Source organism: Rhododendron vialii, chromosome 10a (assembly GCF_030253575.1).
Source record: "Rhododendron vialii isolate Sample 1 chromosome 10a, ASM3025357v1".
Lineage (NCBI taxonomy): Eukaryota > Viridiplantae > Streptophyta > Magnoliopsida > Ericales > Ericaceae > Rhododendron > Rhododendron vialii.
In genome coordinates, this window is record NC_080566.1 from 37572578 (window position 1) to 37705642 (window position 133065).

The following is a 133065-nucleotide window of genomic DNA, read 5'->3' on the forward strand; positions in this document are numbered from 1 at the left end:
CATTACGACATTGTGAACGCCGTTGCGATCTTTTATGCTGGCGCAATCATATTGATCAAACTCCAGAGATCTTATGATCACAGGGCCAAGGGCTTCTGTCATTCCATATGCATGAGAAACATTGAATCCCAATTTATGAACATTGTCCAAAATTTCAATTGGCGGCAATGCTCCGGCAATTACTAAATCCACCTTTGTGGGAAGTGGCCGGCGACCGGCGAAAGGAGCTTCTGCAATCATGTTCAAGATGGTGGGTGGACCACATAAGTGTGTTACCTGTTAACACATTATTAAGAAAATTCTACTAAATAAATTAAAGGACCAAAAAATAAGGAAATTAATTTCTACACTCCCCTAATTGATGTACACACTCCTTTTTTTTTTTTTTTTTTTGTCTTTTAGCGGGTAAATTTATGGAACAGTCCCTGAAATATGCTAAAAATGTATGCATGTAGGGACTGTTTTGTAAATTCACCTACTAAAAGACAAAAAAGGAATGTGTACATCGATTAGGGAAGTACTGTAGAAATCAATTTCCAAAAATAATTAAATGGACTGTTGGAGATTAGAGTATGAAATGATTCAACATCACCTTGTGGATAAATATTGAGTCAAAGATGGCTTTAGTTGTGACATTTCTAAGGCAGATATTAGTCCCGCCCAAAGCCGCCACTGCCCAAGTGAAGCACCACCCGCTACATCGGAACATGTCCACCGTCCACAAAAACACCGTCTTTGCGCTCATTTCAAACCGGGAAATTTGAGCAATCGAGTTGAGATAGGCGGCTCTGTGGCTATACACCGCGCCTTTAGGTGTCCCAGTTGAACCAGAAGTATAATTCACTGTAATTGGATCGCATTCGTCTATTGGGTTTACGATCTCAAAATCTAGCTTTCCCATTTCAAGAAGTCTATCGTAATCCAAATTACGTGGTGGAACTTCTTGTGTGGTCGAAAAACCCCCTGGATCGCTGTCTCTGATGACAACAAGAAACGGTGATTTGCCTTTGGCGATGGAGATCGCCTCCAAAGCCTTGAGGACAATTTGGACATATTGATGGTCCACACAAATTATTTTGGCCTCCAATTGTTGTAATAACAATGCTAACGTAGGTGGATCAAGCCTTGTGTTAAGGGCAGAAAGGACTGCCCCTGCCATTGGAACTCCGAAGTACAACTCGCAAAGCGCAGGAATATTTGGGGCCAAAGCTGCAACCTTTTCACGTAACCAAAAAATGGGAATTTCGACTACGTTGTCACATGCTTTTAAAATTACATACATGCAAAATTAAACAACACAATTGGCTAAGACACAATTGGGTCAGCTCGAAGGGTTAGCTTGGTTGGTTGGTTTGACGAGGGTTCGATTTTTGGAGTTAAGTTGCACGAAAGTAATTTATTGTGATACTCCTAGTCCCGACATGAATGACCTGCCTTTGATCTGACTGCCGAGGAGATTAATTGAGGTGCGCGTAAGCTGATCTAGATGACCGTCCACTTGTATTTCATAAAAATATGAAGCGAAAGATTAAGTATAATATCCGCACAATACTGGTATTTGTTTGTTTGCTAAAAATGAATAAAAACTTTATTTAATTGTCATATGGTTTTTAAATGAAAATCATTGTGATATTTTTATTATGATCCAAACTATTTATCTTTTAAATCGTTATTTTTTCATTATTTGTGTGAAAAATCAAGTTGTCAGTTTAGATACTGATAAATGCCTAATCCACAAGTTGTAAATAACACAGTTTTTACAAATTGGGAGTATGACATGGCACTCTCCCTCAATTTAGCTTCGCCTGAAAGCGGTACATAGATTTGACCCTCCCCTTCTTGGTAGATCGGATAATTCTGGCTTGTGATTCATTCAACAAATGATAAAGTAAAATGGAATGATCATCGATCACTTCGATGGTCGCCATTCCATTGGCAGATCAAGGAATGACGATTTTTTTTGTTTTTTTGTAAACCATCTCGGCATACGAAAGACTATTTTAATTTAACGAAAAGGGTATTTTTGTAAACTTACAACATCTCCGCGGTTGAGACCCATCTGAGACAGAGCCGACGCGAGCCTGATACATCTCCCACGAGTCTCCCTCCACGAATACCTTGTGTCTCCATAAACAATGGAAACCTTATCGCCATAAACAAAAGCTGCTCGCTCTAAGAAGCTTATAGGAGAGAGGGGAACATGATTGGCAGAGCATTTCACCAGACCCTCCATTTTTTTGTTGATTTTTCTTACAGTTGAAACGATGACTGTGAATCAAGAATGCAGGATGGTTAATTGGATTTCTTTTATAACATTGTGATCATTGACTCAGAGAACTGTATATTGGGTCCCGTTCTGCTAAAGTTGTTATTTTTTAAGTACTTATTTTTCGCTTTACGAGTTCTCTCATAATACATTACGTTTAATTCAAAAAATAAATACTTAATTATTTGAGGTGATGCATGAACATGGATTAAGATTCTCTTGCGAGGTGATGCAAAAGGAGACCCGCTATGATTTTATTTATTTTACGAGTCGTTCATCTGTAGACCTCGAAATGAAAGTTATTCCCAAAAAAAAAAAAAAAAAAACAGATTGATCAGACAAAAGCAAAGACTTGTTTAGCAACCATGTCTCACCCACTTGTTGTGGTTTGGGTGCTTGACCTCTGGTGCAGGTCCCTTGGCCCCTCTGTCGTGGTTGATTTCATCAAGATTTATGCGTTTGAGTTTGTTCTATGCGTCTTAGTTGGTTAAATTTGTTGTTCAATTTTAATTTGCGTGTGCTGAATATTCGAGCCGTACTTTTAGACACGGACATGCACTAGTATTTGTATAAAAAGCAATGCACAGAACTCTGGTTGTCCATTTGCTCTTAGAAAATACATGGTTCGTCAGAATGAATGTCGATCTGTGAACAAGTTGATTTTTGTTTGTAGGGATACTGACAAAATAAAAGAACCATTTTCTTCGTGAGGATAAGGACGCCACTGGGCTATTGCGGCTAGTTGTCACCAATTTTTCTTCTTATTAGTCAATTTGGTCAATGCCTTTATTCCTTTATTTTTTTTTAAGGGCGTGGAAGGTCGGAGTTTGTATTAGGCCAATACGGACGGCAAATGCGTGGTGTCCAAACAAGCACTAGCTAGCGACGAGCGTTTTGGGTCCGGGCGGGTACCACGCACTCTCAAGACCTTGTCGGAGATTCTAATCGTCTAAATATATTTTAGACAGTCCGGATTTTAGAAAGAGAAAAAGAGGAGAGCGAGTGATGGAATGAGAGAAGAGAAAGCAAATAAATCTAGGCACGTGATGATTGGGATTGTTGATGGGTACCACCATGTGGGTACCCACATGGTGCATGCGATTAGATTGTTGCATTTTTTTGAAGAGTTTCTGTTTGATCAGTCTATCCTACATGGCTACATGCGATTAGATTGTTGGGATTTTGATTAATTTCACCGGGCAAATTGCAATAATGGTAAGGAAGAAAGTATGGAGCTGGGTAGGAGACCTAATCTCGTGACGTTTCATAAATTCGGTGTTTGGTATCGTAATCTCATGACGTTCATAAATATCGTAACCGTGGTCCGGTTTGGTTGAGGTTTCAAGAGAGGTTTTTGAGAATAATGAGTGGAGAGAGATAGAAAAGAAAAAGTTATTGGGGACCATGCCCAAAAATTTTGAGATTCCAAAACGAACAAAGGACATCTCTTGATAGTACGTTCGTATCACGTACGGATTTGGAGTACATTTTCCCATTGGCTTGCACGAGGACAAACATTAATCATGTGGGTGTTTGCGAAAAATTATTTTGACAGATTTTTAGATTCTAGCTTCTAAAAAAATCAGTTTAGAATGTTTGTTGAAAATTGTATGAAACTAATTTTTAGAATCTAAAAAGGGAAAGAAATTCTCAAAATTCTGAAAACAGGGTTTGGGTAGCTTACACAAAATCTCAAAAAAGGAATGAAATTCTCATAATCTCGCAGTTGTAACAAACATATTTCTTTACTTCTACTAAAATCCGAAATCTAAAATCTGCATTAGAATCTGAAGTTAAAATCTAGTATCGCCTATATATGATGTGTTCAGGCTAACTTATTCACACCTCGATTAATTCTCTCCCCGACCCAATCCACTAAAAGGCAGATCATTCACAGTGAAACTGTTTCCCAGTATTTCTATCTCAAGGAATTCTACATCACCATGAGTATATGCTTTCCGCTTATCTCAAGCTAATTAATAAAGGAGCCCAACTTGATGATTTTTCCATGTCACCTTATTGATCACCAGTTGCACCTACTATTAATCATGAACTTGAATATTCATTTTCACTAAAGAACCACAACGTGTACTGTTAGTGTCATCTTTAATGGAAATGGAAGACTGAACTCAATACTTGCTATTTTTTTTTTTAATCAGCCAATACTTGCTGATCAAATTAAAAAAAGGGATCCCTAAATTATTTGAATGAAGTTACCATTTCCCACAATCTGATCGAGTCCTTGCAACCAAAAACACCATCTTCTCGGCAACCACTGCTCTCTCTCTCTAGAAAAATCTTTATTCTTAATTAATCCGAGATTATAAAAAGTAGAGAGATAGGAAAATCGATGGTCATTCAAGTATAAACATCTATCCTCCAAATCCTTTACAAGTCAAGCAGTGAATCACACCATTGCCAACACGTCTGGCAAAACTAAGCTTACACATGTTAGAATAAATGCATATATAAAATAATATCGCGATCAAATCATGATCTTGAGATTGTGATTTGATTGTAATTAGGATGATTTTATTTCATAGTTAATCAGTATGAGGCACAGGGTATACCGTATGTCTAAATTATGACAATTTGTGATTTTCATTATGACGATTTTTGATTTTCTAATGCATATTTTTATGCTAGTTACGACTTCTATTTTAAAATTTATCTGTTGAACATGTCATTAGTAGGTTATCCATAGTTAAAAAATATTATTATTATGTAACCATAATAATTCGTACCAGAAATCATAATACTTGTACCCCAACCAAATATATGTGTACAATATCACAAATTAAATAATCCTACCCACAAATGTTATGACAACACCATAAATTGGCATTATCTTACCACAATGAATCGTACCAAAAATTCTTTGACACGTATGATATTTCGTAACAAAATCAAAATATGTCGTAACAGAATTAACAATAGTTATACCCAAACAAAATACATGTGTAAAATACTACAAATTCAGTAAAATAACCAAATTTATTATGACAATACCTAAAATTGTCATATTCTTTCCACAACGTGTCGTATCAAAAGAAAACATATTTAAATACTATAAATTATATAACAAACCATAATTATTATGATAATACCATAATTTGGTATTTTCATGCCCACAACTGTCATAGCAAAGGAAATTGATTAAAATATTCCGTAACAAGACCAAAACACCACAAATTCAGTAATATAACCAAATTTGTTATGACATGATACCATAAATTGACGTTTTCATACCCACAATGTGTCATATAAAAAAAATCAATCGGAATTAATGTTCAGTTAACGATAGTTATAATTAGCAAAATACCAAACCACAAATTCAGTAATATAACCAAATTTATTATGACAACATCATAAATTGACGTTTTCATACCCACAACGTGTCATATAAAAAATTCAATCGAAATGTTCAATTAACGATAGTTATAATTAGCAAAATACCATACCATAAATTCAATAATATAACCAAATTTGTTATGACAATACCATAAATTGACGTTTTCATACTCATAACGTGTCGTATGAAAAAAATTCAATCGGAATATTCAGTTAACGATAGTTATAATCAACAAAATACCAAACCATAAATTCAGTAATATAACCAAATTTGTTATGACAACACCATAAATTAACGTTTTCATATCCACAACGTGTCGTATAAAAAAATTCAATCAGAATATTCAGTTAACGACAGTTATAATCAGCAAAATACCATACCATAACTAAGCGTCGTTAGAGAGTATATTTTTAGAATGATCGATCATAACTGTTAGAATATCAAGTCATACGATATTCAGCATTGTCACCAAAATTAGATATCGACAACTGCGTAATCAAAAAAAAATTAATGTATCTAGATACAAGAATGAAGTTGATCGCTTATCATTAGACCCTTAATCAGACAAAAAAAATCCTTTTACTATTGAATTTGGGTGCTGATGAAAGCCAATGAAAAGGCTTTCTAAAACCCTATCGAGCCAAAAAATTACGTAGATTATTTAATCAACAAATATAACGAAATCAATGGTTTTGATCGTTATTATTGTGTCGCGGTTGCAAGTCAACCGTACATTTAGTTACAACAGAGAAATTGGTTTTATATAAAGTATATTGAATGCACAATTCTAAATGTTCTTTTGGTACGACATATTGTGGTAAGAAAATGCCAATTTTTTGTGTTGTCATAACAATTATGGTTATGTTATATAATTTGTAGTATTTTACAAATGAGAGAGAGGGAGAGAGAGTCAAGGAAGAGAGAATAACCTATTACCTGCTAAGCCATTTTTTCATTTTTATTAATTGATTTAATAAATGGGTGGTTTGGATTATTCACTTTGAAATCTAAGGGTTCAAAATCATGGTGCGTATGGTACACCCTCTAATAAGGAGTGTGTACCATAGGACTACCCACCATAGCTTTGTCCATCAGTATGATTTTCTTTCCATAGTTAGGCTTTCTCCTCTTGTATAAATAGAGGTCTCATTGTATGGTTTCAATAATCGAATTCGATATTTCTATTCTCATATTTAACATGGCATTAGAGCTCTAAGATCTAGGCACTGTGGATATTCGCTCCTGGCGGACGGCTTAAGCCTCGTTGCCGTCCGCCGGGCACTTAGTTACTTTGTCAATCTCCTCCACGAGCGCTCGGGGCTTTTTGATTCACGGCTTCTTTGTTTCTTTTCTTTCGAACTCAAGTTCATAGAACTACTTCAGTTTGGCTTGGCTTGGCTTGGCGTGGTGGCTCCTGGTTTCTTTTTGCTTGGATGTTCCTAGTTTCTCTTGGCTTTTTCAAACTCAAGTTGGTAGACCTACAAGAGTTTGAGGGGGGATGTTAGGACAAATACATATACAAAATAATATCACGATCAAATCGTGATCTTGAGTTTGTGATTTGATTGTAATTAGAATGATATTATTTCATAGTTAATCAGTATGATTTTCTTTCCATAGTTAGGCTCTCTCCTCTTATATAAATAGAGGTCTCACTGTATGGTTTCAATAATCGAATTCAATATTTCTTCTCTTATATTTAACAACACACACGGAAATAACACGCTAGTCCACCATCGAAAAACACCCGCAAAGTGGAAGAAAACTTCCTGCAAAGGGGAGGAAACACTCTATAAGGGAGATTACAAAGAACAATCGCTAAAGAAAAGAAGAATGAAAAGAAAACCAGGGAAATAAAACCTTCGTCCACCGTCAATGTCCCCAGAATCCGCCGCCTAGGATCGGGCAACTTATTCACCAGAAGATCGAGCCACCCTTGCTTCATCTCGTCCCCGGATCTAGCCCAACCTGAAGCGAACACTGTGGAGGATAGGCCGGAAGGGGGGTTTGAGGAAGAGGAGGATGGAGAATGATAGCTAGAGGAAAGAGAGGAAAACTCGTAGATCTAGGATTGGGAGAGAAAAAATACTCACAAGAGGGCGAAATCCCTCCCTTCCCACCTCCTATTAGGGTGCGTAAACTTAATTCACATTATGCCCAGTAGGGTATCGGTCGACCCGTACACCATCCAATCAACGGATAAGACTAATTTTTTTCAAACAACCAAATGCCCATTTGAATGACAAAGTGTTGGGACTTTGGTGTGTATTTATAAAACATTATGTTTGCCTCTTGTCCCATATTGCCTAGTTACAAAACTCCTTTCCATCTTAAATGACTTTGCACACTAGTGGACTTGTGAATGAGGACCCAAGGAGAGGTCTCGTGAGCTCGGAAAAATGGGCCTTGAAGGAGAGGTCTCACTCGCTCGAGAAAATAGGCCGTGGCCCAAGGCAATTTGGAAAAACTGATTCGGAAATCAGTTAACCGGGTGCGCGTCACGGGTTATTCGCGCGCAAGGGGGGAGGGGGGCTGCAAATCCGGGATTTAAACCTCGCGCACGTACTATAGTTAAGCCCACGTTTTGCTAAAATTTTGAAACGTTTTTTACAAAATTTTTAGTAAATCAAATCTTTTTCAAAATGGAAAGCTCTTGCTGGTTAAGAAAAACGTGTTTGATTTTGGGTTGATTAAAAATGTGTGCATAATTAGCGGGATTTGATTTGTTTTCCAAAAATCATGGCCACAGCCCGCTCCTCCTAGTCCTATAAATTTAGCTTTTCAGAATTGGTTTCAATACAGAAAAAACCTACTCTCTCTTCCACCCTTAAAATATTTTCTGAATTCAAGCAATAGGTCGATTGTGTGTTTTGTATTCAGTTTTCCTCTGTGCAAGGAAGGCCGAGCAGAGGTGGTGAATTCTGGGCTGATTTATCCTGGGGACGGCGGAGCATTGACGAACTACTTGCATAATCTGAGCAGAGCTGCGAAACGTCTTAAAGAGAGCGACCTAGTCCGCGACTCAACCCAGACATCGTTCTACGACTCAACCCAGACATCGTTCTACAATTTGGTATTCTGTATTTCAATAGTAGAACTTCGAGGTAATACGTTCTTGTTTTACAGCAGTTAATCCAACAATTTTAAGACGAGTCAATCTGTCATGGATTCTGAAAACATGATCTCTGTTACCACCACTGATATCAACAAACCTTTTCACTTTGAGGGGCTGCATTTTAAACTTTGGAAGCAAAAGATGTTTCTTTTTTCTAACCACTCAAAAACTTGCTGCATACTGTGATTCGACTAAACCTATTGCTGTAAATCCCCCACTACTGAAAACACTAAAGAGATTTCAAAATGGACCAATGATGATTTTTTGTGTAAGAACTACATTCTGAATGCTTTGACTGATGAGCTTTACAATTAGTATTCCACCTTTGATACTGTTAAAGAACTTTGGGATGCCCTCCGGAAAAAGTATGATACCGAAGAGGCTGGGACTAAGAAATATGCTGTTAGTCATTACTTGAAGTTTTCTATGGTTGATGAAAAATCCGTGGTTTCCCAGGCACACGATTTACAGAAAATTGCACAGGAAATTCTTACTGAGAGCATGTCTATTTGTGAACAATTTCAGGTTGCTGTTCTTATTGATAAACTGCCTCATAGTTGGAAAGACTTTAAAAAGGATCTCCGTCACAAGTCAAAAGATTTTTCTATGGAAAGCTTGATTGTTCGACTTCGTATTGAGGAGGAGGCTTGAAAATAGGATCAGAAGGATGAGGTTCTCTTTGTTGCAAACAAAAAGAACCACAGTTCGGCTGTGCTCAAGCTGAATGGAGGAATCACGAAGCCAAATCAGAACCAGAACCGGAACGAAAAATTGAATCAGAACAAGAAGTTACCCCCTTCTGGAGGCCAGGCTCGAAATACGGACTTTGTCCAATTTATGTGTTACAACTGTAACAAGCCTTGTCATATGGCAAGAAATTGCAAGAACCCCAGGCGTCGTGCTCCACAGGCGAACCTGGTGGATGGAGAACCACTAGTGGCTATGATATCAGAGGTTAATCTGATAAGTGGATCAGAAGGGTGGTGGATAGACAATGGCGCTTCTCGCCATGCCTGTTATGATCGCTCATTGTTCAAAAAGTATTCTGAGGCTGATGATAAGAAAGTGTTGTTGGGAGACTCCCACATCACTAAGGTTCTTGATACTGGTGAGGTTGATCTGAAGTTCACTTCTAGAAGGACTATCACTCTGAAGAAAGCCCTACACACTCCAGAAATGAGGAAGAATTTTGTATCCGGCTACCTCCTCATTAAGGCCGGATTTACCCAGACTATAGGAGCAAATCAGTATACTCTTACTAAAAATGGCATGTTTGTTGGAAAGGGTTATGCATCTGATGGCATGTTTAAACTTACTATTGATATGAATAAAAGTGCATCTTCTTCTTACATTGCTTGTTATGTTAATAATATGTGGCATGCTAGACTTTGTCATGTTAACAAAAAACTGATTAAAAATATGAGCAACTTAGGTTTTATTCCTAATATCTCCTTAAATGATTTTGAAAAATGTGAACCATGTAGCAAGGCTAAGATCACAAAGAAGCCTCATAAATCAACTTTTAAGGAGACCGAATTGTTAAATTTGATCCATTTTGATATGTGTGAATTAGATGGAGTTCTCACTAGAAATGGACATCGATACTTTATCACGTTTATTGAAGATCATTCGAATTACACCTCTGTGTATTTGATGAAGCATAAGAGTGAAGCATTTGATATGTTTAAAATCTTTTTTAATGAGGTCGAAAACCAGTTCCAAAGAAAGATTAATAGACTCCGTAGTGATAGAGGCACTGAGTATGATTCAAATGAGTTCATTGCATTTTAGAACTCTACTGGTATTATTCATGAGAAAACTGCTCCATATTCACCCGAAATGAATGGAAAGGCTGAACGCAAGAATCAAACTTTGTGTGAACTTGTAGTTGCGATTATGCTTTGTTCAGGTGCAGCTTCACATTGGTGGGGTGAAATTTTATTGATTGTATGTTATGGTGCTGAATAGAATTCCTAATTCTAAGTCTTTGATTTCACCTTATGAATTGTGGAAAAACAAGAAGCTCAACGTGTCATATTTTAAAGTTTGGGGTTGTTTAGCATATGTTCGTATTCCTAACTCGAAAAGGTCAAAACTTACGAGTAGAGCTTATGAATGCATTTTTATTGGTTATGCTGTAAATAGTAAAGCATATAAGTTCTTTGATATTGTGGGCACACACCCCGAAAATTCCATTTTCGTATATAAAATCGGGTGCGCCCTTTTTGGAAAAGCACGGCGAAACGCTACAATTCAGAGTCGCCACTCAGATTTTGCGGCATGCACCCAAGGAACAGAACTTGAAATGTTTGCTACGTTGCTTGATTTTGAAAAGGCATAGAGTGGTTCGTCGTCACCTTCGATATCTGAGGTTCGGGAGCCAGGTTACGAGAGGGGAAGGGTTTTATGGCACCCTTCTTGCCCAATCCGGAGATCGGTCTCTACTCAGATATTTTGTAAAACGTTTTTCTCTCATTAATCATTTTTTTTAGCCAATCAAAGTGGGGGAACAGTTAAGGGGATTTAAAACTACAAGAAGTTGCATTATATGACAAAAATGTGATGGATGTTTGATCTAAACAGATGTAATAGATTGAGAACAAGTACCTGTGAGCATTTAAACAAACTGGAGCACGCTGATGTAAAACAAGGCACGCGGGAACAAACCTGTATGCACTGGCTACGCCACTGCATACAGGGATGACCTGCGTTCTCTACCTCACTACTGGCGTGCGCTGGTAGGTCTAAGCCCGCATTTTCTCCTTTTAACCCTCTGGGCTCTAAAAAGGACCAGTGCATATCCAGGACAAACCACACAGTTTATAAAATAAGCATTAAGCGGTTATAGACAGATAAAATGACTTTGAGCCATGAGAATAAGCAGACACCTCATAAACAGTGTGGAGAAATAAACAAAGGCCAAGACTGAGCTACTGTGCAAGGGCCAAGCCACTGGACCTTGTTCTAACTGTTGTACGCCAGTAACATGAAGACGTACGCCAGTTATGACTCCTGTCCAGTACTTTGGCTTTGTATCATCTGGGCTCTGGAACATGACCAAAAGGATTCCAGTGGCCTCCTAAAGAAGAAATAACATGTAACCTACTACATAGTTCTAACATACAGAAAGCAGTAGACTGGTTATTAGCATGCAGTAAGGTATCAATATGAAAAGAAAGTATAAAATGGATGATCAATGATCTCCACAGGCGAACCTGGTGGATGGAGAACCACTAGTGGCTAGGGGTGTACACGGTCCGGATTGGTCCGGTTCTCTAGAAAACCAGTAACTGGACCATTTCAGACGGTTCTAGAAAATTAGAAACCAGAACCTAACCAATATATGCATGGAACCTAACCAGAACCAAACCGCAAGACCGATCCGATTTTGGTTCGATTCCGCTTCTATCCAATAAGCATCCAAATACTTATTCACAAAATATGAACTCATAAAATTAAAGAAATAAGAAGATAATCTATTGGAATAGGAAAGGAAGGAAGAAAATAAAAACTTTCCTAATAAATGAAACTTCATCTCTAAATAAATTAAGTTTAGTAAGGAAAATATTAACCTACCAAATTCAAATACATATTTAATTACACACATATGTATGTCTATATTTATCTTAGTTTTAAACGGTCCGGTTCGGTTCTAACCACGGTTTATTAATTGAGAACCAGTAACCGAACCAAAATTAACGGTTCTTATTTTTTTGGAACCATAACCTGACCGTAGAACTGCAAAACCGGACCAAATAAGACGGTCTGGTCTGGATCAGACCGGTTTTACGGTTCGGGCGGTTTTCTTGAACACTCCTACTAGTTGCTATGATATCAGAGGTTAATCTGATAAGTGGATCAGAAGGGTGGTGGATAGACAATGGCGCTTCTCGCCATGCCTGTTATGATCGCTCCTTGTTCAAAAAGTATTCTGAGGCTGATGATAAGAAAGTGTTGTTGGGAGACTCCCACACCACTAAGATTCTTGGTACTTGTGAGGTTGATTTGAAGTTCACTTCTGGAAGGACTGTCACTTTGAAGAGATGTAATAGATTGAGAACAAGTACCTGTGAGCATTTAAACAAACTGGAGCACGTTGATGTGAAACAAGGCACGCAGGAACAAATCTGTATGCACTGGCTACGCCACTGCATACAGGGATGACCTGCGTACTCTACCTCACTATTGGCGTGCGCTAGTAGGTCTAAGCCCACATCTTTTCCTTTCAACCCTCTGGGCTCTGAAAAGGACCAGTGCACACCCAGGACAAACTACACAGTTTATAAAATAAGCATTAAACGGTTACAGATAGATAAAATGACTTTGAGCCATGAGAATAAGCAGACACCCCATAAACAGTATGGGGAAATAAACAAAGGCCAAGACTGAGCTACTGTGCAAGGGCCAAGCCACTGGACCTTGTTCTAACTGTCGTACGCCAGTAACAGGAAGACGTACGCCAGTTATGACTCCTGTCCAGTACTTTGGCTTTGTATCATCTGGGCTCTGGAACATGACCAAAAGGATTCCAGTGGCCTCCTAAAGAAGAAATAACATGTAACCTACTACATAGTTCTAACATACAGAAAGCAGTAGACTGGTTATTAGCATGCAGCAAGGTATCAATATGAAAAGAAAGCATAAAATGGATGATCAATGATCCCCATGCCAGTTTTGCACGTACTACCATTACTGGTGTACGGCTTAGTGTCACTGGCGTGTGCCATTTATCACCTCTCACAATCCTTGAAACCTTGCTAGCTTTAGGGCCAACACTGGTATTGATTACCAGCCTTGACCCTGCCAGCCCCCTCAGGGGTCAGAACAGAAATACTCACAAAGGTGGTATACCTTCGTTTTAGAGGTTGATGGAGTGTTTTGAACTTGGGCATGAGGTTTAATGGATGGGTGATGAATGGATTGGGTACAGTGGTATGGAGAGAAAGGTTCCTTGCTTGCTCTTTCAAGTGATGAAAGAAGAGGAAGCAAGAAAAAAAATAGAGTGAAAGACTTCAACTCTTAATGGTGGTTAATATTTGTGAACCCCTTGCATATAAATGCAAGGGGGGTATTTATAGCTAAAGAGTGACTGAAGAGAGGGGTGATCAGTTGGGGTTAAGGGCTGGTTGGGTTAAGGAAGGAGCCTCCCATGCATTAAATGCATGGGACTAGGTGATGGAAGATGTAGGAGAGAAAGGGGAACAACCCTGCACGATTACAATCATCAGGAAACTGTTCATCGTACTGGGTGGCCGTAAAAGTCTTGAGCACGTGGTTGAATAGTGATGTTTGACTGGCGTACGCCATCCCTATACCTGTGTGCGCCTGTGGTAATTGAGTCAACGGTCGATGACTGACACGTGGCAGTTTACCAGTGCAAGCCAGCACAGTATTGGCGTAAGCAAGTAGGGTTTTGCTAAGGCCATTTGGTCCTGGCTTGAAGGGCTTTGAAAGGGTTTGAATGAGGTTTCAAAATGCTCAAAGCTCAAATACAATAACAACCTCAGGATATTCTTGACCTTAATCATCATCGGGGAATCAAAGACTGTAAGTAAACTAATCTGAACAACCCAAAATAAGGTGTCTACAAATATTAACAATCAGGTGATCATAGAATCTATAGATGCTGATTTTTATGAAGAAAAATTCCCATTTAAATCTAGAAATAGTGGGCTACTAGTAGCGTTCCTAGATTAGAAGAATCTAGAAACGAGAACTCTAGGGACACTGAGATTGAACCGAGGAGGAGCAAGAGAGCTCGAATCGCTAAAGACTTTGGTCCTAACTTTGCATTCTCTTTGGAAGAGGACCCCACTACTGTTAATGAGGCATTGACTTCCCCAGACGCTGATTTTTGGCAAGAAGCCATAAATGATGAAATGGACTCGTTAGAGTCCAATAGAACTTGGGAATTAGTAGACTTACCACAGGGCTGCAAAGCAATAGGTTACAAATCGGTGCTTAAAAAGAAATTGAAACCTGATGGTTCTGTGGATAAATATAAAGCTACACTCGTAGCTAAGGGATATAGGCAAAGGGGGAACATAGATTTTTTCGATACCTACTCTCCTGTGACAAGGATTACTTCTATCCGAGTCTTGATTGCCATAGCTGCTGTTCATAACTTAGTCGTACATCAAATGGATGTTAAAACTGCTTTTTTAAATGGAGACTTAGAAGAAGAGATTTATATGGATCAACCCGAAGGATTTGTTGTCCATGGTCAAGAACACAAGGTGTGTAGATTAGTTAAATCTCTTTATGGCCTTAAAACAAGCTCTAAAGCAGTGGCATGAAAAGTTTGACAGTCTAGTTGTTTCAAATGGTTTCAAAGTCAATGAGAGTGATAAATGCATATATTACAAGTCTGATGATCATGCATGCACTATTATTTGTTTGTATCTGAATGACCTTTTGATATTTGGTTCAAGCATATCTGTCTTGAATGAAACCAAATTATTGCCTAGCCAAAATTTTGACATGAAGGATTTGGGGGAGGCTAGTGTAATTCTCGGAGTTAAAGTTACTAAATCTGCAAATGAAATTTCTCTTGATTAGTCACATTATATTGAAAAGATCTTGAAGAAATACAATTACTTTGACTGTAAACCTGATTGCACTCCTTTTGATCATAGTATTAAATTGTTTAAGAACACTGGAGACAGTGTTAGACAATCTGAGTATGCAAGCATTATTGGCAGTCTTCGTTATGCTTGTGATTGCACGAGACCAGATATTGCTTATGCAGTGGGGGTATTTTGCAGGTTTACTAGCAGGCCAGGAATGGAGCATTGGTTTGCTATTGAGAAGCTCATGCGGTATCTGAAAAGAACTATGAACCTTGGATTACACTATCAGAAGTTTCCCATTGTTCTAGAGGATATAGTGATGCCGATTGGAACACCCTTTCGGATGACTCCAAAGCAACTAGTGGGTATGTATTCAACATAGTAAGAGGTGCAATCTCTTGGAAGTCGAAGAAACAAACTATTTTGGCGCAATCCATTATGGAGTCTGAGATGATAGCGCTAGCTATGGCTAGTGAGGAGGCAACTTGGTTGAGAAACCTCCTGTCAGAGATTCCTTTATGGGAAAAACTGATACCGGCCATACTAATCCATTGCGATAGTACCACGGCTATTGCAAAAGTTTAGAACCATTTTTTCAACGGTAAGAAACGACAAATACATCGTAAACATAGCACGGTTAGAGATTTGCTTTCTAATGGGGCTGTTAGAGTGGATTATGTACGGTCAGTTGAGAACTTGGCTAATCCTTTGACGAAAGAATTAGCTCGAGGGAAGGTGTGGAACACCTCGAAAGGGATGGGGCTAAAGCCCATTGAGAAATGAGTCACTTGTGATGGATACCCAACCTATAGACTGGAGATCCCAAGAAATAAGTTCAAAGGGAAAAACGAGTCACATGGTGATATGGTAAGAATCATGCTACAAGGAGTTACACTCCAAGTCCATCCATAAGAAGCATGACATCCTGCAGCGAAAGAGGTTGTGTTATTTTTTAACACTTAATGAGTTCTATAGCTCTATGTGGAGTGGAGTACCTAGACTATAGGAGTACTCTTGATAGACTTACCTATATGAATGTTGAAGTGTGGCTGCTTCTCGGGAGAATTTGAGGAAATTCTCTAGGTCATTCATGAAACTTGGATATAAGCACATGGTCATAAAGTGCTGGCTTTAAACATTACACATTAGTAGAGTTGTGTGTGTAGTGCTCTCAAACTTGGAGTTCAAGATCACAAGTCACTCTAGTTACTATCTAAAGCACTATCACTATGTAATGGTTCAAGTCAAAAGACACCTTTACTTATGCACATCTTTATACCTTTGCTCAAATATTTTGTTTTAAAAATACAAGTGGGGGATTGTTGGGACTTTGGTGTATATTTATAAAACATTATGTTTGCCTCTTGTCCCACATTGCCCAGTTACAAAATTCCTTTTCATCTTAAATGACTTTGCACACTAGTGGGTTTGTGAATGAGGACTCAAGAAGAGGTCTCGCGTGCTCGGAAAAATAGGCCGTGGCCCAAGGCAATTTGGAAAAACTGATTCGAGAATCAGTTAACCGGGTGTGCGTCATGGGTTATCCGAGATTTGAGCCTCACGCACGTACTATTGTTAAGCCCACGTTTTGCTAAAATTCTTAAATGTTTTTTACAGAATTTTTAGTCAATCAAATCTTTTTCGAAATGGAAAGCTCTTGCTAGTTAAGAAAAGTTTGTTTGATTTCGAGTTGATTAAAAAAGTGTGCATATTTAGCGGGATTTGATTTGTTTTCCAAAAACCGTGACCATAGCCCGCTCCTCCTCCTCCTATAAATTCAGCTTTTTAGAATTAGTTTCAATACAGAAAAAAACCTACTCTCTCTTCCACTCTTAAAATGTTTTCTGAATTCGAGCAATAGGTCGATTGTGTGTTTTGTTTTCGGTTTTCCTCCGTGCAAGGAAGGCCGAGCAGAGATGGTGAACTCTGGGCTGATTTATCCTGGGCACGGCGGGGCATTGAAGAATTGCTTGCACAATCTGGGCAAAGCTGCTAAACGTCTTAAAGAGAGCGACCTAGTCCGCGACTCAACCCAAACGTCGTTCAACAATTTGGTATTCTGTATTTCAATAGCAGAACTTCGAGGTAGTCCGTTCTTGTTTTACAGCAGTTAATCCAACACAAAGACTACCCAAATCTTTGGCCTTCTCTTTGAGAACAAATTTAAGTATTTTTCCAGTTGAATTTACTGGCAAATCCCCGAAAACGACACTCCCAGGCACCATATAATTTGGTAATCTAACCCCACAAAATTCAATAATATCTTGGCTACTTGTCGTACGGCCCTCCTTCAATTTGACAAAAGCACAGGGACTCTCTCCTAACTGCTCATCTGGCCTTCCGACAACAGCCGTCGCCTCAACCGCCGGATGACTAGCCAACACAGCCTCAATTTCAAGTGTGCTTATAGCATTGCCTTCACAATTGACAATAGCGTTCGCTGCCCGGTCTTTGATTCTTATGTGACCATCGGGGTCCCGAACTCCAAGGTCCCTTGTACCGTACCACCCATTTTTGAATGCATCTTGAGTTCCTTGTAAGTTTTTAAGGTATCCCAACATCATGGTATTGCTCCTCAACATCACCTCACTAATAGTTTTCCCATCAGCCGGCATGCTTCTCATTGTCGTCGGGTCTTTTACATCAACCCCTTCCATTACCACATTGTGAAGCTCGTCGCGACCTTTTATGCTAACGCGATCATATTGATCAAACTCCAAAGATCTTACGGTCACAAGGCCGAGGGCTTCTGTCATTCCATATGCTTGAGAAACATTGAATCCCAATTTATGAACATTGTTCAAAATTTCAAGTGGTGGCAATGCTCCGGCAATCATTAAATCCACCTTTGTGGCAAGTGGCCGGTGACTGGCGAAGGGGGCTTCTGCAATGATGTTCAAGATGGTGGGTGCACCACATAAATGTGTCACCTGTTAATTACACTACATTATTAAGAAAATACTAAAAAGATAAATTAAAGGACTAATAAATGAAGGAAAATTCTAAAATCAGTCCAATGGACTGACAATAATAAGTGTGTGAATGTGTATTAAAGGGTGTAAAAAGTGCACAGAAATACGTATTTTCCTTGTCTTCTAGTATGTTTATTGTAAGTCCAGTGAACTGACAATCTGGGCTGACAATAGCAAGATCGATAAATGAAATGGACTATTGGAGTTTAGAGTATGAAATCATTCAACATCACCTTGTGGATAAATATTGAGTCAAAGATGGCTTTAGCTGTGACATTTCTAAGACAGATATTTGTCCCTCCCAAAGCTGCCACTGCCCAAGTGAAGCACCACCCGCTGCAGCGGAACATGTCTACTGTCCACAAAAACACCGTCTTTGCGCTCATTTCAAAACGGAAAATTTGAGCAATCGAGTTGAGATAGACAGCTCTGTGGCTGTACACTGCACCTTTAGGAGTCCCAGTTGAACCAGAAGTGTAATTCACCGTGATTGGATCACATTCGTCTATTGGGCTTACGATCTCAAAATCATGTTTTCCCATTTCAAGAAGCCTATCGTAATCCAAACTACGTTGTGGAACTTCTTGTGTGGTCGAAAATGCCCCTTGACTGCTGTCTCGGATGACAACAAGAAACAGTGATTTGGCTTTGGCGGGGGAGATCAGCTCTAAAGCTTTGAGGACAATTTGGACATATTGATAGTCCACACAAATTATTTTGGCCTCCAATTCTTGTAATAACAATGCTAACATGGGCGCGTCAAGCCTTGTGTTAAGGGCAGAAAGGACTGCCCCTGCCATTGGAACTCCGAAGTACAACTCGTAAAGCGCTGGGACGTTTGGAGCCAAAGCTGCAACCTTTTCACGTAACCAAAAAAAGGGGTGTCGACTACGTTGTCACATGCTTCTAAAATTACATAGTACATGCAAAATTAAACAACACAATTGGCTAAGATACAAATGGTTTAGTCTCAAGGGCTAGTCTGGTTAGTTGGTAGATTTGCTCCCCGCACAATTCACTAGAATTCAATTCATGCGATTGCCCCCAAGAAAGTAATTTCTTGTGAATTTACTAGTTCTGGCGTGGATGGCCCCTATTTTTGACCGAACCGAAGAGAGGATTAGTTGACATGCGCATAAACTGATCTAGACATTCTTGAGACACAACCATAAATTTTTTTTATGCAATAGTATTATATTTTGATGTTGCTGTGAATAAGTCATTCACGGCTCCATACAATCTCAGTCGTCTGTTTCGGCAATTAATGGTCCGAGTTGAAAAAAAACTATTCAAGAGAATAGTTTTTCCAAAATTCGGACCATCCAAAACACTTTTGGATGCGCGCGATTGAGCGCCGTATAGTAGATTCACGGTTTCGCCGTAAAAAGTTTTTCTCATTTTGATGACTTCGGCAAGAAAGTTACTTTGTTTTTTTATATTATAAGATCCCTAAAAACAAAGGGTCGGAAAGTTACTTCAGCAAGAAAGTTCGTTTAATATTCACGGTTTTCGTAAACTTACAACGTCTCCGCGTTTAAGACCCATCTGAGATAGAACCGACGCGAGCCGGAGACATCTCCCATGAGTCTCCCTCCACGAATACCTTGTGTTTCCATATATAATGGAGGCCTTGTCACCATAAACAAAAGCTGCTCGCTCTAAGAAGCTTATAGGAGAGAGGGGAACATAATTTGCAGAGCATTTCACCAGACCCTCCATTTTTGTCATTTTCCTTGCAAGTTGCAATTGAAATGATGACTCCGGATCTAGAATGCATGCTAGTTGGGTTTAATTTATAATGTGTGATCATTGACTTGGATTCATGGCTGCGTATATTGGTGAATAAAGAAGTGACTTGAACAGGAAATAAGTTATTATTTTTTAATAAGGTAATTTCAAGTTTAAAAATAGTAGGCTTACTGAAATCTAAAAATATACAATATGGATCTTGTTTGAAAGATCTCGATGAGATCTTTTATATGATGCAAAAAAAATAAAAAATTATTTTTCATATATATTATTTTTGAGTTTGAAAATGTGAAATAAGTACTTACTCCCTCCCTTTCATAATGTTTGTCCGGTCCGAAAAACAAGGACGTAAAAATAATACAATTTTTGCAAGAAAAATTACTGTAAAAGTTTTTTTTAACAATTTACTAGATATCGATGAGTTTTTTTAATTTATAAAAAAAATTTGAATTTTTTCTTGAGAGAAATGTATTATTTTTTAGTCTCCGTTTTGCGGACCAGACAAACAATTTAGGACAGAGAGAATACGTTTTAAGAAGATGTTCTGGAACGGGGTCTTGAAATTTTGAAGTGATCGCATGAAACATGTGTTTAGATTCTCTTTGAGGTGATGTAAAATGAGACCTACCATAATTTTATTTATTTCATGAGCCGTTCATTTGTAGACCTTCGAAATGAAAGTCATTCATGAAAAAAGCAGGTTGATCAAACATTAGTAAAGAGTTGTTTGATCATATTTACATAAAAAGCAACTAATGGTTTTATTTTGGTTGTCCATTCGAAATGGTTCATTTAAGAAGAAATTAAATAGATATCCTATTTAGAGAACTTATTTAGTAAGTCATACTTTGAATACTTATGTTCTCATTCTTAAATTAGTTGAATACTCCATTTTGTCATTATTAATTCACACACACACACAAACACACACACACACTCTCTCTCTCTCTCTCTCTCTCTCTCTCTCTCTCTCTCTCTCTCTCTCTCTCTCTCTCTCTCTCTCTCTCTCTCTCTCTCTCTCTCTCTCTCTCTCTCTCTCTCTCTCTCTCTCCCCAATATTTATAACTCTCTCATTTGATAAAGTGCATATATCTCTTTTGTCAAAATAAAAAATAAAAAATTACAACTATCTTTCAATTTATTATCTTTCATATATTTTGAAACATGGTGGATATTCAAATCGACAATGTTTTTATACTCAAATACTCTATGATTAATTTTTGCAAATTCTCCATGAAAATTTAGGCTCAATAACGACAACAAATTCATCATTTCTAAAAATATACCATATATTATCATGAGATATTTTCACACAAACTCATGCATATACTCAAATCGACCACATTTTTTATGAATTATTTCAGCACCATAAGACATTTCGAAACATGGTGGCTATTTAAGTCGATAATGTTATTTTCTAAAAAATCACCATCAAACATATTGTCTCAGAATTGATCTAAGTTAAGAACATGGTTACATAAATAATAAATTCGTAAACATGGTAAATATGCAAAACAAAGGAATCACCGAATATATATATTTTTTTCCATGGACCTGCTACATTCCAAGGAAATACCGAATAATTTCTCTGGAGGAAGCATTGAATCATTCTCTCTTTCTCTCGAGGAAGCACTGATCGAACCCTTCTCTTTTCCATAGATCTCCAAGCATAAGAGTCCGACGAGCATGGCGACGGTAGGAGTGGGCTATGGTGTTCATGGCGGTCAGGTGCAAAGAGATCTTCACCAGCGCAGCAGCGCTTAATCTACAGCCGTTGCTCTTCGCCTCTTCCCTTTCTCTCACCACCAGTGATTCCCATCTATCGCCGCGTGTTCACTGTTCGTTGGTAGGCTTGGGTTAGGAAAACTTAGGGGATTTCCTTCTGCCAATCAACTTTGGAACCGCCAACGGCGGTTTTGATGTTGTCTCCTCTTCGTTTTTTTTTTCTTGTAAAAAAAATGTACGGTCAGATGAGAAAATGAGAAAGTGGAATAATGAACGTATATACTCGGATCAAGATCACGGGTAACGGCGGGTATAATGGGATTATTCGATTAAAGCAGAAATAAAAAAATGGTTGTCAAACATTAAAAAAAGATATTTTGGGGTTCAATTAAAATTCAGGATGGAAACTTAAGTATTTAAACGGTATAACTTAAGTATCTATAGCGGACATAATGAATATTTTAGTTACTCTTCATTTCAGTAGATATTGATGTCCAATATCTGACCTTTTTACGAGAATCACTTGCAGAATAAACGGTTTGGCCGGACCAGTCAATGAAACAATGATTGGACTTCAACGATTTACAAATAATCACTTGAGCAATCATCGGCAAGAATCATTAATTCTTCGTGTAGACGAGGCGTCACTAGTCGGCTTATTGCGGCTAGATTGTCTCAGAATTTGGTCAATGTCTTTATTCTGTTTTTTTTTTAGGTCGTGGAAGTTTGTTGTTTGTGTAAAAGGTAAATATGGACGGCAAATGCCTTCATGTTCGGAGCATGATAGATATTCAAATCAACCATTTTTTCGATGCTCAAATCCTCCAAATTAAATTCTGCAAATTCATGAGTAATTTCTAAAAATATACTCCACCATGTATTCTCAAATCGACCATATTTTTTTATAAATTATTTCAGCACCATAAGACATATTTCGAAACATGGTGGATATTCAAATCGATCATGTTTGCTATGAATTAGTTTCTATAAAATCAGCATAAAACATATTGTCCCAAAATTGATCTAAGTTAAAAACATGGTTACAAAGATAATAAATTTGTTAACATGGTAAATACGCATAACAAAGGAATCACCGAATAATTTCTATCGAGGAAGCATTGAACCATTCTCTTTCTCCCAAGGAAGCACTGAATTGTTCTCTTTTCCATAGACCTCAGAGCATGAGAGTCCGCAAACAGGGCGACGGTAGGAGTGGGCGATGACGTTTGTACGTGGCGGTCGAGTGCAGAGATCTTTGCCGGTGCTTGATCTACAGCCGTCGCTCTTCGCCTCTTCCCTTCCCCTCACCATCAGTGATCCCCATCTATCGTCGCTCACCATCCATCCGTAGGTTTGGGTTAGGAAAACTTGGAGATTTCCTTTGCCGATCAACTTCGCAAGTGTCGTTGGCAGTTCCAATGTTGTCTCCTCTTCGTTTTTTTTTTTTTTTTAAAAGTACAGTCAGATGAGGAAGTGGAATAATGGACGAGATATTCTCGGGATTAGGGTCAACGGATAACGGTGGGTATAATGGGATAAATCGATTAAAGCAGAAATAAAAAATGGTAGGGTGTGGACTTAAAAATGGGATAATTCTAAAAATATACCATGTATTATTATCATGTGATATTTTCACACAAACTCATGTACGTACTCAAATCGACCACATTTTTTATGAATTATTTTTGCACCATAAGACATATTTCGAAACGTGATGGCTATTCAAATTGATCATGATATTTTCTATAAAAAATCACCATGAAACATATTGTCTCAGAATTGATCATGTTATTGTTAAGAACATCGTTACAAAAATAATAAATTTGTTAACATGGTAAGTATGCAAAACAAAAGAATCACCGAATAATTTATTTTTTCCACAGACCTGCTACATTCCAAGGAAGCATCGAATAATTTCTCTTGAGGAAGCATAGAACCATTCTCTTTCTCTCACGGAAGAACTTGAACGGTTCTCTTTTCCATAGAACTAGCTCCGAAGATGAGAGTCCGACGAACAAGGTGACGTGGGCGATGGTAGGACCGTAGGAGTGCGCGATGGCGTTCGTGACGATAGGGTGCAAAGATCTTTGCCGGTGCTTGAACTACAATCATCACTCTTCACCGCTTCCCTTCCCCTCACCATCAGTGATCCCCATCTATCGCGGCTCACCGTCCGTCCGTAGGTTTGGGTTAGGAAAACTTGGAAATTTCCTTTGCCGATCAACTTCGTAATTGCCGTTGGTAGTTCCGATGTTGTCTCCTCTTCGTTTTTTTTTAAAAAAAAAGTACAGTTAGATGAGGAAGTGGAATAATGGATGAGATATTCTCGGGATCAGGATCAACGGATAACGAATAACGGCGGGTATAATGGGATAATTCGATTAAAGCAGAAATAAAAAATGGTAGGGTGAGGACTTAAGCTTCCATAAGGGATATAATGAATATTTAAGTTATTTTTCATTTCACTAGATAACGATGTCCATTCAATCTGATTTTTTTACAAGAATCACTTACAGAATAAATGGTTCGGACGAATCAATGAAACAATGACTGGATTTCAACTATTTATAGTTATCCCATTGGTTTGCATGATGACGAACATTGAAGATGCATGTCACAATTCCAACCAAAATTAAGATCAATATTTTTTTTTGGTCTCTCCAGTATTCTTCGTTCCATAAAGATTCTTATTTTTTTTAAGTATACTCCCTCCGTCCTAATTTACTTATCCCAGTTTTATTCTAACTGAATAAAAAAACTAATTACATCTTTAAATTGATAATGAATTTTATATCCAATATGAATTTTGTTTGATAGATCTCGATTTGTTCTATAATACAGTGTTTTTAAAATCACCTAAAACATTATAAATTATACAAGATATAATTAATTGAAAAATGGCATGAACTCCCAAAAACGACAATTAAATTGGGACGGAGATAGTACTTATTTATCGTTTTACGAGACATGTCATTCTCTCATAATACATTACCTTTAATTTGAAAAAACAAATACTTATTTTAGTTATTCGATTCCGATGGAACATTATGGTAATATGATTTTTCAATTTGTGCTAGGCCAGTCATAAATTTTTTTTCGTTTTACGAGACATGTCACTCTATTACCCAAGTCGTTTTGGGCCCGCTTTATATACATCACATACATATCCCATTTACATGCTTTCCGTTTATCAAGCAACTAAAAAAGGGGCCCTAATTGTAGATATGCTTTCCACGTCACCATATTGACATGTGGCATGCACTACTATCTGACTGTGTTTGGTTCGGGTCCAGAGACTCAATCCTTTTGTTTTGGGCGCAGTCTTCGATAACTTTGTCTTTTAATTTTAATTTTAATTTTTTTTTATCTATTTCTGTCCTTTCATTATCCCGAAAACCTTTCTCAAAATCCAAACCAAATAGAGTCCTTTGTTTTCAATAAAAGAACCACAAAGTGTTCTGTTAGTGTCATTTAAATTTAATAGAGGACTGAACTGATCAATACTTGCTAAATTATTTGGATCAGGCTTCTTCTTTTTCTTTTTCTTTTTCTTTTTTTGCTAAATAAGCCAATAAGTGACTTATCTTTGTATTTATTAAAAGAAAATTGGGTTTTGATATTAATTTTTAGATTTCTTTTGTCATGACGAATCAATAATCCACAAAAATATTGACAAAAAACAAAAAATGCAAAATTTTTTTGTGTTAAAAAATAATCCAAAAAATAATTTATTTTTGCCATTGTTAATTACTCTATCCTAGGTGACTTGGGAAGGGTACTTAAGGGAATCGAACTCTTCCCATGTGCATGGAGTACTATAAAGGAAGTAACAACTGCACTCCACTCCACTTGCTTAGTTATGTGATTACTAATTTGTTTTGTCCTAAATGGTTTTATAGCTCGATAGTTTTAATATCTGATAAAAACCAAGAACTTCACGGATCGATCTTTTTTTTAATCTTTTTTTTATCCTTTAAAAAAATAACTCGATATGTCTGGATTTATTTACCTATTTTCTAAACTAGTACTTTTTGAAAGAACACGTAGATTACTTGGTAAAGACTTCGAGGGAGATTTTTTGGGCTATTGACCGATCCGCCTTTTGCACTCATTTCATGACCACGGCAGTCCTATGAGATTGGAGGTAGATAAATAGAGATGATAGTAATAAGTGGAGAGAAAATATATGGAAAATAAAAATCTCTATCGGTTGATTTAGTAACTTTTCAAAATGATTTTAAAATAGGCAAGAATAAAAAGATTGACGGACAAGCAAATGGGACAGAGGGAGTATGAGATTATGATTTTTGCTTACGCACAAAAGTGTTGATAATAAAGATTAGAGAACGAAGTGCAGTAGGTGTAGGAAAACCATTAGTCAATAAAAATTAGAAATAAAGTCGATTATCATTTATCAGGGATACTATTTGTAAATAAAGTTAACAATAATATCTTTTGTAGATTTAAATGATTCCAGTGTATAGACACTCATCAGTCATTACTAGTAAAGAGATCAGGCAACGGAAGCTTCCGAAATAAAGTAGTATGAACTGTGAAGAATGTCAACAAACGTGACAAACGCCCAACTGTGAAACGTTTTTAAAACGTAATTTAGAGAGACGTAACCCCCCATTACTCTGTTTAGTTGTCGGCAATGTTGCGTGAAAAATAAATTCTCAAAAAAAGCGGAGCGATGTGAAATAAATGAAGGCGAAATTTATTTTACTGTATATGACAAGAAATGTCGCAAGGAAACAAAAATACACGGAAGCTTCTGAAGTAAAAGTAGTGTGAAGAATCAACCAATTAACTGTTGGGATTTGCCCAACCCAAATCACACCAAACACAAGCACAATCACAGACAAGCACGAAAAAGAAAGAGCAACACAACCGATATACGTGGTTCGGCCAAACAACCAGCCTACATCCACGGGGAGGGGGTTTTCACTATATCGAGAAATTACACCGATGAGATTTGGTTCACAATCACTCACTCTCTCCTCTCAATACAATGGAACTCTCCTCTCACTCTCTCGGTCTGTACTGCTCTCTCTTTCTCAGTCACACACACACCTCGAATGAGGATAGTACAAGAGAGAAATACAAAATGAGAGCTAACATGGGCCTAACCAGCCCAATAACAAAACCTTGGCCCACTGGGGTGGACCCAACATTAACGTGACAAACATCCCAACTTTGAAATGTTTCCAAAACACAAGAGTAGTGGAGTGAAGTTGGTGCCTTCTTTATATTCTTATGCACATGGGTAGAGTTCGATTCCTGTAAGCATTCATCCTCTTCCCTAAATTTCCTATAATAGAGTAGATTAGATTTAACAAATGACCCCAAAAAAATTGTTTCCAAAACGTAATTTAGAAACACAACCCCCCTAAGGGCTATTATCTTACATGAAAAATTCGAATCTTAACTGTAAGATAATCTGGAAAAGTATGAAGGCATGACAGGGTTGTGTTTGCGTTGTTCACAAGAGGCGGGACGGGATTCATTCCCGGTCGCCGTGGTCGCGTGACTGAAATTTTAGCCAAAACGGAATTTCTTTTCAGTCTTTGCGCCGGGAGCTTGCCGTGGCAGCGGGAGCTTCTCTCGGAGTTTTTCTCCACTTCTTTGGTTTGAGGACTGATTGCATCTGAGTTGGACGGTGCTTCGTTTTCTCGGCCGGAGCCGACCAGAGTGTTTTTGGGACAGTGGTCCAAGGGAGTGGGTTCGCTGCCTTTTTGCCTGCTTCCTTGTCGAATTCCATCGGCGCTTGTTGATTGATGCCTCTGGTATGGACTTCCGCCATCCGGAGGCGGCCCAATATCAGATTATCTAAACTCACTTACGTCGGCTTTGGGTTGGTCTGTCTCGGTAGTAAAGTGTTGGGAGCTATGTGCTCGTTTAGGGCTTAGATGTTAGTTTGACAAAGTGCTTATTGTTTATTTGTAGTTTTTTGTATTAGCGAGTTTTCATTATCTCTGTATTTGGATGGAATCTGTAGATGCTGTATTGCTTTTATATGAAGTTTAGCTTCGCATAAATAAAAAAAAGGACATGGTTCTGGTGCTTTACGGGAGTTTGGCTCCTCTCCAATCTATGAAGAATTGGAGGATACTTCAATTCTAATCTAACAGCTAATAATATAACATTGAAGACAATCTATGTAAAGGATATGAGGATTAGCACACAAAATTATTTACCCCCCACACACTCTCTCTCTCTCACCCCTCCCTCCCTCCCCCATTCACCGCCATTGACAATTTTTTTTATGCATCAACTATTTCAACTACTGCTTCATCAGTACTCCATCTATTTCAAAATGTTTGTCCGAACCGTAAAACAACTTAAAAATTAGTACATTTTTTTAGAAAAAAAATTCAAAATTTTTAAACAAATCAAATGATTTCATTGTACATAGTAAATTATTGAAAAAAATTGGAATTTTTCTTGAAAAAAGTGTATTATTTTTAAGATCCTCTTTTACGGATCGGACAAACATTTTGGGACAAGATGAGTAGTTCACAATTTTGCCTTCGAAAAACATGGTTGCTAAATAGTTTTTGTTGACCGTGATGATTAAAGATTTGAGAGTTAGGGTTGGGCTATCGCGGGGAAGGGGTAATGGGCATTAGCGAGGGATTTGTCGGGAGGAGAGAAAAGGGGACAAAAGAGGCGGAAAACAATGGTGATGGCTAGTGAAGGGTTGGACAAAAATGGAGGGAAGGGGCGGTGATGTTGTCTGGAATAATGAAAGGGAAGTGAAATTCTTCAATGTTTCGCTGGATGACAAGGATTATGTGGCCATTAATAATCTAGGCCGCTAGATTTTATAGTTGTCGTGTGTCGCCTTATTAATAGGACTTGAGGATCCTCCAATTCCCCTAAGATTGGAGAGGAGCCGAACTCGCTTAACCGAAAGTATCTTGTTGTGCTCCGTGCCAGGAGTCAAACACACACAACATATTAGGAAAAACTCCGTTCGTAGTAATTAAGCAAATACAAATTCAAATAAACCGGTCCTCACTCTCACTTTGGTTCTCTCTGTTTCTCTCACCCAAACGCTATGTTTTTTTTTTTTTTTTTAAATTTTTAGAAGACGATTCATTTCATAACTTAAAAGTTAACGGTTCTAGGGTACCCCTCCAAGGTCCGCACGAAATACATCCGCAATATATACAACTTGAAAAATAAAAATAAACGTAATAATCTCCTAGCGAAACCGGAGCATTACTTGTTGCGCACCAATTATCTTCTCTATATATACTATGATTGATAGACACTGCTTCAAACCCTGACATAATGGATCTGCAATCAAGCGACTTAGTGAAATCTCGAATCAAACCATCTAAGCGGGTGATTAGCCAAACACTCTTCCTCTCCCGTGTGTATATACAATCAAAGGGATCTTCCAAATCTCCATGATCAGCACTGAAATGTTTAAAATGGTGCTTCTTCGATCCTCTACCCATTGTATATAAAAAATTGGTCTTAGGTATATTATGTAAATTTTATAAGTCTACGGGTCCATCTATTAGTTTTGTGAGGTGCACGTCAAGTCCAATTTATGAAGTTCATAATAAGCCCAATTCACTCCCTAGGATAGGGTAGGGTAAGATACCCTTAGGTTTAGGCACTTTCATAGAATTTTAGGGTGCACTTTCTTATTATAGGGTAGGGTATCTTAAGATTTAGGCACTTTCATAGGATTTTTGGGTGCATTTTCCTATCATAGGATTTTAGTGGGTTAGACACTTTAATAGAATTTATGAGGCACTTTTATAAAGTACTCTAGGGTTTACGTTAGGGGACTTGTGGGCTAACAAAACTGTCACGACCCTAGTCCGCCCCTTGAGGTCTTAATCATGACAAATGCCAGTGATTTCTCACTAAGGCCAAATTACAAATCAAATATCATCTAAGCAAGCGATAATCAAAAGGGACTAAACATGACAGCAGAAGCAAAAGACGACTTTTATTGATAAAGAACCAAAGTCTTACTTATGTTTTACAAACCAAAAGATAAACCTCTCAGAGCTGTGCTTACTTATAAACTCAAAAGCTAATAAACCATGTACAAAGCTAAGTGTCTACAAGCATAACTTCCTTTTTGCAAGTATCCAAAAAAAAATACAACACATTCCAAAAGTAAATACCACGCCACCCTACGCGCTGCTTCCTGAAAGGTGGAAAAGAAAATACATAAGCCAAAACTCGTGTGAATGATTAATACTTAACTCACATGCCTTTCATGGACAATGCAAAATAATTTGATAGTATTAATTTCAAAACAAAGAACTCAAATCCATAAGCCAAATATAATGCACATTCTGTTATTCAAAATTCTAAAGCTACCGGGCGTCCCCGGTAGTGGATAAGCCAAACGTCTATGCATTATCCCAAAACACACACCAACCTTAAACACCCTTACTAGCCATTAAGCCGTCCCCTAGCAAGACCAGACGTTGGGAATGCCATTAAATAGATTCGCAAATATTTCACAAATAGGTCCACCTTCCATTGGTGTCCATGGAGTACACCATTTATAAAACATGCTCAAATAAGCTCGATAAGGAAACAAGTTCAAAACCATGTGTTTAGGTATTAAATCACTCACCTCGGCTCTACGAACCACCCGAACTTTCTAAAACAATTAAGCAATAAAAACATGATTAGAAGATGCCAAACAAGCCTATCTTTATGAACATAAGGTCCTAAGGTAAACATATGAAGTTAAACGACCAATCTCAAGAAATAATTTCAGAATCTTCAATTTTATCAACTTCAACTTAAAATCTGAATTTGCACAGAAATAACTAAGATACAAACTCCACATACTTTTTAAGGTCTATGAATCTAGTTTCAAAATCAGAAATCGGATCACAATTTCATCGCCCGAGCTCAAAATTATGGCCGTTTTCCTAACACGTGTCTGTGCAGTCAGCACAGTCTGAAACTGCGCGCTGCAAGGTCACGAATTTTTACAGAATCCAATACTTTGATTCTGATCCTGAAATTTTTACCATAGACAAAGGACTCATAGAGGAACTCTCAATAAAAATCTCATAATTTTTGGAGCTTAGGAACTGCCTCAAAAAAATCCACAAAATCAGTATAGATACAAAATTTCTCAAATCTGCAGATTTCTAGAAAATTACCTCTTGTTCTTCCTACGATTTTCAACTCTTAAACCCCTCCAAACTACTTCTAACTTACATCAAAACCTCACTAATCATGCTCAAACTCATAGATATAGAAGAACATCAAATTCAAGAACATCAAATTCATGCACCAAAACAGGTTTTAAACACTCAATCCAAGGGATCTCAAGTTAAATTCTTGAGTTCCTTAAGAATTCAACCCTAAAACTCAAATTCAACTTAAATCAAACATCTAGAGCATGAATTCATCAAGTAAAGCATGATATTCAAGTCAAGAAATATAAATTCAAGTGTAACGAACATGATTTACCAAGTTAAATCTTCAATTCCAAACCAAGCAAGGTCAAACCCTAGGTTTCCCCTAATTTTTCCCTTTCTTCTTTCCTTCTTTTTGCTACTCGGTTCACTCGAGAGCTCGTTCCAGAATACCTTCTTAAGACATAAGTACTTATTTCACATTTTTAAACTCAAACATAATGTAAATGAAAAATAAATTTTCAATTTTTTTTGCACCATATTAAAGATCTCAATGAGATCTTTCAAACAAGATCCACATTACATATTTTTAGATTTTAATAAGTCCATCATTTTTGAGTTTGAAATTGCCTTCTTAAAAAATAAGTACTTATTTCACGTTCCGGAACGGAGCCCTCTCTCTCTCTCTCTCTCTCTCTCTCTCTCAACAGTGAAAGATAGACAAAGGAAAGAATAGTGCAGACGTTCTCCGATTTTTGTTTTATTAGGCTAACAGAAAAGTTATTAGATGCAAGTGTGACATGTGCTAACTTGTATTCCAAATATATTTAACTAGCAAGTTAGGCCAATAACTCATACAATAAGCCTAAAGCACAATACGTAATTAACTTAAGTCATAATTAAAAACTAGGGATATTACAAAAACTAATAGGTAAACTTATGGATTTATGAAATCTTTATAGTGGACCTATCACAAAATCCCGGTATTGTAATAGGACACGTTAATATAGGTATAGATGATGGGCTTGTTGGGTCTGGGGATGATGCGCTTCTTGGAATTTGTTTGTTATTAAATGAATAAGGGCCAGATTATCATGAGAAAATGATGAAGATAACCCAATTTGTTAAGTGAGGCTGATTCCAAATCTGATTCAGAGAATAGCCTTTATAGTTCAAGTGAGCATAAAGATATATAATGGGGAGATAATCAAACCCAATATCACAGTCTATACTCACAGGCCCCAGCCCAACTTGAGAATGCATTTGCATAGTTGGACTCAACCGGATCACACTACGTAGTGTCAACACTCAAATGTTCAAGAGCATTAGATAAGTGCATTTGGGAGGACAATGCACCAATTTTCTCTGTTTTTTTTTTTTGAGGAAGAGCAAGAAATGCATTAATAATAATAAAAAGAGTACAACTGTGCTGTCGCTGTTACATTAATGAAGACACGCCCGTGACGACTGACGAGCGACGAGCGAAGACCAAAGTTTATTATGTTAGATCGGTGACACTTAATATATAACCTTAGACCTTCCATTGTGTCTAGAAGATTCTCACATTTTTTTGAAACTATCCCAGCAATTAATGGTAAACACTTAATCGTGTTGAAAATCGCTTCTTCTATACTCTCCTTCTTGCATGTACATCTTCTCCTCCCAGTAAACCCTTATCCATTATTATGTCGAAAAAATTAACCTTCATCGTTGAAAGTTGAGTAACTAAAAGTGCTCTAATCACATTCAGATCTAAGCAACGAATATACAGATTAACTTAAAATGATTTTCTGCAGATAAAAAGAAACTTAAACTAATTTTTTTTATAACTCGTATTAATTGATCAGGATACATACATGAATGATGCTATGGTGTCTCCCCCACTATAACCTAACCAGTCGAAGACATAACATTTTTAAAAATGGCATAACATTAATTATTATTATTATTATTAAGGTCATAATTAATCGTGTTGAAAATCGCTTCTTCTATACTCTCCTTCTTGCATGTACATCTTCTCCTCCCAGTAAACCCTTATCCATTATTATGTCGAAAAAATTAACCTTCATCGTTGAAAGTTGAGTAACTAAAAGTGCTCTAATCACATTCAGATCTAAGCAACGAATATACAGATTAACTTAAAATGATTTTCTGCAGATAAAAAGAAACTTAAACTAATTTTTTTTATAACTCGTATTAATTGATCAGGATACATACATGAATGATGCTATGGTGTCTCCCCCACTATAACCTAACCAGTCGAAGACATAACATTTTTAAAAATGGCATAACATTAATTATTATTATTATTATTAAGGTCATAATTAACACTTTTCAAAAACGGCATAACATAACCACTTGAAGACATAATATTTTTTAAATATGACATAATATTTGTATTATTATAGTGTCTCCTTAAAAAAGTGTTGCGCCATTATTATGGTGTCCCCCTAAAATGGTATAACATAACCACTAAAATGCATAACATTAACAATTCGGAAGCACCATAGTTTTTTCCTACATAAATATTTGTTTCAACGAACAAGATCCATATAATGTAAAAAAGAAAACAGAGTACAATAAAAACGGACACTACCGATCCAAAAATACAAAAAACACAACAAACAAAAACAAAATACAACAAACAAAACGAAACAAAACAAAAGCCGTCTAGTACCAAGACGCTGGAGTCGGACCCGCCGATCACACTCCATAAATATACGCATACACTTAATTCACATTATGCCGAGTAGAGTATGGGTCGACCCCGTACATCATCCAATCAACGGATAAGACTAACATTTTTCAACCAAGATTGTCTGGATGCCAATTTGAGTGAAACAGACTACCCAACGCTTTTTTTTTTACCCAACTCTTTGGCTTGCTCTTTGAGAACAAATTTCTGTACTTTTCCATTTGAATTTACTGGCAAATCCCCAAAAACAACACTCCCAGGCATCTTATAGTAGTAATTTGGTAATTTAACCCCAAAAAATTCAATAATATCTTGACTACTTGTCGTACACCCCTCTTTCAACTTGACAAAAGCACAGGGCCTCTCCCCTAGCTAACCTAACCGGTACCAAAAACACAGCCTCAATTTCAAGTGTGCTTATAGCATCGTCTAGGCCTTTACACACACAATTGAAAATCGCGTCAACTGCCCGATCTTTGATTCGAATGTCACCATCAGGGTCCCGGACCCCAAGGTCTCTTGTACGGTACCACCCATTTTTGAATGCAGCTTGAGTTCCTTGTACGTCTTTAAGGTACCCCAACATCATGGCATTGCTCCTCAACATCACCTCGCCTACGGTTTTCCCATCAGCCGGCACGCTTGTCATCGTCGTTGGGTCTTTCACATCAACCCCTTCCATTACCAAATTGTGAACCCCGTCACGATGTATTATGCTGGCGAGATCATATTGATCAAACTCCAAAGATCTTACGGTCATAGGGCCAAGGGCTTCTGTCATTCCATATGCATGAGAAACATTGAATCCCAATTTATGAACATCGTTCAAAATTTCAAGTGGTGGCAATGCTCCGGCAATCACTAAATCCACCTTTGTGGGAAGTGGCCGGTGACCTGCGAAGGGATCTTTCTTCAATGATGTTCAAGATCTTGGGTGCACCACATAAAAGTGTCACCTGTTAACAATATATTAGTATTAAGAAAATACTAAAAAATAAATTAAAGGACTACTAAATGAAATGGACCATTAAAATTTAGAGTATAAAATTATCCAACATCACCTTGTGGATAGATATTGAATCAAAGATGGCTTTAGCTGTGACATTTCTAAGGCAGATATTAGTTCTACCCAAAACTGTCACTACCCAAGTGAAGCACCACCCGCTGCAATGGAACATGTCCACTGTCCAAAAATACACCGGCTTTGCGCTAATTTCCAACCGGAAAATTTGAGCAATCGAGTTGAGATAGGTAGCTCTGTGGTTGTACACCACACCTTTAGGTGTTCCAGTTGAATTTGAACCAAAAGTGTAATTCACTGTGATTGGATCACATTCGTCTATTGGGCTTGTGATCTCCAAATCAGGTTTTCCCATGTCAAGCCTATCGTAATCCAAACTATCTGGTGGAACTTCTTGTGTGGTAAAAAATGCCCATGGATCGTTGTCTCCAATGACCACAAGAAACGGTGATTTGGCTTTGGCGGCAGAGATAGCCTCGAAAGCTTTGAGGACAATTTGGACATGTTGGTAGTCCACACAAATTATTTTGGCCTCCAATTGTTGTAATAACAATGCTAACATGGGTGCATCATGCCTTGTGTTAAGGGCAGAAAGGACTGCCCCTGCCATTGGAACTCCGAAGTACAACTCGTAAAGCGCAGGAATATTTAGGGCCAAAGCTGCAACCTTTTCACGTAACCAAAAAAAGGGAATTTCGACTACGTTGTCACATGCTTTTGAAATTACATACATGCAAAATTAAACAACACAACTGGATCAGCCCGAAGCGTTAGCTTGGTTGGTTGGTTGGTTTGACAAGGGTTCGATTCTTGGAGTTAAGTTGCACGAAAGTAATTTTTTGTGATACTCCTAGTCCCGATGATGTAGGACAAAATGGAGAGTTTTTATTTTTTATTTTTATTGTTTTAGAATAAGATTTTGACTAGGAATATTTTCGTTTAGGTTAGAATTATTAACTTTCCATATTTAGTTTGATTTTGATTTCGACCTTTATTAGGATTCTTGGTCTACAAGAATTAGGATTTTATTTTAATTAATTAGGAAATATTTTTTCTTTAATGTCGCTTGTTTTGGCATGATTTAAGATTTCTTTTTCAGTAGGATTTCTAGGGTTAAGGTCTTATAAAAAGGGCTGTAACCTATTCAACTTTTAATTAATATTATTCTGAGAGTGCTCTCTATTTTCCTTGTGCGCAAGGTGTGCTCGTGAATTCGAGTGTTTATTTGTTTGTATTAGTACACAAACTAATCTCTTCGTGAATTCCCGATCGAAATGAATGACCTGCCTTTAACCTGACTGGTGAGGGGATTAATTGAGGTGCGCATTAGCTGGCCTAGACGACCGTCCACTTATATTTCATAAAAATATAAAGGGAAAGATTAAGTATAATGTCCGCACAATACTGGTATTTGTTTGTTTGCTAAAAATGAATAAAAACTTGATTTAATTGTCATATGGTCTTTAAATGAAAATTATTGTTATATTTTTATTATGATCCGATTCATTTATCTTTTAAATGGCTAATTTTTCATTAGTTGTGTGAAAACTCAAGTTGTCGGTATCCATGGATACTGATAAAAATCAAGTTGTTAGTATCCAAACCATTTATCTTTTAAATCACTAATTTTTCATTAATTGTGTGAAAAATCGAGTTTTCATTAGTTGTACGAAAAATCAAGTTGTCAGTATCCATGGATAAGTGAAAAATAACACAATTTTTAAAATCGGAAGTGGAACGGGCCACTCTCCATTAAATTAGCTCTGCATGAAAGCGGTACATGAATCGAACCCTCCCCTTCCTGGCGAGTTAGGATAATTCTAGCTTGTGATTCATTCAACAAATGATAAAGTACAATGGAATGATCATCACTTCGATGGTCGCCATTCCATTGGTAGGTCAATGAATGACGATTTTTTGTTTTTTTCGTATACCATCTCGGCGTGCGAAAGACTATTTTACTTTAACGAAAAGGGTATTTTTGTAAACTTACAACGTCTCTGCGGTTAAGACCCATCTGAGACAGAGTTGACGCGAGCCTGATACATCTCCCATGGGTCTCCCTCCACGAATACCTTGTATCTCCATAAACAATGGAAACCTTATCGCCATGAACAAAAGCTGCTCGCTTTAAGAAGCTTATAGGAGGGATGGGCACATGATTGGCAGAGCATTTCACGAGACCCTCCATTTTTGGTCGATTTTCCTCGCAGGTGAAACGATGACTCTGAATCAAGAATGCAGGATGGTTGGATTTATTTTATAACATTGTGATCATTGACTCGGATCCATAAACTGTATATTGGGTCCCGTTCCCCTAAGGTACTTATTTTTTCGTTTTATGAGATAAGTCATTATCTCATAATACATTGCATTTATTTCAAAAAATAAGTACTTAATTATTTGATAAATAAATACTTAATTATTTTAGTTAGTGAAACACACCCCTAAAGAATTGATTCTAGGTGTGACATTACAAGAAATTAGAGGATTTGAGAGAAAAATTTAAGGACCAAATTAGTTTGGTGGGAAAATTTGGGCACATTTAGCAACCAAAAGTTGGGGGGCGGGGGGGTTAGGTCTTTAGCTCCCAGTCCTAGACAAGTGCTGGAGGGTCATTTAATTGTTAATTAATTAAATTGTGCCATGAAATAGAGATATATTGGGCTGAAATTAATGGGCCAGAACAATTTTGATTGGGCCCGTTAATTTCGATTTAATTTGGTCACGGGCTCAAAGTTCTTGGGCTCTATCACTAAGAAATAATTTGTGAAGGCCCGTTGTCAGTGTGAATGGTTAGTAGTTTCTAGAATAATCCCACGAAAAAAGGGTTTTGGTTTTGCTGGCACTTAGTTTCAGAAAAGCCATGCGATGAAATGGCCCAATAAGAACAAAATAAGGAAGTGAGGCGATTTGCAACTTCCAGCAACTGTTGATAACCGTCCTTGATCAACCATTACACGAATGAGGAGCTAGTGCGGGGACACTTGTCATCACAAGAGCAAGGCGGGAAAATACACATGCAAAACCGTGAGCATCATCTCTGCCTATAAATACAAGAACTCAAAAACAAAAAAAAAAGGATTCCTACACCACATAAAGCCTAGCGCTTATCCAATCACTCAAACTTTCACCAAAGTTTGTTTTATCTTTACTAGCTTTTCCAGTTGTCTCAATCCTTTTACTTCATCAAGTAAATTGGATTTTTTTATCTTTTCGTTGTACCCGTCAACTTTATTATTCCGATATAATAAAGTTCTTATTTTTCGTTCATGTTCTCTATTTTTTCTCACACGATTGGAAAATTCTAAGTCCACTATCGTTGTGGCAAATCATGAACCTCTTTGTGGCCTCGCCCTTTGGGTCGCACACAATTGCATTATATACGAAGTCAGATCGAGGCGCTCACGCCTTCCATACGTTGGACACCGACAAGTCCTGACACGCCCGCGCTCATACCGTATGCGCCATTGATTTTCCTATTACTCCTACCCAACGGAAAAGTGAGAAACAGATTCTCTTGTGAGGTGATGCAAAAGGAGACCCGCTATGATTTTATTTATTTCATGAGTCGTTCATATCTAGACCTCGAAATTAAAGTTATTCAAGAAAGAAGCAGATTGATCGGACGACATTAGCAAAGACTTGTTTGATCATATTTTGTATATAAATTAAAATGCAATGAACAGAACTCTGGTTGTCCGTTTGCTCTCCGGAAATACACGGTCCGTTAAAATGAATGTTCGATGTCTGAACGACTTAATTTTTGTTTGTAGAGATGACTGACAAAATAAAAGAAACATTTTCTTCGTGAAGATAAGGACGCCACTGGGCTTATTGCGTCTAGTTGTCACCAATTTTTCTTCAGTCCTGCTACACACACAGCAAATTGTGCACAGATTTCGTTGTAGGGCTCACCACGGGTCTCACACAAATCATCCGAGTCGTTCATTAAATGTAAAACATTTTTTCAAGGGTTCTTGTAAAAAATAAGCTCAATCCAATACCTATAGGTGCTTCATCCAACCATCTAACTTTTCATTCAGATTTTCGGATAATGAAAAGTTATATGATTGGATCGAGTACCTATAAGTATCAGATTGAGATTGTTTTTAACAGGGATCCTTGAAAAAATGTTTTACATTTAATGAACGGCTAGGATGATTTATATGGGACCCGTGGTGGGTCCCACAATGAAATCTGTGTACAATCTGTGCACAGATTGTATGTGTGTGTAGATTTTCTGATTTTTCTTCTTAGTCAATTTGGTCTAAGTTTTTGTTCATTTTTTTTATTTAGGTCGTGGAAGAAGGTCGTTGTTTGTATTAAGCAAATATGGACGGCAAATGCGTGATGCCCAAATTACTATGACAGATTTTTAGATTCCAGCTTCTAATCACAGATCCTAAAAACCTGAAAAATGAATGAAATTCTCAAAATTTCGAAATTGGATTTTAAGATTCTGCAACATAAATTCTCAAAAAAGGAATGAAGTTCTTATGATCTCGCAGCTGCATCAAACAAGTTTATCAATTTCTATTAAAATTCAGAATCTAAAATTTGCAGCAAAATCTAAACCTAAAATATAAAATATGTACCTATAGCTATTGCAAACACGCCATGTATGACGTTCGGAGTAGCTTATGCACACATTGATTAATTCTCTCTCCGGTCCTATCGAAGGTAGGTCGATTCACACCGGAACGGTCTTCCAGTATTTCTTATATCTCAAGGAATTCTACATCACATGACATGACAGTCAGTTGGGTTTAGAGGAGTACTGGTATAATACATGACAGTCAATTCATGCTATTTTTTTCTTATCAGCTAATACTTGCTGATAAAAAAAAATGGGTCCCTAAATTATTTGAATGAAGTTACCACTTCTCACAATCTGATCGAGTCCTTGCAACCAAAAACACCATCTTCTCGGCTACCATTGCGCTCTCTCTCTAGAAAAATCTTTATTTTTAATTAATCCGATATTATAAAAAAAAAGGGAAAGACTACAACACACACCCCTTATTTGGGTGTGTATCATATGTACTCCCAAAATATTATGAATTATAGAGAAAATATTACGAATCGTATTGCTAAAAAGTTATGAATCGTATAAAGGTTACGAGATACACCAAAATGTTATGAATCATAATGAAAATGTTACGAATCTTACTGTTGAAAGGTTATGAATTCTATAATAAAAGTTACGAAACACACTAAAATGTTATGGATGAACCATAAAATAGGTACTTATGGTATACCCTTTTAAAGAGTGTGTATTATAGACTTTCCCTTATAAAAAAGAGTGATGCTACAGATACCGACGCGGTCGCTACTGAAATCGTAGGGAAGGCCGCGCCGGGCCGTCTCCGACCACCAGACGGCCGATCCGAGCCGTCCAAAAATTCTAAAAAAAAAAACGAGAGGGCCATTCCGAGAATCAATGGCATCCGAGGTGTGTAAGGTGCTTGATCCGAACATCATTTTTTCGTGTATATATGTATATTTCCAAGTATATACATATATACACGAAAAAATGGTGTTCGGATCAAGCACCTTATACACCTCGGATGCCATTAATTCCCCCGTAGGCCCCTTTGTTTTTTTTTTTTGAATTTTTGGACGGCTCGGATCGGCCGTCCGGTGGCCGGAGACGGCCCGGCGCGGCCGTCCCTACGATATCGGTACCGACCCCATCGGTACCAATATCATTTATGTATAAAAAAGTAGAGAGATAGGAAAATCGATGGCCATCCAAGTATAATAAACATCTATCCACCAAATCCTTTACAAGTCAAGCAGTGAATCACACCATTACCAACACGTCTGACAAAATTAAGCTTACACACACGGAAATAACATGTCAGTCCACCATCGAAAAACACTCGCAAATGGAGGAAATGCTTCACAAGAGAGATTACAAAGAACCATCGCTAAAGAAAAGAAGAATGAAAAGAAAACCAGAGAAATAAAACCTTTGTCCACCGTCAATGTCCCCTAGGATCGAGCAACTTATTCACTAGAAGACCTAGTCACCCTTGCATCATCTCATCCCCAGATCTGGCCCAACCCGAAGCGGACGTTGTGGAGGATAGGCCGGATGGAGGGTTTGAGGAGGAGGAGGAGGACGGGGAATGATAGCTAGAGGAAAGAGAGGAAAGGTCGCAGATCTAGGATTGGGAGAGAAAAAATACCCACAAGAGGGAGAAATCCCTCCCCTCGCGCCTCCTGTCAGGACGCGTAAACTTAATTCACATTATGCCCAGTAGAGTATGTGTCAACCCGTTCACCATCCAATCAATGGATAACACTAACTTTTTTCACACAACCAAATGCCCATTTGAGTGACAAAGACTACCCAAGTCTTTGGCCTTCTCTTTGAGTACAAATTTCAGTATTTTTCCAGTGGAATTTTCTGGCAAATCCCCAAAAATGACACTCTCAGGCACCATATAATTTGGTAATCTAACCCCACAAAATTCAATAATATCTTGGCTACTTGTCGTACGCCCCTCCTTCAATTTGACAAAAGCACAGGGGCTCTCTCCTAACCGCTTATCTGGCCTTCCAACAACAGCTGTCGCCTCAACCGCCGGATGACTAGCCAACACAGCCTCAATTTCAAGTGTGCTTATAGCATTGCCTCCACAATTGAAAATAGCGTTTGCTGCCCGGTCTTTGATTCGTATGTGACCATCGGGGTCACGGACTCCAAGGTCTCTTGTACCGTACCACCCGTTTTTGAATGCAGCTTGAGTTCCTTGTACGTTTTTAAGGTAACCCAACATCATGGTATTGCTCCTCAACATCACCTCACCAATGGTTTTCCCATCAGCCGGCACGCTTCTCATCGTCGCCAGGTCTTTTACATCAACCCCTTCCATTACCACATTGTGAACCCCGTTGCGATCTTTTATGCTGGCACGATCATATTGATCAAAATCCAAAGATCTTACGGTCACAAGGCCGAGGGCTTCTGTCATTCCATATGCATGATAAACATTGAATCCCAATTTATGAACATTGTTCAAAATTTCAAGAGGTGGCAATACTCCGGCAATCACTAAATCCACCTTTGTGGCAAGTGGCCGGTGACCGGCGAACGAGGCTTCTGCAATGATGTTCAAGATGGTGGGTGCACCACATAAATGTGTCACCTGTAAATTACACTACATTATTAAGAAAATACTAAAAGATAAATTAAAGGACTAATAAATGAAATGGACTATTGGAGTTTAGAGTATGAAATCATTCAACATCACCTTGTGGATAAATATTGAGTCAAAGATGACTTTAGCTGTGACATTTCTAAGGCATATATTTGTCCCGCCCAAAGCCGCCATTGCCCAAGTGAAGCACCACCCGCTGCAACGGAACATGTCCACGGTCCACAAAAATACCGTCTTTGCGCTCATTTCAAACCGAAAAATTTGAGCAATCGAATTGAGATAGGTGGCTCTGTGGCTGTACACTGCACCTTTAGGTGTCCCAGTTGAACCAGAAGTGTAATTAACCGTGATTGGATCACATTCGTCTATTGGGCTTACGATCTCAAAGTCATGTTTTCCCATTTCAAGAAGCCTATCGTAATCCAGACTACATGGTGGAACTTCTTGTGTGGTTGAAAATGCCCCTTGATTGCTGTCTCGGATGACAACAAGAAACGGTGATTTGGCTTTTGCGGCGGAGATCAGCTCTAAAGCTTTGAGGAAAATTTGGACATATTGAGAGTCAACACAAATTATTTTGGCCTCCAATTGTTGTAATAACAATGCTAACATGGGTGCATCAAGCCTTGTGTTAAGGGCAGAAAGGACTGCCCCTGCCATTGGAACTCCGAAGAACAACTCGTAAAGCGCAGGGATATTTGGGGCCAAAGCTGCAACCTTTCCACACAACCAAAAACAGGGAATTTCGACTTCGTTGTCACATGCCTTTAAAATTACATACATGCAAAATTAAACAACAGAATTGGCTAAGACACAACTGGGCCAGCCTCAAGGACTAGCCTGGTTGGTTGGTGAGTTTGTTCCTCAAACAATTGACCACAATTCCATTCTTGATGTCATTTGTGAATTTTTTAGTCACGACGTGGATGACCTGTCTTTGATTGAACCGGAGAGGGGATTAGTTGACATGCGCATAAACTGAAACAGACACTCTTGAGACCCAACTATAAAAATTTTGCTATGCAATACTATATTTTGATGGAGAAAAACTTCTTTACGGAGGCTCCGTAATGAAGATTTTCACAGAGGTGAACAATCTCATCCATCCAAAAGTGTTTTGGACGGTCCGAATTTTCAATAAATTATTCGCGCGTGCCACCCTACATATCTCATTTTGATGACTTCAGCAAGAAAGTTACTCCGGTGTTCCCTAAAATTGTTGAATGTGCAGAAAAGTTTTTTAAAAATCCGGTGTTCCGGCAAGATACATGCCATCTAAAAAAATCGAAGGGTCGGAGATTAACCAGTCGAGCCAAGCTTTGTCATGATTTATTAAGTTTGTAACGAATTTGAGCTCAAGTTTGCTCACGAACCTCAATGGGCAAATGAAAAACGTGTGTGTATACACACACACACATATATCCTCGCATAGATCAAATACAACAAAAAAAAAATTTGATTATGAAGGCATATATATTTCATTTTCCTATACTCTACAAGAAAACAACCACAATTTTGGAATAATAATAACACGTACTTAGGCCCCGTTTGTTTCGATGTAAAATATTTTTTCAAAAAACAAACTTCAAATTTTTATTTTCTGGTGTTTGGTTGGCACTTGAAAATATTTTCAGAAATCAATAAAATAGTGTGTGTGTGTGTGTGGGGGGGGGGGGGGGGGGGGGGGGGGGGGGGGGGGGGCTTAAACGGTAGAGAGATTTGAGAATATTGAAATTGAACGTGGGTCAAGATTGATGATCGAGAAAACTGAGCAGTGAGAATTGCAGTAGAAGACAACGGGTTTATTTCGGAAAATAACTTACGGATGATTTAAGGGTAAGTCATTTTCATCCAATTAATGAAAAATATAAAATATTTTCCTCATTTTTTACACAACCAAACACCGAAAAATAGGTAAAATATTTTACGCCAAAACAAACGGAGCCAATATATTTTTGTAAGGATTCTACATCAAGGTATCAAAATGCATGCTAATATTAATTGTGATAATTAATGTAACAAGTCTATTAAGTCTTGGCTTGTGTGAGCCAACTCGAGCCAAGCCTATACTGGTTGTTGCTTGGCTTGATAATTAAACGAGCCCAGAATTTAAACTTGAGCTTGTTTATTTATGTCTCGAGTCGAGGTCAAACGAGCTTTTATCGAACCGAGTCTCAAGCGGCTCTGTTTATTTGCAAACCTACCCTTAAGGAGTGTTATTTAAACGCCCTCTCCGTACGGATGTTGTGCCATGCATGGGGACAACAGGATCCGCATTTCCACATTGACGGTGGATCTATTTGAAAAAATATGACACGATCGAATTTAATAGACTGCCTTGCATTAATGCTGAAATCATTGACTCTTGGGAAGTTTCCTAGTAAATATAATTGGGGAGAGCCAGGTCAAGGAATGATGATTTTGTTTCTTTCGTAAAGCATCTTCACCAACGTATGAAACTCTAATTTAATGTAACGAAAAGGGTGTTCGAAAACTTACAACGTCTCCGCGGTTAAGACCCATTTGAGACAGAGCTGATGCGAGCAGGAGACATCTCCCATGAGTCTCCCTCCACGAATACCTTGTGTTTCCATATATAATGGAGGCCTTGTCACCATAAACAAAAGCTGCTCGCTCTAAGAAGCTTATAGGAGAGAGGGGAACACAATTTGCAGAGCATTTCACCAGACCCTCCATTTTTGTCATTTTCCTTGCAAGTTGCAATTGAAATGATGACTCTGGATCTAGAATACGTGCTAGTTGGGTTTAATTTATAAGAGAATAAATTATACATGGATACTCCGTGTCCAAGGGAGTGTCAGCCCATCCAATAAAAAGAAGACAACTCAACTTGTACAATTGGCAAAAAGGCAGGACAATGTTGAAAAATGATTTTTTGGATCTTATTAAGCAGAAACTTGATTATGAATAGGACTGTCTAAGAAAAATCGAAAATTCTAAAATCGGTCCGGACCGAACCGATCTTTTTTTTTTTGGACACAGATTCAAAAATTATATATGTGTGTGTGTGTGTGTGTAATATTTATAAATAATCAGAACTTTATTAATTGTTATGATTTTTTTAATAATTTTACATTAATGTGACAATGTTTGGCCTTTATTTGGTTGCTGCCTTGGACTATTCTAAACTGGAATAGTGAAACTTACTTGCTGTAATGTTATTTGAATCTTGAAACCAGCAACGCTTCAATCGCTTATTAGTTATTACATTTCATAACACTAATAAGTGTTTGCATTTTACATTGTTAGTTGACAGTAGCATCATTTATTTTTTATGGAAGGAAATCCGTGGATAAAATCGGAACCGAACCGTGACTCAAGATTCGGATTGAACCGAACCATGAGACTTTTGGACTAGGATTGGATTTCATTTTCTAAAAACCGTGACATAAGGATTAGGATTGGATTCATAGGTGAATCCGATCCAATCCGGACTGTGGACAGCCCTAATTATGAGAGTTCTAGAGATAAAATTTAATTATAACCAATTAAAATAATATAATTAGAATAATAAGATTTTCGCACTTGTTCAAACGAATTAATAATTTGAGCACTTAATTTTTTAACCATATTTTTTAATATATAAACAGCTCAAAAAAATTAAACGCTCCAATTTTCAATCCATTTAAACTGGTACGAAAATCTTATTATTCTCATCATATTATTCTAAAGTGTCATGATTAAATTTTATTTATTGGGTTCTCATAATTGAGTATATGTTCTTTATTTGAAACACTGTCGAGCAGAAACTTTATTATGAGAGCTCTAGAGACAAAATCTAAATATGACCTATTAAAATAATATGATCAAAATAATAAGATATTTAAATTGGTTCAAATTTCTGCTTCATATAATCTCAAAAGAGCCCTTCTACAACCACACCCAAACACATACTCAAATACACACCGACACATACAAGTGTGTGGACTCCACACACACTAGAGTGTGTGATATGTGTGGAGCCCACACATTTGTATGTGTGAGTGTGTATTTTGGTGTGTAAAATGAGTGTGGTTATAGAATTATAGATTCCAACAACTCATTTTTCAACATTATGTCCCACTTTTGGCGGATTGACCACGCTAAGTTGTCTTCTTTTTACAGAAATGATACTCATATAAATTTTTTGTGCACAAATCGTACACATATTGTAATGTAGGGTCCACTCCAGGTCCCACATAAACGATCCAATCTGTTCATTATATGTAAAATATTTTTTCCAGTATCCTTTGAAAAAAATCAACTCAATTTGATACCTATAGGTGCTCGATCCAATTATCTAACTTTTCATTATCCTAAAATCTAAATGAAAAGTTAGATGATTGGATTGAGCACCTTTAGGTATTGAATTAAGCTAATTTTTTGCAAAATCCCTTAAAAAAATATTTTACATTTAATGAATGGATTGGATTGTTTGTGTGAAAATCCAAAGGAGGCCCCACATTGCTATATGTGCACAATTGCTCTGTGAGTAGCATCACTCTTCTTTTTTTTCGGTGGGCGGACAAGCCCTTTTACACGTCCGTGTATAATTTATCAGTTGTGCTACAGGTACAACAATCCATGTACAATAGTTAAGCATAGATCCATTTTGCACCTATCTTGGGTTTCATAAAGATGATCGGAGCCGCTCATTTTGTTCTTAATATATTGTTTAGAGTCTCCGTAAAAAATCATCTCAATCCGATGCCGGTAATGGAATTTATGAATCATCCAACTTTGCTTCAGAAATTCAGGCCAAATTCTGAAGTAAAGTTGTATGATTTCTCAACGCCATTACTGGTATTGGATTGAGATGATTTTTTTAGGGATCCTAAACAATGTATTTTGAACAAAATGAGCGGCTCCGATTATCTTTGTTAGTCCCAAAAGGGTAGCAAAATAAATTTGTGCACGACTACTGTACAGAATTTGCTTTACCCCTAGCATTTCTGATACTTTATTCTCAATTCTTAAGGAAAGTCTACAATACACACATTTTAAAATGGTGTACCATATGCACATATTTTATGGTTCGTTCATAACATTTTAATGTGTTTCGTAACTTTTATTCTAGAATTCATAACCTTTCAGCAGTACGATTCATAACATTTTCATTATGATTTATAACATTTTGGTGTATCTTGTAACCTTTATACGATTCGTAACTTTTTAACAATACGATTCGTAACATTTTCTCTACAATTCATAATATTTTTAAGAGTACATATGATATACATCTAAATAAGAAGTGTGTATTATAGTATTTCTCCAATTCTTAATGTGTGATCATTGACTTAGATTTATGACTGCCTATATTGGTGAATAAAGAATTGATTTGGAATTCTGAAGTGATGAACTGATGATGCGTGAAACACGCCTTTAGATTTACGTCATACTTATTCTTTTGTCAGCCGTCTTGTTCCAATTGAATAAAAAATAAATTATAATTTTTAATTGGTAATACTATTTATATGCAATATGAATCTTATTTGGTAGATCTCAATGAGCTTTTTTAAACGAAATTTTCAAAATCACCTTAAAAATTATTGATCGCCAGATATAATCAGTTGAAAAATGACACGGACTCTGACGCAGCGAAAATCTTGCGCACAAGAAAGAAAGAGAGAATCTCTGAATATTATTGATCAAAAAGCTGCATAAACTCTAGGTTACAAACCCTTAAATAGACTGAAACCCTAGAAACCCTAAAAATAAACTTGGAAAATAAAAAGTTCCAGAATTTGGAGCTTTTCCTAAAACTGAAAACGAGAAAGAAAAACAAGACTTTCCCGGCAAAAAAGAATCAACTTAAAAGGAATTACAGTCTAAGAGTTATTAACGAAACAAATCTTTCCTAAAATGGCAAAATAATGCAATTGAAGGCCTATACGCAGGAATTAGGCCGAAAAGCACCATCAATCATGGAATTGGCCCACCAAGTTTGGGCCTATTCCGAGCTCGTCCGAATTTTACCAATTTGGGTAATCTGAAATTAAATACCGTTTGGACTTTCGGGGCTTGGCTCGGTTCAGCTGATCATGAAATTGGGCCTTCACGTGTTCTACATCAGACTCCCAAAAGATATTAAATAATAGGGACGAAGAAAGTATTTATTTTACGAACCGTTCATTTGTAGACCTTGAAAATGGAAGTCATTCATGAAAAAACCAGGTTGATCGTAAAGAGTTGTTTAATTATATTTACATAAAAAGCAACAAAGGATTTTATTCTGGTTGTCCATTTGCTCCTAGGGAATAAATGGTTCATTTAATAAGAAATTAAATAGGCATCATATTTAGAGGACTTATTTATAACTCTCTTAATTAACTCTCTCTCTCTCTCCAATATTTATAACTCTCTCAATTAATAAATTGCAACTATCTCTTTTGTCAAAAAAAATAAAAAAAAATTGCAACTCTCTCTCAATTTATTACCTTTCATTTACTCCGCCCCATTATTACCTTCCAAACAATTTTTTGGGTATGATCATTTCTGAAATAATCGATGTTTTTTGTTGATTATTTTGACTATCGTGGATTGTTTTGACAAAACTACTATGAAACATATTTCGGAACATGATAGATATTCAAATCAACCATGTTTTCAATGTTCAAATCCTCCATGATTAATTCCTGCAAATTCACGAGTAATTTCTAAAATATACTCCACCATATATTATCATAAGATATTTTCACACAAACTCAATCACATACTCAAATCGACCATATTTTTTATGAATTATTTCAGCACCATAAGACATATTTTGAAACATGGTGGATATTCAAATCGATCATATTTGCTATGAATTAGTTTCTATAAAATCACCATGAAACATATTGTCTTAGAATTGATCTAAGTTAAGAACATGGTTACAAAGATAATAAATTTGTTAACATGGTAAATATGCAAAACAAAGGAATTACAAATAATTTCTCTCGATCGAGGAAGCATTGAACCATTCTCTTTCTCTCAAGGAAGCACTGAACCGTTCTCTTTTCCATAGACCTCTGAGCATGAGAAACCGACGAATAGGGTGATGGTAGGGAGTGAGCGACAGCATTTGTGGCGGTCGGGTGCAGAGATCTTCGTTGGTGCTTGATCTATAGCCGTCACTCTTCACCTCTTCCCTTCCCCTCACCATTAGCGATCCCCATCTATCGCTGCTCACTGTCCACCCGTATGTTTGGGTTAGAAAAACTTGGGGATTTCCTTCGCCGAGCAACTTTGGAAGCGGAAACGACGGTTCTGGCATTGTCTCCTCTTTGTTTTTTTTTTTTTTTAAAGGATGGTCAAATGAGAAAGTGGAATAATGGACGAGATATTCATTTTTTTTAAAGGACGGTCAAATGAGAAAGTGGAATAACGGACAAGTTATTTTCGGGATCAGGATCAATGGATAACGGATAACCGCAAGTATAGTGGAATAATTAATTCGATTAAAGAAGAAATAAAAAAATGGTACGGTGAGAACTTAAGTATCTATAGGGGGCAGATGAATATATAGTTACTTTTCGTTTCAATAGATATCAATGTCCAACCAATCTGACTTTTTTATAAGAAAATCACTTACGGAATAAACGGTTTGGACTAGTCAATGAAACAATGATGATTTCAATTATTTACAAAATCACTTGAGCAATGATGGATAACAACAATTTGGACCAATCAATGAAACAATGATGATTTCAACTATTTACAAATCACTTGAGTAATAATCGGCAAGAATCATTTTCTTCGCGTGGACAAGGCGTCACTAGTGGGCTTACTGCGGCTAGATAACACCAATTTGTCTTTATTTAATTTGGTCAATGTCTTTTTTTTTTCTTTCTGTTTTTTTATTTAGGTCGTGGAAGTTTGTTGTTTGTGTAAAGAGAATAAATTCTTTACACCGCTGGTGTAAACATTTGTTTATTTCAAATTAATTGCATCGCGACACGTGTCAAAACAGTGGTTCCAATTAATAAAACATGGCGACGTAACACGATGCAATTGATTTGGAAGAAATAAATATTTTACACCGATGATGTAAATAATTTATTCTCTTGTGTAATTGGCAAATATGGATGGCAAATTTGTGATGTCCAAGCAAAGCATAAACTGATAAACATATTAAAACACAAAATAAATTTCACACAATCTAATGATCCAAAATACCCGGTACAGAGGTACACCAATTTTTCGCTACAAAGAATTTTAGGGGAGCTGAGATAGACAGCCAATGCAATAATTGCAAAATTGTTAAAGACTTTGTGTTTGATTAGTCAATCCTATAGGGTGTTTGGCTACCCATTTTTGACTTTTCATTTTCCTCTTTTAACTTATGCCTGTTTTGTAACCTCCTTCCAAAACACATTTTGGCAAAAAGAGTTCTCAATTTTGAGAGTTAGAGAGCAAAATTGAAAAGTAAGGGGAGAGGAGATTTTTGACTTTTCATTTTCCACTTTTCCCATTCTCGTTAACAAAAAGGTCTACAAAATGTATTCTGAACATATCTTTCAAGTACTAATTATGTTGCAAATTGCATTCTGTGTATATTTTCAACTTTAAAAAAAGAGTAAAAAATTGGGGCTTCCAAACACCCCTACATATGATTAGATTGTTTGGATTTGTTTAATTTCACCGGGAAAGTTGCAACAACGGTAATGAAGTATGGACAAACAAGGTGAAGTGGGCCGAACCGGCAAGGGCTCTTTTGTTTGCCGGACCGGTTGTTCGGATTGACAGGCTGAACTGGTCGTGACAGACCCACTGATCAGGTGAATACCTTGTTATGATCGATCTGAGTGTCCGAACCGAACCATATCAAACCGGGTCAATTGTGCAGCTAACCGACCCATGAGACAATGGGTAGACTCACGTATTTGGTAGGCAAACCATTCAAGCACGTGAGCGTGACAGCTAATGCTCAACGCATCATGCAAGATGTGATGGCAGACGGTTAGAGCATGTGCCTAACACGACGTTAATTGAATGTTAAGTCAAGAGATCCCTACAAAAGATAAAGGACTGTACTACTTGTAAGACGTACGCGGTTCCCATCTACTCAATATTTGGAATTTTCTTAACCATTAATGGAACACCTCTCAGGTCGTCACTGGTCGAACAGTTACTAACGGGTGTTTCTTGCCTTGTAGGTTCAAGTTGTGAGGTGGAGCTCAGTCGAAGATCTGAACCGAGGAACGAGGGAGATCCGATCAAACACCCCATTACACAAGGTCTCGTTTGTTGGGAGGATTTGGGAGAGAGGTAGGAGACATAATCTCATGAAGCTCATAAATTCGGTGTTCGATCCATATTGCAAATTAAAGCTGCTAACTGCACATATAACGGTGTGTGGGCCATTACGGGTCTCACACAAATGATTCGACTTTTCATTAAATATAAAATATTTTTTTCAGGGTTCTCGCAAAAAATTAGCTCAATAAGGTACATATATATAGGTGCTCGATCCCCATGTAATGTTGATTTTTTGCGGGGACCCTCGAAAAAATGTTTTGCACTTAATGAACAACTTAAATCTAGAGGTGACAATCCTAACCCATATTTTTTAACCTGTCCATATTTGCCCACTTATAAACCAACCAAATCCATCCATATTATATAATGAGTTGATATGGGTTCAACCCATATTTACATGGATTAAAAATGAGTTTAATATGAATTTGAATTAAAAAACCCATTCACTATTGTTAAGCTAAAAATCCCGTTTTTTGTATCCGGAAACAACCGTGGAGTTCCACGTGCTCACTTTCCCAGTGAGCACCAAAACAAAATTGATTCAATTGAAGGTTAATTTTTTCAGTAAATTACATTAAGCCCCTTTAAACTATGACTGTTTTACGAGTTATCCCCCTTATGTTTGAACTCAGACACTTAATCTCCTTAATGTATTTGCATTTTAGCATTCTACCCCTTCTGTCAACATTCCGTTAAATTTTTGAATGTCAAATGGCATGTGACCATCACATGACTTGATAAGTTCGTCAAAAATACCCTTCATATTTGGATCTCCAAACACGGCCATGTTTTTTTTCCTTAAAAGCTCTCCCCCCCTCCCCCTCCCTCTCCATCTCCCTCTCTCTCTACTTATGTGTGAGAGAGATTGTTACAAAACCCAATTTTTGACCCATAAACCAACTACAACCAAAACCTTCCCTAATCTGGTCTTCCTCTTTTTCTACCACCCATCAAAGCCTTCCCCTTCAAATCCCTTCCAAAACCCAATTTTGGAGGTTTTAGACAATGAAATCCCAGTTTACAATGAAGATGCACTACAACAAAAAAAGAGGTCTATGACGACGAAAAAAATTCGTCGCCAAAGAAGCCAAATTCATTGCTAAAGCTTTTTGGTAACGAAAACTTTCGTCATCTTTTGTTTCACACGAAAGGAGTGCTACCATTTGGCGACGAAATTTATTTTTATCTCTAAATAGTACCTTTTGGCGACGAAATTTTTTTTCGTTGCCAAAAAAGCCCATACTTGAATTTTTTTTTCCCACTTTGCTTTTGCACGGAGTACTCGAACTCATGACCCATGGGTTCTTGTACAATGACTCCAACCACTCGGCCAACCAACACTTTGTTGATAGTTATGCAAAATCAAATATATATAGATGCTTTTTGAGAATTTTCAAACTAACCAATGTGTGAAATATATGTAATATACACAGAAAATAGAATTATTTATTTCAAATAAAGTTTTTTTTTTTATTTTTTAAAATTTTTTAATAATTGGCTACGAAAAAATAATTTCGTCGGTAAATGGGTCATTTTTGCGAGGAAATTGAATTTCATCGCCAAATAGTACCTTTTGGCGACGAAAAATGAATTTCTTTTTTGGCGACGAAAAATGAATTTCCTCGCCAAATAGTACCTTTTGGCGACGAAAAATGAATTTCCTCGCAAAAATGTCCCATTTGATGATGAATTTTTTTCCTGTCGCCAATAGGTATCATTTGGCGACGAAATTCAATTTCCTCACATAAAAAGTCCCATTTAACGACGAAATCCGATTTCCTCGCCAAAAAAGTACCATTTGGCGATAAATTTTGGATTTCGTCGCCAGTTTTCATCGCGAGAGACCATTTTTGTTGTAGTGATGGATATTCAATTTTTTCTGATGGATTTTCATGTGGAAGAAAGCAATTCGTAAATCACTGTATTTTAGTTTTCAAACCAGTCAAATATTACAGAAATCCTAGCCGTACCGACCCATTTCATACCGAAACCGTACCGACGGCCGCTCCGGGCTGTCTCCGGCCACCGGACGGCCGATCCGAGCCGTTCAAAAATTCTAAAGAAAAAACACCGAGGGGCCTTACGCGAGAATAAATGGCATCCGATGTGTGTAAGGTGGTTAGATCGAGTACCCTATTTTTCGTGTATACTCGTGTATATATGTATACACAAAAAATAGGGTTCTCGATCTAACCACCCTACACAGATCGGATGCCGTTTATTCCCGTGTGGGGCCCCTCGGTTTTTTTTTAAAATTTTTTTGGATGGCTTGGATCGGCCGTCCGGTGGCCGGAGACGGCCCGGAGTGGCCGTCGGTACGGTTTCGGTATGGAATGAGTCGGTACGGCTAGCACTTCTCCTTTAATCCAAACCCAGTTTATAAAACAGAGTACAAAAACCAAGCCAATGGGATATGTACGTACGTGTATACATACGTCAGTTTTTATGGGATATGTACATGTAATGGTCTATATAATATCTTATTACTCGGCGAGATGCTTCGCGGAATGTACAACGTTGAACTCGGCAAGATCGGAGAGTTTTCCGACGACAGGTTGAATCGGCCATGAGGCCTGTTGAGCCGAAAGTGAAATCCGATGATGATAAGTATTTGGATCCAGCATGTCGTGGAGGGATTTCAGAATTGATTGGAGGGCTAAGAAATAGATTGGATCTAAAATAGCGGTGAGAAACAGAGGAAGTGTGTTTTGGGGGATTTAATAGTGGAAGGATTTCTTTTTAGTGGTGCTTTTCCGAGAAAGGGAAGTTGTACCACCGATTTTCATGGGAAATGGACAATATATGGTGTTTGGAGGTTGTTCATGTTGTCGTGGTGTTGAGACATGGAGAATGTTTTTGGTGTTGGAAAAAAATGAGAAGGGATTGAAAATTGATATTTATGCTTTACTTTTGTTGATGACGCTCCATTTTGTTCATGAAGTTACTAGTAATTTTACGTTAAAATTAGAGCGCCATCAGTAAAAAGTAGAGCGCGAAAATCAGTTTTCCTCCCTTCTGATACTTTGGAGGAAGATGATGATGCGTTGGGGAGATTGAAGGGTTGAACGGTAAATGTGTATTCCATGTTAACGGTATCTTCCCTATTTTTGATCCACATACTTAAAGGAGGTAACGTGTCTGAGTTCAAACATGAGGGGAGCAACTCGGAAAACTGCCAGAGTTGAAGGGGGTTTAATGTAATTTGCCCTTTTTTTACCTCGAAAAAACTGAAGGTTAACTTGTCGATCAATAAGAAGTAAAAACTGAAAGTTAACTAAATTTTTTTTTAGATGTAAAAACAAAAAACTCTTTTTTTTACGCGACCAGGACTAATTCCATACCTCACTTGCAGGGAGCTTAAACTAAAGTTGGACAAAACTTCGTAAGGATTGGGCCAAAAAAAAGAGCTGAACATTTTCGTAAGTTTTGAACCTGAAACCTTTAGGTGGGAGCAAACCTCTAAGCCTTAGATAGAGATGACAATATCACAATTAAGTTTGGCCAAATAAATAAGGCAGGATTATTTTTTTTAGCCTTATTCAAAAAAAAAAATTCATACGTGTTAGTTTTGTGTTGATTTTTTGTGCATTATTGTTTTGTCATGACGAGACGAATCTAAAAAGTAAAAAATTATAATCGTAATCCAAAATTATTTGAATGATGGAAAAATTGGCTTATTTTGGTATTTATTCAAAAATTGGGTTGTGATCGTAATATTTTAGTTGTTAGATTCATCCCCATCATGACAAAGCAATAATTCACAAAAAGTTGACGAAAAACTAACAAATACGCAAAAAAATTTAATAATGACAAAAAAAAAAATCATTTGACTTATTAGGCCAAAATAGGCTTTACTACAGTTTGTTGACTTAATAATTAAGTCGAATTATTATTTCTATTTATTTATGTTTTTAGTCAATAGTTTTGCTTTAAATATTTAAGAATTTTCCATCCCAACGAAGCAATAAAAAATCTGAATCAAACTAAAAAAATTATATAAAAAGACTAATCGAAAATGGTCTTTGAATAGAAATCAACACAAAGTTAAAAATGTTTAAAAAAAAAAAGTTAAAAAAATAATACAAAAAAGTGCTGCAAGATTATTAAGACCCAAAAAAAAAGATGAAGAAAATGGGTTGGGTAGGGTTTGGGTATGGCTTGACCCATATTTTACTCAACCCATTTCAATCCGGCTACTATATATTGACCCGTATTCGACCCACCCATATTCAATCTACGACCTGTTTCAACCCGTCCAAATCCGCTCATTTACCATCTCTACATAAATCGTTTGTGTGAGATCCATAGTGAGTACCACACCGTAATCTGTGCACAAAATATGTGCACCATATCTGTGCGGTTAGACTTTCTGATTGCAAATTGAGACGAGATATATCTCCCGTTACTGTCATAGTGTTCACATCTCTTACGGAAGTGGAATAAGTTATCCCATTTATTTATTTTGTGTTGTCTCCCCAGTGTTCTTATTGGATTCCAACGGAACATTTTGTTGATACGACTTTTCAATCTGTGTTCCATTAATGGTTAAGAAAATTCCAAATATTGAGTAGATGGGAACCGCGTACGTCTTACAAGTAGTACAGTCCTTTATCTTTTGTAGGGATCTCTTGACTTAACATTCAATTAACGTCGTGTTAGGCACATGCTGTAACCGTCTGCCATCACATCTTGCATGATGCGTTGAGCATTAGCTGTCACGCTCACGTGCCTGAATGGTTTGCCTACCAAATACGTGAGTCTACCCACTGTCTCATGGGTCGGTTAGCTGCACAATTGACCCGGTTTGATATGGTTCGGTTCGGGCACTCAGATCGATCATGACAAGGTATTCACTTGATCAGTGGGTCTGTCACGGCCAGTTCAGCCCGTCAATCCGAACAACCGGTCCGGCAAACAAAAGAGCCCTTGCCGGTTCGGCCCACTTCACCTTGTTTGTCCATACTTTTTTTTTTTTTTTGATCCGTTGTTTGTCCATACTTCATTACCGTTGTTGCAACTTTCCCGGTGAAATTAAACAAATCCAAACAATCTAAAATTTTTTTGAGAATTTTCAAACTAACCAATGTGTGAAATATATGTAATGTACACAGAAAATAGAATTATTTATTTCAAATAAAGTTTTTTTTTTGATTTTTTAAATTTTTTTAATAATTGGCGACGAAAAAATAATTTCGTCGTCAAATGGGTCATTTTTGCTAGGAAATTGAATTTCGTCGCCAAATAGTACCTTTTGGCGACGAAAAATGAATTTCCTTGCAAAAATGTCCCATTTGATGACGAATTTTTTTCCTGTCGCCAATAGGTATCATTTGGCGACGAAATTCAATTTCCTCACAAAAAAAGTCCCATTTAACGACGAAATCTGATTTCCTCGCCAAAAAAGTACCATCTGGCAATGAATTTTGGATTTCGTCGCCAGTTTTCATTGCGATAGACCATTTTTGTTGTAGTGATGGATATTCAATTTTTTCTGATGGATTTTCATGCGGAAGAAAGCAATTCGTAAATCACTGTATTTTAGTTTTCAAACTAGTCAAATATTGAGGATCAAAAAAAAAAACTAGTCAAATATTAATCCAAACCCAGTTTATAAAACAGAGTACAAAAATCATGCCAATGGGATATGTACGTACGTGTATACATACGTCAGTTTTTATGGGATATGTACATGTAATGGTCTATATAATATCTTATTACTCGGCGAGATGCTTCGCGGAATGTACAACGTTGAACTCGGCAAGATCGGAGAGTTTTCCGACGACGGGTTGAATCGGCCATGAGGCCTGTTGAGCCGAAAGTGAAATCCGATGATGATAAGTATTTGGATCCAGCATGTCGTGGAGGGATTTCAGAATTGATTGGAGGGCTAAGAAATAGATTGGATCTAAAATAGCGGTGAGAAACAGAGGGAGTGTGTTTTGGGGGATTTAATAGTGGAAGGGTTTCTTTTTAGTGGTGCTTTTCCGAGAAAGGAAAGTTGTATATACCACCGATTTTCATGGGAAATGGACAATATATGGTGTTTGGAGGTTGTTCATGTTGTCGTGGTGCTGAGACAAGGAGAATGTTTTTGGTGTTGGAAAAAAAAGAGAAGGGATTGAAAATCGATATTTGTGTTTCACTTTTGTTGATGACGCTCCATTTTGTTCATGAAGTTACTAGTAACTTTACGTTAAAATTAGAGCGTCATCAGTAAAAAGTAGAGCGCGAAAATCAGTTTTCCTCCCTTCTGATACTTTGGAGGAAGTTGATGATGTGTTGGGGAGATTGAAGGGTTGAACGGTAAATGTGTATTCCATGTTAACGGTATCTTCCCTATTTTTGATCCACATACTTAAAGGAGGTAACGTGTCTGAGTTCAAACATGAGGGGAGCAACTCGGAAAACTGCCAGAGTTGAAGGGGGTTTAATGTAATTTGCCCTTTTTTTACCTCGAAAAAACTGAAGGTTAACTTGTCGATCAATAAAAAGTAAAGGGCGCTGCTATTCGCAGCCCTCTATTTACTCCCATAGCCCGTTAAAAATTTTCAATTATACTCGACAGTTAGTTACCGAAATTGAGATATATTTTCAGCGTCCAATTACCGAAATATAATATTTTTTTCAACAGATGTTTACCGAAAATGCATGTTCGGCAGTTGTTTACCGAAAGTTGAACATATTTTCGACATGTAGTTACCGAAATATAATCTTGTTTTCAACAGCAATTTACCGAAATGTTATTTATGATTTTCAACAATCATTTACCGAAATTTAGTGAGCTACGGGAGTAAATAGAGGGCTGCGAATAGCGGCGCCCAAAGTAAAAACTGAAAGTTAACTAAATTTTTTTTTAGATGTAAAAACAAAAAACTCTTTTTTTTTACGCGACCAGGACTAATTCCATACCTCACTTGCGGGGAGCTTAAACTAAAGTTGGGCAAAACTTCGTAAGGATTGGGCCAAAAAAAAGAGCTGAACATTTTCGTAAGTTTTGAACCTGAAACCTTTAGGTGGGAGCAAACCTCTAAGCCTTAGATAGAGATGACAATATCACAATTAAGTTTGGCCAAATAAATAAGGCAGGATTATTTTTTTTAGCCTTATTCAAAAAAAAAAATTCATACGTGTTAGTTTTGTGTTGATTTTTTGTGCATTATTGTTTTGTCATGACGAGACGAATCTAAAAAGTAAAAAATTATGATCGTAATCCAAATTTATTTGAATGATGGAAGAATTGGCTTATTTTGGTATTTATTCAAAAATTGGGTTTTGATCGTAATATTTTAGTTGTTAGATTCATCCCCATCATGACAAAGTAATAATTCACAAAAAATTGACGAAAAACTAACAAATACGCAAAAAAATTTAATAATGGCAAAAAAAAAATCATTTGACTTATTAGGCCAAAATATGCTTTACTACAGTTTGTTGACTTAATAATTAAGTCGAATTATTATTTCTATTTATTTATGTTTTTAGTCAATAGTTTTGCTTTAAATATTTAAGAATTTTCCATCCCAACAAAGCAATAAAAAATCTGAATCAAACTAAAAAAATTATATAAAAAGACTAATCGAAAATGGTCTTTGAATAGAAATCAACACAAAGTTAAAAATGTTTAAAAAAAAAAAGTTAAAAAAATAATACAAAAAAGTGCTGCAAGATTATTAAGACCCAAAAAAAAAGATGAAGAAAATGGGTCGGGTAGGGTTTGGGTATGGCTTGACCCATATTTTACTCGACCCATTTCAATCCGGCTACTATATATTGACCCGTATTCGACCCACCCATATTCAATCTACGACCTGTTTCAACCCGTCCAAATCCGCTCATTTACCATCTCTACATAAATCGTTTGTGTGGGATCCATAGTGAGTACCACACCGTAATCTGTGCATAAAATATGGGCACCATATCTGTGCAGTTAGACTTTCTGATTGCAAATTGAGACGAGATATATCTCCCGTTACTGTCATAGTGTTCACATCTCTTACGGAAGTGGAATAAGTTATCCCATTTATTTATTTTGTGTTGTCTCCCCAGTGTTCTTATTGGATTCCAACGGAAAATTTTGTTGATACGACTTTTCAATCTGTGTTACCCATAAAAATTTATTGTCCTTATCTCTGACTCGCTCGATCTATTGCTGAACTCGTTTTGGGTCCGCTTTATGCTTCATATACGTATCCCATGACTTTTATTTATATGCTTTCCGTTTATCTCAAGCATCGATCTAGAGGGGCCTTGATTGTTGATATGATTTCCACGTCACCTTATTGACTAGCTAGTGGCACCACTAGTGTATTGTTAGTTTCATTTAAATTTAATACAAGACTGAACTGATCAGATCAATACTTGCTAAATTATTTGGATTATAGTTCTGTCATTACTATTTTGTTTTGTTCTAAATGGTTTTCGTATCTGATAAAAACCAAGAACTTCACAGATCTTTTTTTTTATTATTATCTTTTTTCTCCATCCTTTAAAAAAAGTAACGCGACATGTCTTGATTTATTTACCTATTTTCTAAATTAGCACGGCGGGCTCCCTGTATAGATGAAGGGTCTTTCCCAAGAATGAGATATTTTAGCACTGAAAGAACACGTGACGTTGCTTGTTAAAGACTTTGAGGGAGGTTTTTTGGGTTTGGAGATAGATAAATGGAAATGATAGTAACAAGTGGAGAGAAAAAAAATTTATGGGAAAAAAGAATCTCCAACGGTTGATCTAGTAACTTTTCAAAATGATTTTAAAATAAGCAACGATAAAAAGATGGACGGACAACCAAATGGGACGGTGGGAGTATGAGATTATGATTTTTGCTCACGCACAAAAGTGTTGATAATAAAGATTAGAGAACGAAGTGCAGTAAGTGTAGGAAAACCATTAGTCAATAAAAATTAGAAATAAAGTCGATTATCATTGATCAGGGATACTATTTGTAAATAAAGTTAACAATAATATCTTTTGTAGATTTAAATGATTCCAGTGTATAGACGTCTACTCATCAGTCATCACTAGTAAAGAGATGAGGCAACGGAAGCTTCCGAGATGAAAAGTAGTGTGAACTGAAGAATGTCAACAAACGTGACAAACGCCCAGCTGTGAAACGTTTTTAAAACGTAATGTAGGGACACAAAACCCCGCTACTCCGTTTAGTTGTCGGTAATATTGCGCGAAAAATAAATTCTCAAGAAAGGGGAGCGATGTGAAATAAATGAGGGCAAAATTTAGTTTACTGTATATGTTATCTTGACAAGAAATGTCGCAAGGAAACAAAAATTTCTTCATTTTGGCCGAACCTATTTGGCAAGAAAGTGTTTTGTGGAATGGGGGGGTGCTATAGTGCAGCACGCGCAGCACTACCATTGGCACGAACGACTTGGATTTAATTCGAGGTCCTACAAATCTAAATCGTCCATTAAAGGTTCGGGTTAAAATTCGAGCCGTACATTGCCGAACGATGTAGTATGGGGTGCACTACAGCGCACTCCGGAACCATGTTTCCTATTAAAAAAGTTGAAGTTGTGTGTCCCACAACTTTATTAGCAAGTGAACACACTAAAAGTTATGAAAAAGCTGATTTTTTTATATTTTCTCATCTTTTTTGTACAACTGAACATGGCTTATGAAGATAACCAAGCTGGAAAAAGTACAAACCCATGTAATGGTCAGGGTTTTAGTAGGGATGGCAATGGCGCGATTCGGTATGGTTCCTGGCAAAACGAAAGCAGAAACTTAAACAAATACCTAAAATCAAATCCGGCAATTTTCATTTTATCTAAACTATAACCAAAACCAGAGTTTTTGGTTCGATACAATTTTTCACCAAAACCTGCGAGGCTTGTTATGGTACTACAAGTCCAATAATTTATACACGTTCCTATGAAACATACTTGAACAATATTTTTACTTTCGAAAAAGTGCACGTTTTGTCCTAATTCAATTTTTTTCGCGTTTGTTAGTTTTGTGCCAAATTTTTGTAGATTATTGATTCGTCTCAATGAGAAGATTCATAAATTTTTTTTTTTTTACTTTTACCCAAATATTTTGAAAAATAAATACTTTGACGCAAATTAAATTAACAAATGCGAAAAAAATTGAATAAGAACAAAATGTACAATTTTTCTAAAAATAAAAAAAGTGTTAGTAGAACGGGGAAGATGAGTGGGAAAGATGCACCAATCAATCCATATCTACTCTGGTGGGAAACAAAAATACAAAAATATTCAATTATGTGTGGGATCGTTACAATCAGTCACTCCGGCATATCAAGCTGATCAGAAAGCCTCCGGTGAACGATGCTGCGAGGTCTACTGAGTTGGTAGTACGCGAGCCGTCCAACGTGAGTCCAGAGAGAGAAAGAGAGAGGCGGGTTTAGATAGAAACCTAAGGCCCGTTCAATTGCAGTGTTGCACGGAAAAGATGGGAAATGATAGAAAAATCAATTTTCCTGTAACTGTCTGTGTGTTCAGTTATCGAAAAACTTGTAGGACTCATAACTTCAACTTTTTCACTGAAGAACATTTTTTTTTTTTTTTGCAAAATAGGTATTAACAAAAGGAATGAATTCATATTTTCCTGCAAGAAATGAAAACACACATGGAAATAATAAAAAAATTCATTTACTTCACCTCATTTCACTTTTCTTGGTAACCAATTTCTTATACAACATTTCTGACAACTGAACGGGGTCTAACAAAGGCTGTACATAGAGGTACTAGTGCTTGCCCGTACCTAAGACACTACATACCCCGGTTAGAGTTGTCCGTGCCTACAGCACTTGCTAGCTAGTAGGGTTTTGGAATTGGGAGATAGGTGGCATTTGCGCACTTACATTACATTCACAGGTAAGATTTTTCAAATTTCAAGAATGTGGGCACTTACATTACATTTGCAAGTTCATTCTCAACCTTGGATCAAATAAATCTCAGCCTTTCTAACAACTTGTGTTTGTATGAGACCCACAGCCTTGTGTTTTATAATAGAGATGTGAAATTTGAAAATCTTAATTGGGATCTAAATTAACATAAAAGGATTTTTTTGTTATTGCTGTTACGTAAAAGGAAATTAGAAAGATCAACTTACTCATTACTACCGTAAATGTTTTATTAGGTTTCATTCATTTCACAAAATACAAATCATGCCTTAATCAAAAGGATTCCTTCAAAAAAATTTCAGTTTTGATTATCCCATAAATTTCCGGAATATTAGATTACCATGATTGGTTAGAATATTTCAATTCAAATAAGCTCCTTTTTTGGTCTTGAAGTTTTCAATATTTACCAAAATGCCATGTTGTAGAAGGAAGGATGAAGAAAAATTTGGACCGTCGGATTTGTTTATATGGGTAGATAAATTATGGACAGGGATAAATCTGAACCCTTGAGAAAGAATATTCGGTGAGATATCCGTCATGTTTTATAATATATATATATATATATATATATATATATATATATATATATATATATGTATGTATATAAGTGTGGTTTTCGGTTTGGTTATCACAAAAAATTGAAACTGTAACTGAACCGCCTGGTTTAAAAACCACATCAAACAGTTCAGCATGGTTCGAATGAGATTTTCATCCCTAGTTTTTGAGAAATTTTTTCGTGCCGAGTGGGTACCACATGTTGTCCGCTCGGCACATCCGAGCTATCCGATGCGATTTTGGACGGCTCGGATTTGGAGAGAGAAAGAGGAGGGATGATAGGAGAGAAAATGTTTCAATTTGAGTAGTCCAATAATGCATCGGACGGCTCTGGAGTTTCGAACGAACACCACGTGTGATATACCCACTTGGCACTAGAAAATTTATATGAGGGGAAAGATTTTTATCATAGTGAAAAGTTGGAATCTTACTTGTGATATATATATATATATATATAGAGTTCTTTTCAGGTCCGGACGCCTTACGGTCCGGACCGTCCGGACCTCGCATTTCCAGATTGAATTTCGATGATCCAAGCCGCTCAAAGTGATCAGAACGTGATTTTAAGGGTACCTGCGAGAAATCAGCAAAAAAAATGATCGGGAAGGGCTTGATCCGAATAGTTTTTTATTGAACGGTTCAATAAAAAACTGCTCGAATCAAGTCCTTCCCGATCATTTTTTTTGCTAATTTCTCGCGGGTACCCTTAAAATCACGTTCTGAACACATTTAGCGGCTCGGATCATCGCAAATCGATTGGGAAAGGGAAAATCCGGACCATAAGAAAATCCGGGCGAGTGGACCTGAAAATTACTGTATATATATATATATATATATAAAACCTGGAAAAGTATGAAGAGGTATGACATGGGTCTGGTGTTTTCAGGGGAAGATTTTTATGTTACGTGAAAAATTCTATTCTTACCCCTGGAAAAAGTACGAAGGCCGATGGGCTCATGAAATGGGTCTTGTAACTTACCGATCAAAACAAATTATTGTGGGCGAAACCTGCTTGGGCAGGCGGGACGGCTCTACCCAAAAGCCGGGCCAGTTTTGGGCCTAGGATTGGGCCGGCTCACGATCTGAGGTGGTTCGTTGGTCTATAAATACATTCCGAAATTATTTTTTAGGATAAAGAGAAGTTCGGGAACTTCCGAAAACGAGAGAAAATCTGCTGTAACTCTTGATATAGTTTGAGAGGGAACTTGTAAGGTTTTTCCATTCATCAATGTAGTGAATTGGTATGGATCCCGAGGAGTAGGCACTGATGAATTTTGAGTGCGTAGTTTGATATTATCCAACTGATAGAGATTTTTCAACAATTAATATCTGAATCGCGGTTGCAGATAGTGAATTCAATAAATATATGGTTTCAATTTGTTTGAACCACCTAAGGTTTTTTTCAGCCATTGGTTCAGAAGGAGGGAAATCCAAATTGTGTTGCAGTTTCTCTTATCAATGGTACGGCACTGATGAATTTTTATTCTTTTGATTTTGTAATTGAAATCCAATTTTTTGTGACGAAAGAGATGGTGGCAACATAAAGAGCACTTTAAGCCAGCATAAAAGGTAGGAATTCCGAGGGTTAGTCCATGTGGTCGGTAGGTGTGCTCCCTACATAATTGTTAGAGGTGTTCAACTCTTGACGTCTAGCTCTAAAAATGCAATTTCCGGTTCTAGCATAAATGACTTGTCTTTTACTGGACTGTAGAGGAAATTAGGTAAGGTAGTTGTATGTATAAGCTAGTCGGACACCTCTGACTACCATTAAAAAAAATTACGTGGGGACGCATTAAGCATGTTAAGAGTGCTAGCTCGTAAATTAGTCCCAAATTCCAGAGTTCTATCCTTCAAATTCTAGCCGTCCATTGCTATAATAAATGGTCAGGATTCGTTCAAATTTTTTTCTGAAAAAATTAAACTTTTCCTCAGAAGAGTTTTTTTAAAATCTAGACCGTCCAAATACATCTGGACGGTCAGAATTGCGCCCACAACCAACATAATGGTTGTACATGTGCGTGTAGCATTTTTGCTCTTTTATTGTCTCTTTCCTTAGAATGTAGCACTCGGGCGTTGACCAGCTTAGGTAATGTGACTAATGTCACGAACAACTTCTGAAGACTTATCCGGTTAAGCGAGTAACTATTTGGTGGTCTTGGGACACCGCCACACGTGTTCCAAAATTTTTTTCTACCACAAATTCATGTGAGGTCCATGCACATTAAATTTATGGTGAAGAATAATGTTGATGTACCAAATACCACCCAATGATATTTTTTTTTGGTTTATGGGGAGAATGTGGGAAGCTCAAATTCATACCCTCATATCCCTCTAGACCACCTCAAAACTCAATTTTGTGGGTATGTAGATCCATATTTTAAACCAAATCGTTCATTTCGTAGATATCGAAAACATAGGTATCGAAAACAAGAATATGCTTGTAAAAAGTCAATTTGTATATTTTGTTAACAACAAAAATAACTTCAAACCTAAACCATTCATCACATAAGAGCAAATCCAATAGAGAGGGGGCTATAGCCGTTTTACATCCCTAATTATAGAACTCAATGCTCCAATAGGGCCATAGAGTGGAAAACCATGTTCCAAGTATAAGCTAGGTCTCTTAGTTTTCTAAAACATCGAACATAAAATCTTAAAAACTTTGTCCACATAATAAGAGAAAATAGAACTACCAACATTAATTCATATCATCTCAAAACAACGGCCGGTCAATGGTGAATGATATAAATATTAGTAAGTGAAACATAAAGTTGTAACCGCATTCATCGAAATATATAATGTGGGATTCGTAACAGCTAGGTCATCGGCAAATGCAATATTCATGACAAAGAGCTAGCCAACAAATGCATATATAGAGCAGAGGCAAAATGCTCGATCTACTCAAATTTTGAGATCCTTCCTGTGGTCAGGTCCTGACCTCAAGCATTCGGGGGCCAAGGTCACTTGGCAGGCCTTATGCGCACCAAAGGAGGAAAGGGGGTTTAGGTTTTCGTCTGCTCAAGACCTGGAATAAGGCCTCAATGTTTCGACACCTGTGGGCAGTGTGTTCTAAAGCTGATACGTTGTGAATCAAATGGGTGCACACCTATATTATAAAGGATCAAAGTGTTTGGCAGGTTAAGATACCACATGAAGCTTCATGGACCATCAGGAAGATTTTCAAGTTACGAGTTGATGTCCAGCCTTGGATAAAGTATATAATTGGGGATGGCAGGGCTACCTTCTTGTGGTTTGATAATTGGCACTCTCTTGGGCCTTTATACACTTCAACACGAGAGGCTTGTAGCGAGGATTTAGTTTCCTCGCTAAAAAGCTGATTTCCTCGCCCGTTTTCCTCGCAAAAAGCTTGTCGCAAAAAGAATTTGCGAGGAAAAAAATTTCCTCGCTTATTCTCACCCAATTAGCGAGGAAATTTTTCCTCACTAGACTAATACAATGTTTACAGAATAGGCAAGGAAATTTTTCCTCGCTAGACTAATTTTTTCCTCGCCAATTATAGTTTAGGCGAGGAAATTTTTCCTCGCTAAAACTCTTGAAACTAAAAATAGATAGTTCTCCAGCTCATTTGCTTCCGCGCGAATTCGAACCGTGGCCTCCTGTATGGAGGCATTCACTCCATCCATCACGCCAACTTCCTTTCCAGTTCAAACCTTTGCCTTTTTTATATATAAACTTTTTGTACATCCTTTCACCTTTCTAAATTTGTTTCTTTAAACATTTCTCTCTAATTTTAGTCCCTTCGTAGTGTTTCTTTAAACTTGTTTTTTTAAATTATTAACATTATTCGCTTTTATTGAATTTTTTTATAATTGAATGTTTTGTTATATATCTTTAATAAATCTTTATACCTTTCTAAATTTATTTATTTTATACTTCGTTTTAATTCTCTCTAAGTTTAGTAATCTTTTGCAGTGCCTAAATTAGTTTGAGCCCTTTAAATTTCTGCAAATACGATATTTTTTTTGGTGGGTTAATCTGTTCTTACTGTGTATATGTGCCCATAACAATTTTAACTCAACTACAATATTACAATAGTAATAATTTGTTATGTTTCTTTTTAAATGGGGTTAACCTTACATATTTTGAAAATAGATTAGTGATATTTTGAAAATACATTTTGCAATTATTAAGTACTTTATCTTTTGTTTAGCTTTTCATTAATTTTTTTTGTATGAATTAATAATCAGTTATCTCTACGAAAAGCAATCCATATATCCCATGCATTCTTTTTTTGAAAAGCACATCATTCATCCACAAACTTATAATCCCTATGTCCAATCCTTTTTTTGGGTTTATAACAGTCAAAAGAACAATACGATAGAATTGATGAATGCACTCTGTTACCTAGAGTGTTCTATTCCTTGGGTATTTATATACAAATACGGTTACAAGTGATAAGCTTTACAAAAGATATTGCAAATGATAAAATATAACCACTGAAATGGCTAACATTATTTGGACTTCTTTTCTTGATCAATTGATTTGCACTGATTGGTTGACATCCCCCCGCAAGCTGATGGTCGAGGCATGACCTTCAGATTGAAACGCAGTGTCCGATGCGGGAAGATGCAAGTCCTTTTGTGTAAAAATATCGGCAATTTGATCCCTGGCGCTAATATATTGGACTGTTAAGTCACCCCGAGCGACTTAAAAATCTTTGTATTCAAACAATAAATCTTAGTAGAATTTGAACATACTGACATTGTTAACAATTAATTTCAGTTGGGGAAAAGTGAATTCCTATAATTCGTGTGAAACATATTTTTTATTTCATCAATTCAATGCGATTGGCGAGGAAACTATTTTTTTCCATTTATCACTTTTTTATTTTAATAAATTTGCTAATGATATTGAACTATGTAGTTGATTATCCCTTGCCATCGTGATATTAAAGATACATGAACATAATTAATAATGACTTACATATAAAAAATTTAATGAGTCCTAAAAAAGGTGACAAAATATTTTTCGCCAAAAGGTTACATTTAGCAAGGAAAACATATTTCCTCACAAAAGGGGTTACATTTGGCGAGGAAATTAAATTTCCTCGCTAAATGTAACTTTTTAGCGACGAAATTGAATTTCCTCGCAGATTGTGTACTTTTAGCGACGAAATCTCTTTTCCTCGCCATATTTCCTCGCAATAGGCCTTGCGTGTTATAGTGATACCAAAGATTTGGCGAATCTGTTGTTTTTAATTTGGGAAGATCCCTCCAAGCTAAAGTGGATTCTATCATTCAGAATGGTATGTGGAAATGGCCTCGCCCTAGAAATGCGAATGGTGCTACTGGTACAGACTAAAAATCTGTACCAGTGGGTACAAATCCCTTTTTGGGTCTCAAAAAAATGATCGGAGTCGTTCATTTTGTTTAAAATAATTGTTTTGTGGTCCATTCAAAAAATAAGTTTAATCCGGTATCGGTAAAAGTATTTACGAAACATCCAAACTTTGCTCTATTGAATTCTAGAGCAAAGTTTGGATTTTTCGTAAATACTTTTACCGATACCGGATTAAACTTATTTTTTGTAGGGACCACAAACAAAGTATTTTAAACAAAATGAGCGACTCCGATCATTTTTTTAAGACCCAAAATGGGCCCAAAAAGGGATTTGTACCCATTGGTACAGATTTTTGGTCTGTACCAGTAGACTTTCTGTAGAAATGCAATCACCAAGGAGATAATGGCTGGTACTTCCCCTGGTTTGATCCCAAATACTGATTTTTCTGATTCTGTGCGTTGGTCTCTAAATGGTAGTGGAAAATTTACACTTAAATCTACATGGAATGCCCTGCGTACTGTCTATCCCGTGGTCCCGTGGGCTAAATGTGTGTGGTTCACTCACAATGTCCCTCGGTGGGCCTTTATTGAATGGCTAACTTTCCTAGGCAGACTGTCCACGAAGGATAGACTTCTAAGTTGGGGTCTAGGGGTGAATGCAACATGTGTACTCTATTGCCTGGAAGACGAGTCTCATGAGCACTTATTTTTTGATTGCGATTACTCTAAGTATGTGTGGACTCGTATGCTTGGAAAAAATCACATTGTTAGGCCTTGTTATGGGCTGGCTAGGGAAATTGATTTGTTATGCACTCATATGAGGACGGACTCGTATACCAAAAGGACTTATAAAATGTCCTTAGCTGCATCCATCTATTGGATATGGAGGGAGAGGAATGCTAGGGTGTTCCAAGGAATTAGCACCTAGCACCTCTGCTGAAAGTTTGTGGTCTAAGATTGCAGATGAAGTCAGAGCTTGTATGTGTTCTTGGAGGAAGTTAAAGCCCAATGATGAGAATAGACTGCTGGTCAGGAGCTGGAATGTGCATTCCAGTATTTTGGCTTCGAGTTAGTTCTGCATAGGAGTTTGAGTATTGTTACTTCTTGTAGCATTGTTTGCTTTGTTTTGCTTTGGCCTTTTTGGCCTGAAGGCTTATAAAGGCTATGCCTTATGTTTGGTTTTGTTTGCGTGCAATGAAATGGTTAAGTTACCAAAAAAAAAAAGTAATTACGAAGGAATTAAGTAACTAATGAATGATCAAAAGGATACCAGTGTATAGCCGTTGGATTTATTTCTTACTTATTGCTAATTAATACTGTAGTTAATACCCCCTTAAATATTGAAAACGGAAATGGTTTAATACACAATAAGTTTTGTAACGGTAACTAGTAAAATAAGGAATGATAATTGCATAAAGGAATAAATATTTTATTTTAATTAAAATATTCCAACACTTGATCCATTGTAAAATAAGTTAATTAATTCCATGCATTATCAAATGTCGAGTTTTTCTTCTCTCTCTTTTCCAGATGGGTCCTTCCTGTGAGTCTACATTTTTCTCCCATCCAAACTCGTGATTAGCGAGGAATATCAGAGTCCATTTTCTTACCAAATCACACCATCCAAACAGAGAAAAAAACTAGCCAGTAGCATGTTGTAGCAACTTTTCTATGGAAGCTAAGCAGAAAAGAATCAGACCCTGTGGCAGCGGAGGGGGAATCAGGTGCAGCATTCATGGCCTTACAACAATCTTTGTTTTCTATGAGTTAGTATTTTTCACAGCAAGAGAGAAGAAAATGGTACTGTTAGATGTTGAAAAGGGTGGGAAATGCGATTTGTCTGCGGGAAAGTGGGTATACGATGATAGTAATAGCTCTAATTACCCTTCATACAAAACTAAAGAATGCTCATACATGGATGATGGAATGGCTTGTGAAAAGTTTGGGAGAAAGGACCTCAACTATCAGCATTGGAGATGGCAGCCTCATGACTGTGATCTTCCCAGGTCTCTCTCTCTCCCTCTCTCTCTCTTTGATAATGCAATGTGTCTCGAGTGAGTTTGTGCACAAATTGGATTAATCCCTACAATCTCTCCGCAGAGTTTTACATGCTTACGCATTGGGATGAGGTGACCTCAAGAGCTGAGGACAAGAATAATCGAATAACCTAAACCAAGAGGTTGACTTAGTGATCAAGGCTTGAGAATTAGGAGTTTGTTTCCTCCTGAATCTCTCAGATGCTATCAAGTCTTTTGAGGCCAATCTTGAAAAATGTATTTTGGCTTATCCTATGACTATGGATATTGGTAGTTGTTTTTTATTTTTATTTTTTTCCCTTATTTGATGAGCATGGAATATAGAGATGTTTGACGTTTAAAATTTTTCCGTAATAACTTGGCGGCCCGGGAATCTTAATTCTAGCTTTGCCACTGTCACCACATCCTGTTGAAATAAACAGTAAGCTTGATTGGGTTTGTGGATTTAATCTTAATTATTGGCAGCCTTTGTGGACTTTGTGGAATGGATGAGGCTCAGCCGAATTCGTGGAATTGGCAGCCCACGCTTGAAGACTTGGCTCAGCCGAATTCGTGGAATTGGCAGCCCACGCTTGAAGACTTGGAAGCCTCGCATGGCTATGAACAATTGTATGAATTCCTCTATAAAATACAGGTTGTATTGAGAGAGAAAGTGTGAGTGGAGTAAGAGAATAAGAGAGTTACAGAGAGAGAAATTCCTCCTCTTTGTATGTTATTTTCAGATTGAATGAGTTCAATATATGTGAGTGTGTTTGTGCAATTCTCTTGTGAGTTTCATACATTATAAGTGTGTGATCAATACTCCTCCACCCAAAAAGTGGTATCAGAGCCCCAGGCTCATCCGTAAAAAAAAAAATCTCTCACAAAAGAAAATACCTTCGGTATTCTACTGCTTGTGTAGCCCGCCCAGAAAGCAATTCACTCAAAATCATATTTTTGAGTTCAAGATCGTCTCAGCCACACCAGTCGGTCGCCATAAAATCCAGCAACAAAAACGAGCCGCCTCTTGTCCAGTCGAAACAACCACTGGGTTGAAGGCCAAAATTTCGAATTAATCGAAAACTTGTTTTGACACATAAACGAGTTCTTTGGACTCAGAAGTTCACCAGGGATTTTTCCGTCGCCGAAAAAATTCCGGTGTGGCCCTCACGCGCTGCTCGAAGAGCTGTTATCCAAAATTGCAGAAACAAAAATCTTATCCAAGACTCAAATTGATACCTGAGTCTCGTGCATCTCGACGATACGAAGAGATTTGTGCAAGACCCATCTTGAACGGAGGTGTACAGAGGTTGCAATTGCCGTTCGACGGAGTTGCGGCAAACACGCGTCTCTGTTTTTTCCTTGAGAAGAAGACGGAAGAAACAAAAAAGTGATAAAGGGAAAAAGAGGTGGTTGATTGGGATCTCAATTATTACAAACCAAAGAGGTAGTTGGTTGTCTGATCCCATTACTCCTACCGAGCTACTTTCCATAAAAGCTGGTCCACCGAAGGTTCAATTGCAGTCTAACTCCTGTACTTTTGAAGTTATCTAGTCAAAGTTCAAAAGTTGCAAAGATTTCACTTTGACCCCAGTAAACTAGATTCCATCATTTCTAGTTTCGATGGCTAATGGAACATCCCAAGCTGTTATTCCAAAGCTCACCAAGGACAATTATGATAATTGGTCCATCCAAATGAGAGCACTGCTGGGTGCTCAAGATGTTATGGAGATGGTAGAAGAAGGTTACGATGAACCCGCCTCAAAAGAAGCTGAAACAGCTTTAAAGGAGGAACAGAAGACCACACTTCGTGCCGAGCGAAAGAAGGATTGCAAAGCCAAGTCCATCATCTATCAAGGACTTGACGAAGCCACATTCGAGATCATCGCTTCCGCCAAAACTTCCAAAGAAATTTGGGAGAAGCTGCAGAAGACCTACAGAGGTGCTGACAAAGTAAAGAGGATTCGCCTTCAAACACTACGAGGTGAATTCGAGTCTTTACGAATGAAATCCTCAGAATCTATTTCTGAGTATTATGCTCGAATTATGGTGGTTTCAAATCAAATGAGGAGAAATGGCGAAACTCTCACCGACACGAGAGTTATAGAAAAGATCTTGCGATCTTTGGATCGCAGATTCGACTTCATCGTTGTTACGTTAGAAGAACTTAAAGACGTTTCAACCATGTCTATTGAAGAGCTCGTGGGTTCGCTGCAAGCCCACGAACAGAAGTTGCACAGAGACGATGATAGAGCCCCGGAACAAGCTCTACAAATGAAGTTATCCCTCAACGAAGGAAGGTACGAGCAAGGGGGGACATCTCAGAGGGGACGAGGCTATGGTTCCCATGGAAGAGGCTCTAGAAATTCAAATTCCAGAGGCAGAGGTGGCAGAGGATTCTCCAGAGGAGGGAATCAAAATCATGCTCCAAGAGGAGGTGGTCGAGGACAACAAAATTATGCTCCAAGAGGAGGTGGACGAGGACAACAAGGTCATAATCCACGAGGAGGAGGACAAGGCAGAAGAGGCAGTTACAACAATCGTTCGAACGTTGACAAAAGTAACGTTCAGTGTTACAATTGCGAAAAGTATGGCCACTATAGCAACGAGTGCCGGGGAAGATCAGCATCAGATCAAGTTGGCGAAATAGCCAACTATGCAGACAAGGAGCCATCAGGAGGAGATTCAATGAGTCTCATGGCACACAACCCAATCGAGCAGGATCAAGGTACATGGTTTCTTGATTCTGGAGCCAGTAATCATATGACTGGCTCAAGGCAGCTTTTTACTGAACTTGATGAAAAGGTTCAGGGAGATATTTCTTTTGGTGACCTCTCTAAAGTACCAGTTCGAGGGAGAGGTGATATTATAATCAAAAGGAAAAATGGAGATCATGCATTCATCTCTAACGTCTACTATGTTCCAGACATGAAGACTAATATTCTTAGTCTTGGACAATTCCTTGAGAAAGGCTATCAAATTAGCCTGAAGGATATGCAGCTGACGGTTGCGGATGCTCGAGGGAAGCTGATAACTCGAGTAATGATGGCGAAGAACAGGATGTTTCCGCTAACTGTTCTTCATGACACGCCAAAGTGCCTCAATGCCATTATCAATGACAAAGATTGGATATGGCATCTCAGATATGGGCACCTCAACTTTGAAAGCTTGAAGCTGTTGGCGAATAGGAAGATGGTTAAGGGCTTACCTCATATTCAACGTCCAAATGAGGTATGCGAAAGCTGCATTCTTGGCAAACAACACCGCAATAACTTTGGAAAGCAAGTTGATTGGAAAGCATCTATGCCTCTCGAGCTAGTACACACAGATGTTTGTGGTCCATTAAAGCCAATCTCAAACGGTCAGAACAGATACTTCCTCACGTTTATCGACGACTATAGCAGAAAGACGTGGGTATACTTTCTGAAATTGAAGTCAGAAGTATTTGAAAAGTTTAAAGAGTTCAAAGCTCTTGTTGAGAAAGGAAGCGGCTACCACATTAAGACATTGCGGTCAGACCAAGGAGGAGAGTACACTGGAGATCAATTTGAGGGATTCCTTAGGCAACAAGGAATCAGACACCAGTGCACACCTGCCTATACTCCTCAACTAAACGGTGTAGCTGAGAGGAAGAATCGCACCATTCTCAACATGGCTAGAAGCATGTTGAAAGATAAAGACATGCCCAAGAGATTTTGGGCCGAAGCAGTTCAGTGTGCAGTTTATCTACTGAACAGGTGTCCTACGAAGAATGTGCAGTCGAAGACACCACAAGAAGCATGGTCCACTCACAAGCCAGGTGTGGGTCATCTCAGAGTGTTTGGTTGTATTGCCTATGCTAAAGTTCCGGAGGCTAACAGAACCAAACTCGAAGACAAAGGAGTTAAGTGTATCCTTGTTGGATATGGTGACAGAACGATGGGATACAGGTTGTATAATCCCATCACTCAGAAAGTGATTTTCAGCAGAGATGTCATTTTCGAGGAAAATGAATCCTGGAGCTGGGGTCAAATAGAAGCTACCAAGAATATGGAGCTAACACTTGAAGATGAAGAACAGGTACAAACCAGAGATGTACCTGGTAGACCAGAAGATCAACCAGCATCTTCCCGTGGTTTCTCTTCACCACAACAAGGTGAACCATCCTCACCAGTTGAACGAGAAATTTCAGACATGAGGCCCAGAGGAATTCGGAACTTGAATGATCTGTATCAGAATACAGATCAGATGGATGCAGATTTTACCATGTTCTGTCTGCAAATCAGTTGTGATCCAGTTAGTTTCGAGGAAGCTACCCAAGAAGGAAAATGGAGGAAGGCTATGGATGAAGAGATTCAGTCCATAGAGAAGAACAAGACTTGGGAGCTGACTAACCTCCCAAATGGTCACAAGGCAATTGGAGTAAAGTGGATCTACAAAGCTAAGAAGAACGCTCAAGGAGAGGTTCAGAGATACAAGGCAAGGCTTGTAGCAAAAGGATACAAGCAAAGAGAAGGCATCGACTATGGCGAAGTATTCGCCCCTGTTGCCAGGATGGAGACAATCAGGCTAATAATCTCATTAGCTGCTCAGAAAAGATGGAAGATCTACCAGTTGGATGTCAAGACAGCATTCCTGAATGGATTTCTAGAAGAAGAAATCTATATTGAGCAGCCATTTGGATATGTGAAGAAAGGTCATGAAGACAAAGTGTACAAATTGACGAAGGCGCTATACGGGCTGAAGCAAGCGCCTCGTGCATGGAATACCAGAATTGATAAGTACTTCCAGGAGAATGGATTCGAGAAGTGCCCCTATGAACATGCACTCTATATGAAGAAGGAGACTGATGGAAGCCAGCTGTATGTATGCCTCTACGTTGATGACTTGATTTTTACAGGCAACAATCCAGCCATGTTTGAAGCATTCAAGAAGACAATGTTTCAAGAGTTCGAAATGACGGACATCGGACTTATGGCTCACTTCCTAGGCATTGAAGTGACGCAAAGTGACGAAGGAATTTTTATCTCCCAAAGCAGGTATGCCATGGAGATACTGAAGAAGTACGGGATGGAGACATGCAATCCTGTGACGACTCCAGTCAACAGTGGACTGGAACTGAAGAAAAGTGATACTGGGAATGTTGATCCAACCTATTTCAAAAGCTTGGTTGGAAGTCTGCGATATCTAACCTGTACTAGGCCAGACATACTCTATGGTGTTGGGCTAGTCAGTCGATACATGGAGACGCCAGATCAGTTACACTTGTTCGCAGCAAAGCGGATTCTCCGCTACATCAAAGGAACTCATAATGACGGACTATTCTATCAGTCAGGCGGTGACCTGAATCTTTCCGGCTATTCAGATAGCGATTGGGGAAGAGACTTGGATGAAAGGAAGAGCACAACAGGGTTCGTTTTCTTCATTGGAGATACTGCCTTCACTTGGACATCCAAGAAGCAAGCGATTGTGACATTGTCATCTTGTGAAGCTGAGTATGTTGCCGCTAACTCAGCTGTCTGTCATGCTATATGGTTAAGGAATGTGCTGAAGCACTTGGGCTTTCTGCAAAAATTGCCCACAGAGATCTATGTCGACAACCGCTCTGCAGTTGCGCTTGCAAAGAACCCGACTCATCATGAAAGAAGCAAGCACATCGATACCCGCTACCACTTCATCAGAGAGCATGTAAAAGCAAAGGAAGTGGAGTTAGTTTCTTGCAGGACATATGATCAAACAGCAGATATCTTTACGAAGCCCCTCAAACATGAAGCTTTCGTCAAAATGAAGACAATGCTTGGAATGAAGAATCTCTGAGAATCAAGCTTAAGGGGGGATGTTGAAATAAACAGTAAGCTTGATTGGGTTTGTGGATTTAATCTTAATTATTGGCAGCCTTTGTGGACTTTGTGGAATGGATGAGGCTCAGCCGAATTCGTGGAATTGGCAGCCCACGCTTGAAGACTTGGCTCAGCCGAATTCGTGGAATTGGCAGCCCACGCTTGAAGACTTGGAAGCCTCGCATGGCTATGAACAATTGTATGAATTCCTCTATAAAATACAGGTTGTATTGAGAGAGAAAGTGTGAGTGGAGTAAGAGAATAAGAGAGTTACAGAGAGAGAAATTCCTCCTCTTTGTATGTTATTTTCAGATTGAATGAGTTCAATATATGTGAGTGTGTTTGTGCAATTCTCTTGTGAGTTTCATACATTATAAGTGTGTGATCAATACTCCTCCACCCAAAACATCCTTCCCGCCACGTACATCCGAGCCACGTCCTAAATTCAAAAAAAGGACAAAAAGGAAAATGATAATGTCAAAACTTATTTTGTTTTTATCAGACCAAACCTTTATATTTTTGTTAATGCCTAAGTTCTAGTGCATTATAAACTTCTACCTTGCACATAGTACAAGCATTTTGCGTACTTAAACTTTGGTACTAACAAAAACAGTTTTGACATTATCACTATAAAAAAAAAAAAACACGTGGTACACTTATTTGGCATTATAGATAAATATCAGGTCGTATTAGGCGCAGGTACACCCGTACGCGCGTACGCGCACGGTACATATCCGATACGCGTACGAGACTTATGTAGAGTCAGGAAGTATTGGTGTAATTTATCTTGAATGCTTTTTGTGAACCAGGTTCAATGCAGAAGCAATGTTGGAGATGCTAAGAGGCAAAAGGCTTGTGTTTGTTGGGGATTCACTGAACAGGAACCAATGGGTCTCAATGGTCTGCCTCGTCGATGCTTCAATTCCTCTGGCTCAGAAGTCTCTGAACTTTGAACTCAATGGCTCCTTATTTACCTTCAAGGCTACTGTAAGTTTAAATTTTCCTTCTGCACCAATACTATGCAGTTTTTTTTTTTTTTTTTGGGGTAATCAAACACTATTTAGGCTCCGTTTGTTTGGGCGTAAAATGTTTTCTAGTAAAATGTTTTACCTATTTTCCGGTATTTGATTGTGTAAAAAATGAGGAAAATATTTTCCATTACTTAGACGAAACTGATTTACCCTCAAATCTTCCGTAAGTTATTTTTCAAAATAAACCCGCTACCTTCTACTGCAATTCGATCTCACTGCTTAATTTCCTCGATCGTCGGTCTTGAGTCACGTTCAATTCCAATATTCTTAGATTTCTCCACCGTTTACGCTCCCTTTCTCTCTCTACACTATTTTGTCCCTTTTTTGAAAGTATTTTTCAAGTGCCAACCAAACACCGGAAAATAAATGTTTGAAATTTGTTTTCTAAAAAAGTATTTTACACGTAAAATATTTTTACATCAAAACAAACGGAGCCTTAGTTTGTTGGATTAAGGAGATAAAATCCTACAGAATAAAAATTCTAATATTCGGCTCGTTTACATCATTCTGAATGAATAACAAATTTGATTTGAAACAAACGACAACATAAAGAATAGGGAAAGACTACAATACACACCCATTATTTGGGTGTATATCATATGCACCTCCAAAATGTTATGAATTATAGAGAAAATGTTACGAATCGTATTGCTAAAAAGTTACGAATCGTATAAAGGTTACGAGATACACCAAAATGTTATGAATTATAATGAAAATGTTACGAATCATACTGTTGAAAAGTTATGAATTCTAGAACAAAAGTTACGAATCACGCTAAAATGTTATGAATGAACCATAAAATAGGTGAATATGGTACACCTTTTAAGGGGTGTGTATTGTAGACTTTCCCGAAAGGGAATATTCCACATCGTCGGACAATTGTATACTGAGGAAACGTGAACGAAAGTCCAAGGTCCAATTTGACGAAACTGAAACTACAGAAATCAGATTGGAATAGAGCTTCAAATAATATACAGAAATTCTAATCGAAAGAAAGATTTGCGGGGAACCACGCAAGGAAAAATGCGTTTGGGCCCATATGCAAGGAAAAATGCGTTTAGGCCCATTTTGGATCACACAAAAATCTAGAAAAATATTCATAAATTTTTGAATATTATTTTATGGGATCCTGTAAAAAACCAGCTCCAACGGATATCAGTAAGTATCACTTTTGAATTCGTAGGGACGAAACTTTCTAGATTTTTGTGGGACTCAGAATGGTTCCAAATGTGTTTTTCCTTACGTGATAGTATGTAAATTGATCCGTATTTTAACTCATTTCTTGAGAAAGATGTGACATCGACACCTTCTAGACAACGAAAAAATAAGCTGATCATGTTTGGGTTTGAGCAGCATCATTCGCATTCTGTTTGAGAATTCTGCACGAAAATCGTCCTTGTCATGATTTTGTTCGAGTTCTGCTGCAGTAGTGGCTGATTACTGTGTACATATGGATGTGATCAATTAATATAACGCTTCGATTGATTTTTACTGGGCTCCGTTGCTGCTGGAATCGAACTGTGATGGTCCATACGAGTCTACGACCATCGTATAAAAGAGAGAATTGTCCGAGTCCACGCGATTGAGAAGCACGCTAGGCACTGGACTAACGCGGACATAATGGTTTTCAATTCTTACATATGGTGTACGTCGCATAAAATGAAAATTCAGTAAGCAAATGCTTTGTAAAACTAGACTCCGTCTCTCTTTTTTTTATTGGCAAATGTAAGACTTGGTTTTCAATTCTCTTTAGACAATTTGTAGTCACATCATTTCATTCCGGAAAATTTTCGGTTAGGTGGGGATCGTTTGAAAGCCCCGGTGAAGTCGATGGAGATTATTTAGAAGCGCAACGAATCTATGAGATGGCTGTGAAGACTTGGTCGGATTGGTTGGAAACTCGTGTCAATCGCACCAAGACCAGATTGTTTTTCGTTAGCTTCTCACCCACTCATGAACGGTTCGTTTCATCCTCCACGATTAATTTGGTTTATTGGTTTTTAACTCGTTGCCACTGAGAAATGAAATGGAATTGAACTGATTCCATAGCTCAAATTCTTTTTCGAATCCTGAAAATTCTTGTGCATCTACAACCAGAATGCGATTTCCAGGAATTTGGATGAGGAGTTACGGAACCTAAATGAAAGTAGTAGTTTTCAAGTTATTGTGATAAATTCGTTTCAAGAAAAAAGTTATTGTGATAAATTTAGAGTAAAATGATACGCATTCATATTACATACAGGGCCGAAGAATGGGGGAAGCCTGCAGACCAAAATTGTTACAACGAAACCGAGCCAATTTCGAAAGAAGGGTATTGGAGACGCGGATCAGATCCTAAAATGATGGGAATTGATTCTAAAATGACGTGAATCGTGGAGAAATCAGTATTCGAATTACGGAAAAAAGGTGTGGAGATACAAATTCTCTACATAACACAGCTCTCAAAGTACCGAAAAGACGCTCATTCTTCAATTTATAGGAGGTACTGGAGTCCTCTTACCAAAGAACAGTTAGTGAAACCTCAGACCTATGCAGATTGTATGCATTGGTGTCTTCCTAGAGTTCCTGATGTTCGGAATGAACTCCTCTATGCCCACCTTAAAAAATATTTATATAATTCAGAACAAAAATCGGCAGTGTCTTCTTGGAGTTCCTAAGTCCCGTTCCGCTAAGGTTCTTATTTTTTCATTACTTATTTTCTGCTTTATGAGACAGGTCATTCTCTCACAATACATCAACTCTAATTCAAAAAATAAGTTATTTCCCTTAACGGAATGAGGCCTATTGTTTATTCCTTGTTTTGATCTCACTCATGAACTTAGTCAAATAATCCTTCCAAAAAAAATCCTTCACCCGCGCTCTCAATATTCCTCGCTCTTGCAAATTTTAGTAGTTCGAGATGCTTTTGAAAGACTTTTTCATGCTCGCACTCTCGTTCACACACTTGCACACACATTATTGTGACTTAGGTCGTGAAAATGCCCACTTTTTTTTTTTGAGTTTGAGCCAAGACGCGGACACGGGGAAGAACATAATCATTGGATTAGTAATGGCCATTTCAAATTTTGAGTTGAGGACTTTTCCGTTTTCCAAAACCTTTCCTATAGTTTGAAACAAAAATTTTACTAGTTGTTTCCTTTTTATTTACCTTTGATTTCGATCCCTTCTAAACTTCAAAAATAAGGAATCAAAATAAGATATATATATATATATATATATATATATATATATATATGAAACCTCTTTTGTTTTGGTCAAAAATTGACTTCGGATAATTTGTATTTAATTATCATTTTACTTCCATTTGCAGAACTTAATCGTTCAGTTGTTTCTTGATAATATTTAACAGGTATCAAACTTTCTTGAATACAATTTAAATCTGCTCCTGTATCAATGAGAGCAGTGACCTGTAATTTATTATATATATATTGCCAATATTGTACATAACAACGGAGATAGCAGGGTGTTAGTATGTTAATCCACAGAGAGTTCAGAGGCTGTCCATAGCCTACCAACTCCCCCCCTCGCGGGGCTTAAACTCCTGCCTCCGCTGAGGAAGGAGGTGAACTTTCCACCTGTGCTAGCGTGAAAGTTTTTTTTTAGCTCGGCAAAAAGGAACTTCTATAAATCTCGAAGGGGTACATCAAGGAGAGAGCAAAAGTTAAAAAGAGCTAAAAGTAATAGAAATATAGCCAACAAAAGTTGGATAAAATACCTCTTTAATCCAATCTACATCTTCACTTTTTGAATCTCATCCAAGTAACCTTTGAAATCCTCCACTGTGTAGATCCTGATGTAAAACTTTGCCTTCATCCACATAGCTACCCTTGTTTTAACTAAATCCGCCACTTCTGAAGCCTGCCCCACTGAATATATACCCATTCCTCATTAACCAGATGGACCAGAGCGTCACAAAGAAACATACTTCCCAGGTATGCTTCTCCAAATTTCGGAACCTATTCCCAAACCACCAAAGTGCTAACTCTGCTAAAGAGGATGGACAGACCTACTGGATGTTCCAACAAGCCACAATTTCCAACCACACCACCCACGAAAATCGACACTGAAGGAGCAAGTGTTGAGGTGTTTCCACATGCAAATCACATAAGGGGCACACTGCCAGTTGATGAATTTCAAAAATTAAATTCCTATCGAAAAGTACCGAGCTTGTGCTTTTACAGAAAAAACTTCGTCGGCTGTTCAAATCCACTGTAAAGTATCAGGCTTTGAAGGATCTAAAGTCACACCAGCCAATCTATGTTTCAACACCTCATACTGTTGGTGTTCCTGAACCCTCAGTGTGCCTCTAAACTGCAAATTCCACTCACTGTTGCCCCCTTAACCACAGAGACTGCTCAGAACCTCCTCCTGTTGAGTTGATCGCCTATACAACCTGGGAAATTCATCTTTAAGCGCTATAGTACCCAGCCACGTATGCTCCTAGAATAGCGTATCACGATCGGAGTTTACCTGCACCTTAAACCCCTCCCGAATAGAGAATCCGAGTGCCGAACCAATATTGCCAACCGAACAAATGTCCCTCCAAACATTAGATATCGACCCAGACCCAGGCGAATATGGGAGCCAGCTCCTTTGGTCCAAATTGTATTTTCCTTTAATAAATTTTATCCACAGAGAGTACGTTTTTGTTGCTGTTGAACCTCCACCACCACTTAGCGAGCAGAGCCAAATTCTATTGTAACAGTCTCTTGATCCCTAGACCCCCCGTTCTCCTTTTCATAGTGATCCTTTCCCAATTGACCATGTGCATTTTTCTTCTTGTCCGGTGTATCACCCCAAAAAAATTGTCTTTGTAATCTTATTCTAATCAGAATAAGATTACGCACTACCAATTTTAGGTTTTCTTACATCATTCTTTCAAATATTCATTCTTTCCAAATATATTTCTAGTTCTACTACTCGTAAATCTCAGCCATAGAAAAAATGTGTACAAATCCAAGTGCCCAAAATATAGGAAATTCAAAAACTATCTCTCTATGTTATACCAAATTAAACGGTCATTCCATATTATTTTTTTTACACCAAATAAAAGTGTTCAATGAGTACTTTAATTTGGTGTAAAAAAATAAAACAAATAGTAATATATAGAAATATATTATTTTAGGGTTTGAAAATGCATAGATTCTCACGTTTAAAGTGGGACGGAGAGAGTATAATTTTTCAATTTGTGCTATCCATAGAAATTTATTTTCGTTATCTCTAACTCATGGTTCTATCCCATGAGTTTTATATGCATTGCGTTTATCACAAAATGGTCCCTAATTGTTGATATTTTGCGTTTATCTCAAAATGGTCCCTAATTGTTGATATGGTTTGCGTTTATCTCAAAATGGGCCCTAATTGTTGATAAGATTTCCACATCACCTTATTGACAACTCGTATAGATTTCATATTCATATCATATCTTATAAAAAAACAAGAACGTCACAGATTTTGTTTTTATCTTCTTTTCATTCCTTTAAAAAAAACATAACTCGACATGTCTCGATTTATTTATCTATTTTCTAAACTACTACGAGTAGTACTTTTTGAAAGAATAGGAAACGTTGCTTGGTAAAGACTTTGAGGGAGGCTTTTTGGGTTTGGAGATAGATAAATAGAGATGATGGTAATAAGCGGAGAAAAAAAATCTCTAATGGTACGTTGATCTAATACTTTTGCAAAATTATTTTAAATAAGCAACAATAGCTCCATTTTTGTAAACTTAATTAACTTCTTTTGGTAATTTTTACTTTTCGTAAATTTAGCTTTTCGTCATAATTTTTGGAGTTAATCGTTCATGTCGAGACGAATCTAAAAAGTATAGAAATATAGACCATTGTTAAAAAAAATTCAAATAAGACTTCACTTTAGACTAATAAAACAGTTGTTTGATACTTTTTTCATCTTTTTTGAATTTCTTTTTGCTTTCGGTCATAATTTTCATCCAGATGGTTGATTAATCTGAAAAATACCACCCGAATCTAACAAAAATTAAAAAACACGAACAAAACACACAAAACAAAGAAGAAAATTAAGTTTAAAAATGGACGACATGCAAATGGGATGGATGGGAGTATGAGATTATGATTTTGCTTACGGACAAAGTGTTGATGAAGATTAGAAACGAAGTGCAGTCGGTGTAGGAAAACCATTAGTCAATAAAATTAGAAGTTCATTATCATTGATGAGGGATAATATTTGTAAATAAAGGTTTTTTTTTTTCAATATATAGAAGTGATCATTTTTATATCAGATATGAAATACAGAGTACAAACCCAGGATAATACATTAACTGTGAGAGTCCACGAGACAACTGATCCCAGCAACTCAACCAATACGAGATGGCTGTGAAGACATGGCCGGATTGGTTGGAAACTCGTGTCAATTGCACCAAGACCAGATTTATTTTCGTTAGCTTCTCACCCATGCACTCAGGAACGGTTTGTTTCATCCACTTTTTTGTTCCGAAATTTTCTTTCTAACTTGTGAATTCAAATGTCGTACGATGCGGTGTTCGTAACTTGTGAATTCAAATTTTCTTTAAAATCCTCCACCTCAAGCTATGTACGATGCACAGAAATAGAAGGAACAAAAAACGAACACGATTAATTTGGTTTATTGGTTTTTAAATCGTTGCCACTGAGAAATGAAATGGAATTGAACTGATTGCATAGCTCAAATTCTTTTTCGAATCCAGAAAATTCTTGCGCATCTACAACCTGAACGTGATTTTCTGGTATTTGGATGAGGAGTTATGGAACCTAAATGAAAGTAGTAGTTTTCAAGTTATTGTAATAAATACGTTTTGAGAAAAAAGTTATTGTGATAAATTTAGAGTAAAATGATACGAATTCATATTACAGGGCCAAAGAATGGGGGAAGCCTGCGGACAAAAACTGCTACAACGAAACGTAGCCAATTTTGAAAGAAGGGTATTGGGGACGCGGATCAGATCCTGAAATGATGCAAATTGACCCTAAAATATTGCGAATCGTGGATAAATCAGTATTCGAATTACGAAAAAAAGGCATGAAGATACAAATTTTCAACATAACACAGCTTTCAGAGTATTGAAAAGACGCTCATTCGTTGATTTACAAGAAGCACTGGAGTCCTTTTACCAAAGAACAATCTGCGAAACCCCAAACCTATGCAAATTGTATCCATTGGTGTCTTCCTGGAGTTCCTGATGTTTGGAATGAACTCCTATATGCCCACCTTCAAAAATATTGATATTATTTAGAACAAAAATCTGCAGTGTCTTCTTGGAGTTCCTAAGCGCCGTTCCGCTAAGGTTTTATTTTTTCAGTACTTATTTTTTGATGCACGTGACATGTTATTCTCTCATAATACATCACCTCTAATTAAAAAATAAGTTATTTCCATTTAACGGAATGTGGCCTATTGTTTATTCCTTGTTTTGCTCTCACTCATGACTTTAGTCAAATAATCCTTCCAAAAAAAAATCCTTCATTCGCGCTCTCAATATTCTTTGCTCTTGCAAATTTTAGTAGTTCGAGATGCTTTTAAAAGACTCTTTCATGCTTGCGATCTCATTCACGCACGCACACACACATTATTGTGACTTAGGTCGGGAAAATGCCCACCTTTTTTTGAGTTTGAGCCAAGACGTGGACGCGGGGAAGAACATAATTATGCGATTAGTAATGGCCATTTCAAATTTTGAGTTGAGGACTTTTCCGTTTCCGAAACCTCTCCTACAGTTTGAAATAGGGGTGCACACGGTTCAGATTGTTTCGGTTATCTAGAAAATCAGTAACCGGATCATTTCAAATGGTTTCGAAAAATTGGGAACCAGAACCTAACCAATACATGCAGAGACAGATCTACACTTGGTCTTATGGGGGCCAAGGCCTCGGCCCGCATCGTTTTAGTTTTTTTTTTTTAATATTAATGTTAGTTTTTTTTTTAATAAGAACACATAGATATTGTATTTTGTACGTATTAGATGTTTTTTAGGCATTTAAATGCTTTACAAATGTGTTTGTTTTGGATCTCTACACCAAATTCCTCACTCTGCGCATGGTCTATCATAAGTTTTTCTTTCAATTATTTATCTCATTTTTCTTTCTATCTCTCTGCACTCATTACCTAAAAAACCTAAATCAAACAAACTATTAAATTTATGAACCTTGAAATTACAAAATCTTATTGTTCATAGTTCGGCCCCCGCATTCACCAAATTCTGGTTCCGTTCCTGAATATATATATGGAACCTAACTAGAATCAAATCCCAAGACCAATCCGGTTTTGTTTTGGTTCCGGTTCTATCCAATTATCAAACACTTATATTCATAAAATATAAACTCACAAAATTAAAGAAATATATAGGATGTAATTTGCTGGAATAGGAAAGGAAAAAATAAAATAAAAGCTTTCCTAACAAATGAGACTTCTTCATCTCTAACTAGATTAAGTTTAGCAAGAAAAATATTGACCTACCAAATCCGAATATATATTTAATTACACACGCATATATATTTTTATATTTATCTTAGTTTTAAACGGTCTGGTTCGGTTCTAACCACGGTTCTTTAATTGAGAACCAGTAACCGAACCAAAATTAATGGTTCTTATTTTTTTGGAACCATAACCTAACCGAAGAACCGCAAAACTGGACCAAATAGAACGGTTCAAACGGTTTTCTTGAACCTAGTTTGAAATAGTATCTCTACTTGAATTACGAAACAACAATTTTACTAGTTGTTTCCTTTTTATTTACCTTTGATTTCGATCCCTTCTAAAATTCAGAAATAAGGAATCAAAATGAGATATGTATATACATATTGCCAATATTGTATACATCACAACTCTACCCCTCTCGGGGCTCGAACTCCTGCCTCCGCTAAGGGAGGAGGTGAACTTTCCACCTATGCTATCATGAAAGTTCTAATTAGAATTAGATTAGGAAACACCAATTTTAGGTTTTTTTCATCCATCTTCTAAATATTCATTTTTTTCAAATCAAAAGTGCTACACATAACGGTTGTGTAAAACACAACACACAACCAATCTATAGCCGTCCATTGCTGTAATAAATGGCCAGGATTCGCTCAAACTCTTCCCCATAAAAATTAAACTTTTCCTTGGAAGAGTTTTTATAAAATCTAGACCGTCCAAATACATCTGGACGGTCAGAATTACATACAAAACTAACACAACCGTTGTGCAAGTAGCATTGTTGTTTGTGCAATCCATAGAAATTTATTGTCCTTATCTCTAGCTCGTGGTTCTATCCCATGAGTTTTATATGTCCTTATCTCTAACTCGTGGTTCTATCCCTTGAGTTTTATATGCTTTGTGTTTATCTCAAAATGGTCCCTAATTGTTGATATGCTTTGCGTTTATCTCAAATTGGTCCCTAATTGTTGATATGATTTCCATGTCACCGTATAGATTTCATATCTGATAATTAAAAAAAAACAAGAACGTCACACACATATATATATATATATCTTCTTTTCATTCCTTTAAAAAAAAATAACTTGACTTGTCTCGATTTATTTATCTATCTTTTAAACTAGGAGTACGTTTTGAAAGAACATGGAATGTTGCTTGGTAAAGACTTTGAGGGAGGTTTTTTGGATTTGGAGATAGATAGATAGAAATGATGGTAATACAAAACATCAATTTTAGTTGTTTCCTATCTATTTACCTTTGATTTCGATCCCTCCAAAAATTTTGAAATAAGGAATCAGAATAAGATTTTTTTTCCTGGCAATATATTGTATACATCAACGAGAGTTAGCGGAGTATTAGTATGTTAGTCCATAGAGGGTTCAGAGACTGTCCATAATCCTGAAACCCAACTCCACCCTTCGCAGGGCTCGAACTCTTGCCTTCATTGAGGGAGGAGGTGAACTTTCCACCTATGCTACTGTGAAAGTTCTAATCAGAATAAGATCAGGAAACACCAATTTTAGGTTTTCTTTTATCCTTCTTCTAAATATTCATTGTTTCCAAATATATTTCTAACCCTACTATCCGTAGATCTCAGCCGTAGCAAAAATGTATACAAATTCAAGTATCCAAAATATAGAAAATTGAAAACCCGTCGCTCCATATTATATATTTTTTATTGTTTACACAAAATTAAAGTATTCAATGAGTACTTTAATTTGATATAAAAAATAATTAATAGTAATATATTATTTTAGAGTTTCAAAAAGCACAGATTCAGTGGGATGGATGGAGTATAATTTTTCAATTTGTGCTATCCATAGAAATTTATTGTCCTTATCTCTAACTCGTTTTGGGACCGCTTTATAAATCACATACATGTCCCATGAGTTTTGAGAAATTTTTCGGTGTCGGGTGGGTATATTCCACGTCGTACCCATGTAGCACATTCAAACTGTCTAATACATTTTTGAAAGGCTTGAATTGAACCCTCTCACCCCAATACTTTCTCCCTCCTTTTTTTCTCTCCAAATCTGAGCTGTCCAAAAACGTTAACACAAAGGATGACTCAAATACGCCGAGCAGGCACCACGTGGTACCCACCCGGCATTGCAAATTTTTCCATGAGTTTTGGAGTATATGCTTTTCGTTTATCTCAAAATGTCCCTAATTGTTTTTTTTTTCCTCGGCAACTGGTCCCTTTTGTTTTTTTTGCTCGGCAAACAAAGATTTTTACTAAGCTTGAAGGGATACATCGAGAAAAAGCGATAATAGAAGGTGCCTCTCAAAGAAACAAAACGACAAAACAAACAAACACCACCATAACATCCAATCAAAGGTTGGATACAAACACCTCACTAGAAAGTTAAAATTTCAGTTTCCGAGTATATCTTAATGTCGCGTTTGGTCCTCATCCACATGGCTACCCTTGTTTTAACAAGATCCGTCACATCCCAAACCAGCGTAGAAGCATTATTGAAGATATAATCATTCCACACTCGCCACATCCCAAATCATATCAACAATGGTCCCTAATTGTTGATATGATTTCGACGTCACCTTATTGACAGCTCGTATAGATTTCATATCTGATAAATAAACAAGAACGTCACAGATATATATTTTTATCTTCTTTTTGATCCTTTAAAAAAAAAAATTACTCGACATGTCTCAATTTATTTATCTATTTTAGTACTTTTTGAAAGAACACGGAACGTTGCTAGGTAAAAGACTTTGAGGGAGGTTTTTTGGGTTTGGAGATAGATAAACAAAGATGATGGTAATAAGTGGAGAGAAAATATATTGAAAAAAAAAAATCAATATCTTTCTAACAAAATTGGCAGCTCGGTAGCAGGGACGGAACCAGGATTTCTTCATTGCGGGAGCTGAACTATGAACACTAACTTTTGAAATTTAGGTTCGGGAATCTAATAGTTATTTGATTTGGATTTTGAGGAGATTTTTTAGGTAATGAGTGGAGAGATATAAAAAGAAAAATGAGAGAAATAATTGAAGGGAAAACTGATTAGAGACCATGCACAGAGAAAGAGGTTGGATTTTGGGAGCCAAAACAAACATTGTCTAAAGCATTTAAATGTTTAAATAACACCCTACACAAAAAACAATATATAGTGGCTCTTAACAAACAAAAAATAACTAATTTTAATATTTTAAAAACAAGTGGAGTAGAATGCAGGTGGTGCATCCCTTATATTCCCATGCAAATAAGAAGAGTGCGATTTTTGAAAGCACCCATCCCCCTCCTCAAGTTTCATAGGATAGAGTAGATTAGATTTAACGGATAACAAGAAAATTATTTAAAAAAAAATACATACATACATATATATATATACATACATATATATATATGTATATATATATATATATATATATATATATATATATATATATATATATATATATATATTCTTTGGGACCAAAAGGTATAAAAGCCCTCTCTAATTCTGGACATGTGAGGGTGAGAGTGAAATACCAAGAATGCTTTGTCTTCTGACAGAGACTAAACAACATTAGGTAGGGACCATTTAGACACAGATTTTAAACATTGGGGACAAAATTGGTTAAACGTGTACTTTCAGGATGAAATTGATAGGTTAATAATACATTGGAGACCAAAAAGGTAAAAAAAAAAAAAAAAGCCCCTTAAATTTACTACTGAAAATTTTTTTTTTTTTTTTATCCAAAGCTCATTTCATTAAAGCCATAAAGGCAAAATCACAGCAATTCCTTCCAAAAACAAAGAAATGGAAAATAAGAACCAACCCATCTCGGAGGATATTCACTCAAATCGAGGAGACAAAGAGACGATGAAGTCTAGGTCTTAAGCCGAGCCACAGCTCATTACTCACCGCCTCAAAGGGTCGGTCACGAGGAGCTTTCAACCTATTCATCCACCCGCCTTGGGTTGGCTCAAACAACCAAATCAAAGACAAAACAAATGCTAACCGAAGGAAACAGGATTGAAGAACTACAGAAATAGAAATACAGCAAACATGGACAAATCCACAAGCACACCAGCCAAGCTCTGGCCGAGGGGATCCGTTAGTCACCGCCTTCAGAAGAGCTACCGGTTCTCGGCCAGAGCGGAGGAGATGAACATCTCCGGCAAGCCCCCGCTGGCACGAGCAGGCTCCGAGCACGGGAACCGGGTGAAAAACCTCTCTGGGCAAAGTCTCTGCTCCCCTACACCACGGCGCCGTCTGCTACACTCGTCCTCTGCGTTTTCACATCCTCGAGGCTGCCGAACAAGACTCCATGGTCATGCCCCGGCCTTTATCCACCACACCACCAACTCGCCGGAACGAAAATCAGTGGATTATTCGCCCACCACCACACCCGCTGGGTCTGGGGGAAACCTAGACCAGGAAAACAGATCCGAACGGCTGGGGGAAACCCGGCGGAGGACAGCCGGACTAACCGGAAAATAGCAAAACAAAAAACAAAAAAACCCCCAACTCCCAGCCTTATTTCAGATCCCCAAACCGAAGCAATTACTCCCAACCACCAGCCAACTTCGCTGTCGCATCCAAAACCAGATATGGAGACCCCTCGGCAGGAACCGCCGGACTGACTGAGAGACCAAAAAGATCCCCAGCTCACTACCGTTCATCCAAACGCGAGAAAGCCCCACCTGGGGAGAGACAAGCCAAATGGGACAGAGGATAAGGAGAGAGAGCCGCCGGAGAGAGAGAGTCTGGGAGGAGAAGAGGGGGCGGAGAAAAGGAGAGGGGGGGAGGCCTCCCGAAACCCTAGCTGCACGCAGGAAACTTTCTAAAGAGAGAGAGAGAGGTGGGTCTAGGGGGGGGGTGGAGATATATCCCAATTTACTACTGATTTCACTTGTCACAATTGGCATAAAGTACTTGTGGTCGAAGTATGCTTAAAGTTCATAACTCAACGTGATATTCAGATTTCAACAACTAATCACCAAATTGAACTATTTTATACTCTTTTGTCCAAATTTAAATGGTCTCTACGAAAATTCTTGCAATTTTAAATCCAAAAAATATATATTTCTATTTCTATTTCTATTTATTTTTATTTTTATTTTCTTACACCAAACTAAAGTATATTGCCCAGAATAACTATAATTTGGTTCTTCACCTCCGAGGTCACCCCACATCCAGATCAGCTACGAGTACGTTCACTCACTCTCCTGTGGTAACACAGAGCTGCTTTTCTTCTCAGTATGAAATGTGTTGTTTGCAACACGGAAATAGAGAAGAAATCCAACGGTAAATACAGCAGGGAGCAATCCCACCGTAACCTCCAAGCTAAGCCCTGGTTAATTGGTTACTGATCGACTTCGCTTCGTTCACTCAAAAAGAAGGGAATCCGGATCCGTAAGTGACCGTTCTTCCCCCGAAAACGCAATGAAGAGTAGCACCTTTGACTGAACTTAATTCCCTGGTATAGCCCGAGGTTTCTATTAGCTGACTTAGATGCTTCCTTAGGTCAGGTGAGACAAGTCCCTTCTTCGCTATGCATGCGAGACTGGCAACAAGCCTCGAATACTTTAATTTGGTGTAAAAAAATAAAAATAAGGGTTATTTTCAAAAAACCCTTCCATCTACCACCAAAAATCAATGACCCCCCTCCATCTACCAAATGAATCAAGGACCCTCCATTTTTTTTTCAAGTTTCAATGTCCCCCATTTTGATATGCCGTTAACAGTCCTCTTCTTCATCAGACTTCCTGATCACCAGCCTCCAAACTCTCAGCCTCAGCCAGAACCCCACCCTCTCCCCCTGGACGATTCCCGGCCCAATGAGTTAACCCAATCCACCTGCAGCTTGACAACTCTCTCTGCGAGCGCTGCTGGCATCGTGGTGTCCGTTCCAGACTTTTTTTGGAGGGGTAAGTAATCCATTCAAGACTTCTTCTCTTCTTTCCCTAATTTGCAGAACCTAAGGTTGTCTTACAACAACCTCACTGGGCCGTTGCCCCCGTCATTTGCCGGCTCTAGTATAGTGAACTTGTTGGTGAACAATCAGCTCATTGGGTTATCTGGAACAATTGATGTGTTGAGCTCGCGTGATGACCCATTTGCACCAGGTTCGGATCCACGGGTTTGATTCCGGATCTGTCAGAGATGCACTAATTAGTCTAATTTGTTTGATTTGTAGTTGAGGGACAATCAGCTTACCGGAATCGTGCCGGCCTCTTGATGGGTCTTCCTAAATTAGCTAACGTCTTGTTGTAGAACAAGAAAATTTTAGGTTTAATGGGGGGTAATATGGACTTTTTATGCTTTCCGTTAACTGCATCTGTCAAAATGAGGGACATTGAAACTTGAAAAAGATGGAGGAGGGTCCTTGATTAATTTGGTAGACGGAGGGGGGTTGTTGATTTTTGATGGTAGATGGATGGGGCTTTTTGAAAATTATCCTAAAAATAAAAATATGTTTTTTGAGTTCGAAATAGTATGAATTTTTGTAAGGAACATTTAAATTAGGATGGAGGAGAGTACCATATTTTTCCCGTAAATACAACATATTTCCAGCACGTTACACTTAATTCCTGCACTTATCAGTGGTTTCCAGCGGTTACAAAAGCGATTTCGGCATCGAACCTATAGTTTTCAGCAACCAGTGCACAGATTCAGCACACCTCAAATTCATACTTCCAGCACCTAATTTCAGTTTCGGCAACACTAAACCCAGTTTTCAGCAATATATGATTTGATTACAGCAGTTAAGGGTGCGTTTGGTTGGATGGAATGAAATGTGAATAGGAATAGAATTAAGAATGAAATAGAATTGGAGGAATTGAGAGTGGAATAATCATTCCCATTCTCATGTTTGGTTGTGCTTAGGAATCGTCATTCTCATCTCCAATGGAATAGTGTGGCAATAGCAATTTTTGGAGTGACAATAGTAATTTTTGGAGTGGCAATAGCATTTTTTGGAGTGGCAATAGTAAGTTTTGGTGTGGCAATAGGGAATGTTGGAGTGGCACTAGTAATTTTGGTGTAACAAAGAAATGGAATAACAATTCCTTAGTTTTTTGGATGGAATGACAATTCCTTTACTAAGGTGAATAGTGATTCAATTTGGAATCATCATTCCATTATTCAATGGTGAACCAAACATTGGAATAAGTAAGTCATTGGAATGACTATTCCATTCCAACCTTAATTCCATCCAACCAAACATACCCTAAGTTCATTTTCACACACAAAACCAGATGATACCAATTCCGAAAACCCAATTCCCACTGTCTAGCTAACCACTTGAGTTTTAATTCTTGAAAACTTTAAACAAACCAAATCCCCTTCATTTGCTTCATGATTTTGTTCTTAAACATTAATGTTAGAACTGTGACTCATATATGAGAGGTACCGAGAAGTTCTGCAATAAGAGCCAGTTGCGAACGTAGTGGAGTGGAGCGAGTGGAGCAAAGCAGAACGGAATGGAGCGGAGCGATAATACGGATTAGGGCAGGAATAGAAGAGGTATAAAAGTTCTCTATTGTAAAACCCTATGTACTGTGATCATCAATAAGAAAGATTGCTCTCTCGCTCCCGTGGACGTATCCGGTTGTATATTGCTGTGTCGATTTCTTTATTCTTTTATACTCGTGAATCGTGTGTGTTTCGATCTTAACAATTAACATCGAGGGTTGTATATTGGCCTTAAATTGTTAGAACTCTTTTTTTTTTTTTTTGCCAAAACGATAACAGGTAATATTATAGATCCAAGAAACAATACATCAAGAGGAAACTCCATCCCTAAACAAGTGATCAAGAAACTAAACAGGAGGGGTGTAACGACCCGGATCTTCTAGCACCACAATATTAAAAAGACCATAATCTGTCTTTTATTCCAAAAATTATATAATTTACAACTATCGATCTCTATAGTACATTAACAACAATCCACTCTCGCAATAACTCGAACAAGCCCGCACCACTGGCACCTGACCCGCTAACCAACCTGCAAGCTGTAGTCCAAAGGACCCCAGGAGTGTGTGAGACATAATAACGTGTACAATATCAATGCTAAAATATCTGCACAGCACCAACCACCACGTATAACACCAACCACAAATATAACACAATCCACATAAAATGGAACCACATATCCAGTCCTCCTCAGTATATGACAGGTGACGTACCACCTCACTAGCCTCACCACAGCTTATTGGCCAACATGTCTTTTGGCATAGCTTATTAGCCTAGTCACCCCGCCACATACCAAACAGTTCCACGACATACAGTCACCGCACATAACACAACCAACAAGAACCCAACATTAATATTGTACAAGAAACATGTATCTCACACTTACTCTCAAAATCACCGTGAATATCACACCCAAGGTCATCTCCGGAAGCCTCTGCTATAGTTCGATTTCCCTTCTTTGAGTTCCCTTTACTGTTTTCCTTTTGTTCTTGGCTTTATATTTATTCATACAATTGCTAAGTAACCTACACCTATCACAAGCAGCACACACACACACCCAACAAAAGCTCCACGTGCACCTCCTTGCCAAACATATCAACTCTTATATCTATTCACTTTTGTTTCACAAAAGTTATTATAAGACAAGTCAAACCCAACTCTTCATACTCACTAATGACAGAATAGGTTTTGTTATAGGAAATTGCTTCTTCGTTTTTTTTCTTTTTTTTTAAGTACGGGGTATTACAATATTCCCTCCTTTGGAAATTTCGTCCCCGAAATTTGTCTACTAAAAAAAAATAATTTTCACGCTTTCACTGCGCACTCTGATCACCCTCTCAAATAAACACTACCAAATCCTTCTCTTACATGATTGTATCCCCATTTATGATATGCCCACATATTTAGCTTCACTAATGATAATTAACCAGGTCACCATAACTAATGCTATAATTTCACCAATAACAGATCATTAGTTTAACATCAAAATCCTTGAAATAACTCCATCAGATTCGACACAACCACAAAACATAAGAAAAGTCAATCATATTGTAAAAAAAAATTCGCCCAAATATTTAACGAATTACAACTAAGGTGCCACATTTTTATAGACTCAACCACACACAATAAACTTCTTATATGGGCAGCAATTCCTTTCCTCTTCGTATCCAACCAATTCCTTCCTATCTCAAATATTCATCTAAATTCCCTGTACAGAACGACACCACCTCGGTTCCCTTGAAACCCGAAGAAGAAAACTCATTTGTCATGTATGCACGCACATGCTTTACCCCACATCCCAAACCCATAATAACGAACCAACACATAATTAAACTAATCTTCCCAACCTAATATAGGGTATCACAAACACATACATTCTAATCCAAACTTTACTATGATACACCACATTGAATCCTCAACCTGACAAAATTTACTCAAACTGCATCAAATTAAGAACAAATTAAAGCAGTTGAGTCCATCGGAATAACAGTTCTAGTAAGAACACATAATCAGAATTAAAGAACATACCCATAGCTAATGACCAACTTCCCATACCCATCTATGTAGACTAGTTTCTAGGCAACTCCAGTAGCCATCCAAGAAATGGCTCTTCCAAAACATATATTGTACTATAATTAAATGAAATACTAATCAGACAGCCACGATGAGTTATCTTTTCTTTTTTTCTTCTTCTTCTTTTTTTTTTTTGGATTTTCAAATATGGAAAGTCAGGAGCAAACTAAACTACCAAAAACTCACTCAAACAATTTTCTACAGAATTAATAAATAACGAAGACATACTGGTTCGTTAGCACCACTTACCCATAGGTCATCGTCCTAAAATTAAATTCTAGGACAGTCTACAGAATCATGAAACCTATGCTTTGATACCAACTGTAACGACCCGGATCTTCTAGCACCACAATATTAAAAAGACCATAATCTGTCTTTTATTCCAAAAATTATATAATTTACAACTATCGATCTCTATAGTACATTAACAACAATCCACTCTCGCAATAACTCGGACAAGCCCGCACCACTGGCACCTGACCCGTTAACCAACCTGCAAGCTGGAGTCCAAAGGACCCCAGGAGTGTGTGAGACATAATAACGTGTACAATATCAATGCTAAAATATCTGCACAGCACCAACCACCACGTATAACACCAACCACAAATATAACACAATCCACATAAAATGGAACCACATATCCAGTCCTCCTCAGTATATGACAGGTGATGTACCACCTCACTAGCCTCACCACAGCCCATTGGCCAACATGTCTTTTGGCATAGCTTATTAGCCTAGTCACCCCGCCACATACCAAACAGTTCCACGACATACAGTCACCGCACATAACACAACCAACAAGAACCCAACATTAATATTGTACAAGAAACATGTATCTCACACTTACCCTCAAAATCACCTTGAATATCACACCCAAGTTCATCTCCGGAAGCCTCTGCTATAGTTCGATTTCCCTTCTTTGAGTTCCCTTTACTGTTTTCCTTTTGTTCTTGGCTTTATATTTATTCATTCAATTGCTAAGTAACCTACACCTATCACAAGCAGCACACACACACACCCAACAAAAGCTCCACGTGCACCTCCTTGCCAAACATATTAACTCTTATATCTATTCACTTTTGTTTCACAAAAGTTATTATAAGACAAGTCAAACCCAACTCTTCATACTCACTAATGACAGAATAGGTTTTGTTATAGGAAATTGCTTTTTCGGTTTTTTTTCTTTTTTTTTAAGTACGGGGTATTACAAGGGGCCTCAGTTCAAAAACTACACCAAACTTCAACTAAATCCATTGCTCTAAACAGACGGAGCACTGTAGAAAATAACCAAAAAACACCCACACAAGTGTGATAGAAGCCCCACAAATGGGAAAAAATCCCACACAGGGGACACCAAAGAAGAGAACCAAAACGAAAAATCGATAACGAAACTGGACGGAGTCCACCATAACGAAACAGACTTCATCCACCAATCTAGATCTTCCACTCCGGCAGGGGGAGGACGCCTCCTGCAACAATGATCTTTAAGGCACTACCTCCAATAACCGTTAGAGGAGGGGCAACGGATGATGATTTGGGGAGGAGGAGGATGAAGGTGAAGAGGGAAGTAGAGAAAACCTCTGAAATCTAGGATCGGGAGATGAAAAAAACCCCACAAGAGGGAGAAATCCCACCCCTTTGTCACCCATTGGGACGTAAAACCCTGGGAGAGAGGGGGAAAGAGGGAGATGGGGGCGGCGACTTCTTTAGGATTAAAGGGGGGGGGGGGGGGGGGGGGGGGGGGTGGTGGTTCTCACAAATATTGTTTTATCACAAGAATTATTGGCATACATAAACATAGAAACGTCCAAACAAGTAAATATGAGACAATGTGAAAATAGTGAAATTATAAAAGATGTTATCTGTGAGAATGAGAGTAGCTATGATTTTAGATTCTTTATTTCTTCAAACCTTCATTTTTTTATAGGAATCTTCATTTTCCAATTGTACTTTGGGTCCTTGAAAATGAAATATTACTCCTACTTTTGAGTCTCTCTCTCTCTCTCTCTCTCTCTCTCTCTCCTCTCTCTCCCTCTCTCTCTCTCTCTCTCTGATATATATATATATATATATATATATATTATATATATGCAGAATATTCAAAAAAAATGAAAGACATTTCTTCAACTCATTTTGGCCACTTTAAAATGTAATTTACTTTTGTATCTGTACTCAATTGTTATGAAGTTACTACGTACCATTTGAAATATATTCATGATATCATTAGAATGAGATTAATGTTCAATATTTTTAGGTATTGTATCAAACAGTTCCAAAGATAAATATATATAATTTTCTTAACAACAAAACAAATGAGTATTTGAAGAGTACAAATAGAAATTGAAAATTGTGATTGAAGTGTGTGTGTGCATGTGTCATAATGTATACTTTAAAAGCACTTTTCTGAAGAAAAAAAATTTATTTAGTTGAAATCTTTAAAATAAAAAAATTGCGTAGCAGATTCTCCTATCAACGGTATGGCACTGATGAATTTTTATTTCCCCCCCCCCCCCCCCCCCCCCCCCCCTTCTCTCTCTCTCTCTTTTATTTATTTATTTATTTTGTAATTGAAATCCAAATTGTGACAAAAGATGGTGGCAACATGTAAAGAGCACTTAGCCAGCATAACAGGAGTGCAATCCCTGAGGTTAGTCTAGATAGCTGGTAGGTGTGGCAATTGTCCGGGATTCAACTCTTGAGGTCTAATTTCTAATTCTGGCATAAATGACCTGTTTTTTATCGGATCGGAGAGAGAATTAGTCGAGATACGTGTAAGTTAGTCAGACACCTCTGACTGCCACCAAAAAAAAAAATTACGAGGGGATGTATTAAGAGGCCATTCCACTTTTACAAAAAAGGAAGTTTAAGAAAAAAAAGATAATTTCAAGGTCAAAAATCATGTGTTTACGCAAATAATTTTCCTACCAATAAGGATCTTGTTTGATAGATCTCATTGAGATCTTTTAAACGGTGTAAAAGAAATTAAAAAATCATTTTTAATTTTTGTTATATTTGAATTTAAAATTACCTTTTTTTTGAAAAAGAAAATTTTGGAAGAAAGCGGAACGGGGTCTAAGCATGTTAACTGCATTTGAATTCTCCGTGGGGAAGAGTCACAAGCGGCTCTGAGCTGAAACCACAGAGGCGGCTACTTTAAGAGCATCTCCAATCCATCTTCATTTCCTCCAAAATAGAGGATGGATGTAACATATTGAGGGGAGCTTTTGTAATTTATTCCATTTTTTCTTCACTTTTTGTACTTTTTGGGAGAATCTTTGAGGGACCCATCGTCTTTTTTAGAGTTTGGAGGAATTTTGTACTCCAAATTTACTTTTGGTCCTCCATTTTTAAAGGATCAAATTTACTTTTGGAGGACCAAACTCTAAAAAGGACGATGGGTCCCTCAAAAATTCTTCCAAAAAGTATAAAAAGTGAAGAAAAAAAAGAATAAATTATAAAATTTCCCCTCAATGTGTCACATCCATCTTCTATTTTGAAAAAATAAAGGTGGATTAGAGATGCTCTAATCCCCAATTTTTTCTTTCAGTTTTTAAGGGCCACTCCGCTTTTGGTGTCCTTTATCTATACTATATATATTAAACAAAAGTTATGGTTGGTGAGAAGGGCTGTGGTTGTGACACGTGTCACCTATATTTAAAGGTCAAGCAATTGCATTTAGAAATGTTACATAACTGCTAATAATCTTCCATAATTTAATGTTCCCATTTGAAATTTTTTTCTTTCCTATTACATTCCACAATGGAAACCTTAGATCTCTCCTTTAAATTTCAAAAATCTGGCAGAAGAATGTGGGATTGTCTATTACTGTACCTTTTAAACAGTGCTACTAATTTAGGAACTATGAAAAATTATTATAATTCAAGTTCTTAAACACACGTTAAAAATCATGCATCAATTGAATGAATTTTCTCTTCCATGAATTTTATGTCCTTTTAACAGCTTCGCCATCTCAGAACCTAATGGACAACCTTATGGAGGCCCGCAATGAATTGGGGGATGGTGTGCGCAGCATCGTGCTACGCACGTTCGAGCCGTCGGATCGCGCATCTGACGGCTTGGATCTCATCTCGACAATAAACGACTCGCGGTTAGTTTACTGTCAGTTTTGTCAAATGCGATATCCAGTAGTCCGGAAATCCTAACTCTTCATATAACCCAACAGGTCAGTCCGTGTGAAGTCTATTTTTTATATATAGTATTCTCCATACCATTAGCTTCACTGAGACTAGATCAATTGAATGCAATCAAGATGAAAGAGCTTTTCCACAAGAAACAATGAACCTTTAATCTGAGCCGTCAAAAAGTGCATCGAATGCATAGTTTTAAATATCGGTCGGTACGAACCGTATCGGCCGGTTCGTACCGGAATTTGAGGGTTCCGGTTCGGATATAGGCCGGTATAACGGAGAGACCGAAAATCACAGGTGAACCGGCCGATTTCCGATACGTATCGGTCTGTAACGGATATTTTGGACCGGTTCGTCCGGTTCGGGGAAAAAACGTTGCCGGAAGGGAAAAAAATAAACGTTTCCAGGATTTGCACTGACTGGGTTTCAAAATGAACGAATCAAAACACTTACGATGATAAACCCAAACGTACAGATCTGAAACTGACGACTTCAATTTGAAGATCGATGTTGGCGAAATCGGTTTGGTTGTACTCGTAGGCATAGAATCATCATTTCCACAGGCGGTCGCCGGCGACGGATTTTGGGTTTTCGTGGTATCATTTCCACAGGCGGTCGCTGGCAACGGATTTTGGATTTTTGTGGTATCTCTGGGTGAGGTTGTTGAGAGAGAGAGAGAGAGAGTGCTGTTTGGATTCAAAGCTTATTTTGTTTTGTTTTTCCAAAAGCTCTGTTGACGATCAGGAAAGATTTGGGGAAGACAAAAAGTTAGTCCTATTTTTTTGAACAGCAAAAAGTTAGTCCTATACAGCTTGTCTGTTTGTATCCCTTTTCAAAACAAAAGAAAAAGGAAAAAAGACTTTAATTGCTACTCCTGTTTATACTGTATAAATAAAACACGTTGCTGTCTGTTTGTTTGTATCCCTTCCGGAAAAAAGGTTTATGGTGTGTTTATTTTAATGTCTTCATCTTATTTTTTCTGTTTATGTCAATTATATCGAAATTCATAATGTCACATTTTTCTCATATTTGTAAAATTTTATTGACTTGCGGGTTTTGATAAATTATTGGATATTTTACATGAAGATAATGGGCTATTACATGTTTTAAATTAATTAAAATGTGATAATTTAAGCCAATGTTGGAGGCAAAAGCCGCAAAAGTATATTTTTCAAGTTTTATACATGTTGATAATTTTTAAAAATTCACTACCGCTACACCTGATTCCCGCAACGTATCACTGATATTTCCTGATACCGATATACCGCGACCGATACCGCGAGATTTAAAACTATGATCGAATGGCTCGAGAGTGTCGAGTGGACACTATGTGGAATATGCCTGCTTGGTACTGAAAAAATTCTCGCATCTCGCACATGTTTCATCATGAAAGAATCATGAACGGGCTCACATTTGTTGCACAGGACCGGGCCCGGGTCCCATCGATCCTATCAGTAATTTGTAAGGATCTAGTACAGCGTTTTTTTTGAGGAAAAATCAGTTCAACGTACGTTCGGAAAACTATTGCACCGAGGCTGCATCCATTGCCTATAAAAAGCCTTCCCATTTCCCCCCCATCAAACACACAAGCCATAACCAAAAACAGATAGCAAAAACACAACAAAAAAAATGAGGATTTTGGCATTAATTTCACTCTCTCTCCTCTTCATACTCGGAGCCTTGGCTCAAAATGAGCAATGCGGTAGCCAAGCAGGAGGAAAAGTCTGCCCTGGGGGACTCTGTTGCAGCGAACATGGCTTCTGCGGTACCACACAGCCTTACTGCGGCAAAGGGTGCCAGAGCAATTGTCCCGCCCCACCCCCACCAGCGACCCCGCCCCCGCCAGTGTCCCCGCCCCCACCACCGTCCCCTGGCGGCGGCGGTGACATCAGTTCTCTTATTAGCAAAGACTTGTTTGAGAAATTGCTGGCGTACAGGAACGATCCAGCTTGTGAAGGGAACGGATTTTATACTTACGAGGCGTTCATTGCTGTTGCCAAGGAGTTTAGTGGTTTTGGAACCACTGGAGATGATGATACCAAGAAGAGAGAGATTGTTGCGTTTCTGGCTCAAACTTCCCATGAAACTACTGGTACTTTTTTTTTTTTCGTCGAAGCTATTTATTACGACTGTTTGTTTGACGGGACTAATCATGTATCTATTTGGATATGTAGGTGGATGGGCAGGGGCTCCGGGTGGACAATATGCATGGGGATACTGTTTTGTTACAGAACGAGACAAGTCGGATGATTATTGTACAGCTAATCAACAATGGCCTTGTGCTCCTGGGAAGCAGTACTACGGCCGCGGTCCCATCCAAATTTCGCAGTGAGTACCCTGACAAGGATGAAGCTAGAGGGAGGCCATTAGGGACGGTCGCCCTTGCAAGATGAAAAAAAAAATACTCAACTATATAATATTCAAAAACAAAATTTTCCTATGAAAGTATATAGGCTAGCCTAATGGCGGAGCCAGAATTTTGAACCTAAGGGGGCTGGCTTGATAAACATATTTTTTATCGAAATATGCACTTATTATATCATAAGGTTTTTGCTTTCCTATACATTACATTACATTTATACATTAAATTGATTCTAGCCTAATGCAGTTAAATTGTATACCAATCATTTTGTTTTTTTTCGTAAACTACTTTAACTGTCACGTGCTTGTTTTTTATTTACGAAAGAATTTGAGAAATGAGAATGTAAAATAACAGATTTTTTATCCAATCAAATCAAAATTATTAATATTATAAGTAGTTATACACAAATATTTATCAATAATATTCAAATTCAGGTATATACAAAATAAAATTTTTGAAACTCAGACGTTTGGGGAGTCAGGGCTGGGGCCCCTGGGCTCGCCCCTGTAGTATTTTGGAAAAAAAAATCAAATAGTAGTAATTGTTGAAATACAAGGATACCATAAATCTTGGGGGCGAGCCGCCAAAAAAAAAATTAATTTCTAAAGGCTAAGGGTTTAAATATAACAAAACATAAATCTCAGGGGTTAAAATTGTGAATACTCAATTAATAAATTCGCAGTATGTCTCCCAAAAAAATCTCCAATCGTTAACAGCCCCTTTGGATGGAGGGATTTCATGAGAAAAAAAAAAAAGAAAAGGCTCATGGTTTCCTGTGAAATTGCTCGTTTGGATTGAATATTTTGGTGAAAAATGGAGGAAAAAATTAAAAAAAAATTATTTTGATTGACACTGCTCCTTTTTAGACTTCTAGTTCGTACCCAATTTTTTGTCTCACATTCGCCCCCGTGTAGTGAAATTCCTGACTCCGTCTCTGGACTACCCCCTCTCTCTCACTCTTCCATCCGTCCCAAATTTAGGTCTATCTTTACATTTTAAATGTCATAAAAAAATCAATTTTAATTAGTCAATGAGAAAAGTCGGTGTGTGTATTCCCTTCCACCCATATTCAAAATTCAATCGTAAAAGTGGAGTAAAAATTAAAGTATGTTTAATCTTTGTAATTTTATGATTTGGAGATTATTAAAAAAAATTTCCCTAGCAAAAAAAAAAAAAAGTACATTAAACTTCAAAAATCACATTATTGCATTTCAAAAAGAAGGATAATTTTTTTAACATAAAAAGTACGTCATACTTTGTGAAGAGCAATGGCATAAGCTAAAAATGTTGCAATCCCAAAGAGGGACTCTCTTTCTTGAGAAGAATGGAGTAGTTTTTTTAGTGAAACTAATTCTAATACGTGACACAAATAGGAGCCATTACGGTCTCATTTAGTGATCTCCAATCAATTCACTTTGTAATTAAGTCTAGATGCATTTTATCATTCAGGTGGAAAAATCGAGTTAGTTGAACATCGTTAAGGTCTTGATAAAATCACATTAGTGGTCATAAGAGCAAATAACGGTTAGTCTGTGACCGTCTATTTCTTTCATGAATATTATGCTTCATTTAGGTTTACCCCCGAAATTCGAAATATAGAGAAATATTACCACAAAGGTTTGGCTCACCAAAACTCCCAAAACAGGAAACCTAACCAAGTTTCTCTTGCTCTCTCCATATGCAAAAGGAAAAACCAAAATCAACAAAAATTTTGTCAAAGAACGGGGCTAAAGACAAAGACAAATCTTCTTCATAAATTTGACCTAATCTCAAAAACTAAGCACATTCTCCAATTAAATTGCCTATGTACTGACTTTTTTTTGGCCTTGACTTTGGCAGCAATTACAACTATGGTCCAGCTGGAGTAGCCATAGGAAGCAATCTACTAGCCAACCCAGACTTGGTCGCAGCCAACGTCACCATTTCTTTCAGAGCAGCCTTCTGGTTTTGGATGACCCCACAATACTCAAAACCCTCCTGCCACGACGTCATCATTGGCCAATGGACTCCGTCGGCCGCCGATTTGGAAGCAGGTCGGTTCCCGGGGTACGGTGTCATCACCAACATAATCAACGGCGGGATCGAGTGTGGACAAGGGTTTACTACACCACAACAAGTGAGCCGGATCGGGTTTTTTATGCATTTCAGTGATATTGTGGGAGTTGGTTATGGAGAGAACCTTGATTGCAACCACCAAAGGCCCTTTGGATAAGTCGCAATAACATTGCGGAAAACTGTTCCGTGAGATAAAATAATATTGTAGGGTCCAATTGTATGGACTCTACATAATACTGTGATCTAATGATGAAATAATGCCACGGCCGGCAAGAGTATTGAAAAATTCCTAAGTAGTCTAAGTTTTTCGCTGAATAAAGATGCATGCAAGAATATTTCAGAATATTCCGGTTAGGGTGTTTGGCTGTGTGTAAGCTTGTTGTTAGCTTTGTTGGCTTGTTCTGTGGCTTGATGTTCTAGACTCAAGCTTTGCTTTCTCCTGTGCTGTGTATTGTGGGTTTTCTAATAAAATCTTCTTACCAAAAAAAAAAAAAAGAATATTTTAGAATTAATGATGGAATGTGGCTCCTGCTGCTGCTTCTTCTTCAAAATTTCCATCCTTTTTATTTTCTGTTTTCCGTTCAATATAGACTACACAAGGTAATTTGCTTTTGGGGTCAATAAGTGAGATTATATTTATATAAGCCCAGTGACACTAATATAAAATAGTTCATTAATTACAAAATTATTGGACAAAATCAAACTCATCATCTAACTAATGCAAAACGATAAAAGTATAAGGCAATCCTTCACCTCAACCAGGACGATGAGCCAGCATGGCGCACATTCTGCCACGACTTCATAAATTTCTAGCAGTTTCAAAAAGAGATAAAGTACTAGCCAAAGACAAAAGACAACAAGTATCTAGACAATGAAGTACGAACACACCAATGAATTTTTAAAGTTACAGATCTGACTGGTCACCACTAGTTGTCCCGCCAAAAATATCATGTGGGCTAAGAGCATTGTTGGCATAAATATAATTGTGAAGCAACATCATCTCCGAAAGAAGCTGACCTGTAATCAAAATATTCGTCCAAAGAAGAAACTAATTACTCTCGAAATATCAAGACACAACTCTAACAAATCAAACAACAAGTTTGTTGATCTGAAGAGACAGAAGAAAATAAATAATAAAGTGTAAAAGAAGCTGTTTGTACTAGTTCCATGGCTTTCCCCTTTCACTGCCATCCAAGAGTACGTAGTGAGGGGAAAGGGGAAAAAAAAAAATTCATGACGGTTAGGGTTTTTATAGATATGGTAGATCAGTGTACATAAATTTTTTGTGTTAAAAAAAACACTTGTGTATGTTTTTGCTTTCTAATGCATCCAATTTGTAGTTACGATTGGAGACTTGTAGTCGATTAATTACATATCTTATACTGTTAGATTCTACACCTAATTGATATATTGGTGAATAATTTGAGGGCTAGCCCTTTCAAACAGGGGTTTTACCTAAGCTTTATCTAGAAGAGCTGCCATTAATTAAGGGCCGGTGGGAAAAAAAAAAAAAAAAACTAACTATAACTTTTAATTGGTAATACTATTTGTATGCAATATAGATTTTGTTTGATAGATCTCAATGAGCTCTTTTTAATGATGTTTTCAAAATCATCTAAAAGATTATAAATTGTAAGATATAATCAATTGAAAAATGACATGAACTCCCAAAAGAGACAAAAGAATTGGGACAGAGAGAGTAGGAATTGAAAAGTCCCATTTTTTTTTTTTGGGAACCGGTAAAGTGCCAAAAAGGCTACAGCCCCAACATTGGGGCATAAGAAACAAGAAGATTACAAAGAGAGGGAGGGGAGGGGATAAGAAACCCAACATGCATATATGCAGAAGACAGCTTCTTTTCTCGAAGGCTCCGTTCAGTTGCCAGGAATATTGTACGGGAAAGTTATTCTCAGGAAAAGTCAAGTAAAGTGAAGTAAAGGAAAAAGAAAATTATTTTCCTGTGAGTGTTCATTTGACAAAAGAATTTTGCAAGAATAATTAAGATTTAGTTGTTCATTTGTCAGGAAAAAGAAACTTTCGGGAAAATTTTGTGAGTGTTCACTCATTTTCCTTTTCCCGCGATGCAAAATCCTGTGTTTTTTGCAGGATCACTTTTGCAGGAAAGTAATTCCTGCAAGAAAACTTAAAAACATGTTTCCCACTACTTTCCTGCCAACTGAACACTATAAAAATCATGGGAAAGTTGATTTTCCCATTCTTTTTTGTACTTTCCTGGCAATTGAACGGAGCCGAAGAGTTTGAGCAGGACGCGGGGACGCGGGGAAGAACATAACCACCTTATTGACAGCTCGTATAGATTTCATATCTGATAAAAAAAAACAAGAACGTCACAGATTTTTTTTTTTATCTTCTTTTCATTCCTTAAAAAAAAAAATTAACTTGACACATCTGTCTTATTTATTTATCTATTTTCTAAACTAGGAGTACGTTTTGAAAGAACACGAAACGTTGCTTGGTAAAGACTTTGAGGGAGGTTTTTTGGATTTGGAGATAGATAAATAGAGATGATGGTAATAAGCAGAGAGAAAATATATGGAGAAAAAAAATCTCTAACGGTTGATCTAGTAACTTTTCAAAATTATTTTAAATAAGCAACAATAATTCCATTTTTGTAAACTTAAAAATTTGAAACTTATTTTGGTACTTTTTACTTTTCATAACTTTTTATATAGCTTTTCGTCGTAAGTTTGTAAATCAAGACTTTTCCTTTTCCATAACAACCTTTCCTATAATTTGAAAATAGTATCTCTACACGAATTACAAAACATCAATTTTAGTTGTTTCCTTTCTATTTACCTTTGATTTTGATCCCTCCAAAAATTCTGAAATAAGGAATCAAAATAATATTTTTTTTCCTGCCAACATATTGTATATATCAACGGGAGTTAATAGGGTGTTAGTATGTTAGTTTACAAAGGATTCAAAGGCTTTCCATGACCCTAACACCCAACTCTACCCCTTGCGGGGCTCGAACTCCTACCTCCACCGAAGGAGGAGGTGAACTTTCCGCCTGTGCTAGCGTGAAAGTTCTAATTAGAATAAGATCAGGAAACATTAATTTTAAGTTTTCTTTCATTATTCTTCCAAATATTCATTATTTCCAATATATTTCTAGCTCTACTACCCGTAGATCTCAGCCATAGAAAAAATGTGTACAAATTCAAGTATCCAAAATATAGAAAATTGAAAACCCATCGCTACAGTATTATTTTTTTATTGTTTTACACAAAATTAAAGTATTCAATGAGTACTTTAATTTGGTATAAAAAAATTAATAGTAATGTATAGAAATATATTATTTTAGGATTTGAAAAAGCACATATTCGATGTAATGGAGGGAGTATAATTTTTCAATTTGTGCTCTCCAAAGAAATTTGTCGTCCTTATCTCTAATTCATTTTGGGACCGCTTTATACATCACATATATATCCCATGAGTTTTGCGAAATTTCTCGGAACCTAAATGAAAATTTTCATATCCATAGAAAATTTTCAATTTGTGCTATCCATAGAAATTTATTGTCCTTATCTCTAACTCATGGTTCTATCCCATGAGTTTTATATGCTTTGCGTTTATCTCAAAATGGTCCCTAGTTGTTGTTATGATTTCCATGTCACGTTATTCACATAAGATATGAAGTACATAGTATAAACTTGGGACACTACATTAACTGTGAGAGTCCACGAGACAACCAAACCCAACAACTCAACCAATACGAGATGGCTGTGAAGGCATGGTTGGATTGGTTGGAAACTCGTGTCAATTGCACCAAGACCAAATTTATTTTCGTTAGCTTCTCACCCATGCACTCATGAACGGTTCGTTTCATCCACTTTTTTGTTCCGAAATTTTCTTTCTAACATGTGAATTCAAATGTCGTACGATGCACAGAAATAGAAGGAACGAAAACGAGCACGATTAATTTGGTTTATTGGTTTTTAACTCGTTGCCACTGAGAAATGAAATGGAATTGAACTGATTCCATAGCTCAAATTATTTTTCGAATCCTGAAAATTCTTGTGCATCTACAACCTGAACGCGATTTCCTGGAATTTGGATGAGGAGTTACGGAACCTAAATGAAAGTAGTAGTTTTTAAGTTATTGTGATAAATTTGTTTCAAGAAAAAAGTTAATTGGGATAAATTTAGAGTAAAATGATACACATTCATATTACAAAGCCGAAGAATGGGGGAAGCCTGCGGACCAAAACTGCTACAACAAAATGGAGCCAATTTTGAAAGAAGGGTATTGGGGTTGATGCATCAGACAAACTCCCAACAGACGCAGATCAAATCCTAAAATGATGCGAATTGATCCTAAAATGATGCGAATCGTGGAGAAATCAGTATTCGAATTACAGAAAAAGGCTTGGAGATACAAATTGTCAACATAACACAGCTCTCAGAGTACCGAAAAGACGCTCATTGTCGATTTACAGGAAGTGCTGGCATAGTCCTACCACAGAACAATTAGTGAAATCCCAGACGTATGCACAGATTGTATCCATTGGTGTTTTCCTAGAGTCCCTGATGTTTGAAATGAACTCCTCTATGCCCCACCTTCAAAAATATTGATATAATTCAAATAAAAAATTGGCAGAGTCTTCCTGGAGTTTTTAAGCCTCGTTCTGCTAAGGTTCTTATTTTTTCAGTACTTATTTTCTGCTTTACGAGATAAGTCATTTTCTCACAATACATCACCTCTAATTCAAAAAATAAGTTATTTTCCTTAACGAAACGGGGCCAATTGTTTATTCCTTATTTTGCTCTCAGCCTAGAAGATTCTCACATTTTTTTTAAAACTATCTGAGCAATGGTAAAACACTTTCATATTGAAAATTGCCTCGCGCTTCTATACTCTCCCTCTTGCATGTACATCTCCTACTCCGAGCAAACCTTGTCCATTATATGTTGAAACAACCTTCGTCGTTGAAAGTTGAGTAACCAAAAGTGCTCTAATCACCATTCAGATCTAAGCTAGTAACGAATATACAGATTAACTTAATTAAAATTGATTTCCTGCCGACAAAAAGAAAACTTAAACTAATTTCCCTTTTTACTTGTATTAATTGATCATGATATAAGCATACACTTTATTCATATGAGGATCGGTACAATACATGAAACCCATTCTATGAAAGGAAATACTCCACATAAATATAAGAATACACTTTATTCACATGAGGATCGATTAGTACAATACATGAATAAGACTAACTTTTTTCACACACAACTTTGTTTGGATGCCCAATTTAGTGAAAAAGACTACCCAAACGCTTTGGCCTTCAGTTTGAGAACAGATTTCTGTATTTTTCCAGTGGAATTGACTGGCAAATCCCCAAAAATGACACTCCCAGGTACCATATAAATGGGTAATCGAACCCCACAAAATTCAATAATATCTTGGCTACTTGTCGTATGCCCCTCCTTCAACTTGACAAAAGCATAGGGCCCTCCCCTAACTGGTCATCTAACCTTTCGACAACCGTCGTCGCCTCAACCGCTGGATGACTAACCAACACAGCCTCAATTTCAAGTGTACTTATAGGATCGCCTTCACACTTGAAATTCATGTCCACTGCCCGATCTTTGATTCGTATGTCACCATCAAGGTCCCGGACCCCAAGGTCCGTTGCACTATACAATCGGCACGAACGACTTGGATTTAATTCGAACTCCTACAAATCTAAACTGTCCATTAAAGGTTCGAATTAAAATTCGAGCCGTACATTGCCGAACGGTGTAGTACGGGGTGCACTACAGCGCACTCCGAACCCATGTTTCCTATTAAAAAAGTTGAAGTTGTGGGTCCCACAACTTTATTAGCAAATGAACACACTAAAAGTTACGAGAAAGCTGATTTTTTCATATTTTCTCATCTTTTTTGTACAACTGGCTTATGAAGATAACCTAGAAGGCTGGAAAAAGTACAAATGTAATGGTCAGGGTTTTAGTAGTGATGACAATGGCACGGTTCGGTACAGTTCCTGGCAAAATGAAAGCAGAAACCGAAACAAATACCTAAAATCAAACCCGGCAATTTTCATTTTATTTAAACTATAACCAAAACCAAAGTTTTTGGTTCGATACAATTTTTCACCAAAACCTGCAAGGCTTGTTATGGTTCTACAAGTCCAATAACTTATACACGTCCCTATGAAACACACTTGAACAATTTTTTTACTTTTTCTCAAATATTTTGAGAAATAAATACTTTGCCGCAAATTTAAACTAACAAATGCGAAAAAAAATTGAATAAGAACAAAATGTACAATTTTTCTAAAAATAAAAAAAGTGTTAGTAGAACGGGGAAGATGAAAAAGTGGGAAAGATGCACCAATCAATCCATATCTACTCTGGAGGGAAACTAAAACACAAAAATATTCAATTCTGTGGGGGATCGTTACAATCAGTCACTCCGGCATATCAAGCTGATCAGAAACCCTCCGGCAAACGATGCTGCGAGGTCTACCGAGTTGGTAGTACGTGAGCCGTCCAACATGAGTCCAGAGAGAGAGAGACAGAAAGAGAGCGTGGGGGGGGGGGGGGGGGGGGGGGGGGGTGGGGCTTGGTTTGGTAGAAAACCTAAGGTCCCGTTCACTTGCAGTGTTGCACGAAAAGGATGGAAAATGATAGAAAAATTAACTTTTCTATAACTGTCTGTATATTCAAATACCAGAAAACTTGTAGAACTCATAACTTTAACTTTTTCACTGAAGAATTTTTTTTTTGCAAAATAGGTCTTGACATAAGGAATTAATTTTTATTTTGCTGCAAAATTTCTTGTCAAGAAAACACACACATGGAAATAAAAAAGTAATATTTCATTTACTTCACCTCACTTTACTTTTCCTGGTAATCAATTTCTCCTACAACATTTCTGACAATTGAATGGACCCTAACAAAGGCTGTGTATAGAGGTACTAGTGCTTGTCTGTGTCTATGACACTACATATATACCTCGATTAGAGTTGTCCGTACCTACGGCACTTGCTAGCTAGCTAGTAGGGTTTTGGAATTGGGAGATCAGTGGCATTTGCGCAATTACTATAAAGAATGTGGGCACTTACATTACATTTGCAAGTTCCTTCTCAACCCTTGAATCAAATGAATCTCAGTCCTTCTAACAACTTATATTTGTATGAGATCCACACCCTTGTATTTTATAAAAGAGATGTGAAATTTGAAAATCTTAATTATTGGGATCTAGATTAACGTAAAAGGATTTTTTTGTTTTGGCTGTTACGTAAAAGGAAATTAGAAAGGTCAACTTACTCATTACTACCGTAAATGTTTTATTAGGTTTCATTCATTCCACAAAATACAAATCATGCCTTAATTAAAATGATCCCTTCAAAAAAATTTCAGTTTTGAGACAATTATCCCATAAATTTTCGGAATATTAGATTACCATGATTGGTTAGAATATTTCAATTCAAATGAGCTCCTTTTGTGGTTTCCAATATTTACTAAAATGTCATGTTGTAGAAGGAAGGATGAAGACAAATCTGGACCGTCGGATTTGTTTGTACGAGTAGATAAATTTTGGACAGAGATAAATCTGAACCCTTAAATAAGAATATTCTATTAGATACCCGTCCTGTTTTATAATATATATATATAAGTGTGGTTTTCGGTTCGGTTATCACCAAAAATCGAAACTGTAACCGAACCGCCCGATTTAAAAACCACATCAAACAGTTCAGCACAGTTCGATTAACCAATGGTTCGGATGAGATTTTCATCCCTAGTTTTTGAGAAATTTTTTAGTGCTGAGGGGGTACCACGTGGTGTCCACTCGGCATATCCGAGCAGTCCGATGCGGTTTTGGACGGCTTGAATTTGGAGAGAGAAAGAGGAGGGATGAGATGAGAGAAGGTTCCAATTTGAGCCGTCCAAGAACGCATCGGACGGCTCAAGAGTTTCGAACGGGCACCACGTGAGATATACTCGCCTGGCACTGGAAAATTTCTCGAAGGGGAAAGATTTTTATCATAGTGAAAAGTTGGAATCTTACCTGTGAGCAGGGCTGTAAATGAACTGAGTCATTCGCGAACTGTTCGAGGCTTGATTCGGTAAGAGCTCGTTCGAGTTTGATTCGTCTGCTAAATGAACTGAACCTGAACCTCAATTCTAGGCTCGTTTCGTAAATGAGCCGAACCTGAGCCTAACGGTATTCGACTCGGTTAGGTTCGCGAAGCTATACTTAAATTTAATTAATAATTCAATAGAGGTCTATTTGTAAATGTAAAAAATTTTAAGGTTGTATATATAATTCAATACTTATTTTTCTCCCAAATTCTATATGATCAATGAGAGAGTTTGGGTTCGCTTGAGTTTAATGAGCGGAGCCGAATCAAACCTGAGTCTTGACGAGCTCAATTTGAGCTTAGATTCGGCTTGGCTCGACGATTCATTTGAGTTTAACGAGCCAAACTCGAGCCTAGATGTTCAAGTTCGAATCGAACCCGAGCCGAATCTAAGCTGAACTCGAGCCAAACTAGTATCTTAACGAACCCAACCGAACCGAACCCGAGCGTTGAAAAATTTTAACGAGCCGAACTCGAGCCAAGTTGTTCAGGCTCGAGCCGAACCCGAGCCGAACTCATACCTTAACGAACCCGAGCCGAACTTAACAAGGTTCGGCTCGATTCGGTTCGTTTACAACCCTACCTGTGAGATACTACGTGTATATATATAACCTGGAAAAGTATGAATAGGTATGACGTGGGTCTAGTGTTTTCAGGGGAAGATTTTTATGTTACGGTGTGAAAAATTCTATTCTTACCCCAGGAAAAAGTACGGAGTCCGATGGGCTCATGAAATGGGTCTTGTAACTTACGGATCAAAACATATTGTGGGCGAAACCTGCTTGAGCTAGAGCCGAGACGGCTCTACCTAAAAGCCGGGCCAGTTTTGGGCCTAGAGTTGGGCCGGCTCACGATCCGAGGTTGGTTCGTCGGTCTATAAATACATTCCGAAATTATTTTTTAGAATAATGAAAAGTTCGGGAACTTCCAAAAACGAGAGAAAATCTGCTGTAACTCTTGAGAGAGTTTGAGAGGGAACTTGTGAGGTTTTTCCATTAATCAATAGTACTGAATTGGTATGCATTCCGAGGAGTAGGTAAGGTGCCTATATATTGTGTGTATTGTTTGCGTAATTATTCTGTGATTCATATATAGCATCCAAGATCCTCTCTTTTTCTTTTTTTTCTTTTTTGTATTTATCAGTGAGATTGAGTGCATAGTTCGATCATCTATATTCCAACAACTGCTATCAGTGCTAGGGTTCTATAATCCAACGGTTAGGGATTTCCCAGCAACTAGTATCTTAGCCTAAGGGTTTTCAATCTGTTTGAATAACCTAAGGGTTTTTGCAATTGGAGCTATGGGTTCGAAATCAAAATTGTGTTTCAGATTCTCTTATCAATGGTATGGCACTGATTAATTTTTATTCTATTGATTTTGTAATTGAAATCCAATTTTTATGACAAAAGAGATGGTGGCAACATAAAGAGCACTTTAAGCATGCAGCATAAAAAGTAGGAATCCTGAGGGTTAGGCCACGAGGTCGGTAGGTGTGCTTTCCACACAATTGTCAAAGGTGTTCAACTCTTGACGTCTAGTCCTAAAAAAGCAATTTTCGGTTCTAGCATAAATGATTTGTCTTTTACTGGATCGGAAAAGAAATTAGTTGAGGTACGACCGCCATTAAAAAAAAATTACCCAGGGACGCATTAAGCATGTTAAGCGTGCTAGCTCAAAATTAGTCCCAAATTCGAAGGTTGTATCCTCTTCTTCAAAAGTGCTACACACATAACGGTTGTATAAAACACAATACACAACTAATCTCTAACTGTCCATTGCTGTAATAAATACCAGGATTCGTTTAAACTCTTCCCCAGAAAAATTAAACTTTTCTCTAAAAGAGTTTTTTTAAAATCTAGACCGTCCAAATATATATGGACGGTTAGAATTGCGCGCACAACTAACACAATGGTTGTGCCCGTAGGCGTTGACCAGCTTAAGTAATGTGACTAATGTCACCAACAACTTCTGAAGACTTCTCCGGTTAAGCGAGTAATTATTTGGTGGTCTTGGGACACTGCCACACGTGTTCCAAAACTTTTTTCTACAACAAATTCATATGAGGTACAAGCACATTGAATTTACGGTGAAGAATAATGTTGATGCAACCAATAGTACCACCCAATGATTTTTTGTTGTTGTTTAAGGGGAGAATGTTTTTTTTTTTTTTTTTGTCAAAAGTAAAAAGATTATATTGATAAACGCCCAGCGGCACTTACAAAACGGAGATCATTACAAAGAACTTAGACAAAGCTAAACTAATTGTCCAACAAATACAAAACAAGTAAATCACAAAGCAATTGATGTCTTTCATCCTAACCCAGACATGGCATGATGCAATAGCGACAATTTTAAACTGACTAACATCTAATTAGGAGTCTCAAACGAGAAAAAGTACAAAGTTAAAGACAAAATACACAAAATACCCAAACGATTAGATGCACTCCGCCCAAATATGAACGCATCAATGAACTCTCAAGAACTACAGATCTGTCAAGCCGCCACGGGTTACCTCGCCAAAGACATCGTGTAGGAATAGAACGCTGAAGCCCATAAAACATTGTGAAGCAACCTCGATTGAGAGAACCCGATCTGTAGACAATTCGTCCAAAGACGAAACTGATAACTCTCGTTGAACGAGAGATAAAACTCTTATCAGACGACAAGTTGTAGATTTGAAGAGACGGAAGGGGGAAAAAAAATAACAAAGAAAGGGAGCCGGTAGTACCATAGCCTCCCCCTCCCGCCACCAAGGGAAAAGATCGAGGAGTTGTGGTGGCTAAGATTGAGAGAGAGGAAGAGAGAGATAGGGTTGAGAGAGATAGGATTCGCGATCAAATACTTTGGGAGTCCTTAGAATCTCAAATTCATACCCCCATATCCCTCTAGACCACCTCAAAACTCAATTTTGTGGGTATGTAAATCCATATTTTAAACCAAATCATTCATTTTGTAGATATCACAAAATATCGAAAACAAGAACATGCATGTAAAAAATCAATTTGTATATTTTGTTAACAACAAAAATAACTTTAAACCTAAACCATTCATCGCATAAGAGCAAGTCAAACGGAGGGAGGCTATAGCCGTTTTACATCCCTAATTATAGATCACTAAATGCTCCAATAAGGCCATAGAGCGGAAAACCATGTTTCAAGTATAAGGGCTTTGTTCGTTTAGTAACTTAATTTTGTTTTTGTTTTGTTTTCTATTCATTATCTTATTTTTCTTTCCAATTGTTAAGATATAAAGTCCCACATTGCTTGGGAGTGAAATGGATGATCACTTAATAACATCAGGAAGCTCTCCACTCATTGCTAATTGGCTTTGAGATGGATATAAAGTTTCTACATGGTATCAGAGCGGGGCCCGTTCCACCCCACATTTTATAAAATTAACAATCCACACCCCACGATGACAGACCAGCAAAAAGGCTGCACGATGATAGGACCCAAAAGTGGCCACACGTGACAGACCTCAAATGCGGCTATACGTGAGTGGGATGTTAAGGAAATAGAATCCCACATTGCTTGGAAGTGGAATGGGTGATCACTTAATAACATCTGGGACCTCTCCACTCATTGCCAATTGGTTTTGAGATGGATATAAAGTTTCCACATGGTATCAGAGCGGGGCCCGTTCTACCCCACATTTTATAAAATTAACAATCCACACCCCACGATGACAGACCAGCAAAAAAGCTGCACGATGATAGGACCCAAAAGTGGCCACACGTGACAGACCTCAAAAGCGGCTGCACGTGAGGGGGGATGTTAAGATATAAAGTCCTACATTGCTTGCGAGTGGAATGGGTGATCATTTAATAATATCTGTGAGCTCTCCACTCATTGCCAATTGGCATATTTCTACAATTAAAACTTTTATTTTTTTCTCTACCCATTGCCCCTCTCTCCAATTATTACCCTATTTTTCTCTCTATCTACTACCAAAACTAAAATATCCAAAAACTAGCGAACGAACAAGGCAAAGTTCTCTTAGTTTTCTAAAACATCGAACATAAAATCTTAAAACTTTCTAACATGATACTACAATTCTTAGAAGTATGTCCACATAATAAGAGAAAATAGAACTACTGACCTTAATTCATATCATCTCAAAACAACGGTCAGTCAATGGTGAATGATATAAAAATTAGTAAGTGAAACATAAAGTTTTAACCGCATTCATCGAAATATAATGCGGGATTCGTAACAGCTAGGTCATCAGCAAATGCAATATTCATAACAAAGAGCTAGCCAACAAATGCATATATAGAGCAGAGGCAAAATGCTCGATCTACTCAAATTTCGAAACAAGTACAGTAATAACGAAGGAATTAAGTAATTAATGATCAAAAGGATACCAATATATAGCCGTTGGATTTATTTCTTACTTATTGCTAATTAATACTGTAGTTAATACCCCCTTAAATATTGTAACGGAAATGATAAACAATAAGTTTTGCAACGGTAAGTAAAATAAGGAATGATAATTGCATAAAGGAATAAATATTTTATTTTAATTAAAAATATTCCAACACTTGATCCATTGTAAAATAAGTTAATTAATTCCATGCATTATCAAATTTCGAGTTTTTCTTTTTTCTCTTCTCCAGATGGGTGGGTCCTTCCTGTGAGTCTTACATTTTTCTCCCATCCAAACTCGTGATTAGCGAGGAATACCAGAGTCCATTTTCTCACCAAATCACACCATCCAAACAGACAAAAAAACTAGCCAGTGGCATGTTGTAGCAACTTTTCTATGGAAGCTAAGCAGAAAAGAATCAGACCCTGTGGCAGCGGAGGGGGAATCAGGTGCAGCATTCATGGCCTTACAACAATCTTTGTTTTCTATGCGTTAGTATTTTTCACAGCAAGAGAGAAGAAAATGGTAGTGTTAGATGTCGAAAAGGGTGGGAAATGCGATTTGTCTGCGGGAAAGTGGGTATACGATGATAGTAATAGCTCTAATTACCCTTCATACAAAACTCAAGAATGCTCATACATGGATGATGGAATGGCTTGTGAAAAGTTTGGGAGAAAGGACCTCAACTATCAGCATTGGAGATGGCAGCCTCATGACTGTGATCTTCCCGGGTCTCTCTCTCTCTCTCTCTCTCTCTCTCTCTCTCTCTGATAATGCAATGTGCCCCGAGTGAGTTTGTGCACAAATTGGATTAATCCCTACAATCTCTCCCCAGAGTTTTACATGCTTACGCATTGGGATGAGGTGACCTCAAGAGTTGGGGACAAGAATAATCGAATAACCTAACCCAAGAGATTGACTTAGTGATCAATGCTTGAGAATTAGGAGTTTGCTTCCTCCCGAATCTCTCAGGTGCTATAAGTCTTTTGAGGCCAATCTTGAAAAATGTATTTTGGCTTATCCTTTGACTATGGATATTGGTAGTTGTTTTTTATTTTTATTTTTTTCTCTTATTTGATGAGCATGGAATATAGAGATGTTTGACGTTTAAAATTTTTCAGGTAAAACTCGGCCGCCCGGGAATCTTAATCCTAGCTTTGCCACTGTCACCACATCCTTCCCGGCCACGTACATTCGAGCCATGTCCTGAATTCAAAAAAGGACAAAAAGGAAAATGATAATGCCAAAACTTATTTTGTTTTTATCAAACCAAACCTATATATTTTTGTTAATGCCTAAGTTCTAGTGCATTATAGACTTCTACCTTGCATATAGTACAAGCCTTTTGCGTACTTGAACTTTGGTACCAACAAAAACAGTTTTGACATTATCACTATAAAAAAAAAAAAACACGTGGTGCACTTATTTGGCATATAGATAAATATCAGGTCGAATTAGGCGCAGGTACACCCGTACGCGTGCGGTACATATCCGATACGTGTACGAGACTTATGTAGAGTCAGGAAGTATTGGTGTAATTTATCTTGAATGCTTTTTGTGAACCAGGTTCAATGCAGAAGCAATGTTGGAGATGCTAAGAGGCAAAAGGCTTGTGTTTGTTGGGGATTCACTGAACAGGAACCAATGGGTCTCAATGGTCTGCCTCGTCGATGCTTCAATTCCTCTGGCTCAGAAGTCTCTGAACTTTGAACTCAATGGCTCCTTATTTACCTTCAAGGCTACTGTAAGTTTAAATTTTCCTTCTGCACCAATACTATGCAATTAATTTTTTTTTTTTGGGGTAATCAAACACTATTTAGGCTCCATTTGTTTGGGCGTAAAACGTTTTCTAGTAAAATATTTTACCTATTTTCCGGTATTTGATTGTGTAAAAAATGAGGGAAATATTTTCCATTACTTGGTCGAAAATGATTTACCTTTAAATCTTCCGTAAGTTATTTTCCAAAATGAACCCGCTACATTCTACTGCAATTCGATCTCACTGCTTAATTTCCTCGATCGTTGGTCTTGAGCCACGTTCAATTCCAATATTCTTGATCTCTCCACCGTTTAAGCTCTCTTTCTCTCTCTACACTATTTTGTCCCTTTTTTGATAGTATTTTTCAAGTGCCAACCAAACACCGGAAAATAAAAGTTTGAAACTTGTTTTCTAAAAAAATATTTTACACGTAAAATATTTTTACATCAAAACAAACGGAGCCTTAGTTTGTTGGATTAAGGAGATAAAATCCTACAGAATGAAAATTCTAATATTCGGCTCGTTTACATCATTCTGAATGAATAACAAATTTGATTTGAAACAAACGACAACATAAAAAATAGGGAAAGATTACAATACACACCCATTATTTGGGTGTGTATCATATGCACCCCCAAAATGTTATGAATTATAGAGAAAATGTTACGAATGCTAAAAAGTTACGAATCGTATAAAGGTTACGAGATACACCAAAATATTATGAATCATAATGAAAATGTTACGAATCGTACTGTTGAAAAGTTATGAATTCTAGAACAAAAGTTACGAATCATGCTAAAATGTTATGAATGAACCATAAAATATGTGCATATGGTCCACCCTTTTAAGAGATGTGTATTGTAGACTTTCCCTAAAGAATATTCCACATCGTCGTTGGACAATTGTATACTGAGGAAACATGAACGAAAGTCCAAGGTCCAATTTGACGAAACTGAAACTACAGAAATCAGATTGGAATAGAGCTTCAAATAATATACAAAAATTCTAATCGAAAGAAAGATTTGCGGGGAATCACGCAAGAAAAAGTGCATTTGGGCCCATACACAAGGAAAAATGCTTTTAGGCCCATTTTGGATTCCACAAAAATCTAGAATAATATTTAAAATTTTTTGAATATTATTTTATAGGGTCCTGTAAAAAACCAGCCCCAACAGATATTAATAAGTATTACTTTTGAATTCGTAGGGGCGAAACTTTCTAGATTTTTGTGGGACTCAGAATGGTCCCAAATGTGTTTTTCCTTACGTGATAGTATGTAAATTGATCCGTATTTTAACTCATTTCTCGAGAATGATGTGACATCGACACCTTCTACACACGAAAAAATAAGCTGATCATGTTTGGTTTTGAGCAGCATCATTCGCATTCTGTATGAGAATTCTGCACGAAAATCGTCCTTGTCATGATTTTGTTCGAGTTCTGCTGCAGTAGTGGCTGATTACTGTGTACATATGGATGTGATCAAGGAATATAACGCCTCGATTGATTTTTACTGGGCTCCGTTGCTGCTGGAATCGAACTGTGATGGTCCGTACAACCATCGTATAAAAGAGAGAATTGTCCGAGTCCACGCGATTGAGAAGCACGCTAGGCACTGGACTAACGCGGACATATTGGTCTTCAATTCTTACATATGGTGGACGTCGCATAAAATGAAAATTCAGTAAGCAAATGTTTTGTCAAACTAGACTCCGCTTCTCTTTTTTTTGATCGGCAAAAGTAAGATTCCGCTTCTCTTTAGACAATTTGTAGTCACATCATTTCATTTCCGGAAATTTACGGTTAGGTGGGGATCGTTTGAAAGCCCCGGTGAAGTCGATGGAGATTATTTAGAAGCGCAACGAATCTATGAGATGGCTCTGAAGACTTGGTCGGATTGGTTGGAAACTCGTGTCAATCGCACCAAGACCAGATTGTTTTTCGTTAGCTTCTCACCCACTCACGAACGGTTCGTTTCATCCTCCACTTTTTTGTTCCGAAATGTTCTTTCTAACTTGTGAATTCAAATGTCGTACGATGCACAGAAATAAAAGGAACGAAAACAACACGAGTAATTTGGTTTATTGGTTTTTAACTCGTTGCCACTGAGAAATGAAATGGAATTGAACAGACTCCATAGCTCAAATTCTTTTTCGAATACTGAAAATTCTTGTGCATCTACAACCAGAACACGATTTCCCGGAATTTGGATGAGGAGTTACGGAACCTAAATGAAAGTAGTAGTTTTCAAGTTATTGTGATAAAACCGTTTCAAGAAAAAAGTTATTGTGATAAATTTAGAGTAAAATGATACGCATTCATATTACATACAGGGCCGAAGAATGGGGGAAGCCTGCAGACCAAAACTGCTACAACGAAACCGAGCCAATTTCGAAAGAAGGGTATTGGGGACGCGGATCAGATCCTAAAATGATGGGAATTGATCCTAAGATGATGCAAATCGTGGAGAAATCAGTATTCGAATTACAGAAAAAAGGTGTGGAGATACAAATTCTCAACATAACACAGCTCTCAAAGTACCGAAAAGACGCTCATTCGTCAATTTATAAGAGGCACTGGAGTCCTCCTACCAAAGAACAATTAGGGAAACCCAAGACCTATGCAGATTGTATGCATTGGTGTCTTCCTGGAGTTCCTGATGTTTGGAATGAACTCCTCTATGCCCACCTTAAAAAATATTGATATAATTCAGAACAAAAATCGGCAGAGTCTTCTTGGAGTTCCTAAGCCCCGTTCTCCTAAGGTTCTTATTTTTTCATTACTTATTTTCTGTTTTATGAGACAGGTCATTCTCTCATAATACATCAACTCTAATTCAAAAAAATAAGTTATTTTTCTTAACGGAATGGGGCCTATTGTTTGTTCCTTGTTTTGATCTCACTCACGAACTTAGTCAAATAATCCTTCCAAAAAAAATCCTTCACTCGCGCTCTCAATATTCCTCGCTCTTGCAAATTTTAGTAGTTCGAGATGCTTTTGAAAGACTCTTTCATGCTCGCACTCTCGTTCACGCACGTGCACACACATTATTGTAACTTAATTAGGTCGTGAAAATGCCCACTTTTTTTTTGAGTGTGAGCCAAGACGCGGACACGGGGAAGAACATAATCATTGGATTAGTAATGGCCATTTTAAATTTTGAGTTGAGGACTTTTCCGTTTTCCAAAACCTTTCCTATAGTTTGAAAATAGTCTCTCTACACGAATTACGAAACAACAATTTTACTCGTTGTTTCCTTTTTATTTACCTTTGATTTCGATCCCTTCTAAACTTCAAAAATAAGGAATCAAAATAATATATATATATATATATATATATATATATATATATATATATATTGCCAATATTGTATATATCAATGGAGATAACAGGGTGTTAGTATGTTAATCTACGGATAGTTCAGAAGCTGTCCATAGCCTTGAAAATCAACTCCCCCTCGTGGGGCTTGAATTCCTGCCTCCGTTGAGGAAGGAGGTGAACTTTCCACCTGTGCCAGCATGAAAGTTTTTTTTTTTGCTCGGCAGAAAGGAACTTCTATAAATCTCGAAGGGGTACATCGAGGAGAGAGCAAAAGTTACAAGGAGCTAAAAGTAATAGAAATATATCCAACCAAAGTTGGATAAAACACCTCTTTAATCCAATCTACATCTTCACTTTTCGAATCTAATCCAAGTAACCCTTTGAAATCCTCCACTGTTTAGATCATGATGTTAAACTTTGCCTTCATTCACATAGCTACTCTTGTTTTAACTGAATCCGCCACTTTTGAAGCCTGAGTAGTTGCCCCACTGAATATATACCCATTCCTCATAAACCAGATGGACCAAAGCATTGCAATAAACATACTTTCCAGATATGCTTCTCCAAATTTTGGAACCTATTCCCAAACCACCAAAGTGCTAACTCTACTAAAGAGGATGGACAGACCCACTGGACGTTCCACCAAGCCACAATTTCCGACCACACTACCCACGAAAATCGACACTAAAGGAGCAAGTATTGAGGTGTTTCCACATGCAAATCACATAACGGGCACACTGCCAGCTGAATTTCAGAAATTAAATTTCTATCGAAAATTACCGACCTTGTGGCAATCTTATCTTGAATGCCATCCATGAAAAAATTTCCACTTTAAGGGGACTCAGATTCTTCCACAATGACCCGAGTAAAGTATTTTGTGGCTGTGTCTGGCCTTCCCACTTCCTATAAACCGATTTTACAAAAAAAAAACTTTGTCGGCTGTCCAAATCCACTGTAACAGATCAGGCTTTGAAGGATCTAAAGTCACACCAGCCTGTCTTTGTTTCAGCACCTCGTACTGTTGGTGTTCCCGAACCCTTAGTGTGCCTCTAAACAGCAAATTCCACTCACCGTTGCCCCCTAAACCACAACGACTGCTCAGAACCTCCTCATATTGAGTTGATCGCCTATACAACCTAGGAAATTCATCTTTAAGCGCTATAGTACCCAGCCACGTATGCTCCCAGAATAGCGTATTATGACCGGAGTTTACCTGCACCTTGAACCCCTCCCAAATAGAGAATCCGAGTGCCGAACCAATATTGCCAACCGAACAAATGTCCCTCCAAACATTAGATATCGACCCAGACCTAGGCGAATATGGGAGCCAGCTCCTTTGCTCCAAATTGTATTTTCCTTTAATAACTTTTACCCACAGAGAGTTTTTGTTACTGCTGAACCTCCACCACCACTTAGCGAGCAGAGCCAAATTCTATTGTAACAGTCTCTTGATCCCTAGACCCCCGTTCTCCTTTTTCATAGTGATCATTTCCCAATTGACCATGTGCATTTTCTTCTTGTCCGGTGTATCACCCCAAAAAATTGCCTTTGTAATCTTATTCTAATCAGAATAAGATTACGCAATACCAATTTTAGGTTTTCTTACGTCCTTTTAAATATTCATTTTTTCCAAATATATTTCTAGTCCTACTACTCATAAATCTCAACCGTAGAAAAAATCACTACAAGAAAATCATTCTATAGCAACGGTTGAAAGCGTTGCCAAAAAACCCAAAAACCGTTGGTAGAGACCCGTTTAGGCTATACCAATGGTTGAAGAACCGTTGGCCAAACCGTTGCAATATATCCGTTGCTGTAGAGGTATAACAACGGTTTTGATGAGCATTGGTACGGATTTTTTTTTACCAACGGTTTCAAGAGCAACACTTATAACCGTTGCTACAGGCAATTTTCATTTTTTTAAAAACCAACCATTGTGTCATAAGCCTCCACGTGGCAGGCACATGTGGCCCGCATGGTGGGCGAAATATTCTTGCTCCTCCTGAGAATCGAACCTCCGACCTCGTGTGTGCACGCGCGTGCGCAGACCAACTGTGCTAGCCCATAACTTGTGAAAAATCATACACCTTTTAATATTTATACTATACTAACTGGATTTTTTTAATCCAGTTTCTACTAACGGTTAATGAAAACTAATGTTATAGTCTAGTTTATAGTAACGGTTATTGAAAACCATTGCTATAGTCCAGTTTTTAGTAACGGTTAATGAAAACCGTTGCTATAGTGTTGTAATCTACTAACGGTCACATGAAAACCGTTGCTATAGTCCCTTTTCTAGTAACGTTTTGTAAACCGTTACTATACACCATCTATACCGACGGTTTTTTCAACCGTTGTGAAAAAAACCGTTGGGAGATCCTGAATTTCTTGTAGTGAATGTGTACAAATCCAAGTGCCCAAAATATAAGAAATTCAAAAACCGTCTCTCTATGTTATACCAAATTAAACCATTATTCCATATTATTTTTTTATTTTTTACACCAAATAAAAGTGTTCAATGAGTACTTTAATTTGGTGTAAAAAATAAAACAAATAGTAATATATAGAAATATATTATTTTAGAATTTGAAAATGCACAGATTCTCACGTTTAAAGTGGGACGGAGAGAGTATAATTTTTCAATTTTTGCTATCCATAGAAATTTATTGTCGTTATCTCTAACTCATGGTTCTATCCCATGAGTTTTATATGCATTGCGTTTATCTCAAAATGGTCCCTAATTGTTGATATGGTTTGCATTTATCTCAAAATGGTCCCTAATTGTTGATAAGATTTCCACATCACCTTATTGACAGCTCGTATAGATTTCATATTCATATCTTATAAAAAATCAAGAACATCACAGATTTTTTTTTAATCTTCTTTTCATTCCTTAAAAAAAAAAAAATTAACTCTACATGTCTCGATTTATTTATCTATTTTCTAAACTACTACGTGCAGTACTTTTTGAAAGAACACGAAACGTTGCTTGGTAAAGACTTTGAGGGAGGGTTTTTGGGTTTGGAGATAGAAAATAGAGATGATGGTAATAAGCGGAGAAAAAATATATATGGAGAAAAAAAATCTCTAATGGTTTTTTTATTTCTCGGCAAACGGAACATTTTTATACAACTCGAAAGGGATAGATCGAGGAAATTCAACCAAAGCCGAAGCTTGGTTGAGCCCAAATTTACAAACACATCCAACCAACAGTTGAGCCCAAAAATCTCTATTGGTTGATCTAGTACTTTTTCAAAATTATTTTAAATAAGCAACAATAACTCCATTTTTGTAAACTTAACTTCTTTTGGTAATTTTTTCTTTTTGTAAATTTAGCTTTTCGTCATAATTTTTGGAGTTAATCGTTCAGGTCGAGACGAATCGAAAAAGTATAAAAATATCAACCATTGTTAAAAAAATTCAAATAAGACTTCACTTTAGACTAATTAAACAGTTGTTTGATATTTTTTTCTTCTTTTGTGAATTTTTTTTTGCTTTCGGTCATAATTTTCATCCAGATGGTTGATTAAACCGAAAAATATCATCCGAATCTAACAAAAATTAAAAACACGAACAAAACACACAGAACAAAGAAGAAAATTAAGTTTAAAAATGGACGACATGCAAATGGGACCGAGGGAGTATGAGATTATGATTTTGCTTACGGACAAAGTGTTGATGAAGATTAGAAACGAAGGGCAGTAGGTGTAGGAAAACCATTAGTCAATAAAATTAGAAGTTCATTATCATTGCTGAGGGATAATATTTGTAAATAAAGGTTTTTTTTTTTTTTTTCAATCTATAGAAGTGATCATTTTTATATCAGACATGAAGTACAGAGTACAAATCCGAGATAATACATTAACTGTGAGAGTTCACGAGACAACCGATCCCAACAACTCAACTAATACGAGATGACTGTGAAGACATGGTCGGATTGGTTGGAAACTCGTGTCCATTGCACCAAGACCAGATTTATTTTCGTTAGCTTCTCACCCATGCACACATGAACGGTTTGTTTCACCCATGCACACATGAATTCAAATGTCGTACGATGCACAGAAATAGAAGGAACGAAAACGAACATGCTTAATTTGGTTTATTGGTTTTTAACTCGTTGCCACTGAGAAATGAAATGGAACTGAACTGATTCCATAGCTCAAATTCTTTTTTGAATCCTGAAAATTCTTGTGCATCTACAACTTGAATGCGATTTTCCGGTATTTGGATGAGGAATTACGGAACCTAAATGAAAGTAGTAGTTTTCAAGTTATTGTAATAAATTTGTTTCAAGAAAAAAGTTGTTGGATAAATTTAGAGTAAAATGATACGCATTCATATTACAAGGCCGAAGAATGGGGGAAGCCTACGGACCAAAACTGCTACAATGAAATGTAGCCAATTTCGAAAGAAGGGTATTGGGGACGCAGATCAGTTCCTAAAATGATGCGAATTGATCCTAAAATAATGCGAATCGTGGATAAATCAGTATTCGAATTACGGAAAAAAGGCATGGAGATAGAAATTCTCAACATAACACAGCTCTCAGAGTACTGAAAAGACGCTCATTCGTCGATTTACAAACAGCACTGGAGTCCTTTTACCAAAGAACAATTAGCGAAACCCCAGACCTATGCAAATTGTATCCATTGGTGTCTTCTTGGAGTTCCTAATGTTTGGAATGAACTCCTATATGCCCACCTTAAAAATATTGATATTATTCAGAACAAAAATCGGCAGTGTCTTCTTGGAGTTCCTAAGCGTCGTTCTGCTAAGGTTCTTATTTTGTCAGTACTTATTTTTCGATGCACGTGATAGGCCATTCTCTCATAATACATCACATTTAATTCAAAAAATAAGTTACTTCCATTTAACAGAACGGGGCCTATTGTTTATTCCTTGTTTTGCTCTCACTCATGACCTTAGTCAAATAATCCTTCCAAAAAAAATCCTTCACTTGCGCTCTCAATATTCCTCGCTCTTGCGAATTTTAGTAGTTCGAGATGCTATTGAAAGACTCTTTCATGCACACGATCTCGTTTACACACGCACGCGCACATTATTGTGGCTTAGGTCGTGAAAATGCCCACTTTTTTTTGAGTTTGAGGGAAGACGTGGACGCGGGGAAGAACATAATCATGCGAAAAATTGAGAACGGTTCCGATTGTTTTGGTTATCTAGAAAACCAATATTTGGACCATTTTAAACGGTTCCAAAAAATTTAGAACCAGAATTTAACCAATACATGCAGAGACGGATCGACACTTGGTCTTATGGGGCCAAGGCCCCTGAATCGTTTCAGTTTTTTTTTTTTTAATATTAATGTTAGTTGTTTTTTTTAAATAAGAACACAAAGATATTGTATTTTGTACGTATCAGATGTTTTTTAGGCATTTAAATGCTTTACAAATGTGTTTGTTTTGGATCTCTACACCAATTCCCTCACTCTATGCACGGTTAATCAAAAGGTTTTCTTTCAATTATTTATTCCATTTCTTTTTCCATCTCTCTGCACTCATTACTTAAAAAACCTAAATCAAACAAACTATTAAATTTATGAACCTTGAAATTTCAAAATCTTGTTGTTCATAGTTCGGCCCCCGCGTTTATCAAATTCTGGTGCCGTTCCTGAATATATGTATGGAACATAACCAGAACCAAACTCCAAGACCAGTCCAGTTTTAGTTCGGTTCCGGTTCTATCCAATTATCAAACACTTATATTTATAAAATATGAACTCATAAAATTAAAAAAATAGGATGTAATCTGTTGGAATATTAAACGAAAAAACAAAATAAAAGCTTTCCTAACAAATGAGATTTCATCTCTAACTAAATTAAGTTTAGTAAGAAAAATATTAACCTACCAAATCCAAATATATATTTAATTGCACACTTATATATATTTTATATTTATCTTAGTTTTAAACGTTCCGGTTTGGTTCTAACCACGGTTCTTTAATTGAGAACCAGTAATCGAACCAAAATTAATGATTCTTATTTTTTTGGAACTATAACCTTACCGTAGAACAGCAGAATCGAACCAAATAGAACGGTTCGGTCCGGATCCTAGCAATTTCACGGTTCGGACAGTTTTCTTGAGGACCCCTATAGACATGTAAAATTTATTGCCAATCATAAGTTGCCACGTGTTGCGAGACCTAATAAATAGGGCACAGTAAATAGCCAATCAAATGTTGCCATGTGTCTCGAGGTCAAAAGTCAAGATGATGCGTATAAGCCAATCAAATGGTGTTACGTGTCAAAGAGATGCAGTTATTATTTTTATTAAACTTGGCCAATCAAATTAAGCCACTTGGTAAAATAATTATTGTGTTTCTCTTCACAAATAATTGTCTTTTTTAAAATAAAAGAAAGAAGGATAATTATTGAATTTTAATTATTTCTTTTACACTAAATATGAAGGAAGAAGAGATTGGTCATGACTCTCCATCCTACATCTCTATAAATAGAGGTGCTCTCCTCTCATATTTTCCATCTGCACATTGAAGCATACAAGCTTCAGAGCTCTGAAGATCAAAGCCCTCAAACCCTTCAGAAGTCTTCAAGTCTGCATCCGACGAGAAGGTTTTTCAAATTAAAGCTTCAAAGCTCCAAAGAACATTAATTCAAGTCAAGTTCACATTAAATAAGGCGGGTTTTCAGATCAAAGCTTCAAAGCCCTATAGAAAGCTCAAGTCAAATCTCCATCATCAAATCCAACCATCCAAGCTCTAGAACTCCGAAGATCAAAGCCTCCATGCCCTTCAGAATTCACATCCATCCATCACACGCAAGCTTCTGGAGTTCTGAAGATCAAAGCTGGAAAGACCCTTCAGAATCTTTCGAGTCCACATCAAGCCAGATGCTTTTCAGTTCAAAGCATCCAAGTCCTGAAGAACATTCAAGTCAAGTCCACCAATCATTAGTCTCCTTCAACCAAATCGAAGAAGATCTCAAATACAATTTGAGACCAAGCTCTGAAGCCCTCAAATCAACATCTCCAAATCCGCATCTCCTTCAACCAAATTGAAGAAGATCTCAAATACCGACTAAAAAAGAAGCTCCAAAGCCCTCAAGTTAATATCCACAAATCCTTCATCTTTTTCACCTAAATTGGAGAAAATCAAACAATTCAACTTGAGAAGAAGCTTCAAAGCTTAAGTCAAAGCCCGTCAAATTCGCCGTCATCTTCGCAAAAACTGCAGAAGATATCGCCGTCCAAATCGAGATCAAGTTGTCAAGCCCTCGTTTCAGCATCCAAAGAGAAGAATCAGATGATTAATTTTCTTTGAAAATTGCATCAGAGATTGTAACCCTAAATTTCTCAAATTAATAAAAATGACTTATTCAGCATCTTTCCTTCTTTTCCATAGACTCGAATTTTGTGTGATACAACCCCTATTTTGAAATAGTATCTCTACACGAATTATGAAACAACAATTTTACTACTCCCTCCGTCATTTATTTAGAGTCCAGTATTTTATTTTGGGCTGTCCTTTAATAAATGTCTATTTTGTAAAATTAGTAGGTAAAAGTTTGTGAATTATCTATTTTGTCCCTAAAAAGTAGATTCCATTTTAAAAAGTAAGTGAGTAAAAGTGTAATGATGATGGGTAAGTAGGGAAAGTAAAGGAAAAAATTGATGTGAAAGGTATAATGATGATATCTTTTTAATAAGTTGGAGTTACGAAGCAGGACACTTAAAAAGGACGGAGGGAGTAGTTGTTTCCTTTTTATTTACCATTGATTTCGATCCCATCTAAAATTCAAAAATAAGGAATCAAAATAAGATGTGTATATATATACATATTGCCAATATTGTAAACATCACAACTCCACCCCTCGCGGGGCTCGAACTCTTGCCTCCGCTAAGGGAGGAGGTGGACTTTCCACATGTGCTATCGTGAAAGTTCTAAATAGAATAAGATTAGAAAACACCAATTTTAGGTTTTCTTTCATCTATCTTCTAAATATTCATTTTTTTCAAATATATTTCTAGTCTTGCTACCCGTAAATCTCAGTCGTAGAAAAAATGTGTACAAATCTAAGTTTCCAAAATATAGGAAATTCAAACCGTCTCTCCATGTTATACCAAATTAAACCGCCGTTCCATATATTTTTTATTTTTTACACCAAATTAAAGTGTTCAATGAGTACTTTAATTTGGTGTAAAAAAATAAAACAAATAGTAATATATAGAAATATATTATTTTAGGATTTGAAAATGCACGGATTCTTGCATTTAAAGTGGGACGGAGAGAGTATAATTTTTCAATTTGTGCTATCCATAGAAATTTATTGTCCTTTTCTCTAACTCGTGGTTCTATCCCATGAGTCATTACAAAAAAAAAAAAACACAATTCCCGACTAACGGTTTAGTCGGCAAATGTGGCCTATTTAGTCGGCGAAAGGTTTTCCCGACTAAAAAAATTAGTCGCCAACTTTGGCGATGAAAGAGAGTTGGCAAAAGTTTTTGCCGACTTAAAAAAGTTTAGTCAGCTAAAGTATACCTTTATCGACTAACTATTTAGTTGGGGAATGTGTTACCTATTTGCCAACTAATTGTTTAGTCGGAGAATGTGTACACCTATTTGCCGACTAATTGTTTAGTCGGGAAATGTGTATACAATTCAGCAAATGTGTGGCCAATTGGCGACAATTTTGGTAGTCGGAGAATGTGTTTACTCAGTTATTGTCCGTACCAATCGGTCTAAATCCCATAATTTTCTACAATTTTTTTCTCCATTTGCATTCCCTGTAAACTTGAGCCGACGATCATTATATCCACAAAATTGCCAGCATAATTTATTTAATAAAAAATAAAATTTCAAGAAATCCAAACTTCTATAAATAGAGGTGTCCACCAAATACTTAGAAAACTTGTATCCAAATTCCTAAAACGCAAAATAACGACATGTCCAACCACGAGGGGTAAATAAAATAAAAAAACCAAGCTCAATAACAAAATGTATCAAAACCCCTAGACTGAAAAATACTAAAAAGTTCAACCTCGACAAATGGATAACCTAGTGAGTTTTATATGCTTTGCGTTTATCTCAAATTGGTCCCTAATTGTTGATATGATTTTCACGTCACCGTATAGATTTCATATCTGACAAAAAAAAAAAACAAGAACGTCACAGTTTTTTTTTTTAATCTTCTTTTCATTCCTTTTAAAAAAAAAATAACTCGACTTGTCTCAATGTATTTATCTATTTTCTAAACTAGGAATACGTTTTGAAAGAACACGGAACGTTGCTTGGTAAAGACTTTGAGGGAGGTTTTTTGAATTTGGAGATAGATAAATAGAAATGATGGTAATAAGCAGAGAGAAATCTATAGAGAAAAAAAATCTCTAACGGTTGATCTAGTAACTTTTCAAAATTATTTTAATTAAGCAACAATAATTTCGTTTTTGTAAACTTAAAAGTTTGAAACTTATTTCAATTTTTTTTTTACTTTTCGTAAATTTTGATTTAGCTTTTCATCTTAATTTTGTAAATCAAGACTTTTCCTTTTCCGTAACAACCATTCCTATAGTTTGAAAAAAGTATCTCTACACGAATTACAAACATCAATTTTAGTTTGTTTCCTTTCTATTTACCTTTGATTTTGATCCCTCCAAAAATTCTGAAATGAGGAATCAGAATAAGATTTTTTTTTCCAGCCAATATATTGTATATGTCACACCCCAAAATGGTAAGTGACTGGCAGTGAACCATGAGACTAATCCATGGAACATACAGCCTAAAAAGAAAATAAATTAAATGCCAAAGCTTGAATCACTAAGTAGATTTTATTCAAAATAATATTAGCCCAAAAGGTTCAGACAAAAGCATGGGGCACAAACATCCCATGAACCAAAGAATACCAAGTGATCCACCAATAATAAAAAGAATTCAATAACTGACAAATGTTTTAAATGCCAAAGCGATTAATAAAATAAAAGTATGATGAGACACCCTAAGGAGGTCAAACTAAAAGAGGTCCCCGAGATGCCGCCAGAGTCCTTTCTTAACTCCCCGGCCAACTTGCCTGAAAAAGAAGTTTGAATAAATCCGTCAGCTGACGAGCTCAGTGAGTAGCAAAGCATGTATATTAAATACAGTTCCAAAGTAGGGATCAAAATAATTTACCATGTCCACATAAATTTGACATATGCGGTGAACAACAAAATAATCCATTGATCCAATTAACGATTCATCCGATAAGTTTTAATGGTGTTCTCAATCCAATCTCCAACAACAATGGGGAACCACAACCAAAATCAATAGTACCAAGTGCCAGTGAATAAATATCTCAAAATTGGATCCAATATCGGAACTTAGAGTCACCACAAGTAGGCAGCCCGTAGAACTTTTCCCTAAAAACGATTCGGTGGAAGAAAGCCGTTGAGCACTAGGGTCACTGGATTAATCCGGTCTCTTTCCTAGTGGCCAGAGTCACCCGTACACAGAGAATTAATTTCCCTGGACTTCCAAAATATGTTCCCATCAATTTTCACAAAGTTCTCACCAAAAGATTATTTGATCAACAAATGGTTTCGCCGATAACGCATGCCAATTTAATATAATCAAATAAACATTATGTGTTTCCAACTTTAATAATAAATTTTTCAAAACAACAATTTAAGGGATACGGGAAAGTTCGAAAGTACATAGCATGCTTAACCACTCACCTAGATCCGAAGATAATGCAACACGATCACGCAAAGAAAGAGACTAACCTGAACAAAAGGATTATATGATCACCAACTGTATCAAGTATAATACCAACTATAGCAACGTCGGGCTGCCTAAAACAAACACTTATATAAACTTAGGATTAAATTACCTAAAGTCAGAGACAAATACAGTAACCCAAAACTCTAACCTAAGTCCAACTAATTCCTCTCTCTTTTTTTTATCTTTTTTTTCCATTTACGCCCATGTCAAACCTTCTGTACCTAAACTCTAGTTTGCACTTTCTTAATTATTAACTTTCTTATTAATCTACCAACCTCCACCACGTACATCAACCCACTATAAGACACAAAACCACAATAAACCAAATCACCTCCAACCCTCACGGTCAATAGTATGGAAGGTAAATAATTCTTGTGAACTCGTTCGAAACCCAAAAATAAACGGCAATTATCCTCCCACCAACACCACTGTCCAGTAGCATCCAATCAACAACCACCTTTTACTCCAAACCCGTGTACAATAAAAACAATGGGAGAAGAAACAAGAATAAAGGAACGAGATCACTTACCCGATTGATCACCAAACCGCCAAACCTTGACTGCAATTTCTCTCTCTTTTTCTCTCTCCCAAAGTTCTCTCAAACTTCGTATCTCAGACAATCTCTCCAAATAAAAACCCTATCCCGTTAAAATATCTCTTAACGATTAACTTTATAAAACTACCCACTAACGTAATACCCCTAATTTGTAGCTAATTAGTTATTATAAAATTACAATCTGGTACCACTATTTTACCCAAAACCAATCTCATACTCCAAAGGTTACAATCATGCCAACAATACCCATAGCGCAATCAAAAATAATTAATTGGGACCCAACAAAAACTCCCAATTAAATAATGGCCAAATTAATTAATAAAATAAATTAAAATTCAAGGCCGTAACAGTATACATCAACGAGAGTTAGCGGAGTGTTAATATGTTAGTCCACAGAGAGTTCAGAGGCTGTCTATAACCCTGAAACCCAACTCCGCCCCTCGCGGGGCTCGAACTCCTGCTTCCACTGAGGGAGGAGGTGAACTTTGCACCTGTGCTAGATTGAAAGTTCTAATCCGAATAAGATCAAGAAACACCAATTTTAGGTTTTCTTTCATCATTCTTCTAAATATTCATTCTTTCCAAATATATTTCTAACCCTAGTACCCGTAGATCCCAGGCGTAGAAAAAATGTGTACAAATCCAAGTATCCAAAATATAGAAAATTGAAAACCCGTCGCTCCTTATTATATTTTTTTATTGTTTACACAAAATGAAAGTATTCAATGAGTACTTTAATTTGGTATAAAAAAATAATAGAAATATATTATTTTGGGGTTTGAAAAAGCACAGATTCAGTGGGATGGAGGGAGTATAATTTTTCAATTTGTGCTATCCATAGAAATTTAATGTCCTTATCTCTAACTCGTTTTGGGACCGCTTTATACATCACATACATATCCCATGAGTTTTGAGAAATTTGTCGGTGCCAGGTGGGTATATTTTACATTGTACCCGTTCAGCACATTCAAACTGTCCATTACATTTTTGGAAGGTTTAGATTGAAACCCTCTCTCTTCTTTCACCCCAATACTTTCTCTCTCATTTTTTTCTCTCCAAATCTAAGCCGTCCAAAAACGTAAACACAAAGGATGGCTCAGATGCGCCGAGCAGGCACCACGTGGTACCCACCCGG

General features: G+C 37.2%; 7 protein-coding genes across 9 annotated transcripts in view; 3 read left to right on the forward strand and 4 right to left on the reverse strand.

Moving 5' to 3' along the window:
* The window catches only part of LOC131303989 (butanoate--CoA ligase AAE1-like), a 3113-nt gene extending 788 nt beyond the window's left edge, over positions 1 to 2325 (reverse strand). The window contains exons 1-3 of the mRNA XM_058331076.1: positions 2036 to 2325; positions 593 to 1216; positions 1 to 276 (exon numbers count right to left, since the gene is read on the reverse strand). The exon at positions 1 to 276 is cut by the window's left edge and continues 788 nt beyond it. Of these exons, the coding sequence (XP_058187059.1) occupies positions 1 to 276; positions 593 to 1216; positions 2036 to 2233 (1098 nt within the window). The 5' untranslated portion in view covers positions 2234 to 2325. The remainder of the gene's footprint in view (positions 277 to 592; positions 1217 to 2035) is intronic.
* Positions 2326 to 7359: 5034 nt separating this feature from the next.
* LOC131303987 (butanoate--CoA ligase AAE1-like) lies at positions 7360 to 44524 on the reverse strand. Of its 3 annotated transcripts, XM_058331073.1 has the most exons (4): positions 44264 to 44524; positions 41858 to 42529; positions 40907 to 41752; positions 7360 to 7823 (listed from the first exon to the last, which is right to left on the reverse strand). In XM_058331073.1, exons 1-3 carry the CDS (start codon positions 44468 to 44470, stop codon positions 40916 to 40918), a joined length of 1716 nt encoding a protein of 571 aa, XP_058187056.1. In that variant the 5' UTR covers positions 44471 to 44524; the 3' UTR covers positions 7360 to 7823; positions 40907 to 40915. The 3 variants fall into 3 exon arrangements, with proteins under 3 accessions (XP_058187056.1, XP_058187055.1, XP_058187057.1); XM_058331072.1 differs by lacking the exon at positions 7360 to 7823 and having other exon boundaries at positions 40331 to 41752; XM_058331074.1 differs by lacking the exon at positions 7360 to 7823 and having other exon boundaries at positions 40331 to 41752; positions 41858 to 42481; positions 44264 to 44523.
* LOC131303988 (butanoate--CoA ligase AAE1-like) lies at positions 17342 to 20055 on the reverse strand. Its single transcript, XM_058331075.1, has 3 exons — positions 19796 to 20055; positions 18508 to 19131; positions 17342 to 18232 (listed from the first exon to the last, which is right to left on the reverse strand). The coding sequence occupies exons 1-3, from the start codon at positions 20000 to 20002 to the stop codon at positions 17369 to 17371; spliced, it is 1695 nt and encodes a 564-aa protein (XP_058187058.1). The 5' UTR covers positions 20003 to 20055; the 3' UTR covers positions 17342 to 17368.
* LOC131303204 (butanoate--CoA ligase AAE1-like) lies at positions 33994 to 36809 on the reverse strand. Its single transcript, XM_058329976.1, has 3 exons — positions 36589 to 36809; positions 34636 to 35262; positions 33994 to 34530 (listed from the first exon to the last, which is right to left on the reverse strand). The coding sequence occupies exons 1-3, from the start codon at positions 36784 to 36786 to the stop codon at positions 34408 to 34410; spliced, it is 948 nt and encodes a 315-aa protein (XP_058185959.1). The 5' UTR covers positions 36787 to 36809; the 3' UTR covers positions 33994 to 34407.
* A 33579-nt stretch (positions 44525 to 78103) lies between the features above and the next one.
* Positions 78104 to 79158, forward strand: LOC131304722 (protein trichome birefringence-like 34). The gene is made up of 3 exons (XM_058332061.1): positions 78104 to 78276; positions 78405 to 78566; positions 78849 to 79158. Exons 1-3 carry the CDS (start codon positions 78227 to 78229, stop codon positions 78973 to 78975), a joined length of 339 nt encoding a protein of 112 aa, XP_058188044.1. The 5' UTR covers positions 78104 to 78226; the 3' UTR covers positions 78976 to 79158.
* A 21089-nt stretch (positions 79159 to 100247) lies between these two features.
* Positions 100248 to 103604, forward strand: LOC131302497 (endochitinase-like). The gene is made up of 3 exons (XM_058329169.1): positions 100248 to 100767; positions 100850 to 101003; positions 102877 to 103604. Exons 1-3 carry the CDS (start codon positions 100305 to 100307, stop codon positions 103247 to 103249), a joined length of 990 nt encoding a protein of 329 aa, XP_058185152.1. The 5' UTR covers positions 100248 to 100304; the 3' UTR covers positions 103250 to 103604.
* A 12222-nt stretch (positions 103605 to 115826) lies between these two features.
* On the forward strand, positions 115827 to 120141 carry LOC131302493 (protein trichome birefringence-like 34). The gene is made up of 5 exons (XM_058329164.1): positions 115827 to 116299; positions 117135 to 117312; positions 118815 to 119011; positions 119135 to 119296; positions 119661 to 120141. The coding sequence occupies exons 1-5, from the start codon at positions 115965 to 115967 to the stop codon at positions 120028 to 120030; spliced, it is 1242 nt and encodes a 413-aa protein (XP_058185147.1). The 5' UTR covers positions 115827 to 115964; the 3' UTR covers positions 120031 to 120141.
* The last annotated feature ends 12924 nt before the right edge of the window (positions 120142 to 133065 follow it).

What these genes read in the sequence shown, in the direction of transcription:
- LOC131303988 (XM_058331075.1), bottom strand. Translation starts at nt 20,002, where the DNA reads ATGACAAAAATGGAGGGTCTGGTGAAATGCTCTGCAAATTATGTTCCC. An exon ending in GTCTTAAACGCGGAGACGTT is followed by an intron (nt 19,132 to 19,795) that starts GTAAGTTTACGA and finishes TTACGTGAAAAG; the next exon opens with GTTGCAGCTTTGGCTCCAAA. An exon ending in ACTCAATATTTATCCACAAG is followed by an intron (nt 18,233 to 18,507) that starts GTGATGTTGAAT and finishes TGTAATTAACAG; the next exon opens with GTGACACATTTATGTGGTGC.
- LOC131303204 (XM_058329976.1), bottom strand. Translation starts at nt 36,786, where the DNA reads ATGGAGGGTCTCGTGAAATGCTCTGCCAATCATGTGCCCATCCCTCCT. An exon ending in GTCTTAACCGCAGAGACGTT is followed by an intron (nt 35,263 to 36,588) that starts GTAAGTTTACAA and finishes TTACGTGAAAAG; the next exon opens with GTTGCAGCTTTGGCCCTAAA. An exon ending in ATTCAATATCTATCCACAAG is followed by an intron (nt 34,531 to 34,635) that starts GTGATGTTGGAT and finishes TATTGTTAACAG; the next exon opens with GTGACACTTTTATGTGGTGC.
- LOC131303987 (XM_058331073.1), bottom strand. Translation starts at nt 44,470, where the DNA reads ATGACAAAAATGGAGGGTCTGGTGAAATGCTCTGCAAATTGTGTTCCC. An exon ending in GTCTTAACCGCGGAGACGTT is followed by an intron (nt 42,530 to 44,263) that starts GTAAGTTTTCGA and finishes GTAATTTTAAAG; the next exon opens with GCATGTGACAACGAAGTCGA. An exon ending in ACTCAATATTTATCCACAAG is followed by an intron (nt 41,753 to 41,857) that starts GTGATGTTGAAT and finishes TGTAATTTACAG; the next exon opens with GTGACACATTTATGTGGTGC.
- LOC131304722 (XM_058332061.1), top strand. Translation starts at nt 78,227, where the DNA reads ATGGTTTTCAATTCTTACATATGGTGTACGTCGCATAAAATGAAAATT. An exon ending in TCGCATAAAATGAAAATTCA is followed by an intron (nt 78,277 to 78,404) that starts GTAAGCAAATGC and finishes ATTTTCGGTTAG; the next exon opens with GTGGGGATCGTTTGAAAGCC. An exon ending in TTCTCACCCACTCATGAACG is followed by an intron (nt 78,567 to 78,848) that starts GTTCGTTTCATC and finishes TATTACATACAG; the next exon opens with GGCCGAAGAATGGGGGAAGC.
- LOC131302497 (XM_058329169.1), top strand. Translation starts at nt 100,305, where the DNA reads ATGAGGATTTTGGCATTAATTTCACTCTCTCTCCTCTTCATACTCGGA. An exon ending in AACTTCCCATGAAACTACTG is followed by an intron (nt 100,768 to 100,849) that starts GTACTTTTTTTT and finishes TTGGATATGTAG; the next exon opens with GTGGATGGGCAGGGGCTCCG. An exon ending in GGTCCCATCCAAATTTCGCA is followed by an intron (nt 101,004 to 102,876) that starts GTGAGTACCCTG and finishes TGACTTTGGCAG; the next exon opens with CAATTACAACTATGGTCCAG.
- LOC131302493 (XM_058329164.1), top strand. Translation starts at nt 115,965, where the DNA reads ATGGAAGCTAAGCAGAAAAGAATCAGACCCTGTGGCAGCGGAGGGGGA. An exon ending in CATGACTGTGATCTTCCCGG is followed by an intron (nt 116,300 to 117,134) that starts GTCTCTCTCTCT and finishes TTTGTGAACCAG; the next exon opens with GTTCAATGCAGAAGCAATGT. An exon ending in TTCTCACCCACTCACGAACG is followed by an intron (nt 119,297 to 119,660) that starts GTTCGTTTCATC and finishes TATTACATACAG; the next exon opens with GGCCGAAGAATGGGGGAAGC.